General features: G+C 41.1%; 1 protein-coding gene and 3 pseudogenes across 5 annotated transcripts; 2 read left to right on the plus strand and 2 right to left on the minus strand.

Annotated features, from left to right (window-relative positions):
* Nucleotides 1–24,008: 24,008 nt before the first annotated feature.
* Nucleotides 24,009–66,124, minus strand: CCDC126 (coiled-coil domain containing 126). Of its 5 annotated transcripts, none has more exons than XM_005549983.4 (4): nt 65,490–65,714; nt 65,043–65,127; nt 51,734–52,116; nt 24,009–25,806 (listed from the first exon to the last, which is right to left on the minus strand). In XM_005549983.4, the coding sequence occupies exons 3-4, from the start codon at nt 51,969–51,971 to the stop codon at nt 25,622–25,624; spliced, it is 423 nt and encodes a 140-aa protein (XP_005550040.1). In that variant the 5' UTR covers nt 51,972–52,116; nt 65,043–65,127; nt 65,490–65,714; the 3' UTR covers nt 24,009–25,621. The 5 variants fall into 5 exon arrangements, with proteins under 5 accessions (XP_005550040.1, NP_001271989.2, XP_045243287.1 ...); NM_001285060.2 differs by having other exon boundaries at nt 24,014–25,806; nt 65,487–65,713; XM_045387352.2 differs by lacking the exon at nt 24,009–25,806 and having other exon boundaries at nt 51,967–52,116; nt 65,490–66,089.
* Nucleotides 36,769–44,007, minus strand: LOC135970185 (rRNA-processing protein FCF1 homolog pseudogene; annotated as a pseudogene).
* Nucleotides 66,125–75,764: 9,640 nt separating the features above from the next.
* Nucleotides 75,765–77,076, plus strand: LOC102122406 (dual specificity protein kinase CLK2 pseudogene; annotated as a pseudogene).
* Nucleotides 77,077–91,700: 14,624 nt separating this feature from the next.
* LOC102122756 (ATP-binding cassette sub-family E member 1 pseudogene) lies at nt 91,701–100,692 on the plus strand (annotated as a pseudogene).
* The last annotated feature ends 35,207 nt before the right edge of the window (nt 100,693–135,899 follow it).

A 135,899-nucleotide genomic window follows, 5' to 3' on the forward strand; every position in this document is an offset into this window, starting at 1 on the left:
CGTCTCCCGGGTTCAAGCAATTCTCATGCCTCAGCCTCCTGAGTAGCGGGGACTACAGGCATGTGCCACCACGCCCAGCTAATTTTTTGTATTTTAGTAGAGACAAGGTTTCACCATGTTGTCCAGGCTGGTTTTAAACTCTTGAGTTCAGGCAATCCACCCACCTCAGCCTCCCAAAGTGCTGAGATTACAGGTGTGAGCCACCGCACCTGGTCATAGTCATCTTACATTTTAAAAATTAGGACAAAGTTAAAAATAGTCCTCATTTTTCCCTTTTTTGTTCCTTTCCCTGCCTCATCATTTAAGATTTGAATACGGAATAATAACTGCTTTCAAAAATTTATTTTATAACCAGATTAAGTTTTGTTAATAATTACCAGCACAACAAAAATTTCAGTGTATCCCAAAAATTTCTAAGCTCCTTAACATTGTCCAGTTTACTGGATTACTATTAATACAATAAAAAATGCCACAGCAACAAAAGAATTTGAAAAATTCCTTTGAGAAATGGGATTTTACCTATTGGAAAAAAGTCATTTCTGACTCTATGTATCTCTTGATCTGTATTTTATTTACTTTCTTGAATTCCTCACCAGTATCTCTAAAACTCTCCATGCTGCTAATTACAAATACATATAAACATTGAGTAGTACTAAGTTGTTTATTTTACCTTAATTCCTTTGAAAGAAATAAACCAGCCATTCATTCCATCTTATTTTATAAAGCTTTTTTTCTTTTCTTTTTTGAGACAGGGTCTCGCTGTGTCACTCAGGATGGAATGCAGTGGCATAATCACAGTTCACTGTAGCTTCAACTTCCCAGGCACAGGTGAGTGATCCTCCCAACTCAGTCTCCCAAATAGCTGGTACTACAGACATGCACTACCACACTCAGCTAAAGTTTTATTTTATTTTTTTGGTAGAGATGGGGTTTCACCATCTTGCCCAGGCTGGTCTCAAACTCCTGGGCTCAAGCGATCCTCCAGCCTCAGCCTCCTAAAGTGCTCGGATTACAGACATGAGCCACCATTTTAAATTTTCTAGTAGCCATATTTAAAAAGCGAAAAGAAGCAAGTGAAATTAATTTTAATAACACATTTTAATTGACCTTATATAACCAAAATATTATCATCTCCACACATAAACAATATAATAAAATATTAATGAGATCTTTTACTTTTTTCTTTCTTACTAAGTCTTTAAAGTCCAGCATGTATCTTATACTCACAGCACTTCTCAATTCAGACTAGCCACGTTTCAAGCACTCAATAGCTACATATGGTAGCTACCGTACTGAATTATGCAGGCATAGAAAATTGTAAGGCACTGTAAATCGTAAAGGGAAAATACACAAAAATAAAGAGAACAGCATAATGAACTCAATGTTGCTCTCACCAGATTTCAGTAATTAGCAATACATGGCCAATCTTTTTTTTTCTTTTCTTTTTTTTTTTTTTTTTGAGACAGAGTCTCACTCTGTCGCCCAGGCTAGAGTGCAGTGGCACAATCTCAGCTCACTGCAACCTCCATCTCCCAGGTTCAAGGGATTCTCCTGCCTCAGCCGCCTGAGTAGCTGGGATTACAGGGACATGCCACCACACCTGGCTATTTTTTGTATTTTTAGTAGAGACAGAGTTTCACCATGTTGGCCAGGCTGATCTTGAACTCGTGACCCCAAGTGATCTGCCTGCCCCTCAGCCCCCCAAAGTGCTAGGATTACAGGTGTAAGCCACTGCACCCGGCCAATACATGGCCAATCTTAATTCACTTGTACCTCCATCCACTCCTCCCAAACCCTGAATATTTTGAAGGAGTTGCATGGATGGAAACCTGAAGACCTATTACAAGGCTATCACAATAATCCAGGCAAACCAGTGGCAACTTAGCCTAGGGCGATGGCAGTGGAGATGGCGAGAAATGGAAGGTTGATCGGATCCTTGGCATATTTCAAAGGTAGAAGCTGACAAGATATACTGATGGATATATGGGATGTGAGAGAGAAAATCAGGAATAATTTCAAGGTATTATGCCTGAACAAAATAATGCAGTTGCCTTTTACTGAAACAGGACACTGCCAAGGGAACAGTTGGGTGGTAATCAAGAGTTCATTTTTGGACATGTTAAATTTAAACTACCTATTAGACACCCAGGTGGAGATCATAAATAAAGAGCTGGTTATCTAGATCTGCAATTCAGGAAAGAAGTCCAGGCAGCAGACATAAACTGAAAGTCAGAAAGTCAGAAAATCATTGGTATTTAAAACCATGAAACAAGATGAGTTTATTTAGTAGGAAGTGAATGCAAATAGAGTAGAACAGAGGTCTTCAGATACTTCCAAGTTTAGAGCAGGAAAAGGAGGAACCAGGAAGAGAGACTGAGTAGAAGCATCCAGTAAGATAAAAAAGAAAATGAAACACAAGAAAAAGTAATGCCACAGAAGACAAGCAAAAGAGGTGTTTCAAGGAGGTGTTTCAAGCCTGTCCTCCCAGGAGTTTCAGGTTTAATTCATCGTAACTACCTACTCTTGTAACCACCAAAATAAAAAGATAAAAATTAAACCTAGAGGGACAGCAACACTCCAAGGATACCTGGTAGAAAGCAAACGCAAAATGACTATCAGGATACAAACTTCAGCCCAGGCCTGGCAGGATTCCCACAACAAAAGGCACATTGAACATGAGATCACAATCCAAAATTACAAAGAAATAAGAAGCAAACTCTCACGAATTAATATCCGTAGTTACAACAAACAGGTTTAAACCACCAAGAACTTTAAACAATGAAACCACCTTTGCAAAAATTACAACAATGAGAAAATTATGACAGTGAAAGAGATCTGATCTATCCAACAGCATCTTGCTTCTAACCTCCTAAACTGCCCTTGTTCATTCTTGGGTGCAGGCCAAGCTAACTTTGGGAGAAATTTAGTTTATATTTTAAATGATAATAGCCCTTCCCAAAAACTAAACTGCCTCTGTAAAACTAACTAAAGGCCAAGAAGTTAGGAAGATGAGAGGGGCCTGAATTCTGCTAAGATGTAAGCATAGTTAAATGATTACCAGCTATTATTCCAGCAGTTGCAAGATGTGCGACTTCCCCAATTCACTATTATAGAACCTAAGATTGGCCTTCTGAGATCTCCTTTCAGGCTTTTGCATTTCTGATGACTAGATGGCCCCACCTAGATCCATGACTCTTGTCTCAACTGGTCCTGTGGCCCTCACCCAGAAGCAGACTCAGTACAAGAGGACCGTTTTCCACACCCCTATGATTGTATCCCCAACCAATCAGCATCACTCATTCCTTTGACTGCCAAACTATCCTTGGAAAACCTTTGCCTCCAAATTTTCAGGGAAACTGATTTGAGTAATAACTCTGTGTCCTGTGTGATGTGGCTGGCCCTGTGTAAAATTCTTTCTTTATTGCAATATCATGGTCTCAGTGAATTAGTTTTGTCTGTGCAATGGGCAGGAAGAACCCATCACAATTATAATAATAGAATTTTATAGATAGAGACTGTGAAACAGAGAGAGGAATAGCACTGGGTATAAAACAGGAAGTAGGCAATGAAACCACAGATAACAGAAAAACCAAAATGAGGGAGAGAAAACAGTCAAAACCCTGGTCAGGGTGACATGTCTGTCACTCTCCAGGCAACCCCAAATAAGGGATAAAAGGGGGTGGTAATGAGGATGGGGAGGTCCCTGAAATCCCCTCCTTTTCCAGAATAACTAGTGATTATTCCATTGCCTAGTTTTTAAAAACCTATAAAATTAGAAACCCAAACTCCATTGTGCACAACTCATTCTCACAAGCATGCCCACACTTCTCTCTTAAGTGTGTACTTTTACTTGGCAATAAAAGCTTCTTGCCTTTGGCTTCATTCCAACTGATCCCTGAATTCTTTCTCAAGATAGTGTCAAGAACCTGGAAACTGGCTGCGGCTGGGGTCTCACCAGCTTCTGGAAACCCACCTAAGCCCTCCAGCAACAAAGTAAGTACATTGTCAACAAAAATAGTCAAACTCTGTAAAATATTTCAAGAGACTTATTCTGAGCCAAATATGAGTGACCAATGGCCCAAGGCACAGGCCTCAGGAGATCCTGAGAACATGTGCCGAAGATGGCTGGGGAAGAGCTTGGTTTTATACATTTTAGAGAGACATGAGACATTAATCAAATACATGTAAGATGTACATTGGTTCAATCTGGAAATGTGGGACAACTGGAAGCAGGGGGCGCTTGGAGGTGATAGGTACATTCAAAGATTTTCTGATTGGCCATTGGTTGAAAAAGTTATTGTCTAAAGACTTAGGAATATCTGGGTTAAGATAAGGGTATGGAGACCAAGATTTTATCATGCAGGTGAAGCCTCCAGGTAGCAGGCCTCAGAGAGAATAGATTGTAAATATTTCTCATCAGACTTAACGAGTCTGTTCTATCATTAATTCTAAAAGGGAGAATATAATGAGGCATGTCTGACCACCTGCCTTCCCATCATGGCCCGAAACAGTTTTTCAGGTTAGCTTTGGAATGCCCTTTGTGAGAGGAGAGGTCCTTTCAGGTGGTCATAAGGCTTAGAATTTTATTTTTGGTTTACAACATTTATTATTATTTTTGAAAAAATCCAAAGCATGAGGGGAAAAAAGCACATTCAAAAAAAAACAGGCATATTCAAAAAAAGAACTTCCACTTCCAGCTGTGAGGGAGAAATAGGAACTGGGTTTACCCTCTGTGGTAAGCTGAATAATGATCCCCCAAAATATCCAAGCCCAAATCCCTAGAAGCTGTGAATGTTACCTTATATGGCAAAAGAGGCTTTGAAGATTAAACTAGGGATCTTGCAATGAGGAGATTATCTAATGGACACTAAATGTAGTCACAAATGTCCTCATAAGAGGGAGGCAGAGAGAGATTTGACAACAGAAACAGAGGCAATGTGATGACTGAAGCAAGATGCTACACTGCTGGCTTTGGAAACGGGAAAAGGAGCTTTATTAAAGCCAAGGAATGCAAGGAATGAAGCTCTAGAAGCTGAAAAGGCAAGGAAATATTCTCCCCTAGAGCTTCCAGGGGAGCTCAGCCCTGCCAACACCTTGATTTCAGCCAGTGTAACTGATTTCAGATTTCTGACTTCCAGAACTCTAAGAAAATAAATGTACTGTTTTTGAGAAAGAAAGGGAACTTTTTATGTGAGAAATTGAGCCTCTTCTAAATTACCAGGCCAGAGAGGCATGGGAAATGTGACAGCAGTCACGTCACGTCACCCTTCCCCACTTTGAGCTAAGTAATCATCTCTAGAAGCTGCTTGCCACGTGGACTCTAGACCAGTGGTCCCCAACCTTTTTGGCACCAGGGACCAGTTTCGTGGAAGACAAATTTTCCATGGACCAGGGAGGTGGGACAGAATGGTTTGGGGATGAAACTGTTCCACTTCAGATCATCAGGCATTAGTTAGATTCTCATAAGGAGCATGCAACCTAGATCCCTCACATGTGCAATAGTGTCTGCACTCCCATAAGGATCTAATACTGCTGCTGATCTGCCAGGAGGCAGAGCTCAGGTGATAATGCTTGCTCACCGCTGCTCACCTCCTGCTGTGCTCCCAGTTTCTAATAGGCCACAGACCGGTACAGGTTCATGGCCTGACAGTTGGGGACCCGTGCTCTAGACTGTCACCATGGACACCACAACCCACACCCTGTAGTTCAACAATGTATAGCCAATTACTAATCAGTGTTATTTTCTGGAAAGCAATGAGAATTCCTGACAAATAGCTTTGTAGCAGCCCACTCCTTCTCTCCGTTTTTACCTTTAAAAACCTACTTGTAACAAAGGTCTAATGGAGTTCAACATACCCAAGGTTACTCGGGTCTGTCTTCCAGGCAACTGTCCTCATTCTGGCTCAAGCCAGCTCTTTGAAATTATATTTTGTGCCTCAGTTTCTTCCTTTAGACCGACATTTTAATCCACCAGATTTGTGGTGATTTTGTTAATACACCCTTCCTCCACTTTAAACAAACAAAAATCCAGAAAAAAACATATAAAACAGTTTTCAGATGTTGAACAACAGGAACCACAGAACGGTGATCCCTGAGAGAAGGAAAACAAATGAAGGAAGCCCTATAATTGCCGCCAGCATACTGCACGAGAGTTTCCAGGCCACAGCACAGGGAAAGGGAACCCAAACAGGGCCATTCGCTCCAAATTGAAAAGGAAAGGTTGAGAATTCAGCAAAGCCAGTGCAGCTAGAATTTGCAAGGCAGGGAATTCTTCCACTGAGTACTGATCAGAATGCTTTATGACAGCGATTTAGTCATAGTGATTAGAATTGCTAAAATTTTTTAAACTGACCGTATCAAATGCTGATGAAGAAGCAGAACTAGAACTCTTCATACATTGCTGTTGGGAATACAAAATTGTACAGTCACTCTGGAAAACAGTTTCATGGTTTCTTATAAAGTTAAACACGCACTTATCATATGACCCAAAAATGCCAACACTCCTGGGTATTTACTCAAGAGAAATAAAAATCTGTATAAACAAGTAAAGGCCTACACATAAATGTTTATATTAGTTTTACTCACAATCACAAGAAACTATAATAAAATAGCCCAAATGTCCATCAACTGGTGAACGGATAAACAAATTATGGTACATTTATACAATGGAATACTGTAACCACCCAAAGTGTTCATTTTGCCCACTGCCCAGATACAGCCAATTTATCAAGACAGGAGAAGTGCAAAAGATTAAAAGTTTGATGCACCTACATCCAGCTAAATGGGAGACTGGAGCTTTATAGTTACTCAAATCAGCCTCCTTGAAAATCTGGAGGCTAGGGTTTTTGAAAGATAGTTTGGGGAGAGGGGAGTAGCTAGGGAATACGCGCTGCTGATTGGTTGGGGGTGCAATCATAGGGGTGTGGGAAATGGTCCTCTTCTGAGAAGTACTGAATCTGCTTCTGGTCGGGTCCCAGGACCAGTTGGGGGTTGTGGGTGAGGCCATCCATAGTCAGAAATGCAAAAGCCTGAAAATACATCTCAAAAGGCCAGTCTTAAGTTCTACAATAATGATGTTATCTGCAGGAGGAATTGGGGAAGTTGCAAATCTTGTGACCCCTGGAATAATGGTTCGTGACTGTTAATGTCTACACTTTAGCAGAATTCAGACTCCTCTCATCCTTCTAATCTGGCGATCTTTCATTAGCTTTAGAAAGGCAGCATGGTTTTGGGGAATGGCTATTATCATTTAAATTACAAACTAAATTTCTCCCAAAATTAACTTGGCCCATGCCTAGGAAGACTAAGGACAATTTGGGGGTTAAAGGCAAGATGGGGTTGGTTAGATCTCCTTCACTGTCATAAATTTCTCACTATTCTAAGTTTTGCAAAGGCAGTTTCAATACTACTCGGCAATACAATAAATGAACTACTGATTCATGCTACAACATCCCATAAACTTTTTTTTTCTTTTTCTTTTTTTTTTTTTAGATGGAGTTTTGCTCTTGTTGCCCCAGCTGAAGTGCAATGGTGCAATCTCAGTTCATTGCAACCTCCACGTCCTGGGTTCAATTGATTCTCCTGTCTCAGCCTCCCAAGTAGCTGGGATTACAGGCATATGCCACCATGCCCAGCTACTTTTGTATTTTTAGTAGAGATAGGGTTTCTCCATGTTGGTCAGGCTGGTCTCGAACTCCTAACCTCAGGAGATCTACCCGCCTTGGCCTCCCAAAGTGCTGGGATTACAGGTGTGAGCCACTGCGTCCAGTAACATCCTCCAATCTTAAAAACATTATGCTAAGTAAAAAAGACAGACACAAAAACCACATAATGTACAATTCCATTTATAGGACATTCTGGAAAGGGCAAAACTTCAGAAAAAGAAACTGGATCAGTGAATGTATCAGGGCTTGGGGAAAGGGACAAAATACAAAGGAACCAAGATAACTTTCTGGAATGGTGGGAATATTCCATATATCTTGATTATGGTAGTGGTTATATGTATGTATATATTGGTCAACACTTTAAAAAAAGTAAATTAACCTAAAATGTATAAATTTATACCTCAGTAAAACGAGCTTCAAAACTTTTAAGCAAAAGGCAGGAGGGAAATAGTTAGCATTAATACATTCTCAGATTCTATTGTTCTAGGAGAAGGTCAAAGTTTTTATTAACTTTAAAGTCAAGTAGGCATAAAATATTTAAAGAAAACTAGCATATTATTAGAAATACAATGTATCATTTCCAAAACAATAGAAGGGAAAGGAGATGTTGGATATAAAAATGCTCTAGGAATAAATGCTCGGTGCTACAAAGTGAAACTAGCACTCAGGCAAAAGTTGTCTCAGCAAGGAAATTTACTTCTGCAGAAGGATGCCACTCATGTCAATCCATATTGCTAGAGCACACCAAACAAAGGAGAGCAGCAGGTTTTTATTCCTGATGCATAGTCCCTACTTCTGGGTCACTCCCCCATGGGCTGGGGCCGGACCGCACAATCTGAGTTGATCCGATTGGCTACTTGAAAATATTTTTCTAAATATGGAAGAGAAGGGGGACATGAGGTACAGTGGTGAAGCATGTGAGACCTGCAGTTTCAGGGGAACAGTGGATGCAGGTAACCAAGTGAACAGATGTGAGTTATTGATTAGAGCTGATGGGAAGGGGGTAGGCTGCTTACAGTAACTAGGGGAGAGGAGAAACAAGACAGGTGAGTTTGAAAACAAAGGACAAGGAAGTCAGCAGCCCAAATCTTTGAAGAGAAACTCAGAGAAATTCATTGTCTCTTACAATTCCTCCCTTTTAATTTTCTTATGATTCTTTCTCTTTAAACTTTTGTTTTTAACATGTCTTGGCTTTGCCATTTGATTTGATCTTCTAAAAGGAAAAGTTTACTTGAATAAGGTGGAGAAGAACTAAGGGAGGCTTTAGTAAGTGCTGTTTGTACAATCCTTTGTACTAGCCTACGGATGCATGATATGACACAACACCCAACAAGAATGAGTACACCTATTACGACTGCAAGAGAAATAAGAATTAAAGCTATGATTTTTTTCCATTTACCAAACTACTTTCTTAGCCATCCTGCAATAGGGTCATTGACTCCCAAATTTTTAGCTAATTTATTGGATAAAGTGGTAAGTCCTTGTAAGGCCTTTGTTACGCTCCCCTTGAGGGCAGTGTTGTTTGGGATGAAGGTACAACATTAGGTTTTAATCGTAACAAAAAACACATCTTTTTGGCTAATAACATGTCTAGAGCTATTCTGTTTTCCCAAGCCATTTGGCTAGTAGGCCCTAATTGGTTGGCTATTCCTTTGATAGCATCCCTGGTGTAATTAATAAACTGCTGCCGATTATAATAGATGTAATTTATCCAAGCTACATTTTTATTAATAGTTACCTGTGGAAATATGGAGTCAAATCCTGCAGCTATTTGGTCATGGGCTTTGAACCTGTTAGGCACTCCCCGTTGGACTCCAGTGGCATCTATGTAAACTTGAGAGTCAAAAGACCCATAAGGGGCTTCTCTTATTGTTTGGTGTTGTGGTTTTTCTTTCTCTGGTTGATGAAATGCCAGGGTGAAAGGGATAGTCAATTGGACAAGAGCACAAGTGCTGCTCAGTTACTTGGCAGAGTGTCCAGTAAGGGTCCACTGCAATACCACTATACATCCACTCAAGGATGACTAAGGGCAGACTGATGGGTAAGCTATTGGAAGGGCTTGAGCTCACTACATCCTGTTGAGCTTCCAAGGAACGCCAAGTTCTCCCCCTGTGGTGTGAGACACAAGGTGAAATTGACGTTGGGAGACGGAAGCTGGATGGCTCTTGGGGGCTGACCTGCAGGGTGTTGAAGTTCAGGATATAACAGAAAGAGAGCTTGACACGACTTGTTGCCCCAACTGTGGAATTCTGGAAAAGAGCTACCATACGGTCCATACCTGGTCAACTGAAGGACCATCCTAGTTTTGAAAAGAGGACAACCTGGGCCTCTGGTCTGCCATGTGCACAAGCATAACAATTGCTTTTGTTCTTGATACCCTGTTTCAATTGCTAGAGTTTGTCTTAGATCCTTCACTTCTACAATATTGACCTTGGCATTGTTGTTGGGCAGGGTAGAAGGTTTAGAAGGAGAAGGAGAAGTGAGTTAACAAAGCGTATTTTAAAGAAGCCTATAGGATAGGGTCATATCCATTCGCCTCTGCTCCTAAGCCATAAAAGTGTTCTAAAGGGGGTGCAGGGTTTGTGAGGTAGGGGCATTAATAGAGATAATTACTGGGTTACAATGGTAAAGTTGACAATTAGGGGGTGTGGTTCATTTGGTAAGGCAGAGGCAAGATTTTAGGTCCATACAGCCCTCTGGGGAGGTCCCGCCATGTTCACTGGTAGTCAGGATGACATCTGCCCATTGAGAATATATTTCCCAACTTGGGGTGCCTTGGTACCCATGCCACGAGAAGGCATGGGGTCAGTGGCATCTCTGAAGGGCAGAGGTATTTTTCTAAAGTAGGGACATACTTTGCCACAAGGCAAGGCAAGCATCAAAGGTAATGATTTGGGGTGAGTCTGACTTAGTTACATTGAAAACAAGATTAGCAATAGAATGAGGAAAGAAGAAAGGGTAATAGAAGAGATAAAAGAGAGTTAAACTTTTCTTAACCTTAGAGGAGGTTTTGCCTTTTTCCTGATGCATAGTCCCTACTTCTGGGTCACTCCCCCATGGGCGGGGCCGGACCGCACAATCTGAGCTGATCCAATTGGCTACTTGCAAACATTTTTCTAAATATGGAAGAGAAGGGGGACATTATTCCCTTGGATAATGGCCCATGACTTTGGGGATGGTGATGCCTTCTTGACTTGGATGTGATGGATCCATCTTTTCTTGCTGTTTGGACTGCAGTTTTAGTGGTTAGAAGCACTAGGCCAGCTCCTTAGGCTGGTGTTGATGTACTGGGAACTCTAGGGGCGGCGCCTGTACCGGAAAATTTTGAGTTTTGAGGAAAGAGAAAGTGGAAGATAAACCAAGTATGTAGGAATGTTGGCACTGGATTGTTTTGAAAAGTAGTTTGGATTTTTACTAGGGTAATAGGAAGATAGAAGACATTTGATTTATGGCAACCAAGTCTCTAGACTTGTTTGACTAAGGGTATAAATTCCTATACACGTATAAATTTTGTCTGTGCTATACGTAGCTTGGGGTCTTTAATGGGTAACATTTTTTTGAGTTCCCTTTAGTGCCTACAGGAGAAATGGCAGCCTATTTGGCTTATCTGATTTGCTAGGTTATTTTTTTTTTTATTTTTATTTTTTGAGACGTAGTCTTGCTCTGTCGCCCAGGCTGGAGTGCAGTGGCCGGATCTCAGCTCACTGCAAGCTCCGCCTCCCGGGTTCAGGCCATTCTCCTGCCTCAGCCTCCCGAGTAGCTGGGACTACAGGCGCCCGCCACCTCGCCCGGCTAGTTTTTTGTATTTTTTTTAGTAGAGACGGGGTTTCACCGTGTTAGCCAGGATGGTCTCGATCTCCTGACCTCATGATCTGCCCGTCTCGGCCTCCCAAAGTGCTGGGATTACAGGCTTGAGCCACCGCGCCCGGCCTTTGCTAGGTTATTTTAAAAGACAAGCTTTTCTGGTGCTTGGAGACATGGATCATAGACACTTGGGTGATTAACTCCTCATGAACAAGGTTTTGACTTTTACTATTAATTTAGTCTGAAATTTTCTAAATGTATGAGCCACTGTAAAGGTGTATTTAGAATTAGTATAGATGGTTCTTTCCTGGTCCTGCAGGTACTTTAGAGCTTGACTAAGTGCATACAGCTTATAAATTTGAATAGACTTTTATTAAACACTTTGACTTTATTTTTCCAGGAACTTCTTTATTAATTACTGAACACCTGTTGCATTTTTTTTCCCTTAGTCATTTCTGAAGAGGGTTTCTCCTAAGTTTGGCCAGATGTTTATAACCAGTTAAATCTAAATATGTGTGCTTTCTTTTTAGATTTGGATCTCTTGTTAAGAAACTTGCTAGGTTAGGTGAATTATCAGTAGTTAATGTTAAACCATCTTTTTTGACAGAATAGCCTTATACACATGTAATACTTTTCTGGTGGTACATTTTAATATAAGTGACCTTAAAGAATTAATTTCTGGTGGATATTTTCACTTTAACATTGGCCTGACCACAATAAGTGCTAGTGGATGTATCAGCTGAAAGATTATCTACTACTTACTTAGGAAACTTAACTGCAGGGATGCCTAGCTACTTGGAGCCGCAGCTGAAGCCCCGTGTTACTTGGCCCTGGCAAACGTAAGGCAGATGTTCCCTAATGTAGTCGGCTTGGGGCATAGGCTGCGGCCTGGCCCGCGTGTCCCGCAGAGCCGCGGTCAATATGGTGCCGGGACCCTGGACCAGCCCCGGGGGCAGGAGCATGAGCTTTGCCTGCCGCGAGGGAGCACTATGGGCTGGAGGAGGCCGACAACATGTTGCAGCGGATCCTTGATGTTGCTAGCCTGGCAAAAGCCACCTGGTGAATTAGGAGCTTGGAGTCCTTTCAGAGAGGGGGACTTAAGCTGGGCCTGATGGGAAAGGTTGGGGGGTATTAGGTGGGGGACTAGGGGTATTAGGTGGAGGATGATCTAGGGGATCCGGTGTGCTGTTCTCTTTGCCAGATCCCCGGAATCCCTTCCTTCACTGTCTTTACAGTAGGGGCAGGTGCATAAGGGAAAAGGGAGGACAGGTCTTTGCTTCCAGCAAAGAGCATAGTCCAGTTCTTCTTGAGAAACTGGGCTTTTATTATTTACATGTTGAATTAAAAGTTGACATAGTATCCCCTCAGTCGACCCAAACTTTGGCCAGAAAATTGAGGGATTGAGGATAGGTCTTTAGTCCAAATAGAACAGCAACATTTTATCATTTGTTGCCTTTCCTTATGGTCTTTCATTATCTTCCCAACATTTTAGCATGAGACTTAGGGGCTATCAGGTGGTATATTTTTGTTACTATTCTTATCTTTTCTCATGGGATCTAGGGAACTATCAGGTGGTATATCTTTTTCACTGTTCCTATCCTTTTTGCTTTCCCATGTTGGGTCTTGGCTAGGTGCAATCCCTCATATTAGGAATTTCTTGCCTAGCAGGGGCTTGCTGTGGCTCAACCCCTCATATTAGGGACTTCTTGCCTATTTGGGGGGTTCCTTGTGGCTCAACCCCTCATATTAGGGAATCTCTTGCCTATCCTTCACTGGAAGCTTTACTAAGGCTCAATGCTAACATATTAGAGATGTCTTGCCTATCCTTTTTTTTTTTTTTTTTTTTTTTTTTTTTTTTTTTTTTGAGACGGAGTCTCACTCAGTCGCCCAGGCTGGAGTGCAGTGGCACCATCTCGGCTCGCTGCAAGCTCCGCCTCCCGGGTTCACGCCATTCTCCTGCCTCAACCACCCGAGTAGCTGGGACTACAGGCGCCCGCCACCACGCCCGGCTAATTTTTTGTATTTTTAGTAGAGACGGGGTTTCACCGTGTTAGCCAGGATGGTCTCGATCTCCTGACTTCCTGATCCGCCCGCCTCGGCCTCCCAAAGTGCTGGATTACAGGCGTGAGCCACCGCGCCCGGCCTTCTTGCCTATCCTTTAGCCCCATCTGCTGGAGGTTCCTTGCATCCTTTCATTTCGTCCGCTCTGGCCACTTCCCTCAAGGGAATATTTCAGGTCCCTCTTAGCATTAATGGCGGGTCAGTATAAACCCCTGATGGGACTCCCGGAGGGCCTCCCTGAGCTATATGAGGTGATCATGGAAAAGCAGATTGGACTCAACTCCGCACAGTAGTGTTTGTTACCATTCACACACTTTCAACCTCCAGAATGCCCCGACACCCATCCCGACCACCAAGGAAGTACTTTGTCGCCCCTGCAATGTTTCCTACCTTAATCTGTGCACAGAGTTTACCTGCTCACCGTGGTATTGCAAGACTCTCCTCCCCGCGTTGCTGAGAGTCCAGGTTTATTCATCACAATGGGTGGGTCTCAATTTCCCATCCCTGAGGCTACCGCAACAGGGCAGTGGAATGCATCTCCCCTGGGTAGGGTGACTGAAGACCCCTTCCCAAAGGTGAATGGGGATCCTGATGAGCCCCCAGAATTGCTGGATATAAAAATGCTCTAGGAATAAATGCTGGGTGCTGCAAAGTGAAACCAGCACTCAGGCAAAAGTTGTCTCAGCAAGGAAATTTACTTCTGCAGAAGGGTGCCACTCACATCAATCAAGATCACAAGAGCACACCAAACAAAGGAGAGCAGCAGGTTTTATTCCTGACACATAGTCCCTACTTCTGGGTCACTCCCCCATGGGTTGGGGCCAGACTGCACAATCTGAGCTGACCCGATTGGCTACTTGCAAATATTTTTCTAAATATGGAAGAGAAGGGGGATGTGAGGTACAGTGGTGGAGCATGTGAGATGTGCAGTTTTGGGGCAACAATGGGTGCAGGTAACCAAGGGAACAGATGTGAGTTATTGACTAGAGCTGATGGGAAAGGGGTAGGCTGCTTATAGTAACTAGGGGCAAGAAGGAACAATAAAGTTGAGTTTGAAAACAAAGGACAAGGAATTTAGCAGGGTAAATCTTTGAAGAGAAACTCAGAAATTCATTGTATCTTACCAAGAAATACAGAAAATAGAATTAATCTAATAAAAAGCAAGAAAGGGAAAAATGAAAGCATAAACAAGGATTGTGATATTGTGATTTATAATAAGAAATATAGATTTGGTTTTCACCCCATCCTGTTTCTTGACACACAGCTCCAAAAACCCTTGGAATCTCTGAAGTAGTGTCTTTTTCTATGGTAAGGTTAATGGATGGGGGGTTTGGTTGCCAGGCAAGCCAACTATTTGATTAGAGGGTTGGGACTTTCAGCCTCACCTTCCCCACCTCCAGGGAGACGAGAGGGGATGAGGGTTGAGTTGATTACCAATGATGAATGACATAATTAATCATGCCTACTTAATGAGGCCCTCACAAAAGCCTAAAAGGACGGGGTTTGGGGAGCTTGAAAATTGCTGAACAAGTGGAGGTTCCTACCTCTACCCCTTCCCACATACCATTGCCCTGCACATCTCTTCCATCTGGCTGTTCATTTGTATATTTTAAAATATCCTTTTAGTAAATGGGTAAATGTAAGTGAAGTGTTACCCTCTGTTCTGGGAGCAACCCTAGCAAATTAAACCCAAAAAGAGGGTCATGGGAACCCCCAGTTTATAGTCAGTTGGTCACTGATTGGTGACCATTTCACCTGAAATGGCACTGTATGAGATGAAGCCTTTAACCTATGGGACCTGACACTATCTCCTGGTAGACTGTGTCAGAACTGAACTGAATTACAGACACTCAGCTGGTGTCTGCTGAAGAACTGCTTGGTGTGAGGAGAAATCACCCTCCCATATTTTGGTCACAGAATTGTTCTGTGTTGTATGTGTGTAGTAGCAGAAAAAGCTGTTTGTTTTCCTACATCAAACAAGGATAGGCCGGGCTCCGTGGCTCATGCCTGTAATCCTAGCACTTTAGGAGGCCAAGGCAGGTGGATCACCTGAGGTCAGGAGTTCAAGAGCAGCCTGGCCAACATGGCAACACCCCGTCTCTACTAAAAATACAAAAATCAGCCAGGCATGGTGGCAGGCATCTATACGTCTATAATCTCAGCTACTTGGGAGGCCGAGGCAGGAGAATCACTTGAACCTGGGGGGCGGAGGCTGCAGTGAGCTGAGATCAGGCCACTTCACTCCAGCCTGGGCAAAAGAGCAAAACACCATCTCAAAAAAAAAAAAAAAACAAGAATAAAGAGCACAAAATAAGACAAGTAAATGAAAACATATCAGTAATCACAACAAAGGTAAATAGATTAAGCTCACCAGTTAAAAGAAAAAGAATCTCAGATTGGAGAAATTAAAACATCTGAACATAGGCTATTGACACATCTAAAACATACAGGGGAAAAAACTTCAAAGGAAAAGGAAGGGGAAAAAAACAAGCAAATATTAACCAAAAGAAATTACACTTGTATTTTGAGATAGTATATTGGTATTCTGAGATAATTATTTTAGTGTCAGACAAAATATACTTTTAAGAAAAAAATCCTTATTATGGACAAAAAAAGTTACAACATGAGGATAAAAAAATTCATTAGAAAGATTAAACAAACTTTATATAAATTTTTTCTTTTCATATTTTATAAAACTTATGAACATGTAAAAGAAAAAAAAGTACAATGAACACCTAAAAATCAACAACTTAGGTAGGAAAACTCACCTTTTTCCAGATGTGTGAAGTATTTTGGCATGAAATGTTATAATGTATGAAACTTACTTTGAAACAGTTCAACCACAATTATAAAAAACAAAATATAGATAAATCAGGAAGCTATTATGACAAACTGTTAACAATGGATGACTCACATTATCACCTCAACACATAAAAATAGCTCCATAATTTCATCTCATACTCATTCTATAAATTTCCCCATTGTCACCAAAAATACCATTTATAGCACATATTTTTTCATAGCAATATCCAATCAAGGATCATCTGTTGCATTCCATTGTTATATCTTTTATAAGGAAGAAAAATCACAGATCATTTTCTTCTCATTACATGTAGATTTTTAAATTTCCTATGACGAAATAATAGCAAATTAACTCTAGTAAAATATAAAAAGAATAATACAAACCTTTTGTACCAAGTTGGGTTTTTTTCCGGGAATGCAAAATTGGCTTAACATCAATCAATGCAATTCACCATATTAACAGAGTAAAGAAGAAAACAATGCAAACTGACAATAACATGGAATAGGAATCAAAAGCCCATTATAACCAGATGCCTCAGAGCACAGTAAGTCTACAACACAAGCAAAAACAAAAACAAGACAAAAACCACGTAATTATTTACAGAGAAATAGGTAGCAATTTAGTTTTGAATTTTGCCAAAGGACGAGTCATCTCTAGGCTAGACCTTATTTTTTTTTTTTTTTTTTTTTTTTTTTTTTGAGATGGAGTTTTGCTCTTGTTGCCCAGGCTGGAGTGTAATGGCGCGATCTCAGCTCACTGCAACTTCCACCTCCCAGGTTCAAGCGATTCTCCTGCCTCAGCCTCCCGAATAGCTGGGAGTACAGGTACCTGCCATCACACCCGGCTAATGTTTTGTGTTTTTAAGTAGAGACAGGGTTTCACCATGTTGGTCAGGCTGGTCTTGAACTCCTGACCTTAGGTGATCCGCCCACCTAGGCCTCCCAAAATGCTAGGATTACAGGCGTTAGCCACCACACCCAGCCACTTTCTTTATATTACAATTAACAGACAAGTTTGGGGACACCAAAAGACAGTGACTGATCAAAAAGTCATTCTACTAGTACCTTTATTCTCTGTTTTAAAGATAATATTTTGCATTTCCCTGAGGGAAGGAGGTATTATGACTCTTTTATTACCTTTTATCTACCCTGGGAATGAGGGAATATGGAGACATCCAATCATTGGGAATGTAAAATAGCACAAACACTTTGGGGAAAGATCATTTGGAAAAAGGTGCATTTCTTAATGCAATTATCCTATGATCCAGTAATTTCACCCCTAGATATTTATCCAAAAGACATGAAAGGTTAAATTCACAAGAAGGCTTCTATTAGAATGTTCATATCAGCTTTATTCATGATAGCCAAGCACTAGAAATAGCCCAGGTGTTCATCAATAGGAGAATGGATATACAAACTATGTCAGATTCATACGATGAAACACAACTCAGCAATCAATTACTGACACATCAAACAACGTGAATGAATACCAAAAACTGATGAGTGAAAGCTGCCAGACATGAGAATACATGTTTTATGATTACATTTATGTGAAATTCTAAAATAGGCAAAACAAATCTATGGTGGAAAATTTTGCCTTGTGCGAAGAGAGGTGAGAATTGACCAGGAAGAGTATGAGGGGACTTTTCGGTGTGACGGTAATGGTCTCTATCTATAGGAGTTTGCGTAAGCAGGTCAATGCATTTGTCAAAACTCAGCTAGTGCATACTTAAAATTTGTGCATTTTACTTTTATATCAAAAGAAGAAAACCTTAAACAAATACCAAATTTGCTAATGATTTACATGCTAAAGTGTTTATGGGGAAGTGTACTGATGTCTGTAATTTGTTTTGAAAAGCATAAAAAGATAAAATGGATTAGTAGCTGTGGTGGAGTATAATTTAAAAACTAGCACTTTGGGAGGATGAGGCGGGCAGATCACATAAAGGTCAGGAGTTTGAGACCAGCCGGGCCAACATGGTGAAACCCCATCTCTACTAAAAACACAAAAATTAGCCAGGCACGATGGCACGCACATCTCAGCTACTCGGGAAATTATATATATATTATATATAATCTGATGTGTGTTCACTGTCATTTTTTTCAATTTGGCTGCATGCTTGAAATATTTTATAAAATGTTGAAAAAAAATTTGAGCTCTATTGCCTCATTTGAAGCAAGTTAGTAAGGAAGCTTTCTCTAAGTTGATAGATTAAGTAGCAAGTAAGCATAATTTTAAGAGGAACTTGTCACAGGAATTTTTTAAAACATCAAATTTTCATTCCTTTTAAGCAACACATATAATTTGTCTTCAGGGTAGGGTGTTCACAATTCTTAGTGTGACTTTTAAAATGTTAGTTGAGGCCGGGCGCAGTGGCTCACACCTGTAATCCCAACACTTTGGGAGGCCGAGGTGGGTGGATCACCTGAGGTCGGGAGTTCAAGACCAGCCTGGCCAACATGTAGAAACGAAACCCCCACCTCTACTAATAATACAAAACTAGATGGGCGTGGTGGTGCATGCCTGTAATCCCAGCTACTCGGGAGGCTAAGGCAGGAGAATCCCTTGAACCCGGAAGGCAGAGGTTGCGGTGAGCCAAGATTACACCATTGCACTCCAGCCTGGGCAACAAGAGTGAAAGTCTATCTCAAAAAATAAATAAATAATCAAACAAGTCAGTTGATAGTTAAAAATTTGACAATTCCATTTTTTTTCTCATAAGAAATGAGAGAAATCATTAATTGCATAGTATGAGGGAAGGGGGAAGGAAAGTCTTCAAAAATATTTGACCAAGAGTTTCCCAAAACATGACCTGAGCCTATTAGTAAAGTAGGTGTATTTTAGTTTCTTCTAATTACCTCCTCCACCTGAAAAATAGTCCCTTCTATATCCATTATTTTGTTTTCTTAAATCAAGCAAAATGAGAACAGCACTGTGTAAATTATAATCTATATAACTATACTGGGTCAATGACTTTTAAAACTTTTAACTTATCTAAGGAATACATTTTATATCATGACCCAGCACACACACACACACACACACACACACAGTTGAACTGAAGCTTCAGGAAACATTTACCCTTATTACTTATAATAGAATTTTTCTGTTTTTCTTACTTGCCCCAACTTAAAGCTCATGATATTTCATATTCTATTGCTTTAAAATGCTAATCACAACCCGCTAAATTGATAACATCTAATGGATTGTAACATACCATTTGAAACACAGTACTATGCATTCCTTAAGGTTTTTTAGAAATACTGGATTTGGACTGTGTTGTGATAGTGTAAGAACTGTAGGACCATGAAATATCTTTATATTGCTTTATATGTGCTATTCCAAAGATGCCTTTTCTCATATAACAAATATATATTGAACACCTATTTGTGCAAGGCCTCATACTAGAAACTTGAGGTGAACAATCTGATAATTCTTTTATATATTTTCTTCTTAAGAATTGAAAGGGGCCGGGCGTGGTGGCTCAAGCCTGTAATCCCAGCACTTTGGGAGGCCGAGACGGGCGGATCATGAGGTCAGGAGATCGAGACCATCCTGGCTAACACGGTGAAACCCCGTCTCTACCAAAAAATGCAAAAAATTAGCCGGGCGAGGTGGCGGGCGCCTGTAGTCCCAGCTACTCCGGAGGCTGAGGCAGGAGAATGGCATGAACCTGAGAGGCGGAGCTTGCTGTGAGCTGAGATCCAGCCACTGCACTTCAGCCTGGGCGACAGAGCCAGACTCCCTCTCAAAAAAAAAAAAAAAAAAAAAAAGGAATTGAAAGGGTTTTAAACACATATGCTTATGTTACCAAAATTCCATGTAGTCACATAGGATAGACATTATCAATGATTTGGAGCTGGAGACACCAAATCAGAAAGCACATACATGGTTAGGTGTGGTGGTTCACATCTGTAACCCCGACACTTTGGGAAGCAGAGGTGGGAGGGGAGAGGATTGCTTGAGCCCGGGAGCTCGAAGCCAGCCTGAGCAAAATAGCAAGACCCCATTTCTACAAAACATGAAAAATTGGGAGGCGCCATGGCTCATGCCTGCAATCCCAGCATTTTGGGAGGCCGAGGCGGGCGGATCACGAGGTCAGGAGATCCAGACCATCCTGGCTAATGCGGTGAAACCCCATCTCTACTAAAAATACAAGAAATTCGCCAGGCATGGTGGTGGGCGTCTGTAGTCCCAGCTACCCGGGAGGCTGAGGCAGGAGAATGGTGTGAACCCGGGAGGCGGAGCTTGCAGTGAGCAGAGATTGCGCCACTGCAGTCCAGCCTGGGCGACAGAGCAAGACTCCATCTCAAAAAAAAAAAAAAAAAAGGCCGTGTACAGTGGCTGACGCCTGTAATCGCAACACTTTGGGAGGCTGAGGCGGGCGGATCACAAGGTCAGGGGATCCAGACCATCGTGGCTAACAAGGTGAAACCCTGTCTCTAAAAATACAAAAACTTAGCCAGGTATCGTGGCATGTGCCTGTAATCCCAGCTACTTGGGAGGCTGAGGCAGGAGAATTGTTTGAACCCGGGAGGCAGAGGTTGCAGTGAGCCGAAATTGCACCACTGCACTCTAACCTGGGCGACGGAGCAAGACTCCCTCTCAAAAAGAAAAAAGAAAAAAACACAAAAAATTATTAAATATCTGGCCATGGTGACCCATGCCTGTAGTCCCAACTACTCTGGGGGCTGAGGTGGGAGGACTGCTTGAGCCCAAGAAGTCCAGGCTGCAGTGAGCCAATTGTGCCACTGTACTGTAGCCTGGGCAATTGAGCAAGAACCTATCTCAGAAAAAAAAAAAAAAAAAAAAAAAAAAAACAAAGAAAAGAAAGCACATACATACTTGCCCACAGTCATACCATTAAATCGATGGAAGAACCAAATTTTCCCAACCTCCATTCTAAAAATATAAGGTATTTTAAAACAACTTCAAAATAATATTTTCTATATTAAAATAAATGCCCTTTTGCATAGAAACAATCACAAAAATGTTTCCTCTCCCCAAGCCTTGATATCACATCAACTATCACCCTCTCCCCTCCATAGACTCCTCAGAAAGTTTATTTCTTTGCCTGAATAATTAGTAAAGAAAGGGTGGGTGGGTGGTAGATGAATTAAGCACCAAAGAAGATTAAGTTAAAAACAGTGATTTATTCAAATAGATGCTGCTGCTAACCAACACTTAAAAGCAGTGTGAAGTTACACTTGCCCTACGAAGGACTCGACGGAGGTCCGAAACTCATCTGAAAAGATATGTGAAACATACTGATACTGGTAACATCTGAAGAACAATAATTTTTTTTAAATCTTCATGTCCTAACTTCCTTACTTAAATGCACACTAATATTATTGATTCATTTAAGCCAAAAGCAACAAACTCAATCTGATTCAAGCAAAAATCTGACCACTACTCAATCTCCTCCCCACTCTCAAACAAAATTATGAATTAGCCATTGTACATTTTATTCCCAGTCTTCTCCCTATGCTGCAAAATGCTTCTAGCCTGCTGCTCTTGATATAAAACAAAGTCTGCGGATGAACACCTATTTTGGGTTTTCTATGTCCTTATATATTGATACAAATGGAGATATTTCACCATTTTGTCTCCCCCATATGGGTATTAATCATATTTTGTTATGTTACCTCCAACATCTAAAATAACAGTAACAGCATGAAGCAATAAAAAGAATGTGAATGTGAGTCCAATTTCCCCTCCCCACACTCTATTATAGACTTCCCACTTCTCTTTAGACTTGTCTCACACCTCAGGCTAAATCTTTTCTCTGCAACCAAAATGCTTAAAAATTAAGTGAAAGATACACCAATGTGATATAGCCACACAATGGAGTAACTATTAAAGTTATTTACTTGCTGACTTAGAAAGATATTCATCCTACATTGTACAAAAAAAAGTATATTATTTTTAAAACATGTATATATGCACAAAGCAAAAAAAGTATAGAATGGGTTTAGTAACTCATTGTCTTAACAAATATTAATTGGGTACCTATTATGAGCTAGACACAGTTGTAAATGCCCAGGTTACATAAATGAACATGATGAAGTCCTTGCCTCCATGGAGTTTATATTCTAAGAAACATGAGAGAAAACAAAATAAGTTAATATACCATTTAAAGTTGAGTATATCAGAACTACAAAGAAAAGTAAAATGGCTAAGCGTGCTGAGGCCTAGTATTTTAGGAAAGTGGTCAAAGATGACTTCCCTTAAGAAGTAACATTTAAATGTACACCTGAGTGCTGTTTGGGAGGGAACCATGACGTTATCTGTGGGTGAGAGTGGTGGCAGGTAGAGGAATAACATGTTTGAAGTTACTGAGGCAAAAGCATGCTTGGTATGTCCTAGGAAGGACAAGTCAGTATGACTGAACAGGAATTGGGAAGGAGGAGGGTGGTAAGAAATGAGGTCAGGAGGCATCCAGGGGCACATTAGGGCTTTGAAGTCCACAGTGGGAACTTTGGATTTTAAGTAGAAATGGGAAGTCACTAGAGAGTGTGGGGAGGGGAGATCAGATTCACATTTATCTACTAAAATATCAACAGTAGTTATCCCTAGGTAGAAAGATTTCAGACTTTTTCCCATTGTGCTTCTCTATATTCTCATTGTTTCGCCTGGTTTGTTGTTGTTGTTACTGTTTTGAGACAGGATCTTGCTCTGTCGCCCAGGCTGGAGTGCGGTAGTGCAATCATGGCTCACTGCAGCCTCCAGGCTCAAGCAGTCCTCCTCCCTCAGCCCCTGAGTAGCTGAGACTACATGAGCAATACCAGTTCCCTAAACAAAAGTTCTTAAGAATCATTCAGGGCTTTCAATTATGGGAGAAAAATGGTTTCAATTAACTATATATTTTTTGGTCTGTTTCATTACATCATGCTCCCTTTTCAGGTAGGTACTTCTATGAGAGAAAGGGGAAAAAATGGTAACTACATTAATAGCTACTCAGCTCAAAGTGTTTGGTTAAAAACAGAATATTGTTTACATTTAAACCAAAACTGTGTGTGAGAGGCTCCTATGTAAGCTGCTAACACTTTGGGCTTCCAAGGCATAACTAAATGACATGAGACAGATTTCTGTAAATTCAAAATAAGTCATATGGTCAATAAAAAAGCAGACTTGAGTCTCTGCAGTCTATGTAACTCCAGAGTCAAAATCATACGTGTTTCTTGAAAACTAATGAGACCTAAGTTATCTATCATTAACTACCTGAAATAATGTTTAAATTACTTTTTAATTCATATATTTGCTTAAAGTAAACCCAAAGACACCCTGATACAAGTTTGCAAGTTTTTAGTACCTTTAGTGATGCCCTCTGTGCTAATGTCCAAATTAAGATTCACTGACAATATAAATACTAAGGCTTGACTTCTTAAAAACCAACAGTCTACTGCTGATTTTTAAATGTGGCTGCTACCCATTTCAGATTATCAGTTTACTGTTGATTTTTAAGAAGTCAAGCCTTAGTTCTCCAATCTATCTCTGCACTCAAACTCTCCTACCCTAGGTACCAAATGAGAGGCACTATTGGGTAACCTTCAGTTTTTCTCTTTTGAAAAAGTTATCTGGAATTGAAACAAAACCAAAATTTTCTTAAGATTCCTTTTAACTATTTATCATTTATTAAATGCACAACCAACATTAAAGAAAAAAGCCTGTAATACTTTGTAGGTAGAAATAATATATTTTATTTCATCCCTGAAAAAAACAAAAACAAAAACAAAAATGTCCACATCTAATAGGAGAGACTAAACAATTATTCCAAACTTCTACCTGGCAATGGCATATAATTAATTTCTTCACATAAAGGTAGAGAGTACACAGAAGAGAACAGAGATTTGGAAATCTGTCTTTCATGAAACAATATTTCACATATTTATTTTAATAAAATATTATAATTATTGCTACTACATGTGGTAGCATATTATAATAATGAACAATACAATATCTAAACTAAATTCTATACAGTCTACATCTAGAAGCTAGCTGCACTTAAGCAGTTATTATAGAGAATAAATACTATGAAATATAGGGCACCATGTGGCAATTAGATTTGCTACAAGGGAAATTTAAATAAAAGTATAATTTGTTTTATACCAGAATTACCCAAGATTAGGGTTCCCTGTGCTATATACAGCTTTTTTCCTGAAAAGATAGTCAATCTTCATAGTTTATACTTTAAATGTTCTTAATTAAGTGGCCATATATAAAATGAATATCTAATGTATCTGTTATACAAATTCAAAATTTCATAAAGGATACTCTTATATAATATAATGTTAACATTTTCCAAGCAATTTAATGCAGCACAAAAGTACCTTTATTATATACATCTGGCTAAAGTCCTCAAGAGTTCATCTCCCAAGTCCCTTCCTCCTGGACAAAAGCAAAATTAACCCAAATATGGAAATAATGTGCTTTCCTGATAGCATCACTCAAAGGGTTAAACTTTTAAAAGAACATTCATGTATGTGAAAAATCATGAATAATTTAGTTATTGTTACTCTCATCATAAAAATATCTTTCATTCTTCAAGAATATAAGAAAAATTTAAGTATGAGATTAGAGTTTACAACTATTTTAATGCTGTTATTAAATTGCCCCAATGTTTATGATAGGTAATGGACAGTGGCTGCTACCCATTTCAAGATTATACTCTTATAAGTGTAATTTTTAAAAATAAACAATAATTAACCTTCAGTTATTCTGAAGGATAGTGCAAATGAATACATTCTTTGGGTCATGATTTCAAAACATTACTTCCAACATTATATTTCCTTTCTCTGCTCATAATTGGAATAACAAAATATAGTACTAGAAATAAGCACATTTTCAAATAGCCTTAGTCTAACAGTTACATCAATTGAGAACAAATGACAGAATGATTAAATATTCTCCACTTGCCCAAAAAACATGTTATATACTTAAATAAATATGTTATAGAAATGAATCCATGTTTTTCAGAGTTTTCATTTCAGCTTGATCTCAAACACAAAAGATTTATACAAAACTCACCTACCTGCTTATCACATCAACCAAATTACCAAATTCCCTTTAAGGACATAGTACAGCATTGAACAGACTTGCCTGAAAGCAAACAAATAACTTCAAAATTTTTATGTACAGAATTAGAGTTCCATGAATCCAGCATACTCCTTGAAAATGTGTAGAGCTTTTATTGTAAAGTATTACTCTGTCCTAGCCAGCGATTATAAAGCTTTTCTGCCATAGGATAAAATCCACAGTGGATGGAGCAGCACAAGGTGATTTTCAACTGCTATCTGATACTGCCTGAGACATTCGTTCTTTTATTTGTGGTCACTGGCACCAAATTCCCACTAGTACCATTGGTGGTGTTGGTTGCTGAGCCATTCACAACAATATAGTCAACTTTGTTCTCCAGCTTCACCAATCGTTGCAAAATGTCATCCAGAAGGACAGCAATTGTTCTTTTCAGATCCGCTAGGGGAAAAAATCAGAATAAAATAAACATTAATAGAGCTCTTAATTTTTGTGTTTTTATAGTTTGAAGGAAAGAGGTGGACAACTACTGGGTCATCTAGAGAAAATGTACTAGAGAGAATGCACTCATACTACAAATAGGAAAAGCCTATTTTTTTTTTTTAAGACAGTTTTCCTCTGTCGCCCAGGCTGGAGTGCAGTGGCATGATCTCAGCTCACTGCAGCCTGCACCTCCTTGGTTCCAGTGATTCTCCTGCCTCAGCCTCCTGGGTAGCTGGGATTACAGGCTCCCGCCACCATGCCTAGCTAAGTTTTGTATTTTTAGTGGAGATGGGGTTTTACCATGTTGGCCAGGCTGCTCTTGAACTCCTGACCTCAGGTGATCCGCACTCCTCAGACTCCCAAAGTGCTAGGATTACAGGTGTGAGCCACTGATCCTGCCCTAATTTTTAAATCAACAGCATCATTTACAAAGAGTTTCCAAAAGGAATTTTGGAGTTGTAAATGTGGGGGAAACTCTCACTTTTCCAGTGCGATATAATAGATTTCAAAGTCTGGTTCAAAATATTAGTCCTGCTGTGAGTAATTCATTTATCTTGAGTTTCTTAAGCAGTTTGTAAAAAATACCACAGACGGCCGGGCGCGGTGGCTCAAGTCTGTAATCCCAGCACTTTGGGAGGCCGAGACGGGTGGATCACGAGGTCAGGAGATCGAGACCATCCTGGATAACACGGTGAAACCCCGTCTCTACTAAGAAATACAAAAAACTAGCCGGGCGAGGTGGCGGGCGCCTGTAGTCCCAGCTACTCGGGAGGCTGAGGCCGGAGAATGGCGTGAACCTGGGAGGCGGAGCTTGCAGTGAGCTGAGATCCGGCCACTACACTCCAGCCTGGGCTACAGAGCGAGACTCCGTCTCAAAAAAAAAAAAAAAAAAAATACCACAGACATGTAATCCCAGCATTTTGGGAGGCCGAGGCGGGCGGATCACGAGGTCAAGAGATCGAGACCATCCTGGCTAACATGGTGAAACCCCGTCTCTACTAAAAATATAAAAAATTAGCCAGGCGTGGTCGCATGCGCCTGTGGTCCCAGCTACCTGTGGAGGCTGAGGCAGGAGAATCCCTTGAACCCGGGAGGCAGAGCTTGCAGCGAGCCAAGACTGCGCCACTGCACTCCAGCCTGGGCGACAGAGCGAGACTCCATCTCGAAAATATAAAAATAAAAAATAACACAGACTAAGCCGGTAAAGTAAAAAGCTAGCTAAGTAAGAGAGTCCATGAAATACAGAAATAGAGAACCTCTACAGGGGTGGAGTTGTGGGGGAGCCTAGGGTCCAGCGCAAATGCCAGGAACCTGTTCAGTGCAGTAGGACACTAGCAGTAGTTCTGACTTAAATTTCCCACAGAAAAAAGGTGGGGAAGACTGTATCTTCTAACCTCTTTGTAATGTTATGGAGTTTTAGTAAACTTTACTTGGCAAGAATAAAATTATGAGGCTTTTCTGCCTTAGAATTCTCTTTCTCAGGTTTCCCAAAATCATCTAGCATGTATTAGGTACTCAGTTAGTGACAACGAATACTGTTATTTTTGTTGATCATGTACCAAAAAATCAGCCCATGCCCTAATCCAGGATCACCAGGAGAGAAATCATCTAACAACTGATAAATGTGCTGATGGTTCTATCAGAAAACCACAAGCAACAAAAGAGAAAATAAATTGAACTTCATCAACATTTAAAACTTTTGTGCATAATAGGACATTAATCAAGAAAATGAAAAGACAACCTATAGAAGGGGAAAAAACATTTGCAAACCATATACATGATAAAGATCTACTATCCAGAATATATAAAGATCTCTTACAATTCATGAACAAAAAGATCAATCAAGTTTTAAAATGGGCAAAGAACTTGAATAGACACTCTCAAAAGAAGATATGCAAATGGCCAATAAGTATATGAAAAGATGTTCAATATCACTGGCCACTACGGAAATACAAACCCAAACTCAATGAGATGCCATTTCACACTTACTAGGATAGCTGTCACCAAAGAAATGAAAAATAAGTGCTGGCAAGGATGAAGAGAAACTGAAACCCTCACACATTAGTGGTGGGAATATAAAATGGTGCAGCTGCTGTAGAAAATAGTTTGTCAGTTCCTCAAAAACTTAAACATAAAATTGCCATATGACCCAGGAATTCCACTCCTAGGTATATACCCCAAAAAAAAAAATCAAAAGCAAGGACTCAGAGCTCAGAGGGATACTTATACACCAGTGTTCATTTCAGGTTTATTCGCAACAGTCAAAAGGTAGAAACAACTCAAGTGTCCATCAACAGATAAACGGATAAACAAAATGTGGTATATATGTAAACACAATGGAATATTATTCAGCCAGAAGAAGGAATGACATTCTGATACATGCTATAACACAGATGAACCTTGAAAACGTTATGGTAAGTGAAATAAGCCAGACACAAAACATCATATATTGTACAATTCCACTTATATAGAATATGTAGAATAGGTATATGTATACAAACAGAAAGTAGACTACAGGTTATCAAGGACCAGGGGAAGGAAGGAATAAAGATTTATTGCTCAGATGTTACAGATTTCTTGTTTGGAGTGGTACAAGGTTTGGAAAGATACAGTAGTGATGGCTGCACAACACTGTGAATATAATGAATATTGATGAACTGCGTATTTTAAAAACAATTTTTTTTTTGAGACAGAGTTAAACTCTTGTTGCCCAGGCTGGAGTGCAATGGCGCGATCTTGGCTCATCACAACCTCCACCTCCCAGGTACAAGGGATTCTCCTGCCTCAGCCTCCTGAGCAGCTGGGATTACAGGCATGTGCCACCATGCCTGGCTAATTCTGTATTATTAGTAGAGGTGGGGTTTCTCCATGTTGGTCAGGCTGGCCTCAAACTCCCAACCTCAGGTGAGCCACCCACCTCGGCCTCCCAAAGTGCTGGGATTACAGATGTGAGCCACTGTGCCCCGCCCCTGATTTTTTTTTTTTTGTTTGTTTTTGAGACAGAGTCTCACTCTGTCACCCAGGCTGGAGTGCACTGGAGCAATTTCGGATCACTGCAACCTCCACCTCCCAGGTTCAAGTGATTCTCCTGTCTCAGCCTCCTGAGTAGCTGGGATTACAGACGTGCGCCACCATGGCCAGCTAATTTTTGTATTTTTAGTAGAGACAGGGTTTCACCATGTTGGCCAGGCTGGTCTCTGGTCTCAAACTCCTGACTTCAGGTGATCCGCCCGCCTCGGCCTCCCAAAGTGTTGGGATTACAGGCGTGAGCCACTGCAGCCAGCCTTAAAAATTATTTTAATGGCAAATTTTATGTTATCAATATTTTACAACTGTTTAGAAGTGGGAAAAAAAGGTATCAGAAAGGAGTAGTACTACGATAGTGGTTGTGATAGAGGGTGATAAAAAATACTTATCAAAAAATAGAAATTTAATATAAAGTGAGGGGGAAACTATTTGGAGCAAGTCTTATGCTAAAATGAGATTTTCCAAGCAGTGCATCTCTGGCATCATTCATCATGAACACCTCAACATTCTAGTTTAAAGGGAATATACAAGAAAAACATTTACAAAAATCCTTCAGCAAGAAGTACCCAGGAATGAAATATCATGACATATACTTCTTTCAGATGGTACCAAAAAGAAATAAACATAGATATTTGTATATATAAAGAGGATTGGGCACGGTGGCTCACGCCTGTAATCCCAGCACTTTGGGCGGCCGAGGCGGGGTGAATCACTTGAGGTCAGGCATTCAAGACCAGCCTGGACACCATGGTCAACACGGTAAAACCCCATCTCTACTAAAATACAAAAAACTTAGCCCAGGCGTGGTGGCATATGTCTGTAGTCCCAGCTACTCGGGAGGCTGAAGCAGAAGAACTGTGTGAACCCGGGAGGTAGAGGTTGCAGTGAGCTGAGATCACGCCACTGCACTCCAGCCTGGGCGACAGAGCAAGACTCCATCTCAAAGCAGACATTAAAAAAAAAAAAAAATGTTAGCCAATTGTGAGCTTAGATGAAAGATATATGATGTTTACCATACAATTTTTACATTTCTTCTGTAGAGTTGAAAATTTTCAAAATAAAACATTGGGAGAGGGGACATTTATTTATTAATATCTTTCAATCAAGAGTTGCAATAGTATTTGGTAAACAGGAGATAATAATATTTTTTAAAACTCTTCAGCAGTTAAGACTAAATCATAAATCCTGGATCTCCTTTTCCATGGCAATCACCTCCTTTATAATACTAAAAGAAGTAGCAACCTAAAATGGGCAGGCAGGGGACAGTCTTAACACATTAATGAAATGAAGCTAAAGACCTTGGAGGTTTGACATTAAACTGAGGTGTGACAATTATAAAGGTACAGTCTAATCACTTATTTCAGTCAGGGTTAGAAACTGGCAATTAAAGAAAAAGTTAGGATAAATGAGAAACAACTATATGATAACTTTACGGTGTTCTAAATTATTATTAAATATAGAACTTTTAAATTTTCTAAAATCGACTGTTATAATATTATTAAAAAAAGAGACGAAGAGGATTATATCTACCTTCCTCCGTGATATAAAATCACTTAGTTGAATTTGGAGTTCTTTCAAATACACCAAACATCTTCCTTTCTCTACATTCACAATACAATTTTATGTTTACATGTCATGAGACGACATCTTTAAGGGAATTATATGCTTGTATTAATATTATATGTGCATCTATAATACTTTCCCCCATAAAGCTCCATCACTGAAGGTGCTAGTAGTAAGAACCCCTTCCCTATCTTAGACCTTGAACCCCTAAAAGCAACTTGGAAATAGAGATCCTGTCATAGCTATCCTTTTAGGGTGCTTCATCACACAGTAGACACTCGACAAATGTTTGAAATGAACATTTGCTGAAGGTCTAATTCACATGTTTGGTAGGTAGCATCATCACTGAGATAGAAATGAGGGATCCAATTTAGAAAATAAACCACTTCTGTAATCCCAGCACTTTGGGAGGCCGAGACGGGCGGATCACGAGGTCAGAAGATCGAGACCATCCTGGCTAACACGGTGAAACCCCGTCTCTACTAAAAAATACAAAAAACTAGCCGGACGAGGTGGCGGGCCCCTGTAGTCCCAGCTACTCGGGAGGCTGAGGCAGGAGAATGGCGTAAACCCAGGAGGCAGAGCTTGCAGTGAGCTGAGATCCGGCCACTGCACTCCGGGCCTGGGCGACAGAGCGAGACTCCGTCTCAAAAAAAAAAAAAAAAAAAAGAAAATAAAATAAACCACTTTAAGGTTACTCTCTTTCTACTTTAACTTCCTTATTCTGGGAGAAGATCAAATAGTTTAAGAAGGGGAAAAAATCACATAACAACATAAACCTAGCCTGATTATTTCATAGCACACAAAAATCAAAAGAAGGGTATATGATGCTATTAAATATGCTAAAGATACTGGGTATAAAAAGATTCTAACTATGCTAAACATAATCAGTGATTGTAAGGCACAGCAGGAAGCCACTATCATCCCTTGAACTATGGAACAGAGGGAGAATGCAGTGATTTACCAGAGGCCAAGTCCAAGGTCACCTTGTGGAAAAACAGAACCAAAGCAGGCTGTCTGGCAGAACGTAGCACTACAAAACCATCATGGGCACCGCCAGAGACCCCACCTGAAGCAGAGAGGGAGGGGGAAAAATACCTTCCCTTCTTCCTACTTTCCAAATTCCTTCCATACCTCCCACTGGCTGAACCCAGGCAGAAGCCAGCTGATTTGGGAACTTGGAAAATGCCACCTACTGGAATCACTCACTCTTCTTTCCTACTGGAATAAGGGTAAGGAATAAATCTGAGGGCCACCAGCCACATGATTGGCACAAACATAAGCATACAGGCTCTTGCAGACCCCCTACTTATGTCATATGTCTCTTAATTTGTCTTTTTTTTTTTTTTTTTTTTTGAGACAGGGTCTTGCTCTACCGCCCAGCCTGGAGTGCAATAGCACAATCATGGCTCACTACAGCCTTGACCTCCTGGATTCAAGTGATTTCCTCCCACCTCAGCGCCCCCTCCCCACTCCCTGCCGAATAGCTGGGACTACAGGCACACACCACTATGCTGGGTTAATTTTTGTAGAGATAGGGTTTCATCATGTTGCCTGGGCTATTCTCAAACTCCTGGGCTCAAGCAATCCATCCACCTCAGCCTCCCAAAGTGCTGGGACTACAGGCGTGAGCCACCAGGCCTGGCCGTACTTTACCTTTTTATACCTAAATATTGTTTTCTGGTTTGTACTCTTAATGTCAGCTGCCTCAAATCTATTTAGTAGAGAGGCAGGTCTAAATAGATAAACCTGTATGTACACACAAAAGGAATAAAACTGTTGTAAAATGCAAAATGACACAGAAGTGTTTAATATACATTGTACAAGTCAAAAACTTTTCCTTATTAATATTTTTCAAATTAAAATCAATACTTTGCCACCACTAAATATTAGCTTAATGGTGCGAGCAAGAAAATTTAGAAATCACTTCTTTTCTTTTTTCGGATACAGGGTCTCACTCTGTCTCTGCCCAGGCTGGAGTGCTGTGGTGCAATCTCGGCTCATTGCAGCCTCGACCTCTGGGCTCAGGAGGTCCTCCCACCTCAGTCTACCAAGTAGCTGGGATTACAGGTGCCCACCACCACACTCAGCTAATTTTCTGTAGAGACAAGATTTTGCCATGTTGCCAGGTTGGTATCGAACTCCTGAGCTCAAGTGATCCTCCCTCCTTGGCCTCCCAAAGTGCTAGGATTACAGGCATGAGTCAGCACGCCCAGCCAGAAGTCGTTTCTTGGTTATTAAAGTGAGTTACCCAGTGTAAAGTTTTATTATGAAGCTACTAGCAGTAAAGAAAGAATGCTTCCAAAGAAATACAAACTAAATATCATAGCAAAGAGAACACTGTTAGGTAAAAGTGCTTTCAAAGACCTCATTAATTCTATGATTAAGTGTACATTCATTGTTTAATCTTTTGTATTTTTAATATAGCTACCTTCTCCCACTGGGTGCTTAATAAATTATGTCACTCAACAATTACTTTATTACTTCTCTTCTTAAGATTGCAAGGCAGGGCCGGGCACAGTGGCTCACGCCTGTAATCCCAGCACTTTGGGAGGCTAAGGCAGGCAGATCACCTGAGGTTGGGAGTTTGAGATCAGCCTGACCAACATAGAGAAACCCTGTCCCTACTAAAAATACAAAATTAGCTGAGTGTGGTGACCCATGCCTGTAATCCCAGCTACTCAGGATGCTAAGGCAGGAGAATCGCTTGAACCCGGGAGGTGGAAGTTGTGGTGAGCCGAGATCGCGCCATTGTACTCCAGCCTGGGCAACAACAGCGAAACTCCGTCTCAAAAAAAAAGATTGCAAGGCAGTTTAGATCACATGAGTGAACTAAGATAAGTTCTCATCAAACATTAAATACAAATACCTTAGTTCCTAAAATAAGCCCAATTTTTCCTAAGAAATGCTAGATAATGGCTTTGCCTAAATGATACAAATCACCATAAAGAGACTATGCTGTTTTGTTTTGTTTTGTTTTGTTTTTTGAGACGGAGTCTCGCTCTGTCGCCCAGGCTGGAGTGCAGTGGTGGGATCTCAGCTCACTGCAAGCTCCGCCTCCTGGGTTTACGCCATTCTCCTGCCTCAGCCTCCCGAGTAGCTGGGACTACAGGCGCCCGCCACCTCGCCTGGCTAGTTTCTTGTATTTTTTAGTAGAGAAGGGGTTTCACCGTGTTAGCCAGGATGGTCTCGATCTCCTGACCTTGTGATCCGCCCGTCTCGGCCTCCCAAAGTGCTGAGATTACAGGCTTGAGACACCACGCCCGGCCAACAGACCATGCTTTAAATAGCTACATAGAAATCCTATCTAATAGGAATTCTGAGATTGACTTTCCTTTAACATATCTGGAATACAAGGACCACGCATTTTACAGATTTGGCTTCGGGTTTTTTCCTTAATTGTTAAATTAACTTTTTGTTTTGAGATAATTGTAGATTTACAAAGAGTTGTAAGTAATAATGAATACAAAAATTCCAATGCCCCTTGCCTAGTTTTCCTACCATGGTAACATCTTGGAAAACTGTATACACAATCACAACAAGAATGCTGACATTGATAAGAGTTAAGATGCAGAATATTTCTATCACCACTAGGATCCCTATGTTGCCCTTTTACAGTAAAACCCATTTCCCTCCCATTAATCTGTTTATTTGGTATATGGTATTACAATGACCGATCTTCAAATACTGAACAGCTTTGCATCTTTGGATTTGTGGCCGGGCATGGTGGCTTATACCTGTAATCCCAGCACTTTGGAAGGCCAAGGCGGGTGGATCACTTGAGGTAGGGAGTTCAAGACCAGCTTGGCCAACATGATGAAACCCTGTCTTTACTAAAAATACAAAAATTAGCCAGGCATGGTGGCAGGCACCTGTAATCCAAGCTACTTGGAAGGCTGAGGTGGGAGAATCGCTTGAACCTGGGAGGCAGAGGTTTCAGTGAGCTGAGATCACACCACTGCAGTCCACCCTGGGCAACAGAGTGAAACTCCATCTCAAAAAAAAAAAAAAAAACTTGGTTTTTAATTCTTTTTATATGCTGCTGAATTGTTTGCTAATATTTTCTTAAGAATGTTCACATCTATATTTGGGGGAATTTTGATTTGTAGTTTTTATTTTTTATGCTGTAGTTGCCTACTTGGGTGTAAAGATAAACTAGCTTTATAAAATGAAGTAGGAATTGCTCCTCCTTCTATTTTCTGGAAAAGACTGCATAAAATTATGCTAATTCTTCTTTAAACTGCAGAGAGAATTCTCCAGCAAAACCATCTGAGCCTAGAGATTTTTTTCTGGTGTGGGGGGAACTTTTAAATTATAAATTTTCTTTTTTTTTTTTTTTTGAGATAGGGTCTTCCTCTGTCACCCAGGCTGGAGGGCAGTGGCTCCATCTCTGCTCACTGCAACCTCTGCCTCTCAGGTTCAAGCAATTATCCTGCCTCAGCCTCCTGAGTAGCTGGGATTACAGGTGTGCGACACAACACTCGACTAATTTTTTTTGTTTTTAGTAGAGATGGGGTTTCGGCATGTTGGTAAAGCTGGTCTTGAACTCCTGACCTCACGATCCACCTCGGCCTCCCAAAGTGCTGGGATTACAGGCGTGAGCCACCGTGCCTGGCCAAATTTCCTTAATAGTTATAGGGCTATTCAAATTATCTATTTCATATTGGGTGGATTGTGGCAATTTGTTTTTTGAGAAACTGATCCATTTCATCCAAGTTATCAAATTTATGTGCATATAGCTATTCAGTCTTCCCTTATTATCCTTTTGGTATCTGTAGGATCTGCCGTGATATTCATTTTTTCATTCCTGATGTTGGCAATTTATGTCTTTTTTCTTTTTCAGTCTTATGAGAAGTTTGTCCTTTTTTTTTTTTTTTGACCCTATTAAAAGGACAAGCTCTTTGTTTCATTGATTTTCTCTACTGTTTTTCTGTTTTCAGCTTCATTGATTTCTGCTTTTATCTTCACCATTTCCTTTTTTCTGCTTGCTTTGGATTTAGTTTGCTTTTCTTTTTCTAGGTTCTCTAATAGCTTAGATTATGGATTTGAGACTTTTCCTCTTTTCTGATTTATGCACTTAGTGCATAAATCTAAATTTCCCTCTCAGCACTGCTTTAGCTGTGTCCCACAATTTTTTATGTTGCATTTTCATTTGTATTCATTTCCCTTGAGATTTCCTCTTTGACTCATTATTCAGAAGTATGTTGTCCAGTTTCCAACTATTAGAGATTTTCCTATTATCTTTCCATTATTGATTTCTACACTGTGGTCAGGGAACATACTCAGTATGACTTCAATTCTTTTAAGTTTGTGAGGCTTGTTTTATGGCCCAGAACAAGGTCTACTTTGGTAAATATTCTGTGGACTTTTTTTTTTTTTTTTTTTTTTTTTTTTGAGATAGGGTCTTGCTCTGTCACCTAGGCTGGAATGCAGCAGCATGCTCATGGCTCATTGCAGCCTCAACCTCCTGGGCTCAAGGGATCCTCCCACCTCAGTCTCCCTAGTTAAGAGCTCCTGTTCTCAAGCAATCTGCCCACCTTGGCCTCCCAAAGTGCTAGGGTTACAGGTGTGAGCCACCACACCCAGCCTTCACGGACAATTGACTGATTGATTGACTGATTGACTGATTAACTGAAACAGTCTCACTCTGTCACCCAGGGTGGAATGCAGTGGCACAATCTCAGCTCACTGCAACCTCTGCCCCCCAGTTCAAGCAATTCTCATACCTCAGCTTCCTGAGTAACTGGGATTACAGGCGTGCGCAACCACAACCAGCTAATTTTTGTATTTTTAGTAGAGATGGGGTTTCACCTTTTTGCCAGGCTGGTCTTGACCTCCTGACTCCAAATGATCTGCCTGCCTCGGCCTCCCAAAGTGCTGGGATTACAGGAGTAAGTCACCACGCCCTGCCTCCATGGACTCTTGAAAAACGTGTATTCCACCATTGTTGGAATGTCATATATATGTAAGTTGGATAAATAGAGCATTCTACATAAGTCAATATGTAAACTTTTTATGTACAAATTTTAAAACTTGTCTTTCTCTCATAGGTAAAGGCCGGTTGCTGGTCACTTTCCTTTTTTTTTTTTTTTCCAAATTTTAATTACTACGTTATCTTGGCATGAAGTTCTTAGCATGGTTTTATCCTACTTGGGGTTTGCTCTGCTTCTTAAATCTGAGGACTCTGTCTTTTGCCAAATATGGAAATTTTACAGCCAGTATTTCTTCGATTGCTTTTCCAGCTCTGCTCTCATTCTCCTCTCCTGAAATTCTAATGACACAAATGTTAGATTTTTAGTTATGGTCCCACAGGTTCTGGAAGCTCTATTCTTTTTATTCATTTTTGTCTGTTTTTCTCCCTGTTATTTGGATAGGGTAATTACATTGTTCTATCTTCCAGTTAACTGATTCTTTCCTCTGTCCCCTCCATTCTGTTGTTGAGTCCATTTGCTGAACTTGTTACTTTAATTATATTTTTCACTTCTAACATTTCCATTTGGTTTTTGTTTATATGTTCTATTTTTCTCCTGAGACTATTTGTTTTTGAAGGTGTCTTTTTCATTTGCTTCATATTCATTAAATGCTTATTGAAGAAATTTTATCATAGCAGCTTTAAAATCTTTTTCAGATAATTCTAATATGTCCTTGTCTTAGCCTATTCAGGTTGCCATCACAAAACACCATAGACTAGGTAATTAATAGAAATTGATTTCTCACAGTTCTGGAGGCTGGAAAGTACACTATCAAGGGGCCGGCAGATTTGGTATCTGCTGAGGGTCTGTTCCTCACAGATGGTGTCTTCTAGGTGTCCTGACGTGACAGAGGGGTGGAAGAGACAAGGCAGCTCTCTGAAGCCTCTGTTTAAAGGGCATTAATCCCATTCACAAGGGTAGAGTCCTCATGACATGATCATCTCCCAAAGACTCCACCTTCTAATTCCAACAGATTAGGTTTCAATATAGGAATTTTGGAGGGACACATACACTCAAACCATAGCAGTCACTGTCATTTTTCAATCAGTCTGAGATCTTCCTTGTTCTTAGTATAAGTGATTTGTGTTTGAAATTTGGACATTTTCATATTATGAGACTCTGGATCTTATTTAAACCTCCTGTTTTAGGTGGTTTTCTCTAACACAACTCTGGCGGGGGAGGGGTGCCACCTTGTTACTGCCAGGCAGAGGCAGAAGTCCAGGTGCCCCATTCAGCTTCCATGATACTCAAGGGTGGTGGGCTCCTCATTCCTGCTGGGTGGAGATGGGAGTTCCAGGTCCCCATGTATTCTCCACTGACAGTGTGGTGGGGATGGCCTCATACTCACTGGGGACAATGAGGGTCCTGACTCTCTGCAGGCTTCCCCCGACATCATACCAGAGGGAAGAGAGATGAACAGTTCATTACTGCCATGTGGAGGTAAAGTCCTGGTTCTCCATGTGGTCTCCACTGGTCCCATGAGTACAGTGGGGACAGTTCTCACTCCTGGCTGGCAGGGGTGACATTTCCGGCACCTACTGCCTTCTCTAACACCTCCATGGCAGGAATGTTGTATGCCTCACCGTAGCCCCGCAAGGATAAAAGTCTAGGCTTACCACTTGGCCCTTGATCAGGTAGCTGGTAGTGTAGCAACAGTTTTTTTCTGTGATGTTTGGCTAGAGGAGAGCTGTTATTGTCTACAAGTTTTCTGACTTGCTAGGCTGCCTTTTCTTGGCTAGAGAGAACAGGCTTTTGTTGGGCCTTTTTCTGTCTTCGCCTGTTGGCAGTTATCAAGGTTGCTGACTTCTTTAGCTTCAACTGTGAAATACACACAGGGAACATACCACTGTGTCATTCCTGGTCTCCTGAGGTCCCTAGACTGTCTGCCTTTTTCTCCTCCAGAGTCTTATATAAAATGTCCAAGGCTTTTAGTTGCATTTGGAAGGAAAGAACAGGGGAGAGATGGATAACATAGATGAGGATGGATCTCCATTTTCCCAGACGTCCCTGGTGTAAGAAATTTTTAAAACTGGTTTTCTTCAAACTATAAAAAATAATCTTCAATAGCCTGCTTCTGAAAATGCTTATAACACTGTTTTACATTCATTACTTATATAATAAAGTATATATTTTTTAAATGAATTAAATAAATTTTAATCTTGGTCATTTTACTAAGGAAAATTTTTGCTGGGTTTGTGTGCAAGAGCAATTTTTAAACTATTATTTTCTGAAGAACATTTAAATAGTAACATTAAATTATTCTCCGGGCCGGGAATGGTAGCTCACACCTGTAATCCCAGAACTTTGGGAGTCCGAAGCAGGACTGCTTGAGCCCAGGAGGTTGAGTTCAGCCTGGGCAACAGAGCAAGACCCCATCTCTTAAAAAAAAAACAACTGACTGTGTGTTGTGGTGCACACCTGTATTCCTGGCTTCTAGGGAGGATGAAGCAGGAGGATCACTTGAGCCCAGGAGGTTGAGGCTACAGTGAGCCATGATCGTGCCACTGCACTCCAGCCTGTGTGACAGAGCAAGACCTTATCAAAAATTATTCTCCTAAAATATTTGTAGAGTCTTTTTTTTTTTCTGAGACAGAGTCACTCTGTCACCAAGGCTGGAGTGCAGTGGTGCAATCTCAGCTCACTGTAACCTCCACCTCCTGGGTTCAAGCAATTCTTGTGTTTCAGCCTCCCAAGTAGCTGGGACTACAGGTGCCTGCTGCCTACCTCAAGTGATCCACCCACCCGGGCCTCCTAAAGTGCTGGGATTACAGGTGAGCCACTGCAACTGGCCTTTTTTTTTTAGAGCCAGGGTCTTACTATGTTGCCCAAGTTGGTCTCGAACTCCTGGCCTCAAGCGATCCTCCTGCCTCAGTCCCCCAGAGTGGTGGGATTACTGGCGTGGGCCACTGCACCTGGCTGGCATCTATTTTTTAAAGTGTTCAGCTACACTGATAAAGAGGAAAGCCAAAACCCTTAAAAGAAAGCAAGGTCAGTCGGAAAATCTGATGTGGTTAAGGACTGGTGTTGCTGGAGATTCAGAACCAGGTGTAGGAAACCATGCACCAACTGCAAGGTGTTCCAGAGCAGTCAGTGTGAAGCTGGAGCAAGTATTCGCAATTCACTGTTCTAGGCAAATCACAGAATCCAACAGAGAGAATATTACATAGGAAGAAAACAAAATTCCATCACAGAGGACTAAGAATGTGGAGGAAAAGATATAAGGTAGATGGAAATGATTATAGATTAAAGAGAAAGCACACGTTACTGTTCAAAATGTACAGGTCATTATAAAGTTGAATTAATCTGTCCATAGCCTTCAAAATAGTAACAATTTATTGTAGACTAGCATTTTTAAAAAATATTAGCTAATGCAGAAACAGAAAACAAAATACTGCATGTTCTCACTTCTAAGTGGGAGCTAAATGATAAGAACTTATGAACACAAAGAAGTAAACAACAGACACTGGGTCTACTTGAGTGGAGAGGGTGGGAGGAGGGAGAGGAGCAGAAAAGATAACTATTGGGTACCGAGCTCGGTACCTGGATGATATAATAATATGTACAATGAACCCCCATGACACATGTTTATCTATGTAACAAACCTTCACATGTGCCCCCAAACCTAAAATAAATATTTTTTAATTTCCATTAAAAAATATATTAGCTTATGTTTATTTTACCAACTAGAAAAAATAGGATAAACAGCTCAAAAGAGGTCCATTCAATAAATAATTTTGATTGACTAGCTTTTTTGTATACTAATGAAAGGCTATGGATAAATGGTTTCTATAGATAGCTAAAGGTTTCAGTTATTGTAGAATTCTAATCTTATTATAACTTATACTCCCATTTCAAATTAATGGAGCCAAGGAAAAAATTCAAATAATGAAACTAGAATAACTGGCTAACCCAGCTGGAGAAAAGAACCTGCATCTTACCGCTTACATCAGAAGTCCCAACTGTATTACAAATATAGATGTAAAACAAACAAAAAACAACTAAAAGCATAATACATCAGAATATAAGTTATGGAGAAAAAAATTTTCAACACAAAACTAAATCATAAAAATGATATTTTACTACATAAAATTTAAAAACAGCATACCCAGTTATTAGGCAACTGAAAATCAGAAGAAAAACATCTGTAACACATGACAGCATTAGCATCTTTATAATCAGTCAAATAAGAAATAAGCAAATTTCCCAGCAGAAAAATTGTCAAGTGACTCAAATAATTCGCATTCTCATATGTACAAGAAATATAAATAGCCAACAAACATTTTAAAAAATCTTTTAACCTCCCTGAAAGCAAATAAATCCAAAAGCAAACAATTAAATGTCATTTAAAATTAAATAGAATTGGTAAAGTCTGCATATAAATGGTCATCTTCCCACTGGTGGGAAAGTGGTATAGTAAGAATGTAAATTGATAGAACCATTCTGGAGGGCAATCTGACAAATGTCTATTAAATTTAACGTGTGCACATCCTTGACCCCAAAATTCCATAATTAGGTAATCTATTCTTAAACATTCACACAAATGTGAAATACATATACACACTCACACATATATTTCATACACACAAATACACCACAGCACTAAATAAAACACACAAAAAAGGTTAGCACCAAATTATTCATCATTAAAGAAGTGAAAGAAAGACATTTATAAAATGAGGTAATAGGCCAGGCATAGTGGCTCACATCTGTACTCCCAGCACTTTGGGAAGCCATGGTGGGAGGATCGCTTGATTCCAGAAGTTTGAGACTATGCTGGGCAACACAGTGAGATCCTGACTCAACAACAACAACAACAAATTAGCCCGGCAGGGTGGCACACACCTGTAGTCTACTTGGGTGGCTAAGGTGGATCACTTGACCCCAGGAATTTGAGGTTATACTGAGCTATGATCACACCACTATACTCCTGCCTGGGCAAGAGTGTGAGATCCTGTCTCAAAAAATAAAATGAAATGAAATAATATTAAGTCATTAAAAAGGATAAAATAGACCTATGTGTATAAAATGGAAGTATATTTACAGTAAATTAGTGAAAATAAGTAAGTTGCAAAACCAACATGTACAGTACAATGCCATTTTTGTTCAAAATAAAGCAATGTGTTGGAATATGCGTGCATATGTACCACAGGTTGGCAAACTACAGCTGAATGGCCACTTATCTCTGAAAATAAAGTTTTATTAGGAAATAGACATGCTCGTTTATTATAACAGACATCATATACAACCCACAAAACTGAAAATAGTTATGACATAGCCCTTTAAGAAAATACATAGCCAAATGTTGATATATACCAAATTAACTGAAATTACCTCTTCTCTACTCTTGTTTCTTTATGTTATCTATTTCTGTAATATCTGGCTGGCTATAGTGGCTCACGCCTGTAACCCCAGCACTTTGAGAGGCTGAGGTGGGAGGATGACATGAGGCCAGGAGTCTGAGACCAGACTAACCGTCATTACTTGAGGAAAATCAACATAAAGGGAAAAAGGAAAAATATGTGTCCAGGGCATTCCCAGGTAAAGATGGTAAAGTGAACACAGGCATTTAGCCTAAGGTGACTCCAGGTACCCCACAAAAACAGTAAAGTGTTTTTCTCTTTTTAAGCACAAATCCTCAAGGCTAAAGATAACAAACAAGAAAGGAAACCACAGTAACAAAACTCCAGAGCTGAATGTCAACTGACTTAGCAGACCTGAAAAGGCTAAATCTTTAATGAGAAGTAAGAAAAGCCAAGAAGCAATCCTGTTTTCTCCATAGAATTCTACCCCGAAAGGTCCCAGAAATTTTACACCATGTACTACTGAAAACAGAGGTAAAGAAAGGACCAAAAACCTAGATGGACTAGGAACAAAGTTCTGGGATATATGTGCAGGATGTGCAGGGGTTTTTTATTCCTAAAAAGATGCAACAAAAATTTTTTGTTGTAAATTGACAATTTATACTTGTATAAATTTATGGGTTACAAAGTGATGTCATAAATTGTGGATACAATATGTAATAATTAAATCAAGCTAGTTAACATATCCAATACTTCAAATATATTTCTGTGATAAGAACATCAATTTTGAAATCCATAATACCCAATTATTAAGTATATGCACCATACTGTACAACAGAACTCAAAAAAGTATAAAACATATTCTTCCTGTCTGAGATTTTGAACCCTTTGACCATCATTTTTTTTTTTTTTTTTTTTTTTGAGACAGTCTCACTCTGTCACCCAGGCTGGAATACAGTGGCACAACTTCGGCCCACCGCAACCTCTGCCTCCTGGGTTCAAGTGACTCTCCTGCCTCAGCCTCCACAGCAGCAGAGACTATAGGCAAGCAACGCCATACCCGGCCAACTTTCTTTGTATTCTTAGTAGAGATGGGGTTTCGCCATGTTGTCGTGGCTGGTCGCAAACTCCTGACCTCAGGTGATCCACCCACCTTGGCCTCTCAAAGTGCTGTACCACAGGCATGAGCCACCATGCCTGGCCTAAAATTTTTATGAGACAAAATATCAATTTCAAAACAGCATCAAAAAGTGAGCAGGCCAGGCACAGTGGCTCACACCTGCAATCCCAGCACCTTGGGAGGCTAAGGCATATTTTTCTGTACTAAAAATACAGAAGTTTTTATCTCTACTAAAAACACCAAAAAACAAACAAACAAACAAACAAAAAAAACAAAATCAGCTGGGCATAGTGGCACAAGCCTGCAATCCCAGCCACTTGGGAGGCTGAGGCAGAAGAACTGCCTGAACCTGGGAGGCAGAGGCTGCAGTGAGCTGAGAATGTGCCACTGCACTCCAGCCTGGACAACAAGAGCAAAACTTCATCTCAAAAAAAAAAAAAAAAAAAAGAGTTGAGCATATGTAACCTTCCTCAGCTCACAGTAGAGCAAATAGGTCAACAGAATAATAATTCATGCTATTGCATGTGTAATGAACTGGCAACAAGAAAACATTGGTTGCAGAAAGGCAGAGGAACTGTGTCTTGTAAGATTTAGAATGGAGGGGCTTCATAATCATCTGGCAACCATTCAATGTTGTATCTACGGTTAAAATGTACATGATAGGAACTCCAGGAATCTTAAGGGTCAACTGTGGCCACAATGTAACACTTATGCTGAGCTACTCTCTGTACTAAGCAGTCATTTGCATAGGTTCCTTTGTGTGTACACAGTTCAAATCTTGGATCCTTGGCAATCCTTAGAGCCACTCAATACTTCTGCCCCAATTTCTCAATTTCAGCCATTACACAATCAGTTATACAAGGGATACACTTGGCATACAGACAGTCCATCGCTGACTGCACTAAATCCAGTTTCGCTTTTAAGGAAAAGTTGATAAAGTTGGTATCAATGAGGATGTAGTAAGGTGGGCCCAGCTGTGTATTACATTGGAAAAATAAGCAGGAAGGGTGTTGGGGAACTTCTCTTTCCTTTAATGTGCTGGGATCCTTCTTTTCTTTCTTTTTAGGTTTTAATCTATCCTTTTCTTTAAGCCTCTGATCTCTGAGTCTAAGCATGCACTTCATGGTTGCATACTTCCTTGTTTTCTTTTGCTTCCCCATGGTCACACCACACTCCTGTTTCTTCGGATGTGCAGGTTTGTTACATAGGTAAACGTGCACGATGGTGATTTGCTGCACCTATCAACCCATCACCTCCGTAGGTATTAAGCCCAACATGCATTAGCTATTTTCTATGAAGCAATTTCATCCTTAAATTCTGTGCACCACTCCAAAACCTCCCCCACTGCAGGAGATCTGAGACGTATTTTCTTAAGGGGATAGAGCAGTTGAGGGCCTGGGTTTACACTGGAAACTGGAAGAGTAAATAAAAGTAGTGAGTGCTGAGATCACTCTTCCTTGCCCAGCCTTTTTCTCTCACTCAGATCCCAGAACACTTACAGGCCTATACTCTCCAGCAACAGATAGGAAGTGCTTCTCCAGGGTATCTGACCAGCACAACAGGAGAGACCTAAATATACTGATATCAGAGAGCATCTCAAAGGAATAAAATACATTGATACCATGTAATAAAAAATTTAGGCCAAGCACGGTGGCTCACCCCTGTAATCCCAACACTCTGGGAGGCGGAGGCAGGTAGATCACATGAGGTCAGGAGTTCAAGGCCAACCTGACCTTGAATATGGTGAAACCTCATCTCTACTAAAAAACATAAAAATTAGCCAGGCGCGGTGGTGCATGCCTATAGTCCCAGCTTCTCGGGAGGCTGAGGTAGGAGAGTCACTTGAATTCAGGAGGTGGATGTTGCAGTGAGCCAAGACTGCACCACTGCACTCCAGCCTGGGCAACAGAGCAATTCTCTGTCTCAAATTTTAAAAAAAAAAAAAAAAAAAAAAAATTTAGCTGATCTTTTGTCTCCAGTTCTTGGGAGGTAGCCACTAAGTGCCTGGAATTTCCTGAGTGACGAATGTCTTTGTTAGTCATGGTAGGCCCCTGGGACCACATCTGTTAGTTTACCTTAAGGAGGCAACTCAGAGTGGGGCCCGAGATATTTTATGTTAATGGGATGACTCAGAATCGGGGGTTGGGGAGCTGGCCATATCAGAAAGGACGACCATTTGATTAGAGAGTTGGGGATTTTCAGCTGACTTCCAGGGAGGGGAGGAAGGGTGGAGATTAAGTTCAACCACATAGGCAATAATTCAATCATGCCTACATAATGAGACCCCAATAAAACTGTACTTTGGAGTTCAGGTGAGCTTTCCTAGTGGGCAATATTCTGCATATTATCACACATTGATGTGTGTTGGATATGCCAGGAAGGTAATGTGTCCTGGTTCTATGAAGAGAGGATAACAGAAACTGCATCTTGTACCCTCCCAGACTTTGTCCTATGCGTATCTCCCTTTGGCTGGCTCTAGTATCTATCCTTCTTCTATAGTAAAACTGTAATAGTAAGTATACTTGGCTCTCTGTATCTGTAGGGAATTGGTTCTAGGACCCACCATGGATACCAAAATCCATGGATGCTGATGTCCCTTAGACCTCTGTATCTGTGGGTTCTGCATCCACAAATTCAAACAATCATAGATTGAAAATAAAGTATTTATATCAAAAGTAATGCATAATTCTTTTCAGTGAGTTTTATGGGTCAATCTAGTGAATTGTCAAACATGAGGAGGTAATGGGAACCCACAAATTTGTAACCACTTGGTCAGAAGTGAAAGTGGCCTGTCAATACGCTAACTAGTGTCTGGTTTCTGAAGTGAGGGCAGACTTGTGGAGCACTGTGCCCTTACTGCAGGCCTAACGGCAGGTAGTTGGTATAAGAAGTCATCGTAAATATTAAGGATATACCCAAGGAAATGTCCCAGCCAGATCATCCTATAGTGAATACCACACAAAAGCTCAGCATTTGCCATCAACCTTTTAGTGTCTCATTTCTCAAATACAAAGAAAAACGATCACCAGATATATTTGGAAGAAACATAAAAACACTTCAGAAAAGCTACCATTGGTAACCTCAGAGATGTAACAAAAGACAGCTTTTTTTTTTTTTTCTGGAGACAGCGTCTCACTCTGCTCCCCAGACTAGAATGCAGTGGTGTAATCTCGGCTCACTGCAATCTCCATCTCCTGGATTCAAGTGATGCTCCTGCCTCAGTCTCCTGAGTAGCTGGGATTACAGGTGTCTGCCACCATGTCCAGCTAATTTTCATATTTTTAGTAGAGATGGGGTTTCACCATGTTGGCCAGGCTGGTCTCGAACTCCTAACCTCAAGTGATTTACCTGCCTAGCCTCCCAAAGTGCTAAGATTACAGGTGTGAGCCACCGTACCCAGCCCAAAATAAAGCTCTTAGAAATTAAAAATATTAGATGAGATGAAAAACTCCATAAAGATCTGGAAATTAAGCTAAGGAAATCATCTCAAAAAATGAAGTAAAAAGATAGAAATGGAAAGTAAGATAAATAAGGGAAAACTGGAGGACAACAGTCCAGAGAGCCCAAAAGCTGAATAACAGAATGCCAGAAAGAGTGAATGAAAAACATAGAAATCAAATTAATAAATTAAGAAAATATCCCAGAATTGAATGACATAAATTGCAGGATGTCCTGCTGAGGGCCCAACACCCATACCCAGTCACATCATTGAGAAATTTTAGAATGGTGTGGGACAAAGACCTTACAAGTTTCCAAAAATTAAGTCACATAAAAAGGATAAAGAACAGCATCAGCTTCTCAAAAAGAACACTGGAACCTAGGGGGATGAGGAGTAAAACAGAACAGAGCAGAGCCTTTAAAATCTCAAGGAAAATTATTTCCAACTTAGGATTCTGTACCCAGCCAAACTTACAATGAAGCATGAGGGTTGAGGGAAAAAAGATCTTTTCAAGATATGTAAGAACTCAAAACTTTTACCTATCTGCATCTTTCTCAGGAACCTACCAGAAGATCTAGTCCCTTAAAATCAGGGGATAACCAATAAAGGGGAAGCTAAAAAATTCTAGAAAATAGGAGATCCAATATAATAGAGGAGTAAAATAAATCTACAAGATGATGACAAATTGTTATCTTAAAACAATTCACTGCTGCAATCCTATAGAGAGCAAACAGTCCAGGCCAGAGCTGACTGGAAGGCATCGGGAAAGACTTCTTCAATATACAGGAAGTGCTAAAAGGCCTAATGTGTCTGAATATGCTAGGAGAATATTTAAACAACTGTAGGGGGATGCTGTAGAAAACTAGGCAAAGAAGCAAAAATCAATACTTATTATACTCTAGGGTGAAAGTTTATAGGAAAGTAACCATAATGTAATAGAGAAATACATTGTTTTATTGCACTTCACTTTACAGATACTGTGTTTTTACAACTGAATGTTTGCAGCAACTCTGCATGGAGCAAGTCTATTGGTGCCATCTTTCTAACAGTATCTGCTCACTTTGCGTCTCTGTCACATTTTGGTAATTCTCATCATATTTCAGACTTTTTCATTATTCTTGTATCTGCCATGGTGATCTGATCAGCAATTGCTGATGTTAACATTGGAACTGTTTTGGGACACCTTGAATTGTACCTATATAAGACAGCAGACTTAATTCATAAATGTTACCTGTGTTCTGACTGCTGCATCGACTGGTCTTTCCTCTGTCTCTCTCCCTCTCTTCAGGCCTCCCTATTCCCTTAGACATAACAATATTGAAATTAGGCCAATTAGTAACCCTACAATGGCTTCTGAGTGTTCAAGTGTAAGAAAGAGTCCCTTTTCTCTCACTTTAAAAGCCAGAAATGATTAAATTTAGTGAGGAAGCATGTTGAAAGCTGAGACAGGCTGAAAGCTAGGCCTTGTGCCAAACAGTGAAGCTGTGACTGCAAAGGAAAAGTTCTTGAAGAGAATTAAAAGTGCTACTCCAGGGAACACATGAATAATAAGAAAGAAAAACAGCTTTATTGCTGAAATGAAGTAAGTCTGAGTGGTCTGGATAAAACATCAAACCAGCCACAACATTCTCTTAAGCCAAAGCCTAATCCAGAGCAAGACCCTAACTCTCTTCCATTCTATGAAGGCTAAGAGAGGTTAGGAACCTGCAGAAGAAGAGTTGGAAGCTAGCAGAGGTTGCTTTTGAGGTTTAAGGAAAAAAGCCATCTCCGTAAGATTCAAGTGCAAGGCGAAGCAGCAAGTGCTAATGGAGAACCTGCAGCAAGTTATCTAGAAGACCTAGCTAAGATAATTGATGAAGGTGGCTGCGCTAAGCAACAAATTTTCACTGTAGACAAGATAGTCTTATATAGGAAGAAGATGCCATCTAGGATTTTCATAGCTAGCGAGGAGAAGTCAATGCCTGACTTCAAAGCTTCAAACGACAGGCTGACTTTCTTCTTAGGGGGTAATGCAGCTGGTGACTTACAGTTGAAACCAATGCTCATTTATCATGTTGAAAATCCTAGAGCACTTATGAATTATGCTAAATATATTCTGCCTGTGCTCTATAAATGGAACAACAAAGCCTGGGTGACAACATATGTTTACTGAATGAGTTACTGAACATTTTAAGCCCACTAAGACCTACTGTTGAGACCCACTGTTCAGAAAAAAATGATTCCTTTCAAAATATTACTGCTCCTTGACAATGTGCCCAGTCACCCAACAGCTCTGAAGAAGATGTACAAGGAGATTAATGTTTCCATGGCTGCTAACACAACATCCATTCTCCTGCCCATCGATAAAGGAGTCATTTGGACTTTTAAGTCTTATTATTTAAGAAATACATTTCATAAGGCCAGAGCTGATGGGTCTGGACAAAGTAAACTGAAAGCCTTCTGGAAAGGATTCACTATTCTAGATGCCATTAATAATATTTATGATTCATGAAAGGAGGTAAAACTGTCAACATTTACAAGAATGAATGAATGAATTAGAAGGTGATTCCAACACTCATGGATGACTTTGAGGGGTTCAAGACTTCAGTGGAGGAAGTAACTGCAGAATTAGAAGTGGAGTCTTAAAATGAGACTGAATTGCTGTAATCTCATGACAAGACTTGAACAGATGAGGAGCTGCTCTTATGGAAGAGGAAAGAAAGTAGTTTTTTGAGATGGAATCTACTGGTGAAGATGCTGTGGACACTGTTGAAATGACAACGAAGGATTTAGAATATTATGTAAAATTTATTGGTAAAGCAGCAGTAGGATTTGTGCGGATTGACTCCAGTTTTGAAAGAAGTTTTACTGCAGGTAAAATGCTATCAAATAATCCATGCTACAAAAAAAAAAAAAAAATCTTTCATGAAAAGAAGAGTCCATCAATGTGGCAAACTTCAGTATTGTCTCATTTTATGAAATTGCCACAGCCACCCCAACCTTCAGCAACCACCACCCTGATCAGTCAGCAACCTTTGACATCAAGGCAAGATCCTCCACCAGCAAAAGGAGTATGACTTGCTGAAGGCTCAGATGATTGTTGGCATATTTTAGCAATAAAGCATTTTTAATTAAGGTATGTACATTGTTTTTTAAGACATAATGCTACTGCACACTTAAGAGATTACAGTATAGTATAAACTTAACCTTTATATGCACTGGGAAACCAAAAGAGCTGTGTGACTTGCTTATTGTGATATTCACTTTATTGTGTGGATTGGAACAGAATCCACAGTATCTCTGAGGTATGCATTTACATGGCTCAATAATGAATACCATCAAAATGGTCATAATAGTACAAATACTGAATATTATTCTAAACAAAATTATGAAGGGAAAATGAAAGGACAAGAAGGATATGGATGTGACAACAGCCTGGGGGGTGGATGGAATGCATTTTTAGGTGAGAAAGAAAGCTAAACTCTCACCTTGCATAGTGAGAAGTTAACAGATAACACCTAAAACTGAAAAATCTAAAAGTAGCTCATAGGGCAAATTATTTAGATACAGAAATAATCACCAAAAAAAAATGAGATGAAAGAATTTAAAATGGGTGGCTCTAAAGAACAGGAAATTTGAGGACTTTTGTGAGTGGAAAAAACTGCCCTTTTTCATTACAGGAATCATAACATACTTTGATTATTTAAATACATGCATGTATCACTTTTTTTTGAGACAGCGTCTCATTCTGTCACCCAGGCTTAAGTGCAGTGGTGTGTGATCACGCCTCGCTGCAGCCTCAACCTCCCAAGCTCAAGCAGTTGTCCCACCTGAACCTTCCAAGTAGTTGGAACTACAAGTGTGCGCCACCACGTTCCTCTAACTTTTGTATTTTCTGTAGAGAAATGGTTTCACCATGTTGCCCAGGCTGGTCTGAAACTCCTGGACTCACGCAATCCGCCTACCTCAGCCTCCCAAAATGCTGGGGTTACAGGTGTGAGCCACTGTGCCCAGCCATAACTTTTAATTAAACAAACAAAACTGAAATAGAGAAAATACCCACACATTCATGTATATACATTGTTCCAGACAGAACCATACTATCTGTTCTCTCTCCTTTTTAAGTCTTAAAGGAAAGAAATAACATGTCATGAGAAGAAACTTAAAACACAGCAGGACCCAGTAATGTGGAAGGGAGAATAGCAATAAACAATACTGGAGATATATAGGCAAATCCTGCTTCTTAGGAAATAATAAATGCTATACAATTGATGGCTTATATTGGGATAATCAGGAAAATTTAAACATAAACTAGATATGATACTGGTATTATGTCCAAAGAGGTCATTTTTTAAGACATTTTTTTTAAGAGATGAGGTCTCACTGTCTTGCCTAGGCTGGAGTATAGTGGTGCAAACATGGCTCACTGTATCCTTGACCTCCTGGGCTCAAGCGATCCTCCCACCTCAGCCTCCTGACTAGCTAAGGCTAAAGGTGTGTATCACCACGCCTGGCTAATTTTTTTTTTTCTTTGAGATGCAGTCTCACTCTGTTGCCCAAGCTAGAATTCAGTGGCACTTTCTCGGCTCACTGCAACCTCTGCCTCTCTGGTTCAAGAGATTCTCCTGCCTCATCCTGCCTCAGTCTCCCGAGTAGCTGGAATTACAGGCACCCGCCACCATGCCTGGCTGATATTTTTTGTATGTTTAGTAGAGGTCTCACTATGTTGCCTAGGCTACTAGGCTAGTCTCAAACTCCTGGGCTCAAGCAATCTTCCCACCTTGGCCCCCCAAAGTACTGAGTACTGAGATTACAGGTGTGAGCCATCAATACCAGGCCAAGATACATTTTTGGTTTTTCTTGTTTTTTTTTTTTTTTTTTTTTTTTTGAGACGGAGTCTCACTCTGCCACCCAGGCTGGAGTGTGGTGGCGCGATCTCAGCTCACTGCAACCTCCACCTCCCAGGTTCAAATGATTCTCCTGCCTCAACCTCCCAAGTAGCTGGGACTACAAGCACGTGCCACCATGCCTGGCTAATTTTTTTTTTTTTTTTTTTGTATTTTCAGCAGAGATGGGGTTTCACCATGTTAGCCAGGATGGTCTCGATTTCCCGACCTCGTGATACGTCCGCCTCGGTCTCCCAAAGTGCTGGGATTACAGGCGTGAGCCACCACGCCTGGCCTCCAAGATACATTTTTTTCAGCGATACATATCTAGCAGCAAAATGTCACAATTTCTATAAATACTCTTCAACACTTAGATAAAACAAATGTTGCCAAATGTTAATAACTGTTAAATCTGGATGATGAATATGTACATATTTATCATAGTATCTCTATTTTTCAGTATATTTGAAATTTTCATAATAAAAAGTAAAGAAAAAATTACTTTGCAAAGACCTATGCATGAAGTAATAAGTTCAATTTCCACAACCATCTTTAAACAGGGATCGGAGGAGACTAGAAATATTCTACAGTTATCTTACCATATCCTGCCATAGAAGCACCATTCTCGACATCCACTGTGTTCTTATTTTCCTCTGCTAGAGCTTTAACATATCTTTTGCTTAAGTCTAGTATTTGCTCACGTAACTTGACACTGCTTTGATGTCTTGGTTGTTGAAAAGTATAGTGCAGTAACATCAATCCCCAAATGAGTCCAAATACAAGCAACAGTAAACTCAATTTCTGGGACATATTTTTTCTTGAGATTGTAAAAAACATTTCTGAAGAAGCAAACAAACAGACTTGACTGAAAAGTGGTAACTTGAGACAAGCCACAAATCAAGACTTGAAAGAAAAAAGAAAAAAATCTCCTCAATATTGTATATTCTTCATCTTCAGAAAGGTTGTATCCACTCTATTAACTCTGTAAAATTAAGAAGAAAAACAGTATTAGTCTTAATCTGTATCAGTAACAGAACAGACAACTACAAAGAAAATACTCTATAATTTTTATTTGGAACTATACCATATATATTTGACAACTTTCTCCACCACTAAGTAAGCTTTCTAGTCTTTTACCAGTCTCACTTACGTATCTTTTCAAAGTTTAAACTAGAAACAAACGTCAATTCATTGAAAATACCTGAAAAAACCGCAACCATGGTCATAAAACTCTTCAAATGGTTTCTCATTTGTAACTAAAACCATGGACATTATAATGAGATATATAGGAGATCTCAGTCTATTCAAACATGTCACCAACCTAAATACCTAAAAGCTATTCTTCCTCAAAAAAAAAAAAAAGAAAAGAAAAAACATCAAAATGAAAGTGAGGAAGTAGGAAAGAAAAAGGATTGGAAAATCAAAATGCCTTTCTAAAAAGAATTCCCACAATATAAACAGAGTGTGCCAACATTTGAAAATGCCACTAGAAATTATTACTAATGGGAATAAGGTAACCTCAGGAAGCATCCAATCTAAGATGCAATCTAAGATAAAAAATAAGTTACAATTTCTAAGTTTATATCATACAAAAATATGCCAGACATAAAGAATGATGACTATTTAATGGCAGGTACTAAAACACTTAAGAGACCAGGGGCAGTGGCTTACACCTGTAAGCCCAACACTTTGGGAGGCATAGGTGGGAGTATCCCTAGAGCCCAGGAGTTTGAGACCAGTCTGATCAACACAGGAAGACCTCATCTCTATACAAAAATTCTAAAAATTAGCCAGGCATGGTGGCATGCGCCTATAGTTCCAGCTACCCAGGAAGCTGGGGTGGCAGGATTGCTTGAGCCTGAGAGGTCAAGGGTACAGTGAGCCACGATCATTCCACTGTACTATGGGTGACAGAGCAAGACCCTGTCTCAAAAACAAATAAACAAACAGGTTGGAACATTTTTCTGTATTTCCAAATTTACAATTTCAGATTTCAAATGAGAAAGGTATGCATTTATGTAATTTAAGAAAAAATTAAAAGGTTATACTTCAGGTTTTTAAAACACAGAAAGGTGTTAACAATCACAGAATCTAGAAAAACCAGGAGAGTAAGAAAGGTGTGAATCACCAAAATGTCCAGTGAAAAAACTCTTTGACTACATCAAATGGAGCAAAATTCTTTAGGTAGAAATGTGTCTTGAGTCAGAACAGTGCATTTCACAAAGATATTTCGCAGCTTACTGAAAACAATCCTTAAGAACTTTTTTTTTAATTTATTTATTTATTTATTTTTAAAGACAGGGTCTCGCTCTGTCACTCAGCCTGGAGTACAGTGGTGCAATCTCAGCTCACTGCAGCCTCCACCTCCCAGGCTCAAGCTATCCGCTGGCCTCAGCCTCCCAAGTAGCTGGGACCACAGGAACACGCCACCATACCTGGCTAATTTTTTTGTAGAGAAGGGCCTTTGCCATGTTGCCAGGCTGGTCTCAAACACCTGAGCTCAAGCTATCCACCTGCCTCAGCCTCCCAAAGTGCTGGGATCAGAGGCCTAAGCCACAGCACTGGCGGGAACTTAGGTTATAGTTTAACTTAGTTTTTAGTTTAACTTTCCCAAAACAAACCCCCTTCCTGTCTGAGGACTAGACTACCTTTGCAGGACTAATAAATTAGCTACAAAATTAGAAATTGGCCAGGTGTGGTGGCTCACACCTGTAATCCCAGCACTTCGGGAGGCCGAAGTGGGTGGATCACCTGAGGTGAGGAGTTCAAGACCAGCCTGACCAAAATGGTGAAACCCTGTCTCTACTAAAAATACAAAATTAGCCAGACGTGGTGGCGCATGCCTGTAATCCCAGCTACTCAGGAGGCTGAGGCAGAAGAATCGCTTGAACCCAGGAGGCCGAAGTTGCAGTGAGCTGAGACTGTATCATTGCACTTCAGCCTGGGCAACAAGAGTGAAACTCCATTTCAAAAAAAAAAGAAAAAATTAGAAATTAAGGTTTAGAAGTCACACAGCTGGAGGCTGCAAAATTCTGAACCTCCCCAAATTGTTCTTGGGGGTAATAACACTACTGTCAAACTGAAGATCAGTGCTTGAGATAGATGGATCAGCTGATACCGCCCAGATCAATGAACTGGCTCATCTGGTCTTGTGGCCCCCACCTAGGAAATGACTCAGTGCAAGAGGACAGCTTTGAAGAGTCATGATTCTATGATTTTGTCTCCAACCTGACCAATCAGCACTCCCCACTTTCTGACCCCCTACCTACCAAATTATCATTAAAAACTCCAATCCCTGAGTTTTCAGTGAGATGGGTTTGAGTAATAATAAAATTCTGGTTTCCCATACGGCTGGCTCTGTATGAATTAAACTCTTTCTCTATTGTAATTCCCACCTTGATAAATCGGTTCTGTCTAGGCATCAGGCAAGGAGAACCCATTAGAACCGCCATTAGGCAGTTATAACAGGATGGGCGGTCAGACACACTTCATTATACTTCCCTCCCTTGATAACTGCCATTATCATCATGCCATTAGGCATTATTCTCTAAGGGCTAAATTAGGGGTGTCCAATCTCTTGGCTTCCCTGGGCCACACTGGAAGAACTGTTCTGACCACACATAAAATATACTAACACTAACGATAGCTGATGAGCTAAAAAAATTTAAAAATCACAAAAAAACTCACAGTGTTTTAATAAAGTTTATGAATATGTGTTGGGCCGCATTCAAAGCCGTCCCATGCGGCCCATGGGTCGCAGGTTGAACAAACTTGGACTAAACAGAAACCAGGCCTTTCAAAAGACTCCACCACTGATCTCAACCAACTGCCTGACTGCTGCCCCTCCATTCTGCAGTTTCAACAAAACAACCTACAAGCATTTCTTCCTGATAAGAGACCACCAGCCACAGAGTAGTTCTGGCCAGTCTACACAGGAAGAACAGTAAGGGTTTTCATGTCCTCCACTTTACCTTTTGACATCAGAGGGCTGAAAACTCCACTCCGGAATCATGCTAACGCCACAATTTTTTTATATGTAGGACCTAGGAAGGAGCATGAAGCTCAATTGTGCATGCACATGTTTCTCCTTTCATAAATATTCATGACGCCTTAACTTATTAAATATGTATATTCGGCCACTCTGCTCAGCATAAATTCCTGTTCCCTTTGTCCCTCTCTCCAAGTGTCTGTTTCTGGCTTCAGGCCGGAGGCTATGCTTCCCAGCCTGTCAGAATGATCACCCTGCAGGCTGCAACGCTTTATAAGAAATAAAGCTCTCCTTTCCAAATTTATGAACCTTGTCATTCTTCAGCTGACACCGTGAGGACCTTGAAGAGGAATGGGTGAGGGGGACTGAAAACAGGTGACCACTGCTGGAACCTGAGTCATTACCCCCAGGGTAGGCTAGGCCCTATATTTATAAGGCAAAAGTAGAAGTAAAGTGAAGAGGAAACAATTTCCACTGGTATTACTTTATTCTCCAGGGCCGATATGAATACACTCACTGTTCTATTCTCAGAGAACTGTCTGTGATTTCACATAAGAAAAAAAAAAAAGGTAAGAAGTTTTGACTTCTTTAGCAATGGAAGGTAATTTACTTATGTACTTTTAATTTAGTGATTAGAAAGGAAAATGATTATTAGCCTCAATCCTTAGAAAAGAAAAAAAAGGAAAGATTCAATGTCTCTTCTTTCTGTGCAATGTTCAAAACTGCAAACAACAGAGGAGCTTGCACTTTGAACCTCCCCAAGTTTTATGTTTCAAGTACTGATCCAGCCCCCAGAAGGCCACTGAGATAAGGACAGAGTCACTAACTGGAAACCTGATGGGCCAACACTGAGGCCAAGGGCTTATGGCTACCATCTGGCATAGTTTTTATTGGAGTACTTCCTCCATCAAAACAGTCTATAATCTAAAAACTTTTAAATCTTAATTTCTAAGCCACTATATTAATTTTCTATTAATCACTTAAAAAAAAACAAAACTTGAAATTCACCAAATTAACAACTAGAGTTGTTTTTTGTTTTTTGCTTTTGAAACAGGGTCTCGCTGTGTTGCCCAGACTAGCAGTATAGTAGCACAATCTCAGCTCACTGCAGCCTCGGCCTCCCGGCCTCAAGCAATCCTCCCACCTTTGCTTTCTGAATGGCCTGGGACTACAGGTGCACACCACCATGCCCAGCTAATTTTTGTATTTTTTTTTTTTTTAGAGGGGTCTCATTACATTGCCCAGTCTGGTCTCGAACTCCTGGCCTCACGTGATCCTCCTGCCTCAGTCTTTTCAAAGGGATGGCAGGTGTGAGCCACTGTGCCTGGCCTGGAGTTTTTAAGGCAAAAAATAAATCATCGTCACCATTCTTATTTTGGCCTAAGATAAACTCTTGAATATTTTTAAGATTCCCAGGAGAAAGCCAGGCATGGTGGCTCATGCCTGTAATCCCTGCACTTTAGGAGGCCGAGGCGGGCGGATCACGAGGTCGGGAGATCGAGACCATCCCAGCTAACATGGTGAAACCCTGTCTCTACTAAAAATACAAAAAAAAAATTAGCTGGGTGTGGTGACAGGCGCCTGTAGTCCCAGCTACTCTGGAGGCTGAGGCAGGAAAATGGCGTGAACCCGGGAGGCAGAGCTTGCAGTGAGCTGAGATAGCGAAACTGCACTCCAGCCTGGGCCACAGAGTGAGACTCCACCTCAAAAAAAAAAAAAAAAAAAAAGATTCCCAGGAGAAAGTTCTCAACCAACTGCAGAAATCACAAAAGTAATTAGTCTATATGGCACAAAGGTAGAATAACTAAGGAGAGGGGACACACTTAAAATGAAGTATCAGTAAAGCACTAGACCTGAAGAAGGGCAACAGAGTGTGATCCAACTATCACCACCTCCAAGTGGATTCCTATAGCTGCTTGTCAAGTGGTTTGCCAGACTCCTCTCCAACCCTACTTCAATCCGTTCTTCTCAGAGCAATCAAATATTATTCCAAAAACAAAACTCATAATTTGAAGACATTTTGCCAATAAAAAAAATGCTCAACCTCATTAATCATAGGGAAATGTACATTAAAACCACTATGAAATACCACTTTACACCCATTAGGATAGCTATCATAAAAAAAAAAAAAAAACCCAGAAAACAAGTGTTGGCAAGGATGTGAACAAACTTAAACTCTTCTGCTCTGCTGGTGGGCACATAAAATGGTGCGGCTGCTGGGGAAGACAGTATGGCATTTCCTCCAAAACTTAAACACAGGATTATCATACAATCTGTAACTGAACTTCTGTATATATACACAAAAGAAATGAAAGCAGGAACCCAAAGGGATATGTGTATGCCAACATTCACTGCAGCATTATTCATAACAGCTGAAAGGTGGAAACAACCCAAGTGTCCATCAATAGATAAACAGATAAATAAAATGTGGCATCTACATACAATGGAATAGTATTCAGCCCTAAGGAAGTAAGATGTTCTGATACATGCTACAATGTGAAAGAAGAGAATAGAAAGTTATGATTTAATGGGTACAGAGTTTCAGATGGGGATGATGAAGTAGTTCTGGGGATGGATGGTAGTAATGGTTGCACAATGATGTGAATGTACTTAATGTCACTGAACTGTACACTTAAATGTTAAAATGATAAATTTTAGATTATGTATTTTTTACCACACACACACACACAAGCATATCACATTCTCCTGATTAAAAACCTTTCAACAGTTTCACACTGCACTTAAAATCTAACATGCAAACTCAGTCACAAATATATCTCCTCCAATCCAGCCAGTCTTCTCTCTGCTTCATACAACAGTAATAATTATATCTTACATTTATATGATATTTTTATTTACCCAGCATGTGTCTTTACATGTTTCCTGATATCCTCTCATTCAGTTAATAACAGTCAGCTCTCAGGGAGGCTACAAGCTTGAAAAAGTTTCTACTCAGAATTTGTGGACAACATGAAAATATCATTGGTATGAAGTCACTGGAGCATTACCTACTCCTAAAAGATGACATAACAGCATGTTGCTGATGAGAAAAGTTCATCTTCCAAGTAGTCTGAAAGGAGACGAGGTAGAATATCTGTTTAAATCTTACCTCAGATAGGAGGATTTCAAAACCTCCTTACCTTATTCTACCCCACACTGATCTTCTAACTCCCACAGCATGTTACTTCATACCAATTAATTTGATACATCACATCATCCAAGCATGTGTGTAAGCCGTGTCTCCTTGTTTAAGTCCCAGGTCCCTTATGGGCAAGAACAACAAGCCTTACACTGCTGCCACATCCCCTACAGAGCCTTGTGAACAATCAGCCATCACTGAAAAATGCCTTATGTTTACTTGAAAACACATCCCTGAACCTAACCCCACCTTCTCCCATGCAGCAATGTGATCTCCCTGCAATGAGTTTTGGGGTAGAGGAACAGAGGATAGAAATTTGGGGGTAAAGTATCTTCAATTATCCTTTTCTAGACTGGAAGAACCTGAGAAGAAACCTAATCCATTTCCCTTGCATTTCAGATGAAGAAACTGAAGCCCAGATATGTTAAGTGTCTTGCCTAAAAATGAAACAATCAGTTAATGGCAGAAATCCTACTGGTCCAGAATACAGGTCCTGACTCACTGTCTAGGGTTTTCTCTACACCACACTACCTTCCTTACTTCCACTAGAAAGACTGTGTTTGTAAATACAGAATAAATTGTATTAAACGAAGCTTTGTTCTTTTTTGCTTTAAAAGAATGTAACCAGAAAATAGTAATGGCAGTTTAGGACAATGATCCTGAAGATGCCTAATTGGAACTATTCACTAAATTATTAACCTGGCTCTTAAAGTTTCAAATAAACTGTATTCACATAAATCCTACTATTATAAAGTTGCTACAAGAAGGATTTCGGAAGTCTTATATGCTAGTTTTTATACAGGCAAAAAACTAGAAGATAAAAACATATGAAGTAAAACAAAGATAAATACAAAGTCTTCTAAAGGTAGAGACCTCCACCATGATCAGCAAACATAGCGATAACACATTTCCAGAAAAAAAGAACTGGAGGTGGAGGGTGGAGGCAGTGCATAAAGGCCCAGGCTCAAAACACAACCTTTACTACATGCAGTTCCACTTAAGGCATGAAATAACTTGGTTTACTCATTCATTTGTTCACTAATTCATTCACAATAGCAAAGCACCTACCATGTGCCAGGAACCAGAGATGTGAAAGGTAAAGCAAGATATGAAAGACAGGATTCCTGTTTTTCTGGACACTATTTTAATAGGAATGGGACAACAAACAACTTATCTCAGCTTGTGATAAACTGCTATGAAGGAAAAATAAGGGTGATGTTTCTTGCAACATCTACCTGAGGTGTGAGGTCAAGGAATAATGAGGGGGTAATATCTCATTTGAGAAAGAAGAGGAAGTACAAAGTCTGGTTCCAATTTCCTTCCAATAAAACTTTAGAATTCTTCTTTTACCAGAATCTTGGGAGCAGGCAACAAATTCCTTATTTCTATTTTCCTCAATACAAACAAATGAGAATGAGAGGGCTCCCAAAGCACAGCATGAAATGGCCTGGTCTGGAGAAATCATACAAAGTGAACAGAAGGAAACCCGCAAGCAAAGAAAGCTTTGTGTTCCCCTGTCTTATGAAAATGGCAGTTCCACTGTTGGCAATATACAGGAATAGTAATGATCTGATATGGTGGTGTTTACAAAGAAAAATATATTCTTATTGATGTTCTCTAACCTGAAAGGGGCAGTGGCAAGATCAGGTATGAAATAAGGTCTAGGTAGCAATCTGTCTGTGCATTTACTTAAAACTCATATTAAGCATTTTAAATATAATTTTTCAAACTCCAAAATATTCCCTGTTAAGAAACACAAAAGTAGGGAAACAAACATGGATAAATTTTTTTTCTAAATTTTTATATTTATTACAGGCATTAACATGTCTACTCCACTTTACAAGATCTTTAGAGAAAAGTGCTGTTCAAAGCTCTATTATGCCACTTGCCAAACAGCACACTATGTAAACAGCCAAATATTTAAGCCACTTTTCAGTAGTTTCTCCCTGGCCAGAGACATAAAGATATATACTTGTCTTTAGTCCAACTTTATTTCCAGAGAAAAGTAAAACAGGCTGGGCATGGTGGTTCACACTTGTAATTCCAGCACTTTACAAGGTTGAGGTAGGAGGACTTCTTGAAGTCAGAAGTACAAGAAGACCATCCTGGGCAACACTGCAAGATGCAGTCACTATAAAAAAAAAAAATTAAAAATTAGCCGGGCATGGTGGTGCGCACCTGTAGTCCCGGCTACTCTGGAGAGTGAGGCAGGAGGACCACTCAAGCCCAGGAGTACCAGGTTTCAATGAGCTATGGGTGACAGAGTGAGACTCTATCTCAAAATTTAATTAATTAATTAAATCAAACAAAGAATCAGCAAATATTTAAACTAGAACACCTTCATTATAAAGATAAGAAAAATGAAGCACAAAGAGAATTAATGACTACTCAAAGTCAACCATACAGAGAAACATTAGGCATCCAAACTCTCAGCCCGGGACTCCACCGTTTTTCAAAAGCAGGGAACAAAATCAACAGTTTGCAACAAGCACTTTTTCAAAACACAAGATAAAATAGAAACCATCAGAGTAGACTGTACACACCAATTTTGTTTTGTGAAATTTCCAGTTTATTTTTACGTATACAGACACATGCATGCATACACAGTTGTTGCCGTTTGAGACAGGGTTTGGCTCTGTTGCCCAGGCTCTAGAATGCAGTGGCCATAGCTCACTGAGCCTTGATCTCCCAGACTCAAGAGGTCCTCCACCCTTGCCTCAGCCTCCTAAGCAGCTGGGACTACAGGTGTGTGCCACCACGTTTGACAAACTTTATTTTTAGCAGGGACAAGGTCTCACTATGTTGCCCAGGCTGGTCTCAAACTCCTGAGCTCAGGCAATCTTCCTGCCTCACCTTCCCAAAGTGCTGGGATTACAGGCATGAGCCACTGAGTCCAGCCTATGCAGACACAGTGTCTGCACGTTATACACGCATGGAGTCTTTTTTTTTTTAATTATTGAGACGAGATCTACCTATGTCGCCCAGGCCAGTCTCAAACTCCTGGGCCCACGTGATTTTCCCACCTCAACCTCCCTAGTAGCTAGGACTGACTACAGGCGCATACCACCATACCCAGCCATCTATGGAGTCTTGATATAAAAAGATCTCTTACTATGGATTGTAACAAAAAAGTTAAAAAAAATACTGCATTTCACACTCCCTGTCATCTGTCATGAAGTACTTCCTTTTATTTTAAGCAAACATAGCAACAGCAACATTAAAAAGACAAATAGATGGCTAATCCTACCTTATAATCTCTCATTCAAATCTCATTTTTGCATCTATTCAGTGCTCTACATTTTGTGCCATTATAACTATAGCTAAAGTAACTATCAACAGCAATAGCAACTAGCAGATAGAGAAGCTTTCACTCAGCCAAAGGTACTAGAAGAACTACTGCCTATTAGTCTCCAAAGGAATTTCAGCTAAAGAGGCATAGATTTACTACAAAAAGACACAGTATGTTCACCACAGCTCAGAGGTTCAAACAGTTCTCTCCAAAAACAAACCAAAAAAAAGTCCTCCACAGACTTGACCCCGGAATGTAATTTCAGGGGAAAAGGAGCATTCCTAAAATATTTTCTCTATGTAATACTTACTCCCTGAGGTTAATATTGTTTGGGGGGTGGGGGGATTAACACAGAACACAGCCCCATTCACTCCATAATAAGGTCTAAGATTTAAAATGCACTGCCTTGAGAGAAGCTACACTAAAATTCCAGCTAAGATACGGAAATGAGTGTCAAGACATCAGATCATTTTTAGATGGCACATTTGGGAGACGGAAGAGAAGACAACAGCACTGAATATTACAAAAACAGATAAAAGAAAAATGGTACAGTGAGGCAGGGATAAAAACAGAAAATGTTAAGGCAAAAAGAAAACTAAGCATTACGCTACAGTAAAAGTTTAATCTAAAATATGGCCTGGTATAGTGGCTCATGCCTGTAATCTCAACACCTTGGGAGGCTGAGGAGGGCGGATCACTTGAGGTCAGGCGTTCAAGACCAGCCTGGTCAACATGGTGAAATCCTATCACTACTAAAAATACAAAAAATTAGACAGGCATGGTGTTGCATGCCTGTAAACTCAGTTACTTGGGTGGCTGAGGCACAAGAATCACTTGAACCCGGGAGGTGGAAGTTGCAGTGTGCCAAGATCGCACCACTGCACTCCAAGCTGGGTGACAGAGCAAGGCTGTCTCAAACTAAACTAACTAAACTAAAATGTACAATAAAATAAACTATGCAGGCTGGGCTCCATGGCTCACACCTGTAATCCCACCATTTGGGAAGCCGACACAGGCAGATCACTTGAGGTCAGAAGTTCAAGACCAGCCTGGCCAACATGGTAAGACCCTGTCTCTACTAAAACTACAAAGATTAGCTGGGCATGAGGTACAAGAATTGCTTGAACCCAATACAGGCAGAGGTTGCAGTGAGCCAGCACCACTGCACTCCAGCCTGGGTGACAGAGCAAGACTCTGTCTCAAAAAAAAAAAACAAAAACCCTATACATATACATATACATAGACACACACTGTGCAGCACCAGATACTTTAATCACAGAGCTTGACCTGTCACAGCCTTGGCCAATCATATTTTGTGCCACTTGACCCCACCTCCTGTTCCACAGCCAACTAGGCTAGAATCTCTGGCCTCAAACAAAGAGGCCCCAGGGAAAACCAGGCAGTTGGCAGAAGGAGCTGAAGGAGAAGTCATGAAAATAATAAAGTTGGGTGAGGGGATTGACAGGTAAAGTCATGAAGAATCAGGCACAACAGGTATAGAGGCTATGAGCAAAAGATACAGAGTAGGGAGAAAGAGAACAAAGCATGTCAAAAATGCAGAGAAACTGTGCAGCTCAAGACAGAGTGATAACTGGCCAGTAGAGATTCTGATTTCTGGCAGCTTTCTTGTTGTCTCATATGTATTCCCTCCTTCAAGGTAGTTTGAAAGAATTATATGACCTGAAGCAGGAAGAAACACTAAGAACACAAATGACTAAAAGGGTTTACACTAATTTTGTTTACGCATTTTAAAAAACCTCCAAAAACCTTTATCATTGAAAGTCTGAGCTAGAAAAGTCCTTGGAATCAGACCAATTCACTATTTTAGAGATGAGGAAATAGAGGACCACAAAGTAATCTAAGGTTTCACAGATAGTGACAGAGCAAGGACAACACTAAGGACTCCTATTTCCATAGCCATTACTGTCTGTCCTACACTGCACTAAATAACACCAACATAGAAACATTTTCCTCAAAACAAGTATTTTCGCAACACGTTTTAGAGTGAGTCAGAAATTTTATGTGCATGTGCCTTTTTCCACAGTTTAAGTAAGTTTTCCACAGTTTAAATAAGTTTTCCACTTATTTATTCTCTGGCTCTCTGTTATGCTTATAAAATACATCCTTAGATTTCTCCTTTTCTTCCTCACATATATTTTAAAAATTAATCTGTCACTAAAGAAATAACACCAGCAATTCATCAGGCCCACTGGCTTTTTCCCCCTACAACTGCGTGTTTTAAAACAGCACTTACTCAGGATTGTTATTGCACATATTGTGTAATAGTGTTTGAACTCAAAGTAGTACAGAGCAGACATTTTAAGTGAAAAATAAACTTCAATTAAGGATCATAGAGATTTCCTTGAAGAAAAATTCATAACCAACGTCAGTAAAATTCAGGAGAAAATAGTGCAAGAACTGAAACTGAAAAGGGACCAATGTGAAATTATCAAGTCATTCCTGACGGAATTTATTGCAGTCACTCAGGGTGTCTTGTGAACAAAAACTACAACTTGTAAAAAAACACAAATCCCAAACTGGGGAAATTATTAATCAGTGAGAAGATGCAGACAGAAGTAGAAAAAAGTTGACCCAAGGTAAACATGGTGAAGCCCAGAGGCAGGACTGTAGAATACCTGGATGCCTACTCTGACGAAACAAACACTTAAGCGCCTCTAAGGATCCCCAAAGGACACAACTGACGGGGAGGGGAGAGGTGAATAAATACTTGCATCTCTAAAGCTGATCCACAGAAAAGCAGAGTCATCAATTTCCTAAGAACAGTCTCAGCCATCTCAAAACAGCAGAAATGAGGAAGACGGCATATGTTAACGAATCTTTTCGTTAGGTTTAAGATAAAGTGAAGAACACAAAACCCAGGTATTAATGACTAAAAAAAGAGAAGCGCCGGAAGCGGTGGCTCACGCCTGTAATCCCAGCACTTTGGGAGGCCGCCCTGAGGCGGTCAGATCACAAGGTCAGGAGACCGAGACCATCTTAGCGAACACGGTGAAACCCCGTCTCTACTAAACATTAGCCGGGAGTGGTGGTGGGCGCCTGTAGTCCCAGCTTCTCGGGAGGCTGAGGCAGGAGAATGGCGTGAACCCGGGAGGCGGAGCTTGCAGTGAGCTCTTGCAGAGAGAGACTCCGTCTCAAAAAAAAAAAAAAAGAAAGAAAGAAAGAAAAGAAAAGCACAAAACTCAAGTCCAGAGGCCACTTCGGTCACTTCAGTCATAGCTAATAAAGTATCACAAAGGATCTTTTCATCAAATGAAGTACTAATGACGTTATAGGTCTATATTCTTAATTCTAACAACGTAAACGTGTGTGTTTTGATGGATGAGAAAACTCAGGCTTAGAGCCTTTAAGTAACCAAGATCACCAAGGCAGGCAGTGAGAGAAACCCAGGCAGGATTCGAACCCTCGCTGGCTGAGCCATTCTCATTACCGCCACAGTCAACAATCAACACGGCAGTTTAAGTTCATCCTTACCAGTCACCCAGGAGATGAGTTTTGAAGAGGGAGTTTAAAAGGGGCATCTGACTTTCTCTCTCTCCCAAAGTAGAAGAGAACTGAGCTGTCAAAAACAGAAAAAGAAGTGAGTGCGGTGCCGCCTGGACTCTCCATCCCGCAGCTCCGGACCGAGCCCGCCCCGCTCGACTCGCGCAGCCCCAGCCACGCTCGGTTCCCCGTCCGGGCCAAGGGACCGCGGCTGTCAGACGCGGAGGGGCAGAGGCACGGCCCAAAGAAAGGGACAAAGAGCCTTGCCGGCCGCGGCCGGAGGCTGCCGGCCCGTTCCTAAGCCGGGTTTCCGCGGCAGCGGCCCTAGCTGGGCGGGGACCGGGGACGGGGGCGCGGCGGGGGAGGAGCGGCCGCCGAGGCGGAGGGGCTGCGCTAGAGGTGCGGGCCCGGCTGGCAGACTCGCCCCCTACTCACTACCTTGCCGCGGACTTCCCGTCACGGTCGCCGCCGTCACGGAGCTTCTGAGCCGGGGCGACGCAGCGAGAGCTGATAAGCGGGCGTCAGCTGCGTCCCGCACTGGCGAAGCAGCCTCCAGATCGGGCTGGAGAAAGGCCGGGGGGTGGGAGTCGGGACGAGGTTTGTTCCTAGCTTGTGGAGATTTTACTCCGCTCGTCCCTCGCACTCGGCTTCCGCTCCGCCTCCCGGCCGGCCCTTCCCGCACTCGGGGGCCAGCCGCCCACAGCGCGCAGCATTGTGGGGGATGTAGTCTTAGAATGAGGAAGCGGCGACACGTGCTTCCAGCCGCCCTGCACCTACCCTGGATCAGAACGACGCCGTTGCGCGGCAACCAGAGAGGGGCGGCGGGCTCTTCTGTGTTGGAAGATGAGCCCGCCAGAGGCATACCTTCGGCCTTAACTCGCTGCAGGCTCTGGAAGAAGGGTTCTGGCATCTTGTTCCCGACCCTCCAGTGAGAAACCAACCTCCCAATACTGTTGACCTGAGGCTGGAAAAGCTTAATGATGATTAAGTGTGCTACAGATGAGAATACCCATCATTGCAGCCGAAAGTCCTTAGCCAGTGGAGAGAGGCAAGAAAAATGAAAGGATTGAAGATTAAATAGGAAGAAACAAAATTATTTTTTCATAGATGATATAATTATGTACGTGGAGGCCGGGCGCCGTTGGCTCATGCCTGTAATCCCAGCACTTTGAGAGGCCAAGATGGGAGGATCACCTGAGGACGGGAATTCGAGACCAGCCTGGCCAACATGGTGAAACCCTGTCTCTACTACAGATACGAACTTGGCCGGGCGAGGTGGCGGATGCCTGTAATTCCAGCCTCCCGGGGGGCTGAGGTGGGAGAATTGCTTGAACCCAGGAGGCGGAGGTTGCAGTGAGCTAATATCGCACCACTGCACTCCAGCCTGGACGACAAGAGCAGAACTCCGTCTCAAAAAAAACAAAAAAAATTATGTTTATGGCACTTCAAAACAATCTGCAGATAAACTTAACAATAAAAGAGTTTAACAAGGTTAATAGATACAAAAATCATATTTTTAAAAATCAATATTTATTTATATATGCCAGTAAAAAAGATAATTTTTTTAAAGATACCATTTACAGCAGCTCCAAACAAATATCAAGTACCTAGGGATAAATAGATCAAAGAAATGCAAAACCTGCCTGAAAAAAACATTGAAAGACCCTGAAGAAGACCTAAATAAAGATATAACATGTTCATAGATTGGAAGAGTCAATACTGAAGAACGCCAGTCTCTCCAAACCTACCTACAGAGCCAGTGCAATTCCCAACAAAATCTCAATAAATGTCTGTGTATGTGTGAGAAACTTGACAAGCTAATTTAAAATGCTATGGAAGAGCAAAGACAAGCATTCATGAAGAAGAGGAGGAAGAAAAAAAAAAAAAGAGGAGAAGGAGTGGGAGGAGGATAACTTGTGCTACCAGATAACAAGCTTTATTATAGAGTAGGCATGGTGGCCCATGCCTATAATCCCAGCACTTTGGGAGGCTGAGGCAAGTGGATTGCTTGAGGCTGGAGTTCAAGACCAGCCTGGGCAACATGGCAAAACCCCATCTCTACCCCCACAAAAAAAAAAAAAAAAAAAAAGTCAGTTGTGGTGGCATGCACCTATGGTCCCAGCTACTCAGGAGGATCACTTTGAGGCCAGGAGGTAGAGGCTGCAGTGAGCCATAATTGTGCCACTGCACTCGGGCAACAGCAAGACTCTTCCTCAAAAACAAAACAAAACAAAAACAAGCTTTATTTTAAAGCTGTCAATCTAAATAGTAGGACCTCTAAAAGAAAAAGACATTCATTTGAGAATAGGGCGTTACAATGGGAATACACATGCCACAGTAAACTCTGTGTGTATTCAGGGAGGTAAAGGAAGACAAAGAAAAAATAAGAAAGATTAAATCAATTGCTTTAAAATTATTATGCTTGGCTACAAAGATCAATAATAAGGGTGACTCCAGTTCTAGGCTGAACAGGCAGTTGCTGGGCAGATGTCCACACAGAAGTACTTGTTGTGTAAGGTTGCAGTGGTCTTTGTGTACGGCTGTGGTTTTTGCAGAGTCTTTTGCAATAGTTTAGTTATCAGGCATACACGTGTGAAAGCCTTCCCTTCTTAGCCTTCCCCAGCTCTGTCATGGTGTTTTGTTTTTTAACACAAGTGACTCCATTTTGATTCTGACAATTTTCACATTTCCCTTTTTCGATCAAGATCTTTCTCAGAATGCATCACTGATCAGTCATTTTGTAGTTACATTCTGATGTCCCTGGAGGCCTGGTTGCTGGTTTCTTCCCACATTGTGGGGAGTGATTGGTGATGAGGAGTCAGTGTCAAAAACCATTTAGCCACATTTAGGCAATAAGGGAGGTTTGAAGAAAATGACTCTCAGGCTAAGTCTACCTGGGGTTTATTATTAAGGTCTATAGTCTTTTGCTGTCATCTCAAAGTGCTGGCCCAGCATTATTTTGTTAAGACCTATACTTCTGCAAAAATTTAACAAGTAACATACAAATTTTTTATTTTTTTATTTTTTATTTTTTTTTTTTGAGACAGAGTCTCGCTCTGTCGCCCAGGCTAGAGTGCAGTGGCCGGATCTCAGCTCAGTGCAAGCTCCGCCTCCCGGGTTTATGCCATTCTCCTGCCTCAGCCTCCCGAGTAGCTGGGACTACAGGCGCCCGCCACCTTGCCCGGCTAGTTTTTTGTATTTTTTAGTAGAAACGGGGTTTCACCAGGTTAGCCAGGATGGTCTCGATCTCCTGACCTCGTGATCCGCCCGTCTCAGCCTCCCAAAGTGCTGGGATTACAGGCCAAATTTTAAAAAAGGAAAAATATAAAGTAAAATGATAATCTCAGTTTGCTTAGTAGTTTTGAGCCATGAATTAGGCTTAACCAGCTGAATAAATGAAATTACCATAGAGGATTAAGTGAGACCTATTGTAACAGTTTCATAAACCCATCAGTTTTTTAAGTGTGCATGAGAATGAGCCATCAAATGTAGCTGGTTGGAGAGTCCCAGAAAACTTGGCATGCCTTAATGTTTGAAAATCCTAGGCAGAGTACAGTGGCTCACACTTGTAATCTTGACACTTTGGGAGGCTAAGGCAGGAGGATCTCTTGAGGCCAGGAGTTTGAGAAGCCTGAGCAACAGAGTAAAACACCGTCTCTAAAACAAAACAAAACAAAACAAAAGTAGCTGGGCATGGTGGCATGCACCCATAGTCCTAGCTACTTGAGCCTAGGGGTTCAAGGCTGCAATGATCTATGACTGCATCACTGACCTCCAGTCAGGGAGACAGAGTAAGGCTCTGTTTTTAAAAAAAAAAAAAAGAAGAAGAAGAACGAAAAGGAAAAGAAGAAAAAGAAAAGAGAAATTAGGAAAACCCCATTACATTACTTATCAATCTCTCAAGAGCAAAGAAAATTATCAATCTTGTTAGAATGTCAGAAGTTTGGACCAATGTATTTGATGGTAGCAACCACTCTAGTGGCTTTTATCTAGCCATCCTGTGTCCATCATTTAGAATGTGTCCATTCTAAAAGAATGTTTATTTTTGTTCTCAGAAGATTTTCAGAAACAAGCAAGGGAAAAGAGCTAAATCAGTTGTACATAACCAAAATAAAACCAAGAGTGTTCATAAAAAAATTTTAACCCAGGCATGTGGATCAGACAAAATATTAAAGTAGTCACACAGACCAAAAGTAAATTCATCAGAAAAGACATGCCTCACAGACAGAATGGAAATTGTGTAGAAATCAGAAAAGACTTACCAGAAAATACAAAAAGTCTTTGTTTAATCCCAGGAGGGATGGAAAGTCCCTTATTTAGGGCTGCCTTATTCGAATCAGACCCCAAATAAAGTCAAGAGCTTCTAGCATAAAGAAGGAGGCATGGTATTAGAGAAGACTCATCAGGGTAGAAAAAGTGAGCCATGGAAGCAGAGAACTGAAATGGCTTAAATGAGTACGGCACCAGATTCAAGAACTGCCAATTCCTTGTGATAGTGATCTTTTTTCAGGTCCTGTTTCTGGCACCATTTATGTCAACCTAAATAACAGAGAGAGGCTCTCTAAAAGAAAAATATGTTTATTTGGGAATAGGGCATTGCAATGGGAATACACATGCCACAGTAAACTATGTGTGTATTCAAGGAGGTAAAGGAAGACAAAGGTTTTTACAGGAAAAATTAGGGGCGTTACATAATTGTTTTGAAATTATTATCCTTGCCTACAATAATCTACAATAACAAGGGTGGCTCCAGTCTGAGGTTAGACAGACAGTTGCTGAGCAGATATCCTCATAGAAGTACATTTTGTGTAAATTTACAATGACCATAGTTAATGTTGTGATTTTCTGGAGTCTTCTCTGGTAATTTTGTTATCAGGCATGCAAGTGTGAAAACGCTCTCTTCTTAGCTTTCCTGGCTGTATTTCTCAGGGTGTTTCGGGGTTTTTTACACAAGTGATTCCATTTTGATACTGTCAACTTTCATAGTAATTAAGGCAGTGTGGAAGGAGATCAAGAATAGACAAATCTACCAGTAGTACAGAATAGAGAGCCCAGGGATCTGGGTGTGGTGGTGCACACCTGTAAATCCAGCTATTTGGGAGGCTGAGGCAGGAGGATCACTTGGGCCCAGGAGTTTGAGACTAGCCTGGCAATGCAAAGCAACACCTAAAGAACAGTTTTCAATGATTAAATGGTGCTGGAACAAATAGTGCTCTATTTGCAAAAGAAATGAAATTGGACTCTTCACATTATACACCAAAGTCAATTTCAGATGGCTAACACACACTTTTTTTTTTTTTTTTTCCTAAGAGACAGGGTCTCCCTTTGTTGCCCAGACTGAAGTGATCATAGCTTACTGCAGCCTCAAACTCCTGGGCTCAAGCAACCCTCCCAAGCAGCTAGGACTACAAGCATGTGCCACCAAGCCCGAGCAGTCTTTTTTAACAGACGGGATCTTGCTGTGTTGTCCAGGCTGGTCTCAAACTCCTGCCTCGGCCTCCCAAAGTGCTGGGTTACAGGTGTGAGTCATGATGCCCAGCTGAGACATAAATATTACAGGCAGAAGAATGAAGCTATGTAGAAGCAGACTTTAACATAAGAAGAAAAAAAAAGGAATAATGCTTTTATTGTTTTTAAAGATAATATAACAGTATATTGATCTCAAGGGTAAGGGGATAGACTTTTTAAACTAATCCAAAAAGCACTACCTATAATAGGAAAATAGATAAATTTGACCACATTAACATTAAGACAGCCAAGTGCAGTGGCTCACACCTGTAATCCCAGCACTTAGGGAGGCCAAGGCAGGCGGATCACCTGAGGTCAGGAGTTCAAGACTAGCCTGGCCAACATGGTGAAACCCAGCTCTACAAAAATACAAAAATTAGCCAAGCATGATGGCGGGTGCCTGTAATCCCAGCTACTCAGGAGGCTGAGGCAGGAGAATCGCTTGAACCCAGGAGGCAAGGTTGCAGTGAACCGAGATCACACCATTGCACTCCAACCTGGGTGACTGAGCGAGACTCTGTCCCTCCAAAAAAAAAAAAAAAAAAACACCTTAAGACTTGGTTTTATCAAATTATACACCATTAAAGGAGTTAAAAGGCAAGCCTCACAGATGATTAAGAAATTTACAACATGGGCCAGACGCAGTTGCTCACTCCTATAACCCCAGCATTTTGGGAGGCCGAAGCGGGTGGATCACCTGAGGCCAGGAGTTTGAGACCAGCCTGGCCAACATGGTAAAACCCCATCTCTACTAAAAATACAGAAATTAACCGGGTGTGGTGGCGGGCGCCTGTAATCCCAGTTACTCAGGAGGCTGAGGCAGAAGGATTGCTTGAACCTGGGAGGCAAAGGTTGCAGTGAGCTGAGGTTGTGCCATTGTACTCCAGCCTGGGTGATAAGAGTGAAACTCCATCAAAAGAAAGAAAGAAGGAAAGAAGGAAAGAAAGAAAAGAAAGAAAGGAAGGAAGGAAGGAAGGAAGGAAGGAAGGAAGGAAGGAAGGAAGGAAGGGAGGGAGGGAGGGAGGGAGGGAGGGAGGGAGGGAGGGAGGAAGGAAGGAAGGAGAGAGAGAAAGAAAGAGGAAGGGAGAAAGAGAGAAAGAGGAGAGGAGAGAATAGAAGAGAAGAGAAGAGAAGAGAAAGAAGGAAGGTATGAAGTTAATTTACAACATGTATAACCAAGAAAGGTCTTGTATCTAGAATATATAAAGAACTATAATCATAAGAAAAAGAGTTGAGGCTGAGCACGGTGGCTCACACCTGTAATCCCAGCATTTTGGGAGGCCGAGGTCGGCAAATCACTTGAGGCCAGGAGTTCGAGACCAGCCTGGGCAACATGGCAAAACCCTGTCTCTACTAAAAATACAAAAACTAGCCCAATGTGCTGATGCATGCCTGAAGCAGAGATTGCAATGAGCCAAGATCACGCCACTGCACTCCAGCCTGTACGACAGAGTGAGACTCTGTCTCAAAAAAGAAAAAAAGGAAGAAAATAAAAGAAAAAGAAAAAGAGCTGAACAGGCTCTTAACTAAGGAAGAAATCCAAATAACCAATAAACATATGAAAAAGCATCAACCTCATATGAGGACAAGAAAATTTAAATCACAATGAGAGAATAACACGCCACCCACCAGAATGGCTAAAACAGAAAAAGATTGACGATTACAAATGTTGACCACAGTGGAGCAATGGTAATTCTCATACTTTGCCATAGGGAAAGTAAACTCATACAGCAGTTCGGAAATAGGAACAAGCTACATTCGACAATATAGATGAATCCTAAAAACTTAATTATTAAGAAAATGAAACTATTCACAAAATAATATATACTGTGTTATTCCATTTTTGTAAGGTTCAAAAACAGGAAAAAAAGAATGTATACTTAGGTGTTAAAACTATAAAGAAAAGCAAGGAATTGATCATCATAAAAGGGAGATTAGTGGCTACCTCTGAGACCAAAGGAGTCCTGTGAGGAGGGATTTGAGAGTGTGAAGAGCTAATAGGGTTGGAATTCTACAAATCTTCTATTCCTTGGTATGGGTGGTAGTTACACTGCTGTGGGCTTTGTAATAACTCATTAGATTATGTATTTATTATTTATGCATTTTTCCACGTGTGTGTTATGTTTCCCAGTTTAAAAAATAAAGAGTAGAGGTCTGGAGTCAGATTGCCTTCATTCAGTTCCAAGCGCTACAACTGTGTAACCTTGGGCAAGTTCCATAGCCTCTCTAAGCCTCCGTTTCCCATCTGCAAAGTGTCAGTAATAAGAGTACATCAAAAGGATATTGTGAGGATTACAATGAGAATGTGAGCTGATGTGTATAGTTTCCACAGTACCGCCATCCCTTGGTATCCATGGGGGACTGATTCCAGGACTCCATAGTATAACAGAATCTGCAGATGCTCAAGTCTTGTAGTTGGCTCTCTGTATCCACAGGTTCTGCATCCACTATTATCATTGTAAGCACACTAAAGCATTAAAGAAAGACACTGAAGCAAATAACTCATGAAATGGTCCTTTATGCTAAAGTATGTATGTTAAGCCAATGGCCTATATTTGATTCTAAACACCTCACTATTCACTGTTTCCAAACACTTGTAGTAGCACTCAATAAATACATCGTGGCCAGGCACGGTGGCTCACATCTGTAATCCCAGCACTTTAGGAGGCTGAGGCGGGCGGATCACAAGGTCAGGAGATTGAGACCATCCTGGCTAACACGGTGAAACCCCATCTCTACTAAAAATACAAAAAATTAGCCGGGCATGGCAGCGTGTGCCTGTAGTCCCAGCTGCTGGGGAGGCTGAGGCAGGAGAATGGTGTGAACCCAGGAGGCGGAGCTTGCAGTGAGCCAAGATCGCGCCACTGCACTCCAGCCTGGGCGACAGAGCGAGACTCCTCTCAAAAAAAATAAATAAAAATAAATAAATAAATACATTGTGAATCGCCAGGCATGATGGCTCACACCTGTAATCCCAGAATGTTGGGAGGCCAAGGCAGGTGGATCACCTGAGGTCAGGAGTTCAAGACCAGCCTCGTCAACATGGTGAAACCCAGTCTCTACTAAGATACAAAAATTAGCTGGGCATGGTGGCGGTGCCTGTAATCCCAACTATTCAGGAGGCTGAGGCAGGAGAATTGCTTGAACCCGGGAGGCAGAGGTTGCAGTGAGCCGAGATCGCGCCACTGCGCTCCAGCCTGAGCAATAGAAACAAACAAACAAAAAAAAAACACGCACACACGCAAACAAAAACAAAAAAACATTGTGAATGAATTATCACTTCTCAGCCTTTTGGCTAAGATTAAGTGTGAATGAATGAATTTTTCTGCTAACCCCAGTACACAAATCTCTGGACACTGTATATATTTAATACATGTTGTTTGGCTCTCTGACAGAGATTTTCCTGGTCTCTGTCTAACGATTCATGTAACTTTCAAGATTTTCTGTTACTTCCATAGTATTCCACACCTTGGTAGACAAGAGTATATTAATTTAGAAGGTTCAAGAGATGAAAATAATAATAATAATAAAAATAATTGTTATGATCTTTTATAGCACTTTTCACTGTAGAAACCATTTTCCTAGAAGTAATGGGAGGTATTGCCAAACTCCACCCACTCATCTGTCAAAGAAAGACCTAGAATCAGAAGAACATAATTAGTTGCTCAAATTAATTCAATCAGAGTTGAAGCCATTCCTTTCTGGAATCAAGGAGAATAACCACAGCCAACTCGTATCAGGCCCAAGATAGAAAAGTGTCACCTTCCTCAATGCCATAATAGGGGAGAAAGTAGTCTATTCCTAAAAGGCAAGCTCAGAATATCATGGTAACAAGAAAAAATAACCTTTCCAGAGGTTAATGGTTGTCTCTGAGGAAAAGAGTTAGAAACTGAACTGGGAGAAAAAATTGGAATTGGAGTACCTACTTCCATATATATATATACACACACACACACACACACACACACACACATATATATATATACACTTTTTTTTTCCTACTTCCGTATTTTTTTATCTTTTTCTTTTTTTTTTTTTTTTTTTTTTTTGAGACAGGGTCTCATTCTGTCACCTAGGCTGGAGTGCAGTGGTGTCATTTCAGCTCACTTGCAGCCTCAACTTGCCAGACCCAAGCCATCCTCCCACCTCAGCCTCCTGATCACGTGGGACTACAAGTGAACACCATCATGCTCAGTCAATTTTTTGTATTTTTTTAGTAAAGACGGGGTTTCACCATGTTGCCCAGGCTGGTCTTGATCTCCTGGTTTAAAGTGATCCACCCACCTCAGCCTCCCAAAGTTCTGGGATTACACACGTGAGCCATGGTGTTCAGCTTTGGCGACAGAGCAAGACCCCATCTGGGGGGGTGTGGTGGGGGAAGAGGTAAAACGGACAGCAGCAAACCACAGGTGTGATAGGAGAGAATACTGAGCTGAGATCAGTCTCCTAAAATATGAATCCGATTTCAGGATTATTCATTTATCTGACTGTCAAGAACGCCTTTGAACAGGAGGAAGACTTTGGGGAGAGGGTGGGGTTTGTTGAAAGGGCACCGAGAAGGGAGGGGGGTGGTACCCAAACAATTTGTTTACATAATGTTTTTTGGACCTGAAATATGTAGAAAAGTACTTTGAAAATAAAGTACTGTACTAAGTTTATTTTTCTTATTGTTTGCATATTCTCCCTCCCAGATAATTTACAGAGGGCTCTAAAGCTGATCCCCTGGGAGCTTCAGAGTTTAGTGACTCCGTCTGATGATTTCCCCTATTCTTTTCTACAATGTGCTAAGTCAAATTATGGCCAAATTACCTATTCCATGGTAATTCAGCTTCTAAATATATTTTGCAGAGTGCTTCCAAAAGTTTAAAGAAAAAAACAACTTTACATAAATTGTTTTTACTTCCTTCACCTTAAATCAGTTATTCGGTTCCTTTGAAGAATATGCTGCTTTAGCAATCCCCAAAGTGAACCCAGATACCCAGGACTACTGATTGTTACATCAGAGTTTTTGAAAACGCCAATACTAGAAACAGGCCGACAGTTAAGCAGAGGCGGGCAGGACTGAAGCGGAGCCCGAGAATGGGGCAGGAGGTCCCAGGGTCTCGGGTTGCGGGGTGGAGCAGCACTTCGTCGCCGCTCGGGTGCCGGGACTCCGGCCGCGGTGCCGCCGCCATCATGGACTTCCTGCGGGCCACGCGCGCGGGCCTCGCCGCCAGAACGATGCCTCATCCTCGAGGGTACCATCCCTCAGAGCGAGGCAGCCGGGGGAGTCACCGTGAACACTATCGGAGCCGAAAACATAAGTGACGAAGAAGTCGCTCCTGGTCAAGTGGTAATAACCGGACACGACGGCGGCGGCGAGAGGACAGTGACCATGTCCGGAGGAGGCGCAGCCGGACATTTAGCCGCTCATCTTCGCAGCACAGCCGCGGGAAAGCCAAGCGTGTAGAGGACCACGCTGAGGGCCGCCTCATCTACCACGTCGGGGACTGGCTACAAGAGCGATATGAAATCGTTAGCACTTTAGGAAGGGGGACCTTCGGCCGAGTTGTACAATGTGTTGACCATTGCAGGGGTGGGACTCGAGTTGCCCTGAAGATCGTTAAAAATGTGGAGAAGTGTAAGGAAGCAGCTTGACTTGAGATCAACGTGCTGGAGAAGATCAACGAGAAAGACCCTGACAACGAGAACCTCTGTGTCCAGATGTTTGACTGGTTTGACTACCATGGCCACGTGTGCATCTCCTTTGAGCTTCTGGGCCTTAGCACCTTCGATTTCCTCAAAGACAACAACTACCTGCCCTACCCCATCTACCAAGTGTGCCACATGGCCTTCCAGCTGTGCCAGGCTGTCAAGTTCCTCCATGATAACAAGCCGATGCATACAGACCTCAAACCTGAAAATATTCTGTTTGTGAATTCAGACTATGAGCTCACCTACAACCTAGAGAAGAAGTGAGATGAGCGCAGTGTGAAGAGCACAGCTGTGCAGGTGGGAGACTGGCAGTGCCACCTTTGACCATAAGCACCATAGCACCATTGTCTCCACTCGCCATTGCCGAGCACCAGAGGTCATCCTTGAGTTGGGCTGGTCACAGCCTTGTGATGTGTGGAGTATAGGCTGCATCTTCTTTGAGTACTGTGTGCGCTTCACCCTCTTCCAGATCCATGACAACAGAGAGCATCTAGCCATGATGGAAAGAATCTTGGGTCCTACCCCTTCCTGGCTGATCCCAAAGACAAGAAAGCAGAAACATTTTTACCGGGGTCGCCTGGATTGAGATGAGAACACATCAGCTGGGCACTATGTTTGTGAGAACTGCAAACCACTGCGGCAGTATCTGACCTCAGAGGCAGAGGAAAACCACCAGCTCTTCAATCTGATGGAAAGCATGCTAGAGTATGAACCAGCTAAGCGGCTGACCTTGGGTGAAGCCCTTCAGCATCCTTTCTTTGCTTGCCTTTGGGCTGAGCCACCTAACAAGTTATGAGACTCCAGTCGGTATATCAGTCTGTGACGATCAGGCCCTGCGCCCCCCTGCATCTTTTATAGCAGTGGGTGTCCAGTCCAGGACACTGGTCCTTTTTTTATAAAAGAGAACAGAACCAGAGTTCACTCCTTCCTCCTGGTTTTCTGTATACCTGTGAATATGTGAAATATAGCAAATATGAAAGAACTTGTACCTATCACTTCAACCCCTGCCTTGTACATAATGCTATTTCATTCACACACTTTCCACCCTCATCTGCCCCCTCATACGGAGTTGGATGGGCGTCGAGTGAGATAACCAGGTGGCATCTACCCCATGTTTTATAAGGAATTTTGTAAAGTTTTATAAGGAATTTTGTGAAATGAAATAACGTACTTCATTTGACCCCCCAAAAAAATTAGTTGGGCATAGTGGTGCACACCTGTGGTTCCAGCTACTCAGGAAGGTTACACAGAAGGATTGCTTGAGCCTGGGAGGCAGAGGTTACAGCAAGCCAAGATTATGCCACTGCACTCCAGCCTGGGTAATAGAGCAAGACCCTGTCTCAAAAATTTAAAAAAAAAAAAAAAAAAAAAAAAAGTGAAATAAGCCTCCCTAAAGGGCACCATTGTTGGGAAGGCCTAAATCTGGAAGTGCCTTCCAATGGGCTGTGAGGAGTGCCTGACCCTTCATGGAAGTTCTCTTTTTCCACATAATAATAGTCCAAAAGGTTTGGTCTGGAGGAGTCCTGACAGGTCAGGGGAGGGAGAGGCCCAACCTGCCTCTTAGGGTTTCAGAATGTGAGAGAGGTCTGTCAACCATGAGAAAAACTCCTAGTCCAAAGCAAAATAAAGAGAAGAGTTTGGGCCAAGACAAGTATTTTAATTCTCTATTCCTTATGCTGGGAACTCATCTTGCCCCAATTCAAATGTAAGCCTTGCCTATAGAAAGTAATTTTTTTTTTTTTTTGAGACGGAGTTTTGCTCTTGTTGCCCAGGCTGGAGCTCAATGGTGCGATCTCGGCTCACCGCAACCTCCACCTCCTGGGTTCAAGTGATTCTCCTGCCTCAGCCTCCCAAGTAGGTGGGATTACAGGCATGTGCCACCATGCCCAGCTAATTTTGGAATTTTGGTAGAGGCAGGGTTTCTCCATGTTGGTCAGGCTTGCCTCAGACCCCCTACCTCAGGTAATCTGCCCCCCTGAGAGTCCCAAAGTGCTAGAATTACAGGCATGAGCCACCACACCTGGCCTAGAAAGTAAATCTTAATCTCTAAAACTCCCAGATATAAAGGGCAAAAAGGCAAAGATGAACATTCAAATAATCAAGATCATAATGACCATTATTTTTCCTAGCAGATTCAAGGTCATGCTCACACACATTCGGTGAGATGGATTTTAACCAAACAGAAGGCACAAATATGTATCTTTTCTCACTAATCTGCCTGACTGCAAAAATTACCTACATTGTGTTCATTATTATAAAATTCAAAATAATTACCCCATGTAAAGTAAATGAAATGATGAATGCAATTTTATTTAAAATTCATTACTATAACTTTTTTCCATATAAGGAGCTAGGTTTAGAAATTAAAGCCTCTGAATAGGCCAGGCATGGTGGCTCATGCCTGTAATTCCAACATTTTGGGAGACTGGGGCAGAAGGATGGCTTTTGGCCCGGAGTTCAAGGCTGCAGTGAGTTATAATAGTGCCATGCCACACCAGCCACACCAGCCTGGGCGACAGACTGAGACCCTGTCTCTTTAAAAAAAAAAAAAATCTTTCTCTCTCTATATATATGTATATATGGCTGGGCACCATGGCTCATACCTGTAATACCAACACTTTGGGAGGGTGAGGCAGTTGGATCTCCCAAGGTCAGGAGTTCCAGACCAGCCTGGCTGACATGGTGAAACCCCATCTCTACTAAAAATACAAAAAATTAGCTGGGCATGGTGTCGGACACCTGTAATCTTCAGCTACTCAGGAGGCTGAGGCAGGAGATTCGCTTCAACCCGGGAGGCAGAGGTTGCAGTGAGCTGAGCTTGTGCCATTGCACTCCAGCCTGGTCAACAAGAGCAAAACACTGTATCAAAAAAAAAAAAAAAAAAAAAGTATATATATATGTGTGTTTGATAAATCCCAAGGATAAAGTCATTTTACTTGGCTAATTGCAATTTTATAAACTAAAAGGACAAAAAGGAATAGCTTTGACAGACGTTTCTAATGAATCATCTTTATTGCTGTAAACTCATAGAAAACTTAAAATTGTTACTATAGTGAATAATAAAAGGAAAGTATTTTCAGAACTTCCAGGCCAAATTGATGTGCAGAGTTTTCTTAGATTCCAAAAACTGTAAGGGTAAAGGGACCCGTACAAGACTTGAATTCATTCATTCTACACTCCCTGACATTTGAAGGTCATCCAGCTTAAAACAAAACAAAACAAAAAAACTCAAGTGATAGTAAACTCACTACTTTCAAAGGAACTTTATTTAATCTTCAGGAAACTTCATTTTTAAAGTTCTTCTGTATATTGAAAATAAATCTGTCTTCCATCTACCTCTTGGCCTGAGTCCTATCCTTTAGGACCATACCTTCAGGAACAATCACTCTTCATGCTCCCTCTGCATCTGCTCTTTTCCAAGGTCTATCAAGTTCTTTTTTTTTTTTTTTTTTTTTAAGAGACAGGGTCTCCCTATGTTGCCCAGGCTGGTCTTGAACTCCTGGGCTCAAGGGATCCTCCTTCCTCAGCCTCCCAAAGTGCTAGGATTACAGGCATGAGCCACCACATCTGGCTCCAAGGCCTTTCAGTTCTAAGGATCAGTGATTTGGGTTGAGTTCGGCTGTGTGGTTCTCCTACCAGTCTTACTTGGAATCACTTATGCAGCTGCAATCATCAGGCAGTGTGACTGGGGCTAGATGGTCTAAGATGACCTCATTCCTTGTATCAGATCCTGTGCTGAGCATTTTATTTGCATTACTTTCTCAACAACCTAGGAGATAAACTCTATTATTATGTCGTATTAGAAATGAATATAGGTGAAAAAGAAATTTAAAAAAATAAAAAAGAAATGAATATAGGTGATACACTGAACAGGTGGGACTCACAGTTATATTTGGAAAAACAACTGGCTTTCTTTTCTCCACTTTTCATTCAAACCTGTTCTAGAGGGATGACTTGCTTTAGAAGCAAGCCCTGTGACTTATCTGGTCACTGTTAGATAATAAAAAGTCTGATTTTTGCTGGGCACAGTGGCACACACTTACAGTCCCAACTACTCAGGAGGCTGAGACAGGATCATTTGAGTCCAAGAGTTCAGATCCAGCATCCAACCTGGGCGACATTTGAGAACTCCTATCTCTTCTGTGTTGTTGTTGTTGTTGTTGTTGTTGTTGTTGTTGTTGTTGTTGTTTAAGAGACAGAGTCCCACTCTGTCACCCAGGCTGGAGTGCAGTGATGTGATCACAGCTCATTGCAGCCTCTATCTCCCAGGTTTAAGGGATTCTCCCACTTCAGCCTCCCCAGTAGCAGGGAATACATGCACATGCCACCATGCCCGGCTAATTTTTTTTAATTTTTTGTAGAGATGGGGGTCTCACTATCTTGCCCTGGCTGGTCTTGAATTCCTGGGCTCAAGCAATCCTCCCATCCTGGCCTACCAAAGTGTTGGGATTACAGGAATGAGCCCCTGCACCTGGGTTTTTTCTCTCTCTCTCTCGAGACAGGGTCTAGCTAGGCACGGTGGCTCGTGCCTGCAATCCTAGCACTTTGGGAGGCCAAGGTGGGAGGATAGCTTGAGCTCAGGAGTTCAAGACCAGGCTGGGCAACATGGTGAAACGTCATCTCAAAAAAAAAAAGAAAAAACAGAGGGAGAGAGACAGGGTCTCACACTGTCACCCAGGCCACAGGCCCTCACCACAATGCTCAACTAACTTTTTAATTTTTTGTAGACAGGTTCTCTCCATATTGCCCAGGCTGGTCTTGAACTCCTGGGTTCAGACAATCCGCCTGCCTTGACTTCCAAAAGTGTTGGGATTATAGGCATCAGTCACCACACCCAGCCATATTTATTTTATTTTTTTTCTTAAATATTTTCACATACCCAGGAAAGATCTAAGAAAAAAGTCCTATTGTTTTTTGTTTTTCTTTTTTTCCTTTTTTTTTTTTTTGAGGCGGAGTCTCGCTCTGTCGCCCAGGCTGGAGTGCAGTGGTGCAATCTCGGCTCACTGCAAGCTCCGCCTCCCGGGTTCAGGCCATTCTCCCGCCTCAGCCTCCCGAGTAGCTGGGACTACAGGCACCCGCCACCAAGCCCGGCTAATTTTTTTTTTTTTTTTTTTTTTTTGTATTTTTAGTAGAGATGGGGTTTCACCATGTTAGCCAGGATGGTCTCCATCTCCTGACCTCGTGATCTGCCCACCTCCGCCTACCGAAGTGCTGAGATTGCAGGCGTGAGCCACCACCCCCGGTCAGGAGTCCTATTTTAACATTCCATTACATGAGGAAAGTAAGGCTTTAAATTTTTAAATAACCTGTTCTAGGTCACAGATAAGAAGAAAAACTGGATTCAAAAATTAATGTCATGGGTACTATGTTCAGTACCTGGGTGATGGAATCGGTCATACCCCAAACCTCAGCATCATGCAATATAACCAGATAACAAACCTGCACATGTATCTTCAAATCTAAAATAAAAGTTAAAAAGAACGAAAGAAAGATATTCTTATTTTTTCTTTGCCAAAAAATTAACATCTTAAATATGCTTACAAATTTCATCTTAGGAGATTTAGCCTATTGTTCTGGGATTTATTTTGTTTTGTTTTGTTTTGTTTTGTTTTATTTTATTTTATTTTATTTTTTGAGTCAGTCTTGCTCTGTTGCCCAGGCTGCAATGCAGTGGTGCCATCTTAGCTCACTGCCGCCTTGAACTCCCAGGCTCAAGTGATCCGCCCACCCCCACCTGCCCCTGCCTGAGCCTCTTGAATAGCTAGAACTACGCCCCTCCACACCCAGCTAGTTTTTAAAAATTTTTGTAGAGACAAGTTCTTGCTATGTTGCCCAGGCTGGTCTCAAATTACTGGCCTCAAGTAATCCTCCTGCCTCAGCCTCTCAAAGTGCTGGGAGGCATGAGCCAGTGCCCAGCCGCATGCAGTGTTTTTTATCACAAAGGTAATACCTATTCATCTTTTTTCAAAAATTCAAACGTATAGAAATATAGAAACTGAACATCTCCCATAATCCTATTCTTCAAGACAACTGGTTTAGCAAGTGAACAAGTTTTAAAAAGTCACTCAGGCCGGGAGCGGTGGCTCACGCCTGTAATCCCAGCACTTTGGGAGGCCGAGGCGGGCGGATCACAAGGTCAGGAGATCGAGACCATGGTGAAACCCCGTCTCTACTAAAAATAGAAAAAATTAGCCGGGCACGGTGGCGGGTACCTGTAGTCCCAGCTACTCGGGAGGCTGAGGCAGGAGAATGGCGTGAACCCAGGAGGCGGAGCTTGCAGTGAGCCGAGATTGCGCCACTGCACTCCAGCCTGGGCGACAGAGCGAGACTCCGTCTCAAAAAAAAAAAAGTCACTCAGGGGCATAGAAATGAGATGCTCATACCTGTCAGTTCATGCCTTCCTACTACCATTGATCAGTGCAAGTTCCCTCTTTGTTATTTGTATTATTTATTCCTTCATCCCTATTCTCTTCTCCTTACAGAAACCCACTCCAGTGTACTTAATTAAAGGTTCTTCCAAAACACTTTCCTACATTTATTTAAGTAAATAGTATAGAGTACTGGTTGGGACTCTAAAGACAGTCTTCCTGAGTTCTGTTCTGGCTCTGCTACTTACCAGCTATGTGACCATAGGCAACTTACTTAGTCTCTATATGCCTCAGTTTTCTCATTTAAAAAATATTAAAAAAAAATACTAGTATTTACCTCATAGGATTGTTATAAAGAGTTAATATTTAGTTTAACGAGCTAATACTTATTAAGTGCTTAGAACAGAGTCTGGTACATAGTAGACGCTATATAGGTATTAAATAAATGTCAGCCAGGCAAGGTAAGTCACACCTGTAATCCCAGCACTTTGAGAGACCTAGGCAGGTAGATCGCTTGAGCCCAGGAGTTGGAGACCAGCCTGGCTAACATAGTGAGACATCGTCTCTACTAAAACATACAAAAAATAGCTAGGTGCTGTGGCGTGCTCCTGTAATCCCCTGCCTCTCGGAAGGCCGAAGTGGGAGGATTGCTTGAGCGTGGGAGGCCGAGGCTGCAGTGAGCCATGATTGCACCATTGCAAATCCAACCTGGGCCACAGAGACACTGTAAAAGAAAGAAGGAAGGAAAGAAAGGAAGAAAGGAAGAGAGAAAGAGAGAGAGAGAGAGAAAGAAAGAAAGAGAGAGAGAGAGAAAGAAAGAGAGAGAGAGAAAGAAAGAAAGAGAGAGAGAGAAAGAAAGAAGGAAAGAAAAAGGAAGGAAGGAAGGAAGGAAGGAAGGAAGGAAGGAAGGAAGGAAGGAAGGAAGGAAGGGAAAAAGAAAGAAAGAAAGAAAGAAAGAAAGAAAGAAAGAAAGAAAGAAAGAAAGAAAGAAAGAAAGAAAGAGAAAAAGAAAGGAGGGAGGGAGGGAAGGAAGGAAGGAAGGAAGGAAGGAAAAGAGAGTCAAATAAATGTCTGTTATTGAAAAACAAGTAATATTCAGTTTCTTCTTTATCTCTTTTAATATTATTTTTTGAGATCTACCCATATTATGATACATAAATCTAACTCCATGCCCCAGTTTACCTGTACATTACCTTAATCAGGCCCACCCTTAACATTTGTGGGGTCTGAGGCAAGAGACCAAATGCATTTGGTTCAAAAGACCAATGCCTGTATATCATAAGTTTAAAATATTTAAAAGTCATAAGTGATGTGGGGCGCAGTGGCTCACACCTGTAATCCCAGCACTTTGGGAGGCCAAGGTGGGCAGATCACGAGGTCAGGAGTTCGAGACCAACCTGGCCAACATGGAGAAACACCATCTCTACTAAAAACACAAAAATTAGCCGGGCGTGGTAGCACACGCCTGTAGTCCCAGCTACTCAGAAGCCTGAGGCAGAAGAATCGCTTGAACCCGGGAGGTGAAGGTTGCAATGAGCCGAGATCACACCACTGCACTCCAGCCTGGGCAACAGAGTGAGGCTCCATCTCAAAAAAAAAAAAAAAGTCATAAGTGATACTGTAAAATTAGATATTTCTTCTTCTTCCTTGCCAAATATTCCTTTGTAAAGAAAGACAAATTTAACCTTTTCATTCAGACTTAGATAATTTTTTAAAAATAAAAATTGAAACTTATCTGTAAAACTCTGATTTTTATATGACTTAGAATTGGCATAACATCCAAGAGAGCTAAAATTAATTATTTTTACACACATCTTCTGTCGATGGACGATGACATCTGGATGAGTTTTAAAGACATATGTAATTCAAAAATTAGATATTTATTCTAAAACTTTATTTTTCTTGCCTTTATTTTTCAGCAAAATCACTATAACAATCAAAACTTTCCCCTATTTTGTTTTCTACTGGCAAGACCTATGCAGACAAACATTTTTGAGTGGTTATAGATACATAATTTTTTTTCTGAGACAGAGTCTTGCTAAAACGCCCAGGCTGGAGTGCAGTGGTGCTATCACAGCTCACTGCAACCTCCACCTCCCAGGTTCAAGCGATTCTCCTGCCTCAGCCACCCGAGTAGTTCAGATTACAGGTGTGCATCACCATGCCCAGCTAATTTTTGTGTTTTTAATAGAGACGGGGGTTTTACTATGTTGGCCAGGCTGGTCTCAAACTCCTGACCTCAGGTGATCCACCTGCCTCTGCCTCCCAAAGTGCTGGGATTACAGGCATGAGCTACTGCACCCGGCCAATTTTTTTATTAATTTGAAGAAATTTCACTCCTCTGATGCCATACTTATATTCAAAAATGAACCATGGTCCGGGCACAGTGGCTTACGCCTATAATCCACTTTGGGAGCCCGAGGCAGGTGGATCACTTGGCATCAGGAGTTCGAGACCAGCCTGGCCAACATGGTGAACCCCGTTTCTACTAAAAATACAAAAATTAGCCAGGTGTGGTGGCACATGCATGCAATCCCAGCTACTCGGGAGGCTGAGGCAGAAGAATCGCTTGAAGCCGGGAGACGGAGGTTGCAGTGAGCTGAGATTGTGCCATTGCACTCCAGCATGGACAACAAAGCAAGACTCCATCTCAAAAAAAAAAAAAAAGAACCATGAACTTTTAAACATTCACACTGAGGTACAACTGTATATAGTAAAGTGCACAAAACTCAAGTGTATAAACTCAACACCTTGGTGCATGTTTATGCCCATGTAACCCACCACCCAGAGCAAGAAATAGATCCGTTCCCCAGTAAGATCTCTCAGGCCCCTTTCTATTCTGTACCCCACAAAGTAAGCACTATTTTATTTATTTTTTTTTTCTGGAGACAGGGTCTCTGTAGCCCAGGTTGGAGGGCAATGGTGCTATCTGAGGTCACTGCAACCTCTGCCTCCCAGACTCAAGTCGTCCTCCCACTTCAGCTTTGTATTTTTTGTAGAAACAGCGTTTCACCATATTGCCCAGACTGAACTCAAACTCCTGGACTCAAATAATCCACCCACCTCTGTCTCCCAAAGTGCTGGGATTACAGGTGTGAGCCACTGTACCTGGCCCTAAAGTAAGCACTAGTCTTACCTCTAGCATCATATACCATGATAATAAAATGATGCCATTGTTTATTGTAATGCATATAATAAATTATTATAACAAAAATATTGCAAATATTTTAATTTTACTATACAAATTGCTTTCAGTTATATTGCAATTTTCTTTTTCTTATTTATTTATTTATTTTTTTAATTAGAGATGGAGGTCTGGCTATTTTGCCGAGGCTGATCTCGAACTCCTGGCGCCAAGCAATCTTCCCACCTTGGGCCTTCAAAGTGCTGGGATTACAGGCATGAGGCACCATGCCTGGCCTATTATCTCTTTAAAACAATATATCCATAGAATATTTATTAAGTTCTGCCGGGGCGTGGTGGCTCACGCCTATAATCCCAACACTTTTGGAGGCCGAGGCAGGTGGATCACCTGAGGTCAGGAGTTCAAGACCAGCATGGCCAACGTGGATGAAACCCCATCTCTACCAAAACTACAAAAATTAGCCAGGTATTGTGGCCCATGCCTGTAGTCCCAGCTACTCGGGAGGCTGAGGCAAGAGAATCATTTGAACCCAGAAGGTGGAGATTGCTGTGAGCTAAGACTGACACTGCACTCCAACCTGGGCAACAGAGCAAGACTCTATCTCAGAAAAAAAAAAAAAGAAGGAGAATATTTATTAAGTTGCTTCAAAGTTTTTAATGCTGGGGCATTACAAAGAAAACTAAAATTAGGAGTATGCTAATCAATTTGTTCAAATGTCTCTTCAATCTATCATAGCTAGAAAACATGCTTTATGGAAATATTTGATGGTTATTTGTACATGAATCATCTCATTTATGAAATTTATGTAAACTTTTTTGTTTCTTTGCTCTAATTTCTGCATATTTTATTTGAATGTCATCTTGTTCAATATGTTTTGTTTTAGAACTATTTTCTCTTCCCTAGAAACAGACTCAGAAAAAAAGAACTATTTTCTCTAAAATTTAAAAAAAGTTTTCTCGAAAGTGAAACTTGGATATGTAAGGTTTTTCTCCTAAAGCTTTGCTAATATTAGTAATAGGAATGAATAGGAATTAATGACATTAGAAATAGTAATACCAAATAACTGTGACTAGTGCAACTTCAAAATAAATTTCGTTCTCCCAGAAAGCTCACAAATTGCTCTACGCTTAAAAATCTTCTTTTTTGTTTCACTTTTCTAGTGCATTGTATATCTTGTCTAAATTAAATCCAATTATGTTAACAAAATTTAATAAACATTTTCCTCATGTGTTCAAAAGTGATTTTGTCTGTGCTTCATCATGGTGTTTAGTGTTTGGGCAGATCAAGAATACTGTATTTCGGCCAGGCATGGTGGCCTGTAATCCCAGCACTTTGGGAGGCCAAGGCAGGCGGATCACTTGAAGCCAGGAGTTCTAGACCAGCCTGGCCAACATGACGAAACCCTGTCTCTACTAAAAATACAAAAATTAGCTGGGCATTCTGGCATGCACCTGTAATCCCTGCTACTGGGGAGGCTGAGGCATGAGAATCGCCTGAACCTGGCAGTGGAGACTGTAGTGAGCTAAGATCGTGCCACTGCATTCCAGTCTGGGTGACAGAGCGAGACTCTGTGTCAAGAAAAAAAAAAAAAAAAAAGAATATTGTATTTAGTCTTTGATTTGTTCCAGAGAATATCATTGCTATTGGCTGATTAACATCCAACAAATTCGAAGTGGCATCAGTGATTTCAAGAATGTTTCTGGATTTTTGGCTAAAATTATAGCATGTATACTTTATTTTAGCAAGGCCTTTATTGTAGGCTTTATTGTGTTTGGGGTGGAGGATATCACAAAGTTACAGACACACACTACAAGTGCCATATGTGCATCTATAAAAGAATTTACTGGTAGAGCACACATAGTCCCCTGAACTCTTGCTATTTCATAACACAGGCCTGGCCTAGATGTCCTTTTTTTTTTTTTTTGACATGGAATCTCGCTTTGTCACCCAGGCTGAAATGCAGTGACACAATCTTGGCTCACTGCAACCTCTACCTCCTGGGTTCAAGCAATTCTCCTGACTCAGCCTCCCAGGTAGCTGGGATTACAGGCGTGCACCACCATGCCCAGCTAATTCTTGTATGTTTAGTAGAGATGAGGTGTCACCATGTTGGCCAGGCTGGTCTCAAGCCCCTGACCTCAAGTGATCCACCCACCTGGGCCTCCCAAACTGCTGGGATTACAGGCATGAATCACCGTGCCTGGCCCTGGCCTAGATGTTCTGAATGCACCTTGGCCACAGTCTCTGGGGCCAGCCTAAGGCAAAAGACTAGACATGCCATGAACAGCAGTCAAGAAGACAGGACCTTGCCTCCTCACTGTTACATACTTATCAATTTTTGAACTAAAAGTGAGTGGGGACAACCTAGTTTCTCCAAGAAAGAAAAAAATGTATATACCAAGGGATCTCAGGTCCAGGAAGAACACCAAGGCTAGAGTGACACATCAAGGGTCTTGGGAACAGCCCTGAAGAATCTCGACCTCCTGGGAATATTAGCATCAGCCAGTGGCCTAGCTGTCCCTCTGCAGACAAGCTCAGTCCTGATGAGCCAGCTCCCTGCTAAGCTACCAAAGGAGGGAAAGAAATGCACTTTCAGGGCCATCCAGACTTCTTAGCTGACTGGCTTTGGGCAATCTTTTGAATCAATACTTAAAACCAAAAAATGTTTTCTCACTTTGTGACTTAAGCCAAAAGCCTGAACTTTTTTTTTACAGCCGGTATAAAATCAATGACGCATTCCTTAATTTTCTACTTCTTTGTGGATTTTTTTGGTAGTTCAAATATTTGTTTATATATAATTATTCAACATGACTTTCTATAATCTAGTTGAAGTGAATAATGTAAATATTTCTATTTTTATTTTGTATATGATTTCTTTTCTCAGTTTATTAACCATTATTATTATTTTGAATTATTTTGAATTTTCATCCTGGACAGTGAATGTTATTTATCTGTCTTAAATGTTTAGCCATTCAAAATAATTATTATTTTGGATTATTTTGAATTTTTATCCTGGACAGTGATTGTTATTTTTCTGTCTTAAATGTTTAGCTTCTATTTTCAAAATAATTTATTCTAAACCTAGAAAGGTCACACTGTTTTCTGTAAACATTGTGCTGTTAAAATAATATTGGGCAGGCATGGTGGCTGCCACTTACTATCTGGCATTTTGGAAGGTCAAGGCAGGTGGATTGCTTGAGCCCAGAAGTTTGACATTAGCCTGGGAAACAGGAAAATCCCATCTCTACAAAAAATAAACAACTTGCCAGGTGTAGCAGAATGCACCTGTGGTCCCAGCTACTTCGGGGGCTGAGGCAGAAGAATCATTTGAGCCTGAGAGGTTGCAGCTGCAGTGAAGTATGATCAAGCCTCTGCACTCCAGCCTGGGCAACAGAGCCAAAAGCTATCTCAAAATAAATAAAGGCAATCATCCATCTCACTAAAAAAAAAAAAAAAAAAGAATATGTGGTCAAAATAGTTTAAATGAAGTGGAATTTTAAATCTAGTTTTCTGGCCGGGCGCAGTTGCTCACACCTGTAATCCCAGCATTTTGGGAGCCAAGGTGGGCAAATCACTTGAGGTCAGGAGTTAGAGACCAACCTGGCCAACATGGTGAAACTCCATCTCTATTAAAAATACAAAATTTAGCCGGGTGTGGTGGCATGCACCTGTAATCCCAGCTACTTGGGAGGCTGAGGCACAAGAATTGCTTGAACCCGGTAGGTGGAGGTTGCAGTGAGGTTTGTGTGTTGCAAATACAGTGTTAATTTGTGAGTAACCTGAATTGGAACACCGAGAGAAGCAAAGAGATGGATCCCCAGCACTACTGAGAAAAGATGCTTCATTGTGTGAGACTCTAATGTATTTGTAGCATCTGAGAGGAAGGATTTGTCAAGTTCTGTAATTAATTTATTTTATCCCTTACCTGAGTTTTTTTTTTTTTTTTTTTTTTTTTTTTGCCATTCAAGTGTTTTCTATGCTCCAAAGCAGTGCCCATCTCCAAGGCTGGCAACAGTACAACCTAAAGACCTTTGCAACATTCTAATTCAGCCCCCCTTTTTAAGGACATAGAGCAAGATATATGGATGCATTGCCCTGGAGCCTGAATAACATCAGTCCAACAAAGAATATGCAGGGTCACAGGTCAGGCTGTGCCACCCCTAAATATCAAGTCAGTGGCCAGGGTGCCCATGTACTTTTTATGTCATTGTGATACACCAAGAATTCTGAAGAGCAGAGGCCCCTCTTGTCCAGGTCTAAGGTACTGCCTTTATGTTGCTTCTTGTTTGCTACAAACAAAAATATGATGAACATCCTTATTTCTGTCTCCCTGATTGTCAAGAAGGGTTCCTCTGGGATATATTCTCAGGAGTCAAATTGTTGTAGAGGGTCATAGAGTACACACATTCTTAACATCACTGAGTATTGCTCTGTTGGACAGCTCTGCTACCTTACACTGCTGATAATACATTAAATATTTTCTTTTTCTCTTTTGTTTTTATGGTTGCTTTTTTTTTTTTTTCCCGAGACAGGGTCTCACTCTGTCACTCAGGCTGGAGTGCAATAGTGTGATCATAGTTCACTGTAATCTCAAACTCCTGAGCTCAAGTGATCCTCCCACCTCAGCCTCCCTAGCAGGTACACACCACCATCTCCAGCTATTATTTTTATTTTTTATAGAGACAGGGTCTCACTACGCTGCCTAGGCTTATATTTTGAATTCAAATATATCATTTTCTTTTCTCTTTTTGTTTTATTTTGAGACGTAGTCTCACTCTGTCGCCTAGGCTGAAATGTGGTGGCACGATCTCGGCTCACTGCAACCTCTGCCTCCTGGGTTCAAGTGATTCTCTTGCCTCGGCCTCCCGAGTAGCTGGGACTACAGGTGCCTGCCACCATGCCCAGCTAATTTTTGTATTTTTAGTAGAGACGGGGTTTTACCATGTTGGCCAGGATAGTCTCGATCTCCTGACCTCGTGATCCGCCCGCCTCGACCTCCTAAAGTGTTGGGATTACAGGCGTGAGCCACCGCGCCTGGCCCGAAATATATCATTTTCAAAACCAAAATGGTATTGTTCTCAACTTACTGTTTCACAATTTGAATTCTGCATTTGTCTAGTTTGATATTGATGCATTGGCTAAGCACTTTATAAGCAAAGTTATCTAACCAGTAACCACTCATTTGTACTAGCGTCTGATCTATATTTCTGCCTCCTTTACCCAAGTGGTACATTTGCTCATTTGCTTGCCAGAGCACAGACTTCAGCAAATTAATAGGAATTGTTTCAAGGCAGGTGGAGCAAGATGACTGAAAAGAACCCTCCAGCAATCGTCCTTGCACAGGAACCTCCAACTGGACAAATCTCCACGCAAGAAACCACCTTCGCAAGAATTAAAAAATCAGAGGAGCAATCATAGTACCTGGTTTTAGCATAATAACAAGAAAATACACATTGAAAAGGGTACAAGGGACAGTCTCACATTGCCGATACCACTCCTCCCTTAACTCCAAGCAGCTAAAGCAGCTTGTAGGAAGAATTTGTGTGCTGAAGGGGTGGGTGGGGAAGGAAAGGGTGGTAAGGCCTGAATAAATGTTAGTGGCAGCCAGGCTATAGGGACCTCGGTCTTTGTGTGACCCCTGGTGATGCACTGGTCAGGAGGCTATGTTCTTGGGGTGTAACCTAGCATAACACCAGCTGTGATGGCCACAGAGGTGCCCGTATCATCCCTCCCCCAACTTCAGGCAGCTCAGTGCTGAGAGAGACTCCTTCTATTTGGGCATTTGGGTGAAAAAGAGGAAAATGAATGAGGGACTTTCCCTTGGAACTCAGGGATTTCTCCCTGATCATTCCCACATCCATCTGGGCTGGGTTATCTAGGAGGCTGCAAGAGAGTGACAGCATAACTGGGCTTAGGGTGCCCTCTGGTGCTGAAATGGCTGCGGTGACCATAGACAAGAACTCAATAGTTCCTTTTGAATCTTTTGAAGGCCCTCTGAAGGACAGAAACAAACTAAGTCAGACTGTGAGAACTGGAATAAATACCTACCTCTCCAATGCCTGGACATCGATGAATGTCCACAAGTGTTAAGAACATTAAGAACAAAACCGGGCGCAGTGGCTCATGCCTGTAATCCCAGCACTTTGGAAGACCAAGGCAGGCAGATCATGAGGTCAGGAGTTCGAGACCATCCTGGCCAACGTGGTGAAACTCCGTCTCTACTAAAAATACAAAAATTAGCTGGATGTGGTGGTGCACGCCTGTAATCCCAGCTACTCAGGAGGCTAAGGCAGGAGAATTGCTCAAACCTAGGAGGGAGAGGTTGCAGTGAGCCAAGATAATGCTATTGAACTCCAGCCTGGACAACAGAGTGAGACTCCATCTCAAAAAAAAAAAAAAAAAAAGGAACATTAAGAATAAATATGACCTCACCAAACTGACTAAATAAAACACCAATGACTGACCGTGGAGAGATAGAGACATATGACTTCTCAGACAGGGAATTCAAAATAGCTATTTTGAGGAAGCTCAAAAAACTTCAATAAAACACAGAGAAGCAATTCTAAAATTTATCAAAGTTAACAGAGATTGAAATAACTTTTTAAGCACAGAAATCTTGGAGCTGAAAGGTGCAATTGACAAGTTTAAAAATGCATCAAGTGTGTCAGCAGAAGAACTGATCAAGCAAAAGAAAGAATTTGTGGCACATATACACCATGGAATACTATGCAGCCATAAAAAAGGATGAGTTTGTGTCCTTTGTAGGAACATGGATGCAGCTAGAAACCATCATTCTCAGCAAACTATCACAAGAACAGAAAACCAAATACTGTATGTTCTCACTCATAGTGGGAATTGAACAATGAGATCATTGGACACAGGAAGGGGAACATCACACAGCGGGTCCTGTTGTGGGGAGAGGTGGGGAGGGATTGTATTAGGAGATATACCTAATGTAAATGATGAGTTAATGGGTGTAGCACACCAACATGGCACATGTATACATATGTTACAAACCTGCACGTTGTGCACATGTACCCTAGAACTTAAAGTATAATTAAAGAAAAAAAAAGAAAAGAAAAAGAAAGATTTTGTGAGCTCAAAGGCTATTTGAAAATACACAGAGGAGAAAAAGGAAAAAATGAAAAAACACTTAAAGATACAGAAAATAGCCTCCAAATAGCAAATCTAAGAGTCATTGACCTAAAAGAGAAAGTAGAGAAAGAGATAGGGATAGAAGATTTATTCAAATAAATAATAATAGAGAAGTATGCAAATCTTGAGAGAGATATTAATATCCAGGTATAAAAAGGTCAAAAATCACCATGGAGATTCAATTAAAATTAGACTCTCCAAAACATATAATACTGTCTCAAAGGACAAGGACAAGGAAAGGATCCTAAAAAGCAGCAAGGAAAAAAAAAAAAAAGTAACACATAAAGGAGATCCAATATGTCTGGTAGCAGACTTTTCAGTGGAACGCTTGCAGGACAGGAAGGAATGATATGACATATTCAAAGTGAAGGAAAAAAACTTTTGACTGAAAATACTGTTTCCAGCAAAGCTATCCTTTCCATATGAAGGAGAAATACTTTTCCAGACAAACAAAAGCTGAGAGAATTTATCACCATCAGGTCTGTCTTACAAGAAATCCTAAAGGAAGTTCTTCAATCTGAAAGAAAAGGAATGCTAATAAGCAACAAGAAATTACCTGAAGGTATAAAACTCACTGGTAAAAACAAGTACATGGACAAATTCAGAATACTCTAAAACTGTGATTGTAGTGTAGAAACCACTCATGCTTTAAGTATAAAGGTTAAAAAACAAATATATCAAAAATAATAACTACAGCAATTTATTAAGTAGAAGACACTATAAAAAGATATAAATTTATACATCACACAGACCAATGGGAAAGAGAAATTATTTTAAAATTTAAAAATTAAGATAAAGGCTGGGCGTGGTAGCTCATGCCTGTAATCCCAGCACTTTGGGAGACTGAGGCAGGTGATCACCTGAGGTTAGGAGTTCCAGACCAGCCTGACCAACACGGTAAAACCCTGTCTCCACTAAAAATACAAAATTTAGGCCAGGCACGGTGGCTCACGCCTGTAATCCCAGCACTTTGGGAGGCCAAAGCGGGCAGATCACGAGGTCAAGAGATCAAGACCATCCTGGCCAACATGGTGGAACCCCGTCTCTACTAAAAATACAAAAAATTATCTGGGCGTGGTGGTACACGCCTGTAGTCCCAGCTATTCTGGAGGCTGAGGCAGGACAATCTCTTGAACCTGGGAGGCAGAGGTTGCAGTGAGCCGAGATTGCACCACTACACTCCAGCCCGGGTGACAGAGTGAGACTCTGTCTCAAAAATATATATATAACAAAAATCAGCTGGGCATGGTGGCAGATGCCTGTAATCCCAACTACTTAGGAGGCTGGGGCAGGAGAATCACTTGAACCCAAAGGCAGAGGGTGCAGTGAGCTGAGATTGTCCCATTGCACTCTAGCCTGGGCGACAGAGCAAGACTCTATCTCAGAAAAAATAATAATAATAAGATAAAAAAATATAAATTGAGACCACAAAAAATGAAAATGTGAGAGGACTGCAGTAAAAGTATAGACTTTTTTAGTTTTGTTTTAGCTATTTTTTTCTTTACAAAGTTGTCATCAGTTTTAAATGACTTCTTATAACTATAGGATTCTTTTGTAACCCCCATGGTAACCACAAAACAAAAACCTATAATGGGCACACAAAAAATAAAAGCAAGACGGTGAACCACACTACCAGAGAAAATAACCACAAAGGAAGACAGTAAGAAAGAAGAATTAGAAAACAACTAGAAAACAGGTAACAAAATGACCGTAGGAAGTCTTTTTTTTTTTTTTTTTTTTTTTTTTTTTTGGAGGAAGTCATTTTATTCAAAAGTTTTACATATTCATTCAGGCCAATAAATGTTTCAATAACTTTTTACATGCCAGGCACTATGCTAAGTAATTAGGTTAACATAAGTGAGACAAACTGACGTGGTGCTTTGCCGTCATGGGGTTTACAATCTTGTAAAAAGACAGGATTAAATCAAATAATCATACAAATAAGCACAAGCCTTGGTAACTGTTACAAAATGTAGGGTACATGAGGGCATGTAACAATTGACAAAGCAATGTTTTTACCGTAAATGGAAGGAATAGAAGTGGGTGATGAGAAAGAGATTTCTGTATCAAGGAAACAGCAAGGGCAATCTCTCTGAGGAAGGACACATGATGGCACATTGCATATTCAGATGCCAACCCTGCAAGACCAGATTGCTATTTACACCTGCAATTACAAACCAAATTACACAGTGCATGGCATACTACAAGAGTATTCAAATGTCTACTCAACATCTCATTTGGGATATCTCACAGGAACTACAAATTTGGTGTTTCTTGACCTAAAATCATCTTCCACTTTTATACCAATACTTTTACAGTATTTTCTATTGTAAAGAAAGCCCCCAACTTTTTCCAGGTGCGCAGACCTCTTAAATGCCCTCACCACCTCCTTTCCCATACACCCACATCAGTTTACCTCTAATTTTATCATGAACAACCTTTCAAATCCATTCAAGGTCTCTGGCTTTTTCTATTGCCACTTTCTGCAGTATCTCTCAGAATGGTTACCATGTGAGATTTCTACCCTCTAAATGTGCCATCATGTGTCCTTCCGTAGGAAGTCTTTACCTATCAATAATAGCATTGGATATAGATGGACTAAACTCTCCAATTAAAAAACATAGACTGGTTGAATGGATAAAAATAAAAAGAATAAACTACATACTGCCTACAAGAAACTCACCTCACCAGCCGGACACAGTGGCTCACACCTGTAATCCTAGCACTTTGGGAGGCCGCGGCAGGTGGATCACGAAGTCAGGAGATCAAGACCATCCGAGGTAACACGCTGAAACCCCCGCTCTACTGAAAATACAAAAAATTAGCTGGGCACGGTGGCAGGCACCTGTAGTCCCAGCTACTCGTAAGGCTGAGGCAGGATAATGGAGTGAACCCAGGAGGCAGAGCTTGCAGTAAGCCGAGATTGTGCCACTGTACTCCAGCCTGGGCGACAGAGTGAGACTCCATCTCAAAAAAATAAATAAATAATAAATAAAATAAAAAAGAAACTCACCTCACCTATAAAGACACACATAGATTGAAAGTGAAGGATGGAAAAAAATATTTCATGCAAATGAAAACCAAAACAGAGCAGGAGTAGCTATCATTACATCAGATAAAATAGACAAAGTCAAAAACTGTAAAAAGAGATAAAGAAGGTCATTATATAATGATATAGGGGTCAACTCAGCAAGAGGATATACGGTTGCAAATATATATGCATCCAACACTGAGGCATCCAGATATGTAAAGCAAAAATCCTTCGAGCTAGAGAGAGAGACAGACCTAAACACAAGAATAGTAGAACATTTCAACACCCCACTTTCAAAACTAGATAGATCTTTCAGACAGAAAAATCAACAAAGAAACCAAAATTAGGCTGGGTACGGTGGCTCACATCTGTAATCCAGCACTTTTGGAGGCCAAAGTGGGTGGATCACTTGAGGTCAGGAGTTCGAGACCAGCCTGGCCAACATGGCGAAACCCTGTCTCTACTAAAAACACAAAAATTAGCTGGACGTGGTAGCAGGTGCCCGGAATCCCAGCTACTCAGGAGGCTGAGGCAGGAGAATTGCTTGAACCCAGGAGGCGGAGGTTGTAGTGAGCTGAGATCATGCCACTGCATTCCAGCCTGGGCAACAAGAGCAAGACTCCATCTCAAAAAATAAAAAAAATAAAAATAACAAAACCACAACAACAACAACAACAACAAAACAAAAAGCTTTGATGAAATAAATGGAAGAGGACATTAAAATAGAAAAATATTTTATGCTCATAGATTAGAATATTGTTAAAATGACAATACTTCCTAAAACAATTTACAGATCAATGTAATCCCTATCAAACTACCAATGACATTCTTCACAAAAATAGAAAGAGCAATCCTAAAATTTATATGGAACCACAAAGACCCCAAATAACCAAAGCAATCCTGAACAAAAATAGAGGAATCACACTACATGACTTCAAAATTTATTACAAAGTATAGTCACCAAAACAGCACGAGGTACTGGCATAGAAACAAACATATAGACCAGTAAAACAGAATAGAGAACCCAGAAATAAATCCACACATTTGCAACAACTCATTATTGAGAAAGGCACCAAAAACATACAATTGGGAAAGGACAGTCTTTTCAATAAATGGTACTGAGAATACTAGATAACTCTATGTAAAAGAATGCAACAAGACCTATGTCTCTCACTATTCATTAAAATAAATTGAAAATGGATTAAATAGTTGATTCTAAGACCTGAAACTATGAAACTACTGGAAAAAAACTTTGGGGAATTGCTCCAGTACATTCATCTGGGCGAAGATTTTTTTTCTGTAAAACCTGAAAAGCACAAGTGACCAAAGCAAAACAGAAAACTGGATTATGTCAAGCTAAAAAGCTTCCGTAAAACAAAGGAAACCATGAACAATGTGAAGAGACAACTCACAGAGGCCAGGAGCAGTGCCTCACACCTGTAATCCCTGCACTCTGGGAAGCTGAGGCAGGCAGATTGCTTGAGCCTAGGAGTTTGAAATTAGCCTGGGTAACATAGCAAAACTTTGTCTCTACAAAAAATTACCCAGGCATGCGGGCACACATCTGTAGTCCCAGCTACCTGAGAGGCTGAGGTGGGAGGATCACCTGAGCCCAGAAGGCTGAGACTACAATAAGCTGAGATCACACCACTGCCCTCCAGCCTGGGCAACAGAGTGAGACCCTGTCTCAAAAAAAAAAAAAAAAAAAGCAGAGAGACAGAGAGATAATCCATGGAATGGAGGAAAATATCTGCAAACTATCCATCTGCCAAGGGACTAATAATCAGAATATGTAAGAAACTGAAACAGCTCAATAGCAAAAAGTAATAATCATCTGATTTTAAAATGGTCAAGGGATTTGAACAGACATTTCTCAAAAGAAGACATACACATAGCAAACAGGTATATGAAAAAAATGCTTAACGTCACTAGTCATCAGAGATATGCACATCAAAACCACAATGCAATATCATTTCACCATAATGAGACCCCGTCTCTATGTAAAAAAAAAAAAAGTTGGCCGGGCGCAGTGGCTCACACCTGTAATCCCAGTACTTTGGGAGACTGAGGCGGGCGGATCATGAAGTCAAGAGATTGAGACCATCCTGGCCAACATGGTGAAACCCCATCTCTACTAAAAATGCAAAAAGTAGCTGGGCGTGGCAGCACACACCTGGAGTCCCAGCCATTCAGGAAGCTGAGGCAAGGGAATCACTTGAACCTGGGAGGCGGAGGTTGCAGTGAGCTGAGATCATGCAGCTGCACTCCAGCCTGGCGACAGAGCAAGACTCCGTCTCAAACATTAATTAATTAATTAAATATGTAAAATAAATAAAACAAAAAATTAGCGGGGCATGGTTGTGGGTGCCTGTAGTCCCAGGTACTCAGAAGGCTGAAGCAGGAGGATTGCTTGAGCCTAGAAGTTTGAGGCTGCAGTGAGCTGTGATTGCGCCACTGCACTCTAACCTGGGTAAGTGCAGAATGAGACCCTGCCTCTATTTTAATTTTTTTTAATTAATAAAAAAGAATAGGCCAGGCACAGTGATGCCTGTAATCTTAGCACTTTGGGATGCCGAGGGGGGCGGATCACCTGAAGTCAATAGTTCGAGACCAACATGGCAAAACCCCGTCTCCACTAAAAATACAAAAATTAGCTGGGCACGGTGGCAGTGGCCTGTGATCCCAGCTACTCGGGAGACTGAGGCAGGAGAATCGCTTGAACCCGGGAGGTGGAGGTTGCAGTTAGCCAAGATCGCACCATTGTGCTCCAGCTTGGGCAACAAGAGTGAGACTCCATCTCAAAGAAAAAAAAAAGCCATTTTGGCCGGTGGCCATAAGAACATGCTGTGTGGCTGATAAGTGAAGGCAAGAGCTGATTTGGCCTCTGCACTCCCCTCCTCAAGGTGATCATTTTCTCCAGAAGAGCTGGATATTCTTTCGCACAGTTATAGCACACAAATTAATGAGAATTGCTATTGTCAACCATGACAAATGTAAACCTAAGAAATGTCAACGGGAATGCAAAAAGAGTTGTCCTGTAGTTCAGATGGGAAAAATGTGCAGAGAAGTTACACCCCAGAGCAAAGTTCTGAAACTCTTTGTATTGGTTGTGGTATCTGTATTAAGAAATGCCCCTTTGGTGCCTTATCAATTGACAATTTACCAAGCAACTTGGAAAAAGAAACCACACATCGATATTGTGCCAATGTCTTCAAACTTCACAGGTTGCCTATCCCTCGTCCAGGTGAAGTTTTGGGATTAGTTGGAACTAATGGTATTGGAAAGTTAACTGCTTTAAAAATTTTTTGCAGGAAAACAAAAGCCAAACCTTGGAAAGTATGATGATCCTACTGATTGGCAAGAGATTTTGACTTATTTCCGTGGATCTGAATTACAGAATTACTTTACTGAGATTCTAGAAGATGACCTAAAAGCCATCATCAAACCCCAATATGTAGATCAGATTCCTAAGCCTGCAAAGGGGACAGTGGGATCTATTTTGGACCGAAAAGACGAAACAAAGACACAGGAAATTGTATGTTAGCAGCTTGATTTAACCCACCTAAAAGAACAAAATGTTGAAGATCTTTCAGGAGGAGAGTTGCAGAGATTTGCCTGTGCTGTCATTTGCATACAGAAAGCTGATATTTTCATGTTTGATGAGACTTCTAGTTACCTAGATGTCAAGCAGCATTTAAAGGCTGCTATTACTCTACAATCTCTAATAAATCCGGATAGATATATCATTGTGGTGGAATATGACCTAAGTGTATTAGACTATCTCTCTGACTTCATCTGCTGTTTATATGGTATACCAAGTGCCTATGGAGTTGTCACTATGCCTTTTAGTGTAAGAAAGGGCATAAACATTTTTTTGGATGGCTATGTTCCAACAGAAAACTTGAGCTTCAGAGATGCATCACTTGTTTTCAAAGTGGCTGAGACAGCAAATGAAGAAGAAGTCAAAATGACGTGTATGTATAAATATCCAAGAATGAAGAAAAAATGGGAGAGTTTGAGCTAGCAATTGTAGCTGGAGAGTTTACAGATTCTGAAATCATGGTGATGCTGGGGGAAAATGGAATGGGTAAAACGACATTTATCAGAATGCTTGCTGGAAGACTTAAACCTGATAAAGGAGGAGAAGTACCAGTTCTAAATGTCAGTTATAAGCCACAGAAAATTAGTCCAAAATCAACTGGAAGTGTTCGCCAGTTACTACATGAAAAGACAAGAGATGCTTATACTCATTCACAATTTGTGACTAATGTAATGAAGCCTCTGCAAATTGAAAACATCATCAATCAAGAGGTGCAGACGTTATCGGGTGGTGAACTATAGCGAGTAGTTTTAGCCCTTTGTTTGGGCAAATCTGCTGATGTCTATTTAATTGATGAACCATCTGCATGTTTGGATTCTGAGCAAAGACTGATGGCAGCTTGAGTTGCCAAACGTTTCATACTTCATGCAAAAAAGACAGCCTTTGTTGTGGAACATGACTTCATCATGGCCACCTATCTAGCGGATCATGTCATCATTTTTGATGGTGTTCCATCTACTAAGAACACAGTTGCAAACAGTCCTCAAACCCTTTTGGCTGGCATGAATACATTTTTCTCTCAGCTTGAAACTACATTCAGAAGAGATCCAAGCAACTATAGGCCATGAATAAATAAATTTAATTCAATTAAGGATGTAAAACAAAAGAAGAGTGGAAACTACTTTCTCTTGGATGATTAGATTGAATTTGAGAATATTGATAAGCCACTTACTAAAAAGAATATTTACTAGAATTTTTGTCATATAAAACTCAAATCAGGATTTTATCCCCCACATACTCTGGAGCTTGATTTTATGCCCCACATACTCTGGAATTTACTGAATATAACATCAAAGCCAGTAGGGTTCTAACTTGTAGTCGAAACACAAAAAAATGCCACTTTTCTGTTCCTGATGAGGCCCTTTTATGCATAATATTCTAAAGTCATTTCAAGCTATACAAATTACCTCCAAGTTTTCATGATGTATGGGAAGATTTTCAGTAGGTATATTATATTCACATACCAAACGCTGACCAGTGTTGCTCCGTTTTTTAAATCTTGAACAGGGTTTCTGTATTTACCTGGTTTGCCAAGTATGCCAGTGTAATGAAACTGCCCTCATTTTAAAAGCTGGTTAGAGATTTCACTGACTGGCATTTGATAAATAAACCTCAGGATTATGTTTGTTATTTGTTTACAGTCTTTGCCCTATATTATCAGTACACGGCTTCCGAGGAAGACTGCATACTATAAAACACCACTAGTGCAAAAATACGTGTTTTAAAATTGTTTTTCATCTTTTTTGGTGCTTTTGAATATGTTTAGCAGAAACCAATTCTGTTCCCTTCCTCCCAAAAAAACCCTAACTTTACTCTGAATTTTTTAGCTTTTGCATTCCATAAGGTTCTGTATTCAGTCATTCTCTGGGTAATGTCATTTTTTTACACATATAATCACTGATTGAGATTTAGGAAAAAGCATTTCTTTTCTCTTCTTCTTCTTAGGAAAAAACATTTCTAAAGAACATTTGCTTCCCTTACAACTATAGACTCGAAATCTTTAAAGATGGTGCCTAAGCATGTATATATTTTTTTAAAGTTCCACAGATTTTTGCAGTGGGCACCCAAGGATTATAAACCACTTCCCTAAAGGCAACATTAGTGCAAAAGTGCCTAGATAGCAATACAAAGTATCCCTTGGTACCACATATATTCATTTATGAGTTTGGATACAGAACGCATTATCTAAACCTTTTTTTAGTTCTAAAAACCCATCCAAGTTTCTTGAGTTCCTGAATTTTGAACAGGATTACCTGTAGCCTGGAGCCACTTTAAATTGTACTTCTGACAAAACTGGAATTAACTTATGAGTGAAGAAAAGGGTTTACTAAATAAATGACTGGGGCAAGCAAAATTGAGGGGGAAATTAGAAAGTATTTCGCAAACTTTAAGAGCTACTTGAAATAATAGAAGTCCTGATTAATATGCACATAATGACTAGAAAGTATGGTTTAACTGAATCCCATTATGCCTTTTAAAAAATAATTTATGTGAGTAATCCATAAATACATGTTGTAAAAAATTCAAATATACAGAATGAAATAAAAAATGATCTCCCTTTATTACCCTCCCAAAGGTTACCAGCATTTGAATTTAATAATGTATATTCTTTTAGGATTTTTCATGTGCACTTACCTAAGTGTGAATATGTAAAGAGTTTGTTTTGTACACAAATAGGATAATATAAAATAAATAATGCCTACTTTTAAGGATAGGTTAAATTTGTGAATGATTAAGTTCAAATATATTGAATAAAATAAGCAAAAGCTATTAAAAAAAGCAGAATTAAATGAAATAGAGACTTAAAAAAACAATACAAAGGATCAATGAAACAAAATGTTGGTTTTTTGAAAACATACACAAAATTGATAAACTTGGCTAGACTAATCAAGAAAACAAGGAAGAAGACCTAAATAATCAAAATTGGGGGGAGAAAGGAGACACTACAACTGATTCCACACATATACAAACTATTATTAGAGACTATAACAAGCCACTATATGCTAAGAAATGGAAGGAGATGGAAAATTTTTGGACACACAACCACCAGGATTGAACTGCAAAGAAATAGAAAACCTAAACAGACTAATAATGAGGAATGAGATTGAATCAGTAATTTAAAAAAACTCCCAACAAAGGAAAGTCCAGGACCAGATGGCATTGCTGCTGAATTGTATCAATCGTATACAGAACAAAGTACACCAATTCTTCCCAAACTATTCCAAGGAAATTGAGAGAAGGAAGTACTTTCTAACTCATCCTGTCAGATCAGCATAACCCTGATACCAAAACCAGACAAGGACATCACAAAAAAAGACTATGGGCTGAGATATCTGATAAACATAGAGTCAACAATCCTTAACAAAATATTATCATATTGAATCCAAAAACACATTAAAAAGATATTTAGACAGATACCATGATCACATGGGATTCATCCAGCTGATGCAATAATGGTTCAACATATGCAAATCAATGTAAACATTATAAGACCAGGTGTGGTGGCTCACACCTGTAATCCCAGCACTTTTGGAGGCTGAGGTGGGAGGATTCCTTGAGGCCAGGAGCTTGAGATAAGCCTGGGCAGCATGGTGAGACCATCTCTACAAAAAATTTAAAAATTAGCTGGACGTAATGATGCATGCTTGTAGTCCCAGCCAGTTAGGAGGCTGAGATGGGAGGTCGAGGCTGCAGTAAGTTTTCATCATACCACTGCAGCCTGGGTGAGATCCTGCTTCAAAAAAAAAAAAAAAAAAAAGGTCAACATCACTTATCATCAGGAAAATGCAAATCAAAACCACAATGAGATAACATCTTACCCCAGTTACAATGGTCATTATTGAAAAGAAAAAAAAAAATAACACACCAGGCATGGTAGCTCACGCCTGTAATCCCAGCACTTTGGGAGGCCAAGGTGGGTGGATCATTTGAGGTCAGGAGTTCTAGACCAGCCAGCCAACATGGTGAAACCCTATCTCTACTAAAGATACAAAAATTAGCTGGGTGTAGTGGCAGGCAACTGTAATCTCAGCTACTCAGTAGGCTGAGGCAGGAGAATCGCTTGAATCCAGGAGGCAGGGGTTGGAGTGAGCCAAGATGGCACCACTGCACTCCAGCCTGGGGGACAGAGTGAGAATCCATCTCAAAAAGGAAAAAAAAAAGTTATGGTACAAACATACAGTTAGATAGTAGGTAGTGTTCAATAGCCCAGTAGGGTGACTATGTTTAACAACAATATATTGTATATTTCAAAATTGCAAGAAGGGAAGATTTGAAATGTTCCCAACACCAAGAAATGATAAATGTTTGAGGTGAGGGATATCTTAAGTACCCTAACTTGATCATTACACATTCTATGCATATATCAACATATCAGTTACTTCATAAATATGTACAAATATTAGTATCAATTAAAGAAAAATAGCCAGATATGGTGGTGCATGCATACCATCTACTTGGTAGGCTGATGCAGGAGGATCACTTGAGCCCAGGAGTTCAAGGTCAGCCTGGGCAACGTAGCAAGACTCCATCTCTAAAAAATAATAATAAAATAAACAAATAAATAAAAATAAAATGAATGAAACTGAGATGAAAAAGAATACATTATAACTGATGCCACAGACACATAAAGGATTATTAAAGAATATTATAAACAACTGCATGCTAACAAATTGGACAACTATATATATATATATGGACACATGCAAACTACCAAGATCAAATCATGAAGAAATAGAAAACTTAAACAGACCAATAAAAAGTAACAAGATTAAAGCCATAATAAAAAGTCTGCCAATAAAGAAAAGCCCAGGACCAGATGCCTTCACTGATAAATTCTACCAAGCTTGTAAAGAAATAATACCAGTTCTACTCAGACTATTCCAGAAAATTAATAAGAAGGTACTGCTTCCTCTGTGAGGCCAGCTTTACCCTGATACCAAAACCTAACAAAGACACAATAATAAAAGAAAACTATATTCTACTACCCCTGAGAAACATAGTCAACAATCCCCAACAAAATATACTAACAAACTAAATTAAATTAAAAATAAATATTAAATGAATTAATATTAATATTATTAGTCTCTTCACTAATAATTACTTATTAAATTAAGAATTAATATGTAAAAGATCAAGTGAGATTGATCCCAGGGAAGCAAAGATGGTTCAATATATGCAAACCAATAAACATGATATACCACATGGACAGAATCAAAGACAAAAACCATATGATCATTTCAATAGATGCTGAAAAAGCATTGAATAAAATTCAACATCCCTTCATGATAAAGACTCTTAACAAACTGAGTATGGAAGGAACACACCTCAAACAATAAAGGCAATATATGACAAACCCACAGCTAACATCATACTGAATGGACAAAAATTGAAAGTCTTTCCTTGAAGATCTGGAACAAGACAAGGGTGCCCATTTTTGCCAGTTTTATTCAACTGGACGGCCTAGCCAGAGCAATTAGACCAGAGAAAGAAATAAGGAACACTCACATTGGAAAGGAAGAAGTCACACTGTCCTTCCTTGCAGATAACATTATCTTATTTCAAGAAAAAACTAAAGATACCACAAAAAAAGTTTTAGGACTGATAAATTTCGTAAAGTTTGCAGATACAAAGAGCAACGTATAAAAATCAGTAGCATTTCTGTATGCCAGCGGTGAGCAATCTGAAAAAGAAATCAAGAAGCAATCCCATTTTACGATAGCTACAAAAATAAAATAAAATACCTAAGAATCAATTTAACCAAAGAAATCAAAGATCTCTACAATGATAACTATAAAACATTAATGAAAGAAATTGAAGAGGACACAAAAAAAATGGAAAGATAAATGATGCTCATGAATTGGAAGAGTTAATATTGTTGAAATGTTCATACCACCCAAAGTAACCTACAGGCTCAATGCAATCCCTATCAAAATACCAATGATAATTTTACATAAATAGAAAAAGCTACCTTTTTTTTTTTTTTTTTTAAGACAGAATTTTCCTCTGTCACCCAGGTTGCAGTGCAGTGGCGTGATGTCGGCTCACTGGAACCTCCGCCTCCAGGTTCAAGCAATTCTCCTGCTCAGCCTCCTGAGTAGCTGGGACTATATGCGTGCACCACCATGCCTGACTAATTTTTGTATTTTTAGTAGAGACGGGGTTTTACCATGTTGGTCAGGCTGGTCTCAAACACCTGATGTCAAGTGATCCTCCAGACTTGGCCTCCCAAAGTGCTGGGATTACAGGCGTGAGCCACCACGCCAGACCAGATTGTTACAAATTTTAATCTTAAAATTTTTATAGAACCATAGTAGATTCTGAATAGCCAAAGTAATTCTGAGCAAAAAGAACAAAGCCAGAGACATTACACTACCTGATTTCAGTAGTATACTACATATACTACAAGGCTATAGTAATCAAATCAGCATGGTACTGGCATAAAAACATACACATAGACCAACGGAACAGAATAGAGAACCCAGAAATAAAGCCACACATTGTAGCCATCTCATTTTCAACAAAGGTGCCAAAAATTTACACTGGGGAAATGCAGGGGCCTTTGAAAACAGTATGCTGAGAATAAATAGGGCTCAAGGACAGTATCTCCAACTGAACTTTTAATGAACTCCCGTAGGCGCCAAGAAGGTGGGCAGAAAAGGAAGAGCATAGAAACAAGGAACTGAGTAGAAGGTTACATCTGGGAAAAGAAAGTTTGTTTTGCATTGCATTCTTTCTGCTGACATGGGGTTTATGGGGTATAAATAAAGTGAGGCGGAGGCTCTGAGTGCGGCCGCCATGTTCTCTGTGTGTCTTTGTCTTTGTGTGTTCTTTCATTCTCCACCACCCCCGGCATGGACCCCAACAAGTGGCGCAGCGAGCAGGGTCAGCACGGGTGAGTAGGGGAGAGCAAGAAGGGGAACCCCCTAGGGGCAGGTAAGGCCCGGATATTGTTAAGGGGAACCTTCTTAAGCTTTCATTATGGGAATTCCATCTCTTTGGCCTCAGAATATTTACGCCTGTTTCAAGGACTGTTGCTGTCTATAGGAGTAGAAGTGAAAGAAAAAGACTTTGAAGTGATTGTTTGCCCATGTTGAACAACATTGTTACTGGTTTCAGTATCAGACTAAAGTGCAGCTGAATCGGAGAGAATGGTTACAGGTAGTAAAAGCTCTGCTTAGAGCTCTCCAGTTAGGGGATATTATGCCTCTAAAATTGTGGACCTTGTGTAACTCTATCACTCAGACATTAGAGTTACTTGAGACTGATTCAGAGTGTGGTAATGTAGCCACAGTAGGAAAGGTATCTGAGGATTTGGGAAAAAATAAATCTGAAATGGAGCCCATTTGTGCCAGGGTAACAGAGAATGGGGGGGTAGCAAAAGGGGGAGAAGAGAAAAAGCCAGCTCTTCCTTCTTCTAAGGGAAATTCTGACATGCAGTGTATTATGGAAATGCTTCAACAAATATTACAGATACATTCTTCTAATTCACCTTTGCGAGCTTTCCCTGTTTCTTTTCCTTCTGCCCTGTTAAAAGAGGATTTTCCAGTGCCTCCAACCCCCTGGCTTCCTTACCTTTACCTTTGTCTGGCAAAGTTTTCTCAGTGCCTTGCCCACCACTGGGGGAGGGAGAAAAGGAAAAGATTAAAAAATTTAAGGAGCTGGGTCTGTTTCCAATTATTTGTGCTTCTTTTGCTCCTAATGCTCAGTTTTTAAATGGTGGCAATAATGTCCAATTTAATCCCTTACAAATTAAATTTTTAAAAGAAATGAAAGCTGCCATTTCTAACTATGGATCTCAATCTCCTTTTATCCTTGGTCTTCTTGATGCTTTTTCATCAAAAAATTTGATGATTCCTATAGACTGGGAGACTTTGGGGAAGGCTTTTCTTGATCATTCTCAGTGGTTACAATTGCACAGCTGGTGAATGGACAAGGCGCATGTACAGGCTAGAAAAAATGTTACGTGTGATCCCCCAGGACCCACTGAGGAACAACTCACAGGCATGGGCCAATATGCTACTCTTAATGCTCAGGCTGGTTTAGATGATGTTGCCCTTACTCAAATCAAGACTTTGTTTTTAAGGGCCTGAAATAAGGTAGAGATAACAGGAAAATCTTCCCTTTCCTCTGTGAAGATTTTACAGGGCACAAATGAACCATATCCAGATTTCGTAGCCCGTCTTCAGGATGCTGTCTTGAAAATTGTGAGTGCTGGCCTTGCTTCAAAAATTTTGTTACAAACATTGTCTTTTAAAAATGCTTATGCTGACTGTCAAAAATTGTTAAAATCATTAAAGGCCAATGGGGCCAATTTAGATAAATATATTAAAACTTGTGTTAGTGTTGGAGGGGCTATTTATAATGCTCAATTATTTGCTGGAGCTTTGTCTAAAGCCTTAAAAGGAAATAACAAACAAGGTGTTTGTTTGCAGTGTGGTAAACCTAGACATTTCAAAAAAGGAATGTCATAAAAATTGAACACTTTTATCCCTCAAGGCAGAAAGCTGCCTTCAGAGGTGTACAAATGTTGTGATAAAGGTCAACATTGGACAAATAAATGTCGTTCCAAAACTGATAAAAGTGGAAATTTACTGTCTCCTCTCCTGGGAAACAGGAGTCGGGGCCCACAGGCTTGGGGCCCCAACAATTACAATATAAGTCTACTACAATATTCAGTGAGCAATGGCCTACAACATCAAGGAATAAATTCAAGTCCTCCTTAAGGATCCTACACCTTACCCCAGTTTCTCAGCTTTATGCGGCAACTAAGCAGAGCGCCGCTGCTGATTTAGCTATTACTCAGCCTTATACTTTGTCTCCTAATAGAGGAGTATATAAATTAGCTATTCGAGTGTGTGGCCCTTTGCCAAAAGGACATGATGTTACTAATAAAATTCTTATTATGGTACAAGTCTCACAATTTATACGCCTAGAGGCAGGGGAATGCATTCTCAATAGGGAGGGTTTGGTAGCACAGAAAAAACTGTTTTTTGGGAAACTTTAGTTTCTAATCAAAAGCCCTTATGTTCATTGCATATTAATGGAATAGTTTTTAAAGGGTTAATTGATATGGGGGTGAATATGTCTATTATTTGTTTAAATTAGTGGCCTATACAATGGGAAAAAAGACAAGTTTCAGTTATACTCACTGGCTTGGGTGCTGCTTCTGTGGTTTATCAAGACATAGAACCTTTAACCTGTGTCGGTCCTAAAGGTCAACAAGGTCAAGTTTTTTTTTATATTATTCCTATCAATATTAATCTTTGGGGACAAAATCTTTCATAACAATTTGGTGCTTTTTTAAACATTCTTCATATTTCCTCAGCTGCCAAAAATATGATGTTCAAAATGGGCTACAATCCTTTAAACTCATAGCCACTGTTCACCAGCCTCAAGTTTTATAATTAAAGTGTAAAACGACCACTCCTCTTTAGGTGAAACAGTGGCCATTATCTAAAGAAATGCTTAGGACTTTAAAAGAGTAAGTCAAAAAACAAATGGCCGAGAGGAATCTAAAGCCACGTACTTCTGCATGGAATTCCCATCTTTGTCTTGTTCTTAAAACTATAAATGTTTACATTCAACCTAGGGAAAGTTTACAGCCTGGTCTTCCTAATCCTGCCCTTATCCCACAAAGTTAAAAATTAATGGTCATAGATCTCAAAAATTGTTTTTTCTCTATTCCATTACAACCTCAAGATTGTAAAAAGTTTGCCTTTATTATTCCTAAATATAATAATGGACAACCTATTCAAAAATATCAGCAGAAGCTTCTTCCCCAGGGTATACTTAATAGCCCTACTATATGTCAAAAATTCGTACATAGGATTTTAAATCCTGTAAACAATCAGTTTCCAACTGTGTTAATTTATCATTGTATGGATCTTCTCTGTCCCTGTTTTTAATAATTTTCAGCCACTTTTTCGATATCAATGGAAAGTTTTACCTCAAGGTATGTTAAATAGCCCTACCTTGTGTCAAGAATTTGTCCATAGAGCCTTGGATCCTGTTCGAAAGCGTCATCCTTCTGTTCTTTTATATCATTATATGGATGACATTCTTCTTGCTGCACCCACCAGAGAAAAGCAGCAAGATGCTTTTGTATCATTACAAACTCAGCTTTTCTTTTACTCACTTAATATTGCTCCAGAAAAAATTCAACTGGATTTTCCTATTCAATATTTAGGTTATACCTTAAGAACACAAAATATTCGACCCCCAAAAAACTCAAATTCGACGTGATCATTTAAAAACATTAAATGGTTTTCAAAAGCTTCTAGGAGACATTAATTGAATGCGTCCTGTTTTAGGAATACCAACATATCAGTTACAACATCTTTTTTCTATTCTAGAAGGAGACAGTCACTTGGACAGCTCACGCCATTTAACTCCTTTGGCTTTACAGGAACTCCAGCTTGTAGAAGAGCAACTTCAAAAGGCCCATTTACATTATCTCCTTCCCGATGTTCCCCTTTCCCTTTGTTTATTTCATACTTTACATTCTCTTACAGGAATGATTCATCAGACCAATCGGCCGCTAGAATGGATCTTTTTGTCAAATAAAATATCTAAATGCTTGGCTATTTATATCGATCGTTTAGCTGAGCTGATCATCAAAGGATGACATCGTTGTCGACAACTTTAGGGAGGAGATCCTTCCTTAATTATTTCTCAATTCACTCATAATCAGATCACTTATCTTCTTGCAACTTCTGATTCTTGGCAAGTTTCTTGCGCTTCCTTTGTTGGACAATTTTCTACCCAATATCCTAAGTCTCCGATCTTTTCATTTTTTAGACAACATTTTGTGTTGCCTTTCTCACTAATTTCTGTATTTCCTGTTCAAGGTCCTACCTTTTTTACCAATGCTAGTAGCAATGGTAAGGCTGGATATTGGAGTGTTCATCAATCTCGAGTTACAGTTTATCCTTATCCCTCGGTGCAACAGGGAGAACTGTTTGTCATTCTCATGGTCTTACTTCATTTCCCTACTACTAGTTGTAATATTGTTAGTGATTCTCAATATGCCGTTTATGTTACTTCTTATATTTCTCAGGCCACTTTACCTCTTTGTGCTACTTCTTCTCTTCAAAAACTCTTTTCCTTATTATCTTCTACTTTGAGCCAACGTCGAGCTCCTTTATTCATCACTCATCTTCGTTCTCATTCTCAACTTCCTGGACCATTAGTTCATGGTAATACTCAGATTGATTCGCTTTTAATCGGCCACCTACATGCTGCAGAACAAAACAAGCTCGTTCTCTTATTCGAGCTTGTCTTTCCTGTGCTCCTTTGAGCATTCCATCCTTCCATCCTGGGGTTAATCCATGAGATGTCCCTTCTTTTGGACGATTAAAGTATGTTCATCATACCATTGATACCTTTTCTCATTTTCAATGGGCCACTCCGTTGCCATCTGAGAAAGCTGATTCTGTTATTACACATCTCTTAGCTTGTTTCGCCATCATGGGCATTCCTCTTATACTTAAAACTAATAATGCCCCTGCCTATGTCTCTCATAAATTACAAGTTTTCTTACAGCAATACAATATTCAACATATCACCGGTATCCCGGGCAACAGTCAAGGTCAAGCCATCGAGTGCGCAAATTTAACTTTAAAAACTCAACTACTAAAACAAAAAGGGGGAAATGAGCCCCCCAGAAACCAGATTTTGAAGGTTCTTTTTACCTTAATTTTTTTGAATCAATGGAGACAATTGCAAGACTCCACTGTCGTAACCCATCTTTCCTCACCTCCCTCGGTGATAGTCCCCGCTGACAATTTAAAGGTTTCGTATCCTAATGAAGAAGGTAAGTATGTTCAAGGGCAAGTTCTAAAACAGGGACGGGGCTATGCTCTTGTCCTTACAGGGAGCGGACCTGAGTGGTTTCCTACAAGATGATTGAAACCCTGTTGAAAAGAAAACTGGATTCAGCATGCATTTCTTCCTTTGTTAGATGTGCCTCGGCGGGGGACTTATTTCTCTTAGTGAGGCCTTGTATGAATATTGGACTTACATTCCCTTTCCACCCTTGTATCAGGGAGTCGCCTGGGAGGAGGCGGAAATTAAGGTTTTCACCAATGACATTACTTGGATGCCGTCCCCCGATATGGACAAGGACAACATAGAATGGGAAACAGGAATTATAATCAGCACATACCAATTTGGAGTGGAAGGACTTCCAATATGTATGGGAAATAGTCATTGTCTCTGAAAATTGCATGAAGCTTGGGCTGTTCGCTATAATCATAGTCATGTGGCTGCTAATACTGTTATTATTGTAACTAGAAGCTCTCAGTATAATCATACTGTATATAGTAATGAAACTATTCCTAGTTCTTTACCTTTTTGTCCTATTCCAGAGGTTTCTCCTAATATTGAGGTGTTAGAGTGGCAACAATGTCGGGGAACTAAACCCCGGATTTTATTAGAATATAATGGGATGCAAATAACTGATTGGAGTGTGCACGGTGATTTTCAAATAAAATTTAGTCATATACCTTTGAAATGGCACTGGGTAAATAAAAGTATTGCCGCTAACAGTAATGAAACCTTGGTATGGCGTGAAGGAGGCCTGAAGTACAGAGTCATCTTTGGAAGTTGTTAGCTGCAGGCGTTGCCATTAGCACTTTTGTGGGGAATATGTCCCTTAATCTTTCTAACCCAAATAACTCCTTTCATATTCAGTTATATCAGAATACCTCCCGATATATTATTGCTTGTGTCCGTAAGCCCTACCTATTATTAGCGGGGAATTTGACATGTGATAATAATACGGGAATTGTTAATTGTACAGATACGTGTACATTTTTGTCTTGCCTCAATCATTCTTGATGGCACAACTTTACTGGGGATATTTATATCCTCAGGGCTCATAAGGAAATTTGGCTACCTGTTAACCTTACGCAACCGTGGGGGGCATCACCTCTTGAAACTTATATTTGGACTTCTCTCCAGTGAACCCGCCATGCCCTTGGACTTATAATTGCCTCAGTGATGAGCCTTGTCACCATCGTCTCCACTGCGGCCGTAGCAGGGCTCGCTCTACATCAAAGTATACAAAATGCTGAATTTGTGCAGCAATGGCACGAACAATCTCACCAGTTATGGCTTCAACAACGAAACATTGACTCTCAACTTGCTGAAAGATTGGACAACATGGAGCAAGCATTGACATGGCTTGGAGATCAGCTCACTGTACTCAGTACTCGGATGACATTACAATGTGATTGGAACTCCACTCAATTTTGTATAACGCCTGTGCCTTTTAACATCTCTCAGAATTGGACTGTAATCCGAAAATTATTAGTAGGCCATAAAAATATTAGTTTGGACATCCAAGAGCTCACTCAGAACATTTCCGAAGCATTTCGACAACAATTACTTGTGTTGTCTGGAACCGTAACCCTGCAGAAGCTGGGTCAGCGCCTTGCTGCCTTTAACCCATGGACCCAGATGAAAACATGGATTTCTACAATCTCTGGAAGTATATTGCTTTGGGCACTTGGATTGGGTCTACTTCTTTTGGTGATTCGATGCTCCCTCCGTCGCCTCCAAAAACAAAAGAAAACACAGGAACAAATATGGGCTACCTTTTTAGGATTCAGGCAAAACAAAAACAAAAAGGGGGAAATGCAGGGGCCTTTGAAAACAGTATGCTGAGAATAAATAGGGCTCAAGGACAGTATCTCCAGTTGAACTTTTAATGAACTCCCGTAGGCGCCAAGAAGGTGGGCAGATAAGGAAGAGCATAGAAACAAGGAACTGAGTAGAAGGTTACATCTGGGAAAAGAAAGTTTGTTTTGCATTGCATTCTTTCTGCTGACGTGGGGTTTATGGGGTATAAATAAAGTGAGGCGGAGGCTCTGAGTGCAGCCGCCATGTTCTCTGTGTGTCTTTGTCTTTGTGTGTTCTTTCATTCTTCACCACCCCCGGCACGGACCCCAACAGGGAAAGGGCAGTCTCTTCAATAAATGGTGCTCAGAAAACTGATATCCACGTGCTTAAGAATAAAACTAGACTCCTATATCTCATCATACACAAAAATAAACTCAAAATGGCTTCGAGAGCTGATTCTAAGACCTGAAACTACAAAACTACTAGAACACATGGGGGAAATGCTCCAGAACACTGGTCTGAGCAAGACTTTTTTGTGTGTAAGACCTCAAATGTGCATGCAACAAAAACAAAAATAGACAAACAGGACTATCTTTAACTAAAAAGCTTTGGCACAACAAAGGAAATAATTAACAAAGTGAAGAGACAACCTATAGAATGGGAAAAATATCTGCAAACTGGCTGGGTGCAGTGACTCACATCTGTAATCCCAGCACTTTCGGAGGCCAAGGCAAAAGGATGGCTTGTGGCCGGGTGTTCAAGGCCAGGATGGGCAACACAGTGAGACCCTGTCTTTACAAAATAATTAACTAATTTTAAGAATTAAAAGAATATTTGTAAACTGGCCGGGTGCGGTGGCTCAAGCCTGTAATCCCAGCACTTTGGGAGGCCGAGACGGGTGGATCACGAGGTCAGGAGATCGAGACCATCCTGGCTAACACGGTGAAACCCCGTCTCTACTAAAAAATACAAAAAACTAGCCGGGCGAGGTGGCAGGCGCCTGTAGTCCCAGCTACTCGGGAGGCTGAGACAGGAGAATGGCGTGAACCCGGGAGGCGGAGCTTGCAGTGAGCTGAGATCCGGCCACTGCACTTCAGCCTGGGCGACAGAGCGAGACTCCTTCCAAAAAAAAAAAAAAAGAATATTTGTAAACTATCCATCTATCAAGGGATTAATAATCAAAATATACAAGGAGTTCATGCAACTCAATAGCAAAAATAAACAAATAATTCAATTTAAAAATGGGCAACAGATCTGAATAGACATTTCTCAAAGGAAGATGTATAAGGGTATGGTGGCGCATGCCTGTAGTTTCAGCTACTCATCAGGCTGAGGTGGGAGGATCTCTTAAGCCAGACATTCAAGTTCAACCTGGGCAATATAGCAAGACCCTATCTCTAAAAATAAATAAATGATATACAAATGGCCAACAGGTATATGAAAAGAAATACTCAACATCACTAATCATATCAGGCAAACACAAATCAAACCACAATGAGATATCTCACCCCAGTAAAATGGCTATTATCAAAAAGATCAAAAATAACAAATGCTCAGCACCAGAGGAAAGGTTTAAAAAAAAAAAAAAAAAGGAGAAGAAGCAGCCAGGCGCGGTGTCTCAGGTCTGTAATCCCAGCACTTTGGGAGGCCGAGGCAGGCACATCACAAGTTCGAGACCAGCCTGGCCAAGATGGTGAAACCCTGTCTCTACTAAAAATACAAAAATTAGCCAGGCGTGGTGGCGGGTGCCTATAATCCCAGGGACTCGGGAGGCTGAGGCAGAGAATTGCTTGAATCCAGGAGGCAGAGGTTGCAGTGAGCCGAGATCATGCCATTGCAATCCTGCCTGGGCGAAAGAGCAAGATTCTGTCTCAAAAAAAGAAAAGAAAAGAACAGAACAGATGCTAACAAGGAGAAGAGGAGCACTTCTACCCTGTTGGTGGGAATGTAAAATAGTACAGCCACTGTGGAAAACAGTACAGAGGAGGTTCCTCAAAAACTAAAAAGGGAACCACCAGATGATCTAGCAATTCCACTGCTGGTTATATACCCAAAACAAAGGAAATCAGCATTCCAAAGAGATATCTGCACTTGCATGTTTATTGCAGCATATTCACAATAGCCAACGAAGGAATCTTAACCTAAGACAGTTCATCAATGGATGAATGTATAAAGAAATGTGGGTATTTAAAAAAAGTGACAGAAATGAAAATGTGATATATACATATATATGAATATTATTCAGCCATAATAAAGAATAAACTCCTGCCAGTTGAAGCAACATGGATGAAACTGGAGGATGTTATGTTAAGTGAAATAAGCCAGGCACAGAAAGACAAATATTGCATGTTCTCATTCATATGTGAGGGCTAAAAATTTGATCTTATGGAGGTAGAGAATAGAATCATGGTTACAGAGACCAGGAAGGGTAGGAGGAAGGGGGAATGAAGAGAGGTTAGGTAATGGGTACGAAAATACAGTTAGATAGAAGGAATAATTTCTAATGTTCGATAGAATAGTAGGGTGACCATAGTTAATAATAATTTATCATATATTTCAAAATAGCTAGAAGAGAAGATTTGGAATGTTTTTAACACAGAGAAATGATAAATATGTGAAGTGATAGTCCAATTACCCTGATTTGATCATTACACATTGTATGCGTGTGTCAAAATACCATATGTACTGCATAAATATGTACAACTATTGTGTATAAATAAATAAATAAAAACTAAATCTCAGGATGTTTCTTCAAAAAAGAAAAATCTGTTTCAGGCAGGCATTGGAGGACACGACGACAAATGAGGCACAATCGTTTACACTCAAGGACCTTGCAGTCTGGAAGGTACCCTGAGAAACCTATTCTATAGCCCTATGGAAGACAAGATTTCCTGTTGGCCAGGTGCGGTGGCTCACATCTGTAACCCCAGCACTTTGGGAGGCTGAGGTGGGTGGATCACGAGGTCAGGAGTTCGAGACCCCCCTGGGCAATATGGTGAAACCCCATCTCTACTAAAAAATACAAAAATTAGCTGGGCATGGTGGTGTGCACCTGTAGTCCCAGCTACTCAAGAGACTGAGGCAGGTGAATCGTTTGAACCTGAGAGGAGGAGGTTGCAGTGAGCGGAGATTGTGCCACTGCACTCCAGCCTGGGTAACAGAGTGAGATTCCATCTCAAAAAAAAAAAAAAAAAAAAAAGATTTCCTGTCATTTGCATTCCTTCTTTTACAAATTCATTAATCATGTCAAAATAAAGAAAGTAAAGTTAGCCAGGCGCAGTGGCTCACACCTGTAAGCCTAGCACTTTGAAAAATTAAGGAGTTGGGAAACAGCCTGGGCAACATGTGGAAATCCCATCTCTAACAACAACAACAAAAAAAATTGCTAAACTAGCCAAGCATGGTGACGTGCACCTGTAGTCCCAGCTACTCAAGAGGCTGAGGTGGAAAGATGCCATGAGCCCAGGAGGTGGAGCCATAATCGTGCCGCTGCACTCCAGCCCGGGTGACAGAGTCACACCTTGTCTCAAAAAAATAAATAAATAAAAATAAACTGAATCTGAAAATACACATCTCTAGCAAACTCTCACTTCTAATAATGTGTTTCCTTTATATGACCACATAAATGATACTTTGAAGAATTCTTTCTTGAATCTTGCCCGGAATCAAAACCAATTTCATCAGCATATAATTTGAGAGCTCCAGCTTCTCCTATTAGAAATTGCCTTTGTATTTGTTAATATCCGACCTTGATTTCATTCTCCTTGATTTTCAAATAAAAGAATATCTGTTCATCTACTTATTCAGGGCTCTCTGAGTAAGCTGAGATCTAATTCACGTAGGCCTGATAATTGAAAATTATTTAGATCACTGTACAATTTATATATTCTCACACTTCTCGCCCATTTTGGGCTCCAGTTCCTTCTGACCCACTTTTGTTTTACCTTTTTCAGTATCCAGACCATTTTCTTTGACACAGAAGACAGACTCAAAGGGTTATGCTTCCTCTGTCACTTGTTCACACTACACAGCCCAAGCATCAGACCTAGGTCTTCTTTTGTCTTCTTCAGCTAAATGTGATCTTTTTTTCTTCTGAGATAGAGTCTTACTCTGTCACTCAGGCTGGAGTGCAGTGGTGTGATCTTGGCTCACTCCAATTGCCACCTCCTGGGTTCCAGTGATTCTGCTTCAGCCTCCCGAGTAGCTGGCACTACAGGCACACGCCACCACTCCCGGCTAATTTTTGTATTTTTGGTAGAGACGGGGTTTCACCATGCTGGCCAGGCTGGTCTCAAACTCCTGACCTAAGGTGATCCACACATCTTGGCCTCCCAAAGGGGTGGGATTACAGGCATGGATCACCACGCCTGGCCTAAAAAACTGTTTTATTTGTCGTTAGTGGCTTTGCAATTCTCCCTGCATTTGAGCTGTAGTATTCCTCATGCCATTTTTACAGATTTGTGGAACTCTCTCTATTTATCTTTAGTCACATTTCCTTATTTCTGTCATGCATATATTTTCTATTAATATCCAAACTAATTAGAAAATGCTGCATACTATCACAGTGGCTTTTTCAGACATCTCCTTTTACTCTTCTTCACTAAGGTCCTTTTAAATTATGTGATCAGAATTGACTATTTCAGGGCAACCCAATCCTCTTGATCATGGCACATCTAGCACAGTGCAGAGCAAATAATAGGAACTTACTAAATATTTAATGAATGACAATAAATGAAAGAAAATCTCATTCCAGTGAATTTTTTTTTCTTGAGACCAAGTCTCACTCTGTTGCCCAGGCTGGAGTGCAATGGTGCGATCTTGGCTCACTGCAGCCACTGCCTCCCAGGTTCAAGCAACTCTCCTGCCTCAGCCTCCTGAGTAGCTGGGACTACAGGTGCCCCCCACCATACTCGGCTAATTATTGTATTTTTAGTAGAGACGGAGTTTCACCAGGTTGGCCAGGGTGGTCTCAAACTCCTAACCTCAGGTGATCCACCCACCTTGGCCTCCCAAAGTGCTGGGATTACAGGCGTGAACCGCTGTACGAGGCCATCATTCCAATGAATTATGCCTCTCCTTTCTTTGAACTCATTTTTTCTTTTTTTGAGACAGGGTCTCACTCTGTCATCCAGGCTATAGTGCAGTGGCATGATCATAGCTCACTGAAGCCTTATACTCCTGGGCTCAAGTGATCCTCCCACCTCAGTCTCCTGAGTAGCTGGGACTACAGGTGTGTGCCACCAAGCCCAGATAATTGTTTAAAACTTTTTAAAGAGATGAGGGTCTTGCTATGTTGTCCAGGCTGGCCTGGGACACCTGGTCTAAAGTGACCCTCCCACCTCAGCCACCCAAGTAGCTGGGATTACAGGTGCAAGCCACCCATACCCAGCTCTCCGAATTTTGAAAAATCTGAATGTTTTCATAATCTTCAAGACATAGCTGGCTATTCCTATTATAAAAAAATCACATACAAAAATGAGCCAGGCATGGTGGCATGCGCCTATAGTCCAGCTACTTGGGAGGCTGAGGCAGGAGAATCACTTGAACCTGGGAGGCAGAGGTTGCAGTGAGCCGGGATCGTGCCACTGGCCTAGGCGATGGAGCAAGAGTCTGTCTCAAAAAAAAAAAAAAAAAAAAAATTATGATGGCTGTAGAATCATTTTCTCCCCATGTTCCTGTCACTTTTACTTCAGTGAATTTCAGTTTTTGGTTTTGGGGGTTTTTTTTGTTTGGTTTTTGGGTTTATTTTTGTTTTTTTTTTTTGAGACGGAGTCTGGCCCTGTTGCCCAGGCTGGAGTGCATTGGTGGGATCTCGGCTCACTGCAAGCTCCGCCTCCCAAGTTCAAGCAATTCTCCTGCCTCAGCCTCCCAAGTAGCTGGGACTACAGGCACACACCACCACACCTGGCTAATTTTTGTATTTTTAGTAAAGATGGGGTTTCACTATGTTGGTCAGGCTGGTCTGAACTCCTGACCTCAGGCAATCCATCTGCCTCAGCCTCCCAAAGTGCTGGGATTATAGGCGTGAGCCACCACACCCAGCCATGAATTTCAGTTTTAAAGTACATGCATCTATCTGTGTTTGTCACTAGTGAAGACGTCATTCAGTGCTGTGGGATCCCCTCTGAAAAACTCTTTGGAGGTCAGGAGTCGTGGCTCATTCCTGTAACCCCAGCACTTTAGGAGGCCGAGGTGGGCGGATCACGAGGTCAGGAGATCGAGACCATCCTGGCTAACATGGTGAAACCCTGTATCTACTAAAAACACAAAAAATTAGCCTGGCGTGGCGGCAGGCACCTGTAACCCCAGCTACTTGGGAGGCTGAGGCAGGAGAATGGCCTGAACCCAGGAGGCGGAGCTTGCAGCGAGCCCAGATCACGCCACTGCACTCCATAGCAGTGAGCTATGATCACACCACTGCACTCCAATCCAGGTGAAAGAGTGGGACCCTGTCTCTATTTACAAAATTAAGTTGTGACTAAATGTCGCCATGAACTCACAAGTTCTATTTTTGGGAAAGTTAGGAAAGAAAGACAAATCCCTCTCCCTGCTTCTGCCAGCCTTTGCTGAACATTAGCCCAGCTGTCTCCAGAGGTGCCATGCCTATGCTGTGGGCAAAACCCATCAGGGACCACTTGCAGCCAGCTCTGAGCTCAGAGCCATGAAGACTATGTAGGAGCTTGAAAACGTGATGGGTAATGTCTGGATATTGCTATGCATTTTATTTGCTAGGGAATTAAGGGAACATGAATTCTGCTAATCATTCTCCATCGCTTCCATTCTTCAGTCTCTGTCTCATTGCAATTAAGAGAACCAAAGTGCATACCTGCCCAAGAGGGCAGGGAAACACAATTTAGGTAGCCCTTAAAATTTTATTATGTAATATTAAAGGAAGTTAGGGTTACTAATTGTTCCAAAATTGTATGTTTTTCCACCTTGTATATAACTTCGATATTTTAGATGAAATTCCTAAAAACATAGCCTTATTTCAATGCCAGAGATAAGTCCTTTATAACATTTTTTAATTTCAATAGCTTTAGGGGTACAAGTGGTTTCTGGTTACATGGATTAATTGTGGAATGGTGAAGTCTAGATGTTTAGTGCACAGGTCACCTGAATAGTGTACATTGTACCCAATAGGTCATTTTTCATCCCTCACGCGCCTTCAACATCCCCCAATTCTGTCTACAGTGTCCATCTGTATGATGCCATAGATAAATATTGCAATTAAAAATATGTGCTGCTGGCCGGGTACAGAGGCTCACGCCACACCTGTAATCCCAGCACTTTGGGAGGCCGAGATGGGTGGATCACCTAAGTTAAGGAGTTCAAGACCAGCCTGGCCAACATGGTGAAACCCAGGCTCTACTAAAAATACAAAAATTAGCCAGGCGTGGTGGCGGGCACCTATAATCCCAGCTACTCTGGAGGATGAGGCAAGAGAATCGCTTGGACCCAGGAGGCAGAGGTTGCAGTGAGCTGAAATTGCACCAGTACACTCCAGCCTGGGCAACAGAACAAGACTCTGTTAAAAAAAAAAAAAAAAAAGGTGCTGTTATAGTGTATGATTCCATTTACCTGAAATCCCCAGAACAGGTAATCCATAGAGACATAAAGTACATTAGTACTTGTCAGAAGATGGCGGGAGGCTTGCAAGTGACTGAATGAGTATAAGATTTCCTTTTGGTTTAATGTAAATATTCCAGAATTAGGTCATGGTGATGGTTGCACAACATTGTGAATATATTATACTAAAACCGACTGAATTTTACACTTTAAAATGGTTTAAGGCAACCCACTGAATTTTACACTTTAAAATGGTTTAAGGCCTGGCACAGTGGCTCCAGCCTGCAATCCCAGCAATTTGGGAGGCCAAGGCAGGCAGATTGCTTGAGCTCAGGAGTTGGAGACCAGCCTTGGCAACATGGCAAGGCCCCATCACTACAGAAAACACAAAAATTAGCCAGGCATGGTAGCACACACCTGTAGTCCCAGACAATCAGGAGGCTGAGGTGGGAGGATTGCTTGAACCCAGGAGGCAGAGGTTGCGGTGAGCTGAGATCGCATCACGGTACACTAGCCTGGGTGATGGAGTCAGATGTCAAAAAAGAAAGAAAAGAAAAAGGCAAGAAGGAAGGAAGGAAGGAAGGAAGGAAGGAAGGAAGGAAGGAAGGAAGGAAGGGAGGGAGGGAAAGAAAGAAAGAGAAAAGAAAGAAAGAGAAAGAAAGAATGAAAGAAAGAAAGAAGAAAAAGAAAAGGAAGCATGCAAGCAGGCAGAAAGCAAGGAAGCAGGCAGGCTTAATAGTGATTTGTATGTTATGCAAGTTTTTTGTTTTGTTTTGCTTTTTGTCTTTTTGTCGTTTTGTTTTGTTTTTTTTGAGACATGGTCTCGCTCTCACCCAGGCTGGAATGCAGTGGCACAGACACAGCTCACCGCAGCCTCCACCTCCTGGGCTCAAGCGATCCTCCCACCTCAGCCTCCCAAGTAGCTGGAACCATAGGTGCTCACCACCAAGCGTGGATTTTTTTTTTTTTTTTTTTGAGACAAGGTCTCCCCATGTTGCCCAGGCTCCAGGGCTCAAGCGATTCTCCTCTCTCAGCCTTCCAAGGTGCTGGGATTATGGGCGTGAGCCACCACACCCTGCTATGTGATTTTTTATTATCTGTTATGCTCCAATATTTTAAATTTAGTATTGTCAAATGTAAGGGAAAATATAAAGTATCAACTTATATAAATCTGCAGAATAGTGATGTTAAAAAATGACAACTTGACCAAAAGGAGAAATAAAGTGGAAAAATGTGTAAGTTTGGGGCACCCATCTACATTCGGAGACCCCTGTAGCCTGGATCCCCGACCTTACATTTCCAGCATGCTCATACTGCCACCTGGTGGCTATAGATATTCGAAACAGGCAGCGTCCTACATTTAGGACTTGTTTCCATTCCTCACCTATTTCTTTTTCCCTCCAAGCTTGCCCTATTCTGGTTACAAAGGATATGCAAAATAAATTCCTTGATGAGGTTTGAAAACCCAAGTGGTTCAGTGTAGTAAGATCTACTAAGCTACCAAATAGCAACACAGGCTACTCTGGGCCCACTGTGTATGAGGTAGCTCTGCTCCGCAAGGGGCAGAAAAAAAAAAAAAAAAACAGAAACGAAAAGAAAAATAACCAAGCAATATTTTAAATTAGATAAGTGGCAAAGGTAGAATTTCAGGCCCACCATTCATTTCTTTTTCTTTCTTTCTTTCTTTTTTATTTTGAGACAGGGTGTCACTCTGTTGCCCAGGTTGGAGTGCAGTGGCACAATTTCTGCTCACTGCAACCCCTGCCTCCAAGGTTTGGGTGATTCTCCTGCCTCAGCCTCCCAAGAAGCTGGGATTACAGGTGTGAGCCACCACACCCAGCTAATTTTTGTATTTTTATTAGAGATGGGATTTCCCCATGTTGGCCAGGCTGGTCTCAAACTCCTGACCTCAAGTGATCTGCCCACCTCGGCCTCCCAAAGTGCTGGGATTACACGTGTGAGCCACCGTCCTGGGCCAGTTTTTTCAAATAAATATGAGTCTGCTTTGTGCCAGGCACTGTTCCAAATCCTAGGAATATAGCAGAGAATAAAATCAATAAAAATCTTTGCCTTCATGGAGCTTACATTCTTGCTGTGTAGGGCAGAAAATGAATGAACCAGCTGACACCTTGGCTCATACCTGTAGTCCTAGCACTTTGGGAGGCCAAGGCGGGTGGATCACCTGAGGTCAGGAGTTCCAGACCAACCTGGCCAACACGGCGAAAGAGCTTCTCTACTAAAAATACAAAAGTTAGCCAGGCATGGTGGTGCAGGCCTGTAGTCCCAGTCACTCAGGAGGCTGAGGTGGGAAGATCACTTGAATCTGGGAGGCAGAGGCAGCAGTGAACCAAGATCATGCCACTGCACTCCAGCCTGGGCAACAGAGTGAGACTCTGTCTCAAAAAAAAAAAAAAAAAAACCCGTAATCCAGAGTTACGCATATCAACGTGAATGCATCTCATAATCTAAATGTTGTGGAGGGAAAGTCATATCAGAAAACATACTATAGTAAACCAGGTATACAAAATGTTTAAATGTGCAAAGCAACATCTATGTATGTATAGATACACAGACACAGACACACACACACACACACACACACACACATAGATTGCTTAAGGTATATCCCATGAATACACAAGAGTTAAATGTTTAACAACTAGCTTTCTGAAAGAAAGAGGAAAAGAACACTAATTTGTAGATTTGCTGATTTTCATAGTATAAATACTACGCAATTGATTGATGGATTGGTTGTCCTAATGACATCATCAGACATTATCATTCACTACCTAATGAGATCAAAGATTTGTTGAAATCAACCTACTACAGGGAGTGGGCTAAAATGATAGGATGTAGTGCCCAGAAAGTGAAATTCAGATGATGGCAATTATGGCAATGTAGGTGAGGAAGTGACTGTGGTGGAGAGTCATACTCCCCGCAGGAGTGGAATACAATGAACTGAGAGTCCAAGATGTTGGAAGGATCGTCTGTGTGGATGATGAAATCGCCGAGGTTGAAGATGGTTGTGGTGTTAAAGAGAATGACGATGAAAGGAGTGGAAATCTACAGATGACTGCATTAAGGAGAGGTGGTGAGTGATAACGTCTGAGGATGTAAAATTCAAAGTTAAGCTGGGCTTTTTTAAGGATTTAGGGAGGAAGAATTGTTTGCAAGCAGCAATGAGAAAGGAAGAAGACTCCCACTCCACCTCCAAACCCAGTGGTACGAGAAAACACAGATGATCTGAGAGATCTAAAGAGGAAGCAGTACCTACAGAAAAGAGTCAGGGTTTCTCAATTTGGCCATTGACATCTGAGTCTGACACTCCTTTGCTGTGAGGGGCCATCCTGTACATTGTCATTGTAGGGTGTTTAGCAGCATCCCTGGCCTCTTCCCACTAGATGTCAGTAGCACCATCTCCGGTTGTGACAACTAAAAATACCTCCAAACATTGCCAAATGTGCTCTGGGGAGGTGGGCAAAATTGCTTCCAGGTGAGAATCTCTGAGCTACAGCAAGGTGAATGAACTATTTAAAGAGGAGATAGAGGACACAGGGGGTTTTGCTGATGATTAACCACGAGTCTCAGCAAAGTGGAAAAGTTGAGAATAAATTAAGCAGAGAGGTCTTTTCTACACCCCCCAGATGGTATCATTTTGGCGACTGACAGACCAAAGTCAGTCCTACCAAAGTGTTTAAAGATACTGTGAATTTTCTCTGTGCTCTGCAAGGGTACCTCTGCTCCTGAAGTTGCTTCTTTTTTTTTTTTTCTTTCCCTTTTTTAGATTCCACATGTAAGTAGTGAGATCATGCAGTACTTTTCTTTATTTATCTGGCTTATTTCACTTAATATAATGCCCTCTAGTTTCATCTGTGTTGTGGCAAATGGCAGGATTTCCTTTCCTATAGCTGAATAATATTCCACTGTGTGTGTGTGTGTGTGTGTGTGTGTGTGTGTGTGTGTGTGTGTGTGTCTCACAGTTTCAGTTTCTTTATCCATTCATCTATTGATGGACGCCAAGGTGGTTTCCATATCTTCACTATTTTTTTTTTTTTTTTTTTGAGACGGAGTTTTTTACTCTTGTCAATCAGGCTGGAGTGCAATGGCGCGATCTCAGTTCACTGCAACCTCCACCTCCCAGGTTCAAGCAATTCTCCTGACCCAGCCTCCCAAGTGGCTGGGATTACAGGCACCCACCACCACATCTGGCTAATTTTTTTTCTTTTTTGTATTTTTAATAGAGATGGGGTTTCGCCATGTTGGCCAGGCTGGTCTCGAACTCCTGACCTCAGGTGATCTACCCGCCTGAGCCTCCCAAAGTGCTGGAATTACAGGCGTGAGCCACTGCGCCAGGCCTGGCTATTGTTAATAGTACTGCAATGAACATGGCAATGAACATGGGAATGCAGATATCTTTACTAGGTGGTGATTTCATTTCCTTTGGCTATGTATACCCAGCAAAGGGATTGCTGGGCCATCTGGTAATTCTATTTTTAATTTCTTTAGAAACTTCCATATCGGCCGGGCGCAGTGGCTCATGCCTATAATCCCAGCACTTTGGGAGGCCAAGGCAGGCAGATCACCTGAAGTCAGGAGGTCAAAGTCAGTCTGGCCAACATGGTGAAACCGTGTCTCTACTAAAAATACAAAAATTAGCAGGGCGTGGTGGCAGGCGCCTGTAATCCCAGCTACTCCGCAGGCTGAGGCAGGAGAATCGCTTGAACCCAGGAGGCGGAGGCTGCAGTGAGCTGAGAGTGCACCACTGCACTCCAGCCTGGGAAACAGAGTAAGACCCAAAAGGCCATGCATTCGGAGCTTCTGTATAGCATGCGAAGGTTCCTGGAGGGTGGTACACCTGGAGAGGGCATAGAAGCTTCCAGCCCCTTCCCACATGTCCTCGCCTATGTATCTCATCATCTGTATCCTTTGTAATATCCTTTATAATAAACTGGTAAATGAGACCAGCTGCTAAGGTTGCAGTGAGCCGAGATCACGCCCTGCACTCCAGGCTGGTCTACAGAGCAAGACTCTGTCTCAAAACAAAAACAAAATGTGGCCTTTTTTTTTAACTTGAAGTTCTTGGCTCAAGCTTCATTGCTCTCTTCATTTGTTCCTTTTTTAGAATTCCATCCTCCTAGACGGGGCCAGAGTCCTAGTTGTACAGGTGGGAGGAGCAGGTGCTACGCCCATCGTACTAATTGGTGGTGAGGCAGCACAGTATGAAGTGGCCCACACTGTGTTTGGAGATGAAACTAGAGGGCCCTTGCTTATCCAGCTGGTCTCATTTACCAGTTTATTATAAAGGATATTACAAAGGATACAGATGACGAGATACATAGGATAAGACATGTGGGAAGGGGCTGGAAGCTTCTATGCCCTCTCCAGGTGCATCACCCTCCAGGAACCTTCACGCAGTATCCAGAAGTTCCCATTGTATGGCCTTTTGTGTCTGGCTTCTTTCGCTTGGCATAATGTTTTCAAGGTTCATCCAAGTTGGACCATGTAACAGTATTTCATTTCTTTTTATGACTAAATAGTATTCCATTGTATGGACATATCACACTTTTTATCCATGCATCAGCTGATAAACATTTGAAATGTTTCAACTTTTTGGCTATCATGAACAATGCTGCTATGTACATTTGTGTACAAGTTTTCATGTGAACGAACATATGTTTCCCTTCAGTATATACCTAGGAGTGGGATTGCTGGGTTATACAGTAATTCTCTGTTTAACTTTTTGAGGAACTGTCCATCTGCTTTCCAGAGCAGGTGCACCAGCTTACATTCCCACTAGCAGTGTATGAAGATTCCAATTTCTCCATATCCTTTTCAACACCTGTCATTGATTGTTCTTTTTTCAACATTATAGTAGCCATCTTAGCAGGTGTAAAGTGATATATCATTGTGGTTTTAATTTGCATTTCTCTAAGACTCATGATGTTGAGCATCTTTTCATAGGCTCGTATGCTCATTAGCCATTTATATATCATCTTGCTTTTTTTTTCTTTAAGAGACAGGGTCTCCTTCTGTCACCCAGGCTGGAGTGCAGTGGTGCCATTGTAGCTCACTGCAGCCTCCAATTCCTGGGCCCAAGCCATCCCCCACCTCAGCCTCCCACAGTAGCTAGGACTATGGCCCCACACCAACATGCCCAGCTAATTACAAAAAAAATCATGTCATGCTTATAATTCTAGCACTTTGGGAGGCTGAAGTGGGAGGATTGCTTGAGGCCAGGAGTTGCAGGCTGCAGCAGGCTATGAGGTGACAGAGCAAGCCCCTGTGCCCCCAAAACACCAAAAAACAAAAACAAAACAAGAAACTAACACAAAAAGTTTTACAGCAACAAAAGCAAACAATTTTTTTAAATTAAATAAAAAATGAAAAAAAAAAACCCAACAATTAGAAAATGAACAAAGGACTTCAGTAGATTTCTCCCTACGGAAGAGATATAGCCCGGGTATGGTGGCTCATGACTGTAATCACAGCACTTTGGGAGGGGAAGATAGGAGAATCACTTGAGGCCAGAAGTTTGAGATTAGCCTAAGCAATATAGTAAGACCCTGTCTCTATAAAAAATAAAATAAATAATAATATAATAAATAAATAAGAAGTAAAAAAATTTTTTTTTGAAAGAAGGAGTCTCACTATGTTGCCCAGGCTTATTTTTTCTTTTTCTTTTTCTTTTTTTTTTTTCTTTTTGAGACGGAGTCTCGCTCTGTTGCCCAGGCTGGAGTGCAGTGACAAGATCATGGCTCACTGCAGGCTCCGCCTCCCAGGTTGACACCATTCTCCTGCTTCAGCCTCCTGAGTAGCTGGGACTACAGGCGTCCGCCACCACACCCGGCTAATTTGTGTATTTTTAGTAGAAACAGGGTTTCACCATGTTAGCCAGGATGGTCTCGATCTCCTGACCTTGTGATCCGCCCGCCTCAGCCTCCCAAAGTGCTGGGATTACAGGCATAGGCCACTGGGACCGGTTGCTTGTTTTTTCTTAAACTGTAAGAGTTATTTATTTATTCTGAATACTAGACCCTTATTAGACATATGATTTCTAAATATTTCTCCTTTTCAGTGGGTTGTTTTTTCACTCTGTTGATATTATCCTTTAATGCAAAAAAAGTTGTAAATTTTGGTGTTCGAATTCACCTATCTTTTCTTTAATTGTGGTTGATCTTTCTCACTTTCAGTGTTGAGATCTAGTTCCTAAGAACTGGCTAAATGCTACAGGTTAATTTCATTGTGTTCTACTCTGAGTGCTTGAGGTGATAAAATGTTTGTTGGCTGGTTGTTTTTTTTTTTCTTTTGAGACAGGGTCTCGTTCTGTCAGACAGGCTGGAGTGCAGTGGCGCAAACACTGCTCACTGCAGCCTTGACCTCCTGGGCTCAAGCGATCCTCCTGCCTCAGCCTCCTATGTAGAGGGGACACAAGCATGCACCACCACACCTAGCTAATTTTTTAAATTTTTTAGAGACAGGGTCCCACTTTGTTGCCCAGGTTGGTCTCAAACTCCTGGGCTCAAGCAGTCCTCCTACCTCAGCTTTACAAAGTGCTGAGATTACAGGTTTGAGGTACTGGGGAGGCCACAAAATATATTTTTGGCTGAGCACGACAGCTCATGCCTGTAATCTCAGCACTTTGAGAGGCTGAGGCCGGGGGTGGGTCACTTGAGGTCAGGAGTTCAACACCAGCCTCACCAACATGGCGAAACCCTGTCTCTACCAAAAATACAAACATTAGCTGAGCATGGTAGCATGTGCCTGTAATCCCAGCTACTCGAGAGGCTGAGGCACGAGAATAACTTGAACTCAGGAGGAGAGGTTGCAATTAGCAGAGATTGTGCCACTGCACTCCAGCCTGGGAGACAGAGCCAGACTCTATCTCAAAAAATAACAGTAATAATACTAAAAAGAAGAGATAGCTCATGCCTATAACCCTAGTGCTTTGGGCATTCCCACATCCACTACTTTGGGTTTAATAAATTTGCTAGAGCAGCTCACAAAACTCAAAGAAACATTACAAAATATATGGTATGGAGGAAGGGGTGTGGAGCTTCCATGCCCTACCAGGGGGAGCCACCCTCCAGGAACCTCCAAGTATTAGCTATCTGAAAACTCTGTGAACCCAGTCCTCCTGGGTTTTTATGGACAACTATTTGGAAATGTGATTGGCCTCTCTGGAATGAGGGTCTTATGACCCACAATCAGAAAGGCAGGGGAAGAGTATTGAGTCCTGCCTTGGGTCAAGTGAAAGGAGCACAGAAGAAGGTCAAAGAGATTCTTTCCTGAGGCCTGCAAGAAGCCTAACACAACCAACATTATAACACAAGACTGTAACAGGGCCTATGGGGAGTTACCAGCCAGGAACCTGGACGAAAATGGATATGAGATATCATAACACCACAGTATATAAGTGGAAAGGTACTCTAAGTGAGAATCCCTTTCAAATTGAAAAGCTTCATATTCCTCCTTTGGAGCTGTTTTACAAACACCTTATTCTGAAATTGGCAATTAAAATAATTAAGCATTTATCATTTCCAGCAGGAACTGTATTTTGCATGTCATCCTAGCCAAAAGGCTGAGAAGCGATGGAACTGTATTTCAAAATAGTCAAATAACCTGTAGCTGATGGAAAAAGCTCTTAAAAAACAAAACAAAACAAAAAACTATTGAGCAGAGAGAGGAAGTGGGCAGGAAACAAAACAAAGAAAAACGAAACTATTTACTAGAAGATTGCCAGCTGGTGAAAAGAGGGACAAGATAGAATTGGAAAGTCCACATTTTGAATAGAATGGCTGATTCAGGCAAAGATTTTTCAATGGATGCCAAACCCACTGAATGAAGGGTTGATGGGCAACTGGATATTCAGGTGGTGTGGAGGTATCTCTCTCTGCTTGCTAGTCAAAAGGGAAGAATGCACATGTGCAGATGTATACACGTTTAAAGCAAAAGCTCAAGCTGCATACATTAAAAAAAACAAAAACAAAAACCACCGCTGTGAGACAATGACCTTCTTGGGTTGGCCTGGTGCATTGTGAAATCATTAATATAAACTGTTCATTCTATCTGTTTTTACTTTAATGCAAGAGTTTGTACAATATCAACACTTCAGTTCTTGGTTAAAACAAGTAACTTTTGAGTGACTGGAGACTAAACTTAGGTCTGCTCATTTGAGCTCTTTATCTGTGATGATAGTGGCTTGTTGGGAGGCACAAGAGCCTAATGGTTAAGAGTGTTAATCTACCCAAGTTTAAACCCCAGTTCTGCTTTATGCCAGCTGTCTGACTCACCTGGTTGCTTTACCACTCTCAGCTTCAGCCTTAAAAATCTATAAAATGGCCGGGCGCTGTGGCTCATACCTGTAATCCCAGCACTTTGGGAGGCTGAGGTGGGCAGATCACAAAGTCAGGAGATCGTGACCATCCTGGCTAACACAGTGAAACCCCGTCTCTACTAAAAATACAAAAAATTAGCCAGGCGTGGTGGCGGGCGCCTGGAGTCCCAGCTACTCAGGAGGCTGAGGCAGGATCATGGCGTGAACCCGGGAGGCACAGCTGGCAGTGAGCTGTGATCACATGAGCCACTGCACTCCAACCTGGGCAACAGACCAAGACTCCATCTCAAAAAAAAAAAAAATATCTATAAAATGGAGGCAGTTGAGCCACGTGGCACACACCTGTAGCCCCAGCTACTTGGGAGTCTAAAGCAAGAGGATCAGTCGAGCCCAGGACTTCCATGCTTCAGTTTGCTATGATTGCACCTGTGAATAGCCACCACACTCCAGACTGGGCAACATAGCAAGATCCCATCTCTTAATAAATAAATAAATGAAAAAAATGGAGGCAATAATATTATCTAATCTTTAGGTTGTAATACACAAGTTAAACTTTTTAGAATACGTAGCCCAGGCCAGGCGCAGTGGCTCATGCCTGTAATCCCAGCACTTTGGGAGGCAGAGGCGGGTGGATCACCTGAGGTCAGGAGTTCAAGACCAGCCTGGCCAACATGGCGAAACCTCATCTATACTAAAAATACAAAAATTAGCCAGGCGTGGTGGTGGGTGCCTGTAATCTGAGGCAGGAGAACCACCTGAACCCAGTAGGCCAAGGTTGCAGTGAGCTGAGATGGCGCCACTACGTTCCACCCTGGGTGACAGAGCAAGACTCTGTCTCTAAATAAATAAATAAATAAATAAATAAAAATAGTTCAGTGCCTGAAGCATGGTGAAGACTCAATGGTACTCTTACTGCCACATGACTTTGTGTGGGCAACTTATGACTTCTGCTTCTGTAAAACCAAGTAATTAGATTATCTCTAAGTTTGTTTCCATCTCTCTCTTTTTTTAACAGTTTTTTTCAAATTTTTTATTTATATAGTTTTTGGGGAACAGGTGGTTTTTGATACTTAGGTAAGTTCTTTAGTGGTGATTTCTGAGATTTTTATGCATCCAATACCAGAGCAGTGTACACTGTATCCAATGTCCATCTCTTATTGGTGCAGGTGACTTTCCTTTTCTGAGTCTTCCTTTCTGCATATAAAATGAGGGAACTGGAGACACCTCTTATTTCTAATATTGCTCCTCATGCAGGATCCTCTCCTAAACTCCCAGTAAGATATGAATAAGGAGAGTTAGCCTCAAATACTCTAACACTCCTCACATGCCAAAAGTGAGAGATTGGGCTTGGGGAGAGGAAAGATACTTCACACACTCACATTTTCAATTTCTCCCAAGGAGCCAGGCATGGTGGCTCACTCCTATAATCCCAGCACTTTGGGAAGCCAAGGCAGGATCACGTGAGTTCAGGAATTGAAGACCAGCATGAGTAATATGGTGAGACCTCATCTCTGCTTAAAAAATAAAAAGAAAGCTGGGCACGGTGGCTCACGCCTATAATCCCAGCACTTTGGGAGGCTGAGGCAGGCAGATCATCTGAGGTCGGGAGTTCGAGACCAGCCTGACCAACATAGAGAAACCCCGTTTTTACTAAAAGTACCAAAAAACTTAGTTGGGAGTGGTGACGCATGCCTGTAATCCCAGCTACTCAGGAGGCTGAGGCAGGAGAATTGCTTGAACCTGGGAGGTGGAGGTTGCAGTGAGCTGAGATCACGCCATTTCACTCCAGCCTGGGCAACAAGAGCAAAATTCCGTCTCAAAAAAAAAAAAAAAAAAAGAAAGAAAGAAAGAAAGAAAGAAAGAAAAAGAAAAAGAAAAAAAATTAGCTGGGTGTGGTAGCACATGCCTGTAGTCTCAGCAGCTCTGGAAGCTAAGGTGGGAGAATCAGCCTGGGCAATGGAGTGAGAACTTGTCTCGAAAATAAATAAAACAAAATAAGATTTTTAAAATGAATTGTGGCTACTAAGCAATGAGACTTACTTAAAAATATATAGGAAGGGGGACTTGCCCAATCAGACATAAAAATTTGAGCTGGGCGTGGTGGCTCACACCTGTAATCCCAGCACTTTGGGAGGCTGAGGCGGGTGGATCATGAAGTCAAGAGATTGAGACCAGCCTGACCAACATGGTGAAGCCCTGTCTTTACTAAAATTACAAAAAATTAGCTGGGCATGGTGGTGAGCACCTGTAGTCTCAGATACTCGGGAGGCTGAGGCAGGAGGATCGATTGAAACCGGGAGGCGGAGGTTGCAGTGAGTCAAGATTGCGCCACTGCACTCCAGCCTGGTGACAGAGTGAGACTCCATCTCAAACAAAAAAACAAACAAAAATTTGAAAGCCTCTGTATTAAAACAGTGTGGCACTACTGGTGCATGACTAGGGAAACAGAACACCCAAAAATGGACTCAACTCCATAAGAAAATGTAGTATATGATAAAGGTGACATCTAAAAAGCAAAGATGGGCTTTTTAATGCTGGGATCACAGGGTAGCCATTTGGAGAAGGTAAAATTAGATCTATAGTTCACATCATACATAAGAATAAATGCCAAATGGATCAAGAATCTAAATGTAAAATATGAAGCTACATAACTACTAGAAGAAAACATAGTGAAGTCCTTTTTAACCTCAGTATGAAAAAAAGGCTAACTATGACTTAAAATCCAGGGGCAGCCAGGTACGGTGGCTCACGCCTGTAATCCCAGCACTTTGGGAGGCCGAGGCAGGCAGATCACAAAGTCAGAAGTTTGAGACCAGCCTAACCAATATGGTGAAACCCCGTCTCTACTAAAAATACAAAAATTAGCCGGGCATGGTGGCCCTCGCCTGTAATCCCAGCTACTCAGGAGGCTGAGGCAGGAGAATCGCTTGAACCTGGGAGGTGGAGGTTGCAGTGAGACGAGATTGCGCCACTATACTCCAGCCTGGGCAACAGAGTGAGTTTCCATCTCAAAAAAAAAAAAAAAGAAAAGAAAGTAGTGGCCGGGCACGGTGGCTCACGCCTGTAATCCCAGCACTTTGGGAGGCTGAGGGGGGTGGGGGGGATGGATCACCTGAGGTCAGGAGTTTGAGACCAGCCTGGTCAACATGGTGAAAACCCATCTCTACTAAAAATACAAAAATTAGCTAGGTGTGGTTGTGCATGCCTGTAATCCCAGCTACTTGGGAGGCAGAGGTTGCAGTGAATCGAGATTAAGCCATTGCACTCCAGCCTGGGCAACAAGAGCGAAATTCCATCTCAAAAAAAAAAAAATAATAATAATAGTATGTTAGTTTGGAAGTCTTTTATTGCCATAGTAAAATTAATTAATTAATTAATTTAATTAAAAATCAAAAAATAGTATGCAACATATACCATAAGCAAAGTCAAATACAATTTACAAACTAGGAGAAAATATTTGCACATAAAGCACAAATAAAAGGCTAATATTCCTAATATATAAGGAACTCATAAAACTTGAGGGACAAAGGATAAAAATCCAATAGAAAAATGGAGACAATTCCCAAAAAAGGACATTATATATGTTTAAACATATCAAAAGATTATAACTGAAATCTGGGACAATTCAAGCAACAAAATAAATAATTATAGCAATGGATTACAACTCATAAAATAAAGCAAATATCTCCTATAATTCCAGCACTATGGGAGACCGAGGTGGGTGGATCACTCGAGCCAGGAGTTAGAGACTAGCCTGGCCAACATCAAAACCCCATCTCTACAAAAAAAAATACAAAAATTAGCCTAGCACAGTGGCATGCACCTGCGTTCTCAGCTACTGGGGAGGTTAAGGCAGAAGAATCTCGAGAGGCAGAGGTTGCAGTGAACCAAGATTGTGCCACTGTACTCCAGCCTGGGCACAGGAGTGAAACTGTCTCAGAAAAAAGACAAAGAAAAAAGAAACTACTCTTCTAGGCCCGGCCTGGTTGCTCAACACTTTGGGAGGCCTAGGCGGCAGGATCACTTGAGCCCAGGAGTTTGAGAGCAGCCTGGGCAACAGGGTGAAACCTGGTCTCTACAATAATTTAAAAATTAGCTGGGCATGGTATTGGAGGCCTGTAGTCCCAGCTACTTGAGAGGGTGTGGTTGGAGGATCGTTGGAGCCATGATTGTGCCACTGCACTCCAGCCCGGGTGACAGAGTCAGATTATGTCTCCAAAAAATAAATAAGAGGAATAAAGGATCGGGGGAAGACTCTTAGTCCATAATAGTCTACCTTTCTCCCATCTTTGATTGTGAATTTAATCTGTTGGGGAATGTGGTTATTTGTCCTGTACTTCATCTCGGTGTTTTTATTTTTCCCTTTCTTGTATTTCCTATAAACTGTTGGCTAGATCTAAGGCTTAATTAGATTTGAGTTCAGTTTGAGGGATTAGGAATACTTCACAGGAGGCACTGGGTATTTTCTATTGCATCACATCATGAGGTATCTTATATCTGGTTATCTCACTTTTAATGGTACTAAGATTGATCAGTGGTTCAAATGGTATCAACCTGGCCAGGCGTGGCAGCTCACGTCTGTAATCCTAGCACTTTGGGGGGCCAAGGCGGGCAGATCATCTGAAGTCACAAGTTCCAGCCCACCCTGGCCAACATGGTGAAACCCCGTCTCTACGAAAAATACAAAAATTAGCCGGGCATGGTGGCACGCACTGTAATCCCAGCTACTTGGAAATCTGAGCCAGAAGAATCACTTGAACCCAGAGGTGGAGGTTGCAGTGAGCTGAGATCACGCCACTGCACTGCAGCCTGGGTGACAAAGCGAGTCTCCGTCTCAATGATAATAATAATAATAATAATAATTTATTTTGTAGAGATGGGGCTCACCATGTTGACCATGCTGGTTTCGAACTTCTGGCCTCAAGCGATCTTCCGTCTAGGGTCTCCGAAGTACTGGGATTACAGGCATCAGCCACCACCCAGCCAAGTTCAACCTCTTTTCTAAGAGCCAGATGTCATATAAGTTTAGCACTATCAATAACTGACATTCAAACCTTGAAATCTTGCCCCCAGGGGTAGCAATCTTCATAATAATGCTAGATGAACTTTCTCCTACCATAGAACTATAGTTGAAAGTCCATGTCAATCTTTTTACCATAAAGCACTGTAGGAAAAAAATGTACGATGAAACTAATTTTTTTAAGTTGTATTACACAAGGAAAACTCATCTCAGAGATTATTACCATGATTGGGAACCAAGTTGACAGATTTGGGAGGTCTTCACTATGAAGCTTTATGGAAATATCTAAGTCAAAAAGACTAGTAGGGAGTTAAGCATTATAAAAAAGACTACACGGCTGTCTCTAGGAGGGGGATCTGGAGCAGGGAGGGATGAGGCAAGGAGCAGCGGCTTTGCATCATAACCTCATCTGTGCATGTATTACGGCGACGTTACACCGGGCAAATAGGGAAGAAAAGTAATACAGTCAGCTGACAACGTCCCCCGCAAAAGCCTGTTAATTATATATACACGATTCCAGCCGGGCGCGGTGGCTCAGACCGGTAATCTCAGCACTTTGGGAGGCCTAGGCGAGCAGATCGCTTGAGTCCGCGAATTCGAGATCAGCCTGGGCAGCATGGCAAAACCCCATGATAGCGCCACTGCACTCCAGCCTGGGCAACAGAGTGAGACTCGGTCCCCCACCCCCAAAAAATTAGCCGGGCGTGGTGGTGCGCGCGGGAGCCTGAGGTGGGTGGATCGCCTGAGTCCGGGAGTTTGAGGCTGTGGTGAGCAGTGAACGCTCCACTGCACTCCAGCTCGGGTGA

This window comes from Macaca fascicularis, chromosome 3, assembly GCF_037993035.2.
Source record: "Macaca fascicularis isolate 582-1 chromosome 3, T2T-MFA8v1.1".
NCBI lineage: Eukaryota > Metazoa > Chordata > Mammalia > Primates > Cercopithecidae > Macaca > Macaca fascicularis.

What these genes read in the sequence shown, in the direction of transcription:
- CCDC126 (XM_045387352.2), bottom strand. Translation starts at nt 65,961, where the DNA reads ATGCCAGAACCCTTCTTCCAGAGCCTGCAGCGAGTTAAGGCCGAAGGT. An exon ending in GACGGGAAGTCCGCGGCAAG is followed by an intron (nt 65,128 to 65,489) that starts GTAGTGAGTAGG and finishes TGTTTTTGACAG; the next exon opens with CTCAGTTCTCTTCTACTTTG.